General features: G+C 45.9%; 1 protein-coding gene across 1 annotated transcript; it reads left to right on the top strand.

Annotated features, from left to right (window-relative positions):
* Window positions 1-38,196: 38,196 nt before the first annotated feature.
* PSMC3IP (PSMC3 interacting protein) lies at window positions 38,197-76,523 on the top strand. Its single transcript, XM_069237714.1, has 8 exons — window positions 38,197-38,353; window positions 58,800-58,900; window positions 64,569-64,658; window positions 66,008-66,119; window positions 66,814-66,959; window positions 72,072-72,125; window positions 72,322-72,381; window positions 75,758-76,523. Exons 1-8 carry the CDS (start codon window positions 38,329-38,331, stop codon window positions 75,812-75,814), a joined length of 645 nt encoding a protein of 214 aa, XP_069093815.1. The 5' UTR covers window positions 38,197-38,328; the 3' UTR covers window positions 75,815-76,523.
* The last annotated feature ends 67,656 nt before the right edge of the window (window positions 76,524-144,179 follow it).

Raw genomic sequence — 144,179 nt, 5'->3', positions numbered from 1 at the left:
TGGATGGGTTTAGGCTCAGGAACAAGTGGCTACATTTGTAGACATTGCTGCAGGCAGGAGAGGACTAGGATCTGATTATTACATTTGAAAGTCGGCTCTGGTGTAAGGCACTCAGAGTAACATAATCACACTGGAGGAGATTGCTCATGAGTTAGGACGTTATGATTATTAGAGTGCATGGGGCTGAGGAGTGAGATGTTGCGATATTAAAGTAGATAGGACTGCACTTCTGAATCAGGGGTCACAGTTTAAAGCCGGGGGAAGTGGACGACTCAGGGGTACGATGCCACAGTGAAAAAGAGGAGAAGTGGGTTCAAAAGGAACCGATCATCTGCTACAGAGATGGTTCTAACTTGGCCTCCATTACCAATGGAATTTCTGTAGCTTTACCACCAAGAACATGATCCTGACTTGAACGCTAAAGCATATTTATTCCTAGCTGACCCTCCACCATAGAGATGTTCCTAACTGTGCCTCTACTGCAGACATGACGAGAGCTATACACTCTAATATTAACAATATTCATCAGTGAGAGTAGTATTAAGGAATGTCAAGACACTGAGAAACACATCTGTGACCAACAACAAAGTCAATGATCCAACATTCAGACCTCCAAGCACAGGTTGACTGAAGCCCACCATGGAGACATTGATGAAGATAACCGACAACCAGAAGTTAATAGTCAGGTAGACTGTTAACACATGGAGAGCAAGAATGCACTACAACACATGGCAACAAAAACAAGGAAGGTCTGAAATTCGCAACTAATAAGTTGTCCCAGGATTCTAACAATATCACTAAATCAGGGTACAGACACAAATATACAAACTGAGGTCCCAAGACTTATACTCCCACTGAAGAACTTTCTTGCTGCCATGCTATACCACATTCAGGCTTTCAAACATTTAAAAAATATCAAATCGTTGAGCTGTATTAAGTGTACGCAAAGTGCCTTCCTTTTTATCTGGTGCATGACTCACTGTTTTTTTTTCATCTGAACCAACTCCGCCAGACTAGCTTTGCTACTGCCCTATTGTAATGCCCTTTTACTCTTTGTGCCTGTTTGGGATCTACTTGCTGTGTACAACTAGCCTTCCGAAGAAAGCCAATTTTAAATGCCAAAATCATACACTGGGGTAGTTCAGTGAATTAGACATTGTCATATAACTCAGAATTAGGCCAGCACTCAATACAAAACCAGGCACCAGGTAGAAAGTCGCTGAACTGCTGGTTTCCCAAGCATAAATGAAGGGTTCCTCAGGGTAGGATAGCCTGTTCATGACAATGCTAGTCCTTGACCTTGGAGAAAAAAAGAGTTCCAGTCATCAGATTCACAGAATGCTTACTTTCACATTATGTCAATTGATAGTGTAAATTCCTAACTAACCAAATAGGACAGGGAAAAAACTAAGGAAGTAATTGGGTACTCGTCATACATAAATCAAAGCACAAAAACTCTAAAACTGAAAATAGTCACAGTAACCACCAAACCTTCTAGTGGTTTCAGCGGTCTGAGGTACCAAGACAATACATATCAAAACTGTAGGAAGTTGGCTCTGTATGCACTATTTCAAAGTAAGGAATAGTATGCACAGAGTCCAAGGGTTCCCCTTAGAGGTAAGATAGTGGCAAAAAGAGATAATACTGATGCTCTATTTTGTGGTAGTGTGGTCGAGCAGTAGGCTTATCAAAGGAGTAGTGTTAAGCATTTGTTGTACATACACACAGGCAATAAATGAGGAACACACACTCAGAGACAATTCCAGGCCAATAGGTTTTTGTATAGAAAAATATCTTTTCTTAGTTTATTTTAAGAACCACAGGTTCAAATTCTACATGTAATACTTTGCATGAAAGGTATTGCAGGTAAGTACTTTAGGAACTTTGAATAATCACAATAGCATATATACTTTTCAAATAAAACACATATAGCTATTTTAAAACTAGACTGTGCAATTTTCAATAGTTCCTGGGGGAGGTAAGTATTTGTTAGTTTTTGTAGGTAAGTAAACCACCTACGGGGTTCAAGTTTGGGTCCAAGGTAGCCCACCGTTGGGGGTTCAGAGCAACCCCAAAGTTACCACACCAGCAGCTCAGGGCCGGTCAGGTGCAGAGTTCAAAGTGGTGCCCAAAACGCATAGGCTTCAATGGAGAAGGGGGTGCCCCGGTTCCAGTCTGCCTGCAGGTAAGTACCCGCGTCTTCGGAGGGCAGACCAGGGGGGTTTTGTAGGGCACCGGGGGGGACACAAGTTAGCACAGAAGGTACACCCTCAGCAGCACGGGGCGGCCGGGTGCAGTGTGCAAACACACGTCGGGTTTCCAATGGAAATCAATGGGAGACCAAGGGGTCTCTTCAGCGATGCAGGCAGGCAAGGGGGGGGCTCCTCGGGATAGCCACCACCTGGGCAAGGGAGAGGGCCTCCTGGGGGTCACTCCTGCACTGGAGTTCCGAACCTTCAGGTCCTGGGGGCTGCGGGTGCAGGGTCTTTTCCAGGCGTCGGGATCTGGGAGTCAGGCAGGCGCGGTCAGGGGGAGCCTCGGGATTCCCTCTGCAGGCATCGCTGTGGGGGCTCAGGGGGGACAACTTTGGTTACTCACAGTCTCGGAGTCACCGGAGGGTCCTCCCTGAAGTGTTGTTTCTCCACCAGTCGAGTCGGGGTCGCCGGGTGCAGGGTTGCAAGTCTCACGCTTCTGGCGGGAAACGCTTTTTGTCTTTAAGTTGCTCCTTTGGAAACAAAGTTGCAGTCTTGGGTGAACAGGGCCGCTGTTCTCTGGAGTTTCTTGGTCCTTTTAGAGCAGGGCAGTCCTCTGAGGATTCAGAGGTAGCTGGTCCTGGGGAAAGCGTCGCTGGAGCAGTTTTCTTCCGAAGGGGGGAGACAGGCCGGTAGAGCTGGGGCCAAGGCAGTTGGTGTCTCCGTCTTCTTCTGCAGGGTTTTTCAGCTTAGCAGTCCTCTTCTTCTTAGGTTGCAGGAATCTCAGTTCCTAGGTTCAGGGGAGCCCTTAAATACTACATTTAAGGGCGTATTTAGGTCTAGGGGTTAGTAGCCAATGGCTACTAGCCCTGAGGGTGGGTACACCCTCTTTGTGCCTCCTCCCAAGGGGAGGGGGTCACATTCCTATCCCTATTGGGGGAATCCTCCATCTGCAAGATGGAGGATTTCTAAAAGTTAGAGTCACCTCAGCTCAGGACACCTTAGGGGCTGTCCTGACTGGCCAGTGACTCCTCCTTGTTATTCTCATTATTTCCTCCGGCCTTGCCGCCAAAAGTGGGGCCGTGGCCGGAGGGGGCGGGCAACTCCACAATACTGCCCATCCATAACCTGCTAAATCTCACAGCCTTCTCCAATACCATACAAATATGTCTGCCTAATGCTAAACGAACCAAAATTGAGTTTATGCTGATTAACAGTGGACTGCGTTTGCCCGAGGTCCAGACCTGGCTCTCTGACTGTGACTGATTGCTTCTCCTCCACTCTCCTGAAATTCCTAACCTCTTAGCACGAGGCAAGACTTACTGCACAGAATCTCAACGATTTCTAACTTTCACTCTGTTGGATGCCATCAACAGGTTCTGCTTGCCAATCTCCTTGATGCAAATTTAGCAACGCTGAACGGTGCCCTACGTGCACCTGAATGCATGCTCATCATCCACTGGAAATGGGAGCAGGTGCAGATCACTCCTAATGTAAGACCAATTAGTTGCTGTTTCCTACAAACCTACATGCAGTGCAGCCACATTATGAAGTGTTGAACTCTTAAAACTCCAATTGACACACAGCCCCTCCTACCCAAGGCTGGGGATCCAAAAATCTCGAAAGTAGTGGACACAAAGTCTTTTCCATTTGTATATTTGGACTCTGGAACAAACGTTCTTTCTCTTCTCCTCTCCACGGGAAGTACCAAATCATTAAATCTTCCCAAAAGCAATCTCACACCCTCCTCATTTACCTGCTAGCCTCCTTCCAAGCACTCTTGCTCCACCACACATCCCTTTCACCCCCACAAGCGCTGGCTTATGCTATCGCTAACACAAAATCACATTGTGCCTATTTCCCTCATTTCATGTGAAGCCAGGTTCGCCCCAACCCCAAACATAGAGAAGCATCACTGCTTAGTGGATGAGGTAGGAAACTAATGTGCCAAGGCCTGAGATATAAGCACGTTTCCATGTTGAGGTGGTTGTACTTGAGCAAGAAGGCATAATACTGCGCAAAAGAGTGGTGGGCTCTGGAAAGACAGTAGTAGAGTGGATGGGTTTAGGCTCAGGAACAAGTGGCTACATTTGTAGACATTGCTGCAGGCAGGAGAGGACTAGGATCTGATTATTACATTTGAAAGTCGGCTCTGGTGTAAGGCACTCAGAGTAACATAATCACACTGGAGGAGATTGCTCATGAGTTAGGACGTTATGATTATTAGAGTGCATGGGGCTGAGGAGTGAGATGTTGCGATATTAAAGTAGATAGGACTGCACTTCTGAATCAGGGGTCACAGTTTAAAGCCGGGGGAAGTGGACGACTCAGGGGTACGATGCCACAGTGAAAAAGAGGAGAAGTGGGTTCAAAAGGAACCGATCATCTGCTACAGAGATGGTTCTAACTTGGCCTCCATTACCAATGGAATTTCTGTAGCTTTACCACCAAGAACTAAGCATATTTATTCCTAGCTGACCCTCCACCATAGAGATGTTCCTAACTGTGCCTCTACTGCAGACATGACGAGAGCTATATACTCTAATATTAACAATATTCATCAGTGAGAGTAGTATTAAGGAATGTCAAGACACTGAGAAACACATCTGTGACCAACAACAAAGTCAATGATCCAACATTCAGACCTCCAAGCACAGGTTGACTGAAGCCCACCATGGAGACATTGATGAAGATAACCGACAACCAGAAGTTAATAGTCAGGTAGACTGTTAACACATGGAGAGCAAGAATGCACTACAACACATGGCAACAAAAACAAGGAATGTCTGAAATTCGCAACTAATAAGTTGTCCCAGGATTCTAACAATATCACTAAATCAGGGTACAGACACAAATATACAAACTGAGGTCCCAAGACTTATACTCCCACTGAAGAACTTTCTTGCTGCCATGCTATACCACATTCAGGCTTTCAAACACTTAAAAAATATCAAATCGTTGAGCTGTATTAAGTGTACGCAAAGTGCCTTCCTTTTTATCTGGTGCATGACTCACTGTTTTTTTTTCATCTGAACCAACTCCGCCAGACTAGCTTTGCTACTGCCCTATTGTAATGCCCTTTTACTCTTTGTGCCTGTTTGGGATCTACTTGCCGTGTACAACTAGCCTTCCGAAGAAAGCCAATTTTAAATGACAAAATCATACACTGGGGTAGTTCAGTGAATTAGACATTGTTATATAACTCAGAATTAGGCCAGCACTCAATACAAAACCAGGCACCAGGTAGAAAGTCGCTGTACTGCTGGTTTCCCAAGCATAAATGAAGGGTTCCTCAGGGTAGGATAGCCTGTTCATGACAATGCTAGTCCTTGACCTTGGAGAAAAAAAGAGTTCCAGTCATCAGATTCACAGAATGCTTACTTTCACATTATGTCAATTGATAGTGTAAATTCCTAACTAACCAAATAGGACAGGGAAAAAACTAAGGAAGTAATTGGGTACTCGTCATACATAAATCAAAGCACAAAAACTCTAAAACTGAAAATAGTCACAATAACCACCAAACCTTCTAGTGGTTTCAGCGGTCTGAGGTACCAAGACAATACATATCAAAACTGTAGGAAGTTGGCTCTGTATGCACTATTTCAAAGTAAGGAATAGTATGCACAGAGTCCAAGGGTTCCCCTTAGAGGTAAGATAGTGGCAAAAAGAGATAATACTAATGCTCTATTTTGTGGTAGTGTGGTCGAGCAGTAGGCTTATCAAAGGAGTAGTGTTAAGCATTTGTTGTACATACACACAGGCAATAAATGAGGAACACACACTCAGAGACAATTCCAGGCCAATAGGTTTTTGTATAGAAAAATATCTTTTCTTAGTTTATTTTAAGAACCACAGGTTCAAATTCTACATGTAATACTTTGCATGAAAGGTATTGCAGGTAAGTACTTTAGGAACTTTGAATAATCACAATAGCATATATACTTTTCAAATAAAACACATATAGCTATTTTAAAACTAGACTGTGCAATTTTCAATAGTTCCTGGGGGAGGTAAGTATTTGTTAGTTTTTGTAGGTAAGTAAACCACCTACGGGGTTCAAGTTTGGGTCCAAGGTAGCCCACCGTTGGGGGTTCAGAGCAACCCCAAAGTTACCACACCAGCAGCTCAGGGCCGGTCAGGTGCAGAGTTCAAAGTGGTGCCCAAAACGCATAGGCTTCAATGGAGAAGGGGGTGCCCCGGTTCCAGTCTGCCTGCAGGTAAGTACCCGCGTCTTCGGAGGGCAGACCAGGGGGGTTTTGTAGGGCACCGGGGGGGACACAAGTTAGCACAGAAAGTACACCCTCAGCAGCACGGGGCGGCCGGGTGCAGTGTGCAAACACACGTCGGGTTTCCAATGGAAATCAATGGGAGACCAAGGGGTCTCTTCAGCGATGCAGGCAGGCAAGGGGGGGGCTCCTCGGGATAGCCACCACCTGGGCAAGGGAGAGGGCCTCCTGGGGGTCACTCCTGCACTGGAGTTCCGAACCTTCAGGTCCTGGGGGCTGCGGGTGCAGGGTCTTTTCCAGGCGTCGGGATCTGGGAGTCAGGCAGGCGCGGTCAGGGGGAGCCTCGGGATTCCCTCTGCAGGCATCGCTGTGGGGGCTCAGGGGGGACAACTTTGGTTACTCACAGTCTCGGAGTCACCGGAGGGTCCTCCCTGAAGTGTTGTTTCTCCACCAGTCGAGTCGGGGTCGCCAGGTGCAGGGTTGCAAGTCTCACGCTTCTGGCGGGAAACGCTGTTGTCTTTAAGTTGCTCCTTTGGAAACAAAGTTGCAGTCTTGGGTGAACAGGGCCGCTGTTCTCTGGAGTTTCTTGGTCCTTTTAGAGCAGGGCAGTCCTCTGAGGATTCAGAGGTAGCTGGTCCTGGGGAAAGCGTCGCTGGAGCAGTTTTCTTCCGAAGGGGGGAGACAGGCCGGTAGAGCTGGGGCCAAGGCAGTTGGTGTCTCCGTCTTCTTCTGCAGGGTTTTTCAGCTTAGCAGTCCTCTTCTTCTTAGGTTGCAGGAATCTCAGTTCCTAGGTTCAGGGGAGCCCTTAAATACTACATTTAAGGGCGTATTTAGGTCTAGGGGTTAGTAGCCAATGGCTACTAGCCCTGAGGGTGGGTACACCCTCTTTGTGCCTCCTCCCAAGGGGAGGGGGTCACATTCCTATCCCTATTGGGGGAATCCTCCATCTGCAAGATGGAGGATTTCTAAAAGTTAGAGTCACCTCAGCTCAGGACACCTTAGGGGCTGTCCTGACTGGCCAGTGACTCCTCCTTGTTATTCTCATTATTTCCTCCGGCCTTGCCGCCAAAAGTGGGGCCGTGGCCGGAGGGGGCGGGCAACTCCACAATACTGCCCATCCATAACCTGCTAAATCTCACAGCCTTCTCCAATACCATACAAATATGTCTGCCTAATGCTAAACGAACCAAAATTGAGTTTATGCTGATTAACAGTGGACTGCGTTTGCCCGAGGTCCAGACCTGGCTCTCTGACTGTGACTGATTGCTTCTCCTCCACTCTCCTGAAATTCCTAACCTCTTAGCACGAGGCAAGACTTACTGCACAGAATCTCAACGATTTCTAACTTTCACTCTGTTGGATGCCATCAACAGGTTCTGCTTGCCAATCTCCTTGATGCAAATTTAGCAACGCTGAACGGTGCCCTACGTGCACCTGAATGCATGCTCATCATCCACTGGAAATGGGAGCAGGTGCAGATCACTCCTAATGTAAGACCAATTAGTTGCTGTTTCCTACAAACCTACATGCAGTGCAGCCACATTATGAAGTGTTGAACTCTTAAAACTCCAATTGTCACACAGCCCCTCATACCCAAGGCTGGGGATCCAAAAATCTCGAAAGTAGTGGACACAAAGTCTTTTCCATTTGTATATTTGGACTCTGGAACAAACGTTCTTTCTCTTCTCCTCTCCACGGGAAGTACCAAATCATTAAATCTTCCCAAAAGCAATCTCACACCCTCCTCATTTACCTGCTAGCCTCCTTCCAAGCACTCTTGCTCCACCACACATCCCTTTCACCCCCACAAGCGCTGGCTTATGCTATCGCTAACACAAAATCACATTGTGCCTCTTTCCCTCATTTCATGTGAAGCCAGGTTCGCCCCAACCCCAAACATAGAGAAGCATCACTGCTTAGTGGATGAGGTAGGAAACTAGTGTGCCAAGGCCTGAGACATAAGCACGTTTCCATGTTGAGGTGGTTGTACTTGAGCAAGAAGGCATAATACTGCGCAAAAGAGTGGTGGGCTCTGGAAAGACAGTAGTAGAGTGGATGGGTTTAGGCTCAGGAACAAGTGGCTACATTTGTAGACATTGCTGCAGGCAGGAGAGGACTAGGATCTGATTATTACATTTGAAAGTCGGCTCTGGTGTAAGGCACTCAGAGTAACATAATCACACTGGAGGAGATGGCTCATGAGTTAGGAGGTTATGATTATTAGAGTTGCTTGGGGCTGAGGAGTGAGATGTTGCGATATTAAAGTAGATAGGACTGCACTTCTGAATCAGGGGTCACAGTTTAAAGCCGGGGGACGTGGACGACTCAGGGGTACGATGCCACAGTGAAAAAGAGGAGAAGTGGGTTCAAAAGGAACCGATCATCTGCTACAGAGATGGTTCTAACTTGGCCTCCATTACCAATGGAATTTCTGTAGCTTTACCACCAAGAACATGATCCTGACTTGAACGCTAAAGCATATTTATTCCTAGCTGACCCTCCACCATAGAGATGTTCCTAACTGTGCCTCTACTGCAGACATGACGAGAGCTATACACTCTAATATTAACAATATTCATCAGTGAGAGTAGTATTAAGGAATGTCAAGACACTGAGAAACACATTTGTGACCAACAACAAAGTCAATGATCCAACATTCAGACCTCCAAGCACAGGTTGACTGGAGCCCACCATGGAGACATTGATGAAGATAACCGACAACCAGAAGTTAATAGTCAGGTAGACTGTTAACACATGGAGAGCAAGAATGCACGACAACACATGGCAACCAAAACAAGGAAAGTCTGAAATTCGCAACTAATAAGTTGTCTCAGGATTCTAACAATATCACTAAATCAGGGTACAGACACAAATATACAAACTGAGGTCCCAAGACTTATACTCCCACTGAAGAACTTTCTTGCTGCCATGCTATACCACATTCAGGCTTTCAAACACTTAAAAAATATCAAATCGTTGAGCCGTATTAAGTGTACGCAAAGTGCCTTCCTTTTTATCTGGTGCATGACTGACTGTTTTTTTTTCATCTGAACCAACTCCGCCAGACTAGCTTTGCTACTGCCCTATTGTAATGGCCTTTTACTCTTTGTGCCTGTTTGGGATCTACTTGCCGTGTACAACTAGCCTTCCGAAGAAAGCCAATTTTAAATGCCAAAATCATACACTGGGGTAGTTCAGTGAATTAGACATTGCCATATAACTCAGAATTAGGCCAGCACTCAATACAAAACCAGGCACCAGGTAGAAAGTCGCTGTACTGCTGGTTTCCCAAGCATAAATGAAGGGTTCCTCAGCGTAGGATAGCCTGTTCATGACAATGCTAGTCCTTGACCTTGGAGAAAAAAAGAGTTCCAGTCATCAGATTCACAGAATGCTTACTTTCACATTATGTCAATTGATAGTGTAAATTCCTAACTAACCAAATAGGACAGGGAAAAAACTAAGGAAGTAATTGGGTACTCGTCATACATAAATCAAAGCACAAAAACTCTAAAACTGAAAATAGTCACAGTAACCACCAAACCTTCTAGTGGTTTCAGCGGTCTGAGGTACCAAGACAATACATATCAAAACTGTAGGAAGTTGGCTCTGTATGCACTATTTCAAAGTAAGGAATAGTATGCACAGAGTCCAAGGGTTCCCCTTAGAGGTAAGATAGTGGCAAAAAGAGATAATACTAATGCTCTATTTTGTGGTAGTGTGGTCGAGCAGTAGGCATATCAAAGGAGTAGTGTTAAGCATTTGTTGTACATACACACAGGCAATAAATGAGGAACACACACTCAGAGACAATTCCAGGCCAATAGGTTTTTGTATAGAAAAATATCTTTTCTTAGTTTATTTTAAGAACCACAGGTTCAAATTCTACATGTAATACTTGGCATGAAAGGTATTGCAGGTAAGTACTTTAGGAACTTTGAATAATCACAATAGCATATATACTTTTCAAATAAAACACATATAGCTATTTTAAAACTAGACTGTGCAATTTTCAACAGTTCCTGGGGGAGGTAAGTATTTGTTAGTTTTTGTAGGTAAGTAAACCACCTACGGGGTTCAAGTTTGGGTCCAAGGTAGCCCACCGTTGGGGGTTCAGAGCAACCCCAAAGTTACCACACCAGCAGCTCAGGGCCGGTCAGGTGCAGAGTTCAAAGTGGTGCCCAAAACGCATAGGCTTCAATGGAGAAGGGGGTGCCCCGGTTCCAGTCTGCCAGCAGGTAAGTACCCGCGTCTTCGGAGGGCAGACCAGGGGGGTTTTGTAGGGCACCGGGGGGGACACAAGTTAGCACAGAAAGTACACCCTCAGCAGCACGGGGCGGCCGGGTGCACTGTGCAAACACACGTCGGGTTTCCAATGGAAATCAATGGGAGACCAAGGGGTCTCTTCATCGATGCAGGCAGGCAAGGGGGGGGGTCCTCGGGATAGCCACCACCTGGGCAAGGGAGAGGGCCTCCTGGGGGTCACTCCTGCACTGGAGTTCCGATCCTTCAGGTCCTGGGGGCTGCGGGTGCAGGGTCTTTTCCAGGCGTCGGGATCTGGGAGTCAGGCAGGCGCGGTCAGGGGGAGCCTCGGGATTCCCTCTGCAGGCATCGCTGTGGGGGCTCAGGGGGGACAACTTTGGTTACTCACAGTCTCGGAGTCGCCGGAGGGTCCTCCCTGAAGTGTTGTTTCTCCACCAGTCGAGTCGGGGTCGCCGGGTGCAGGGTTGCAAGTCTCACGCTTCTGGCGGGAAACGCTGTTGTCTTTAAGTTGCTCCTTTGGAAACAAAGTTGCAGTCTTGGGTGAACAGGGCCGCTGTTCTCTGGAGTTTCTTGGTCCTTTTAGAGCAGGGCAGTCCTCTGAGGATTCAGAGGTCGCTGGTCCTGGGGAAAGCGTCACTGGAGCAGTTTTCTTCCGAAGGGGGGAGACAGGCCGGTAGAGCTGGGGCCAAGGCAGTTGGTGTCTCCGTCTTCTTCTGCAGGGTTTTTCAGCTTAGCAGTCCTCTTCTTCTTAGGTTGCAGGAATCTCAGTTCCTAGGTTCAGGGGAGCCCTTAAATACTAAATTTAAGGGCGTATTTAGGTCTGGGGGTTAGTAGCCAATGGCTACTAGCCCTGATGGTGGGTACACCCTCTTTGTGCCTCCTCCCAAGGGGAGGGGGTCACATTCCTATCCCTATTGGGGGAATCATCCATCTGCAAGATGGAGGATTTCTAAAAGTTAGAGTCACCTCAGCTCAGGACACCTTAGGGGCTGTCCTGACTGGCCAGTGACTCCTCCTTGTTATTCTCATTATTTCCTCCGGCCTTGCCGCCAAAAGTGGGGCCGTGGCCGGAGGGGGCGGGCAACTCCACTAGCTGGAGTGCCCTGTGGTGCTGGAACAAAGGGGGTGAGCCTTTGAGGCTCACCGCCAGGTGTTACAGCTCCTGCCTGGGGGAGGTGATAGCATCTCCACCCAGTGCAGGCTTTGTTACTAGCCACAGAGTGACAAAGGCACCCTTCCCATGTGGCCAGCAACCTGTCTCGAGTGTGGCAGGCTGCTAAAACCAGTCAGCCTACACGGGTAGTTGGTTAAGGTTTCAGGGGGCACCTCTAAGGTGCCCTCTGGGGTGTATTTTACAATAAAATGTACACTGGCATCAGTGTGCATTTATTGTGCTGAGAAGTTTGATACCAAACTTACCAGTTTTCAGTGTAGCCATTATGGTGCTGTGGAGTTCGTGTTTGACAGACTCCCAGACTATATACTCTTATGGCTACCCTGCACTTACAATGTCTAAGGTTTTGCTTAGACACTGTAGGGGCACAGTGCTCATGCACTGGTGCCCTCACCTATGGTATAGTGCACCCTGCCTTAGGGCTGTAAGGCCTGCTAGAGGGGTGACTTATCTATACTGCATAGGCAGTGTGAGGTTGGCATGGCACCCTGAGGGGAGTGCCATGTCGACTTACTCGTTTTGTCCTCACCAGCACACACAAGCTGGCAAGCAGTGTGTCTGTGCTGAGTGAGGGGTCCCCAGGGTGGCATAAGATATGCGGCAGCCCTTAGAGACCTTCCCTGGCATCAGGGCCCTTGGTACCAGGGGTACCAGTTACAAGGGACTTACCTGGATGCCAGGGTGTGCCAATTGTGTAAACAAAAGTACAGCTTAGGGAAAGAACACTGGTGCTGGGGCCTGGTTAGCAGGCCTCAGCACACTTTCAAATCAAAACATAGCATCAGCAAAGGCAAAAAGTCAGGGGGTAACCATGCCAAGGAGGCATTTCCTTACACAACCCCTCCCCAAATGAAAGAGGATGAGACTAACCTTTCCCAAGAGAGTCTTCATTTTCTAAGTGGAAGAACCTGGAAAGGCCATCTGCATTGGCATGGGCAGTCCCAGGTCTGTGTTCCACTATAAAGTCCATTCCCTGTAGGGAGATGGACCACCTCAACAGTTTTGGATTTTCACCTTTCATTTGCATCAGCCATCTGAGAGGTCTGTGGTCAGTTTGAACTACAAAGTGAGTACCAAAGAGGTATGGTCTCAGCTTCTTCAGGGACCAAACCACAGCAAAGGCCTCCCTCTCAATGGCACTCCAACGCTGCTCCCTGGGGAGTAACCTCCTGCTAATGAAAGCAACAGGCTGGTCAAGGCCATCTTCATTTGTTTGGGACAATACTGACCCTATCCCATGTTCAGAGACATCTGTCTGCACAATGAACTGCTTGGAGTAATCTGGAGCTTTTAGAACTGGTGCTGTGCACATTGCTTGTTTCAGGGTGTCAAAGGCCTGTTGGCATTCTACAGTCCAGTTTACCTTCTTGGGCATTTTCTTGGAGGTGAGTTCTGTGAGGGCTGTCACTATGGATCCATATCCCTTCACAAACCTCCTGTAATACCCAGTCAAGCCAAGGAATGCCCTGACTTGAGTCTGGGTTTTTGGAGCTGCCCAGTCCAGAATAGTCTGGATCTTAGGCTGGAGTGGCTGAACTTGGCCTCCACCTACAAGGTGTCCCAAGTAAACCACAGTTCCCTGCCCTATCTGGCATTTGGATGCCTTGATAGAGAGGCCTGCTGATTGCAGAGCCTTCAAAACCTTCTTCAGGTGGACCAGGTGATCCTGCCAGCTGGAGCTAAAGACAGCAATATCGTCAAGATAAGCTGCACTAAAGGACTCCAAACCAGCAAGGACTTGATTCACCAACCTTTGGAAGGTGGCAGGGGCATTCTTTAAACCAAAGGGCATAACAGTAAACTGATAATGCCCATCAGGCGTGGAGAATGCTGTCTTTTCTTTTGCTCCAGGTGCCATTTTGATTTGCCAGTACCCTGCTGTTAAGTCAAAGGTACTTAAGAATTTGGCAGCACCTAATGTATCAATCGGTTCATCAGCCCTAGGAATGGGATGGGCATCTGTCTTGGTGACAGAATTAAGTCCTCTGTAGTCCACACAAAACCTCATCTCTCTCTTTCCATCTTTGGTGTGAGGTTTGGGGACTAAGACCACTGGGCTAGCCCAGGGGCTGTCAGAGTGCTCAATTACTCCCAATTCCAGCATCTTGTGGACTTCCACCTTGATGCTTTCCTTAACTTGGTCAGACTGTCTGAATATTTTGTTTTTGACAGGCATGCTGTCTCCTGTGTCCACATCATGGGTACACGGGTGTGTCTGACCAGGGGTTAGGGAAAAGAGCTCAGCAAACTGTTGCAGGACCTTCCTGCAGTCAGATTGCTGTTGGCCAGAGAGGGTGTCTGAATAGATCACTCCATCTACTGAACCATCCTTAAGGTTTGATGAGAGGAGATCAGGGAGAGGTTCACTCTCAGCTTCCTGGTCCTCATCTGTCACCATCAACAGATTCACATCAGCCCTATCATGGAAGAGCTTTAGGCGGTTTACATGGATCACCCTCTTGGGGCTCCTGCTAGTGCCTAGGTCCACCAGGTAGGTGACCTGACTCTTCTTCTCTAGCACTGGGTAAGGGCCACTCCATCTGTCCTGAAGTGCCCTGGGAGCCACAGGCTCCAAAACCCAGACTTTCTGCCCTGGTTGAAATTCAACCATTGCAGCCTTTTGGTCATACCAAAACGTCTGGAGCTGTTGGCTGGCCTCAAGGTTTTTACTTGCCTTTTCCATGTACTCTGCCATCCTTGAACGAAGGCCAAGTACATAGTCCACTATGTCTTGTTTAGGCTCATGAAGAGGTCTCTCCCACCCTTCTTTCACAAGAGCTAGTGGTCTCCTTACAGGGTGGCCAAACAGAAGTTCAAAGGGTGAGAACCCTACTCCCTTCTGAGGCACCTCTCGGAAGCGAAAAGCAGACATGGCAAGAGGACATCCCATCTCCTTTTGAGTTTTTCTGGGAGCCCCATGATCATGCCTTTTAATGTCTTGTTGAATCTCTCAACAAGGCCATTAGTTTGTGGATGATAGGGTGTAGTGAATTTATAAGTCACTCCACACTCATTCCACATGTGCTTCAGGTATGCTGACATGAAGTTGGTACCTCTGTCAGACACCACCTCCTTAGGGAAGCCCACTCTGGTAAAGATACCAATGAGGGCCTTGGCTACTGCAGGGGCAGTAGTCGACCTAAGGGGAATAGCTTCAGGGTACCTAGTAGCATGATCCACTACTACTAGTATGTACATATTCCCTGAGGCTGTGGGAGGTTCAAGTGGACCCACTATGTCCACACCCACTCTTTCAAAGGGGACCCCCACCACTGGAAGTGGAATGAGGGGGGCCTTTGGATGTCCACCTGTCTTACCACTGGCTTGACAGGTGGTACAGGAGACATAAAACTCCTTAACCTTCTGGGACATGTTGGGCCAATAGAAGTGGTTGACTAGTCTCTCCCACGTCTTGGTTTGTCCCAAATGCCCAGCAAGGGGAATATCATGGGCTAAGGTCAGTATGAACTCTCTGAACTCCTGAGGCACTACCACTCTCCTAGTGGCACCAGGTTTGGGGTCTCTTGCCTCAGTGTACAGGAGCCCATCTTCCCAATTGACCCTATGTGTTCCAGTTTTCTTGCCATTGGACTCTTCAGCAGCTTGCTGCCTAAGGCCTTCAAGAGAGGGACAGGTTTCTTGCCCCTTACACAACTGCTCCCTTGAGGGTCCCCCTGGGCCTAAGAGCTCAACCTGATAAGGTTCTAACTCCATAGGCTCAGTTCCCTCAGAGGGCAGAACTTCTTTCTGAGAAGAGAGGTTCTCTTTTTGTTGTTGTGTTGCAGCTGGTTTCCCAGTTGTCTTTCCTTTCCTCTTGGTAGGCTGGGCCCTTTTTCCAGACTCCAGCTCTACTTTTTCACCCTGAGCCTTGCACTGTGCCCTTGTCTTGACACACACCAGTTCAGGGATACCCAGCATGGCTGCATGGGTTTTCAGTTCTACCTCAGCCCATGCTGAGGACTCCAGGTCATTTCCAAGCAAACAGTCTACTGGGATATTTGAGGAGACCACCACCTGTTTCAGGCCATTGACCCCTCCCCACTCTAAAGTTACCATAGCCATGGGATGTACTTTAGTTTGATTGTCAGCATTGGTGAATGGATTAGTTTGTCCAGCCAGGTATTGACCAGGGGAAACCAGTTTCTCTGTCACCATGGTGACACTGGCACCTGTATCCCTCAGGCCTTCTACACTTGTCCCATTAATTAAGAGCTGCTGCCTGTATCTTTGCATATTAGGAGGCCAGGCAGCCAGTGTGGCTAAATCCACCCCACCCTCAGAGACTAATGTAGCTTCAGTGTGACACCTGATTTGCTCTGGACACACTGTTGATCTGACTTGGAGACTAGCCATTCCAGTGTTAGCTGGAGTGGAGTTAGAAGTGGTACTTTTCTTGGGACAGGCCTTGTCTCCAGTTTGGTGTCCAGGCTGATTACAGCTACGACACCATGCCTTTTTGGGATCAAGGTTTTTACCCTTGTACTCAAAATTGTTTTGTGAAGAGGCTCTGGGCCCACCCTCCTGTGCAGGTTTTTGGGGGCCTGAAGAAGACTCTTTACTATTTTTGTTTCTGGATGTCTCAACACCTTTCCCCTGGGAGGCTTTGTGACCCCTTTCTTTTGGTCACCCCCTGTGGAAGTCTTGGTCACCCTAGTCTTGACCCAATGGTCCGCCTTCTTTCCCAATTCTTGGGGAGAAATTGGCCCTAGGTCTACCAGATTCTGCTGCAGTTTATCATTTGAACAATTACTCAATAGGTGTTCTTTCACAAATAAATTGTACAGCCCATCATAATCATTAACACCACTGCCTTGAATCCAACCATCAAGTGTTTTCACTGAGTAGTCCACAAAATCAACCCAGGTCTGGCTCGAGGATTTTTGAGCCCCCCTGAATCTAATTCCATACTCCTCAGTGGAGAATCCAAAGCCCTCAATCAGGGTTCCCTTCATGAGGTCATAATATTCTGCATCTTTTCCAGAGAGTGTGAGGAGTCTATCCCTACACTTTCCAGTGAACATTTCCCAAAGGAGAGCACCCCAGTGAGATCTGCTTACTTTTTTCTGGTTACACAAGCCCTCTCAAAAGCTGTGAACCATTTGGTGATGTCATCACCATCTTCATATTTAGTTACAATCCCTTTAGGGATTTTCAACATGTCAGGAGAATCTCTGACCCTATTTATGTTGCTGCCACCATTGATGGGACCTAGGCCCATCTCTTGTCTTTCCCTTTCTATGGCTAGGATCTGTCTTTCCAAAGCCAATCTTTTGGCCATCCTGGCTAGCAGGAGGTCCTCTTCACTGAGGCTATCCTCAGTGATTCCAGAGGTGCTGGTCCCTCCTGTGAGGGAAGCAGCATCTCTGACTATCACAGTTGGAATCAGGGATTGAGGGTCCCTGGGTTCCCTAGTTAGGACTGGAAGGGGGAATTCTCCTCCAAGTCACTAATATCATCCTCTGGCTTGTCATCCTCAGAGGGGTTGGCTTTTTCAAACTGTGCCAAAAGCTCCTGGAGCTGTAGTTTGGAGGGTCTTGAGCCAATTGTGATTTTCTTTAGGTTGCAGAGTGACCTTAGCTCCCTCATCTTAAGATGGAGGTAAGGTGTGAGGTCGAGTTCCTCCACATTCATCTCTAGACATTATGGGGGTCATTCTAACCCCGGCGGGCGGTGGGCGCCGCACGCCTGGCAGGAACCGCCACTTGGCCGCTCCGCGGTCAAAAGACCGCGGAGGCCATTCAGACTTTCCCGCTGGGCCGGCGGGCGCCTGCCAAGGGAGCGCCCGCCGGCCCAGCGGGAAAGGCCCTGCAACATTGAAGCCGGCTCCGAATGGAGCCGGCGGCGTTGCAGGGGTGCGACGGGTGCAGTTGCACCCGTCGCAATTTTCACTGTCTGCTATGCAGACAGTGAAAATCATGCTGGGGCACTGTTAGGGGGCCCCTGCACTGCCCATGCCAGTGGCATGGGCAGTGCAGGGGCCTCCAGGAGCCCCACGACACCCGTTCCCGCCATCCTGTTTCTGGCGGTGAAAACCGCCAGAAACAGGCTGGCGGGAAGGGGGTCGGAATCCCAAGCAGCGCCGCCATGGAGGATTCTCCCAGCCGGGGGTAATCCGGCGGGAAACCGCCGGACCCGGCTGGGCGACCGCGGCTTTACAGCCGCGGTCGGAATGCCAAATGAAGCACCGCCAGCCTGTTGGCGGTGCTTCCGGCGACATCCACACCGCCAGGGTTGGAATGAGGGCCTATGTTTCTAAAAGTTGGAATACTTTTTAAGAATCTAAAACTAGTTCTAGAATCTAATTCAAACTTTCACAAAACTTTTAAACTCTAAAAGAAATGCTAAACAGGGACTAACACAAGGCCCTAGCAGGACTTTTAAGAATTTAGAAAAATAGCTCAAATTGCAAAAATCAATTTCTAATGACAATTTTTGGAATTTGTCGTGTGATCAGGTATTGGCTGAGTAGTCCAGCAAATGCAAAGTCTTGTACCCCACCGCTGATCCACCAATGTAGGAAGTTGGCTCTGTATTCACTATTTCAAAGTAAGGAATAGTATGCACAGAGTCCAAGGGTTCCCCTTAGAGGTAAGATAGTGGCAAAAAGAGATAATACTAATGCTCTATTTTGTGGTAGTGTGGTCGAGCAGTAGGCTTATCAAAGGAGTAGTGTTAAGCATTTGTTGTACATACACACAGGCAATAAATGAGGAACACACACTCAGAGACAATTCCAGGCCAATAGGTTTTTGTATAGAAAAATATCTTTTCTTAGTTTATTTTAAGAACCACAGGTTCAAATTCTACATGTAATACTTTGCATGAAAGGTATTGCAGGTAAGTACATTAGGAACTTTGAATAATCACAATAGCATGTATACTTTTCAAATAAAACACATATAGCTATTTTAAAACTAGACACAGTGCAATTTTCAACAGTTCCTGGGGGAGGTAAGTATTTGTTAGTTTTTGTAGGTAAGTAAACCACCTACGGGGTTCAAGTTTGGGTCCAAGGTAGCCCACCGTTGGGGGTTCAGAGCAACCCCAAAGTTACCACACCAGCAGCTCAGGGCCGGTCAGGTGCAGAGTTCAAAGTGATGCCCAAAACGCATAGGCTTCAATGGAGAAGGGGGTGCCCCGGTTCCAGTCTGCCAGCAGGTAAGTACCCGCGTCTTCGGAGGGCAGACCAGGGGGGTTTTGTAGGGCACCGGGGGGACACAAGTTAGCACAGAAAGTACACCCTCAGCAGCACGGGGGCGGCCGGGTGCAGTGTGCAAACACACGTCGGGTTTCCAATGGAAATCAATGGGAGACCAAGGGGTCACTTCAGCGATGCAGGCAGGCAAGGGGGGGGCTCCTCGGGGTAGCCACCACCTGGGCAAGGGAGAGGGCCTCCTGGGGGTCACTCCTGCACTGGAGTTCTGATCCTTCAGGTCCTGGGGGCTGCGGGTGCAGGGTCTTTTCCAGGCGTTGGGATCTGGGAGTCAGGCAGTCGCGGTCAGGGGGAGCCTCGGGATTCCCTCTGCAGGCGTCGCTGTGGGGGCTCAGGGAGGACAACTTTGGTTACTCACAGTCTCGGAGTCGCCGGAGGGTCCTCCCTGAAGTGTTGTTTCTCCACCAGTCGAGTCGGGGTCGCCGGGTGCAGGGTTGCAAGTCTCACGCTTCTGGCGGGAAACGCTGTTGTCTTTAAGTTGCTCCTTTGGAAACAAAGTTGCAGTCTTGGGTGAACAGGGGCACTGTTCTCTGGAGTTTCTTGGTCCTTTTAGAGCAGGGCAGTCCTCTGAGGATTCAGAGGTCGCTGGTCCTGGGGAAAGCGTCGCTGGAGCAGTTTTCTTCCGAAGGGGGGAGACAGGCCGGTAGAGCTGGGGCCAAGGCAGTTGGTGTCTCCGTCTTCTTCTGCAGGGTTTTTCAGCTTAGCAGTCCTCTTCTTCTTAGGTTGCAGGAATCTCAGTTCCTAGGTTCAGGGGAGCCCTTAAATACTAAATTTAAAGGCGTGTTTAGGTCTGGAGGGTTCGTAGCCAATGGCTACTAGCCCTGAGGGTGGGTACACCCTCTTTGTGCTTCTTCCCAAGGGGAGGGGGTCACATTCCTATCCCTATTGGGGGAATCCTCCATCTGCAAGATGGAGGATTTCTAAAAGTTAGAGTCACCTCAGCTCAGGACACCTTAGGGGCTGTCCTGACTGGCCAGTGACTCCTCCTTGTTATTCTCATTATTTCCTCCGGCCTTGCCGCCAAAAGTGGGGCCCGTGGCCGGAGGGGACGGGCAACTCCACTAGCTGGAGTGCCCTGTGGTGCTGGAACAAAGGGGGTGAGCCTTTGAGGCTCACCGCCAGGTGTTACAGCTCCTGCCTGGGGGAGGTGATAGCATCTCCACCCAGTGCAGGCTTTGTTACTAGCCACAGAGTGACAAAGGCACCCTCCCCATGTGACCAGCAACATGTCTCGAGTGTGGCAGGCTGCTAAAACCAGTCAGCCTACATGGGTAGTTGGTTAAGGTTTCAGGGGGGCACCTCTAAGGTGCCCTCTGGGGTGTATTTTACAATAAAATGTACACTGGCATCAGTGTGCATTTATTGTGCTGAGAAGTTTGATACCAAACTTCCCAGTTTTCAGTGTAGCCATTATGGTGCTGTGGAGTTCGTGTTTGACAGACTCCCAGACCATATACTCTTATGGCTACCCTGCACTTACAATATCTAAGGTTTTGCTTAGACACTGTAGGGGCACAGTGCTCATGCACTGGTGCCCTCACCTATGGTATAGTGCACCCTGCCTTAGGGCTGTAAGGCCTGCTAGAGGGGTGACTTATCTATACTGCATAGGCAGTGTGAGGTTGGCATGGCACTCTGAGGGGAGTGCCATGTCGACTTACTCGTTTTGTCCTCACCAGCACACACAAGCTGGCAAGCAGTGTGTCTGTGCTGAGTGAGGGGTCCCCAGGGTGGCATAAGATATGTGGCAGCCCTTAGAGACCTTCCCTGGCATCAGGGCCCTTGGTACCAGGGGTACCAGTTACAAGGGACTTACCTGGATGCCAGGGTGTGCCAATTGTGTAAACAAAAGTACAGGTTAGGGAAAGAACACTGGTGCTGGGGCCTGGTTAGCAGGCCTCAGCACACTTTCAAATCAAAACTTAGCATCAGCAAAGGCAAAAAGTCAGGGGGTAACCATGCCAAGGAGGCATTTCCTTACAAAAACTCATCAGTACATACATTTAATCTAGTCAACTCAGACGATAGAGGCAAAATGTAATTTAAATTCATGATGACCAGGTGTAGGTGTGAGGCCAGCACATGTGACCCTCGAGGTCCATCACTGATGAAAGCCACTGCACATGAGCAAACCAATGCCCTATAGCCAGCATACCCATCTGGTTATCTTAGAGCAACCACTGAAGATACAGGCCCTCATTTCAACCCTGGCGGTCGGTGACCGCCAGGGGAAATGTGACGGTAGTACTGCCAACAGGCTGGCGGTACTACATTGTGGTCCCGGCGGTCTTAATCCGCCAGGGCAGTGCTGCCAGCAGCACTGCCCTGGGGATTTCAACTCCCCTTACCACCAGCCTTTGCTGGAAAGGCTGGCAGTAAGGGGACTCGGGCATGGCATGGGCAGTCCAGGGGCCCCCAGGCACAGCCCCATCGCGCAATCCACTGCCTGAATTATGGGCAGTGGATTGCGCGATGGGTGCTGTTGCACCCAACACACGGCCACATTGGCGCCGGCTCCATTAGGAGCCGGCGGCAATGTTACGGCACAGCGGGGATGTCCAAATGCGGCCGGCGGGTTTCTGCCAGCATAGGCGGCAAACTGGCGGTCAGATATCGGCGGTCGTAATGAGGCCCACAGTGTCCTCCGGGGCACTGACAAATCTCTCTGGGGCTGTCCCTGTATTGTCAAACTGATTCCTTCAGATGCCTTGCCAGCATCTGTCACTAGCAGCGATGGTGCCAGAGAAAAGCATATATTAACCTCCAGGGAAGCCAAATATGTGAGACCCTCACTTCTGACTCTGCAATACTGTTTGGCAACTACTGCAATTTCTACGCCTGTCCCCATAGAATACTATTGTAAGATACTCCATTGACAGTAAGAAACAGATAACACTGTGCTCATCATATAGGTGCAGCATTGATTGTAAGATTAATCATTAATCTACCTTGTGTCCTTATTTTTTCAGCAAGTAACCCACCTGCTGAGTAACACAGGAGTAAATGAAGTCAAGTAAGTTTATTAAAAACCTTTGCAACAGTGACATAATGAAACTTGAGCGGGCCCCCACATTCTCCATACCCAGTCAGGAGCACTCAGCCAGGGGCCTGTGCACAGTGCCAGAGGGGGGGCCCTGGAACTCAGGGCTTTTGTTACGCCACTGCCCAGGAAGGTTTCACACCTTGAATTGAACAGAAGTCTGTGCAGAGCCTTCGAACAGAAGCTGGAACCTTGCCCTGTGCAAGGGTTTACTGCTCACTTTGGCCCAAATTTAAGAAGGCCTAGCACCACATTAGCGTCATGTTTTTGATGATAATGTGGCGTTAGGCTTGCAAAATCACCACGTCATATCAACAAAGTGGTGCAATGCATGCATTGTGACACTTTGCGACCCTTTGCGCCACATTTTGCCTGCGCCATGCATAATGTATGCAAAGGGGGCGTTCCAGCACAAGGATGCCCGCAAAAATGGCTGAATGAAATCTCCAAGATTTTATTGAGCCATATTTGGTGTCATTTTTAAAGCCTGCTAAAAGCAGCTGTTAAAAGGACGCACCCATTGTAATTCTTGCACTTTGCTCCACTAATGTCAAAAATGTTGACACTAGTGGAACAAAGCGCCACAATAGTGTCAAAAATGTTGAGACTATTGTTCCTATTATCACCATGGTGCACCGTATAATAAATACGATGCACACATGGTTGCGTTGGGGGGGCGCAAGAAAAGTGGTGCTGCTTTGGATGCAGCACCACTTTTCATAAATTCAGCCCTTTGTGTTTCATCCTCTGACATCCGCTATTCACTGAAAATGGTGTGAAGGGAGCCAACACCGTATGACGTGCGGTTGCACCATGTAGACCAGATACTGGCGAGAGAATCCTGATTTTCTAAGCCAAAAATGGCTGTATTTTGGCACCGCCTGCCTGAAATTGCCTCTTCTTCAATAGAGGTCAATGGGAGAAATACTTTCTCCCAATTATTTTTCAACTCTCCCACTTTCCTCTTCTAAAAAGTTGGTATGTATGCCATTCAGATGGGAGACTCATTTTATGGTTTAAATCTCTTTTATTGAATTTATAGTGCAAAACCAGTACAAGACACCCACCTACAACCACAGGCCGTCAGGGAAACAGGTATCATAAGGAGAGAGGGAGTGGGGAGGGAGGAGGGGGGGAGAGGATGGGTGCTAAACCTATATCACTGAAGGAACCCCACTCAGTGTACAGAATCAAATCGTGCAATGTGGGTGGGACGGGCCTAGGTCTCAACACTCAGTCTGATTGCGTGAGCCCTGGGCTTGATCCGTCAGGCGTAAAATGCGCAGGTAGGAAGAGCAGGTTAGTTCACGAAACTCATACTACAGGTACTGTATACATGGTCCCCAAGTTTTGTCGAAGAGGGGCAACGAGACAGTCACTGCAGCTGTCAGCTCTTCCATGCCCATAAGGGCCCACAGCCTGTGTAGCCAGTTGTTATGTGTGGGAATGGTCGCGGTACCCCAGTGGGAAAGCAGTAGCAGTTTAGCAGCTCCCAACGCCAGGGTAATTGCTCTTCCCATAGGTGTGCGGAGTGGGTATGTTTGAGGATTGCGAAGGTCCAGAAATACATAACTTGGAAAGCGTGGGATAGCTGTGTTATACATGTCATCAATTGCGTTGAGGACGGAGTGCCAAAAGGTGGCTATCCCTGGGCAATGCCATAATATGTAAGTGTACCTCTTTGTCCCCACCGGAATCAGCACTCGTTGTCGCCATGTGCCTTCCACTGGGCCACCCGTGCGGGTGTGTAGTACATGTAGTGGGCTATCTTCAGAAACATTTATTTGGTGTTCGTGGCCTGTGCTGTGACCCGTGCTCGGTGAACTACGCCTTGCTGGTGACATGGAGAGTGTGGTTGTTGTAGTCAGGATAGTGTAACTGTCGGACAAGAGCCGTTTATCTGTGTCTTGAGTCAATAGCCATTGCTCAAATCTCGTAAGAGATCGGCCCGCATGTGGACGTAACATGGGCGAGGTCACCCAATGGTGGACGGCCACGTATTGCCAATAGGCAGAGGACGGAAGACCGTACCCCTCTTGGATGGTGGTGAAGTCCATTACGCCATTCTCGTCTAAGAGGTCGCTGATAATTTGCTTCCTGCCAGGACAGAAAGGCGGGCTCGTCAAGTGCAGGGGGAAAATCCAGGTTGCAGATGATCGGCGTTTGTGGGGTCACCGGTGTGGAGAGTCCTTTTGCGACCTGTACCCTGTCCCATGCGCTTAGAGTGGCCCTCAAAATCGGTGAGACGTATACCCCAGGAGGCCTGTATTTCTTCGGCAACCAGGGCACCTTCCAAATATGGACCCCTACCATATACCGCAGTTGTGCAGCTTGGTAATATCTCAATAGATGCAGAACTCCCAGCCCACCTTCAGACTGGGGTAAGTATGGCTCAGGCCTTGGCATTCTGGCCCTCTTTCTGCCCCAGATGAATTCCCAAATGAGTGTTTGCATTTTGTCTAGGAGGGTAGGTGGGGGCTGTAATGGCAGCGTCTGCAAGAGGTAGAGTATCCTAGGCAAGAGTGTCATTTTTACTGCTGCTAGCCATCCCAACCAAGAGAAATCGTGTGACTTCCATTTGATTAAGTCAGAGCGGGTAGTATCAAGTATCTGGTTGTAGTTACTGTCTGTTGTGGTTGCTATTGTAGGGAGGATCCACAGACCCAGGTATGTGATCTCCTGTGTAGCCCATGGAATAGGGAGGGCAGCCTCCAATGTGATCTTCTCAGCCTCCGGAGTGGTGAGATTCAATATGGAAGATTTAGTAAGGTTGATTTTTAACCCTGATACATTGCCGTAAGCGGTCAATTCCGCCATGACACCAGGGAGAGAGACCTGGGGCCGGGTCAAGTGGAGGAGCATATCATCTGCATAAAGGGCCAATTTATGCGTTCTACCACCCATTGGCACTCCAGAAATGTCTGGATGTTGCCATATATGTTCAGCAAAGGGTTCTATGTATAACGCGAATAGTAGTGGCTAGAGAGGGCACCCCGGTCGAGTGCCCCGTTGTATGGGGAACTGCAGATACAGGTCCCAATACACAGCAACCATCACTCTAGGTTTATCATAGGTGCACCTGATCCACCCTCATAATCTGGGGCCCAGCCCAGCCCTCTTTAAAACTGTGTGGAGGTATTGCCAGTACACACGGTCAAATGCCTTCTCTGCATTGATGGAGAGGAGAAGTGCCGGGATTTTAGCTCGATGGACCTTGTCCAGCAGGTGGCATAGTCTCTTAGTGTTGTCGCTACAAGACCGTTCAGCTACGAAGCTGGTCTGATCTGGGTCTATCAGGTGCTGCATGTACGGGTTCAGCCTATGAGCCAGAACGCCCGTGAAGATTTTTGCGTCTACGTTGAGCAAAGTGATGGGGCGGTAGGAAGAGCAGCATCGCAGATCTTTCCCCGGTTTAGGAATGACTGTCACTATGCCCAGTTGCACCGTGGGTGGGAGGGGGAGAGACGGGCCCAGTGCATTATAGAGTCTGGCCAGAATTGGAGTCAACAGGCCCTCATTACAACCCTGGCGGTAAATCCCGCTTTCTGCCGTGCAGAAGACCGCCAACATACCGTTGCAGCAGCGGAATTCCGCTACAGGTATTACGACTCACAGCTCGGAATCCACCACAATACAGACACCCACACAAGTCCACCACACCAAAGGTCAGTGATAAACTGGCGATACCAAAACCTACACCATCACGCCAACAGGAATACGCCCACACTATCACGACCCACGAATAAACACGGGGTCTTTCAACCGCGGTATTCCATTGGCGGTACACACCTCTGCGCTCAAAATACACACACATTTACAAAACACAACCATATTGGACAATTCAAAATACACACACCTGACACACATACACACACCACACCCACACACCCAATCCAACATAAAGCACACACCCACATCACCCACAAACCCTTGCAACCAAAATTTGGAAAGAAGGCCAGAAAGAGAGACTACCTAACACAACACCAGCATCCACAGACACACAACAACATCACTCATACAACATACACGCACCTCAAACAACACACACCAACAAATCCCCTCACACATCACAACAGACACCACCTCACACATCACCCACACCACATCATGGCACCTCAAAGACACCCCAGGTTCTCTGAGGAGGAGCTCAGGGTCATGGTGGAGGAAATCATCCGGGTAGAGCCACAGCTATTCGGGGCACAGGTGCAGCAGACCTCCATTGCAAGGAAGATGGAGCTATGGCGGAGAATTGTCGACAGGTTCAACGCAGTGGGACAGCATCCAAGAACACGGGATGACATCAGAAAGAGATGGAACGACCTACAGGGGAAGGTACGTTCCGTGGTATCCAGACACCAGATTGCTGTACAGAGGACTGGCGGTGGACCCCCACCTCCTCCCCCACAACTAACAACATCGGAGGAGCTAGTCTTGGCGATCCTGCATCCTGAGGGCCTCGCAGGAGTAGCAGGAGGGCTGGACTCTGGTAAGGCAAATCTTTACTACTTCAATCCCCCCCACCCCACCTGCATGCCATCACATACTCCCACCCTCACCCTCACACCCATCACCCCAACAACCCACAGATACCCCACTAACACAACCCACACATCCCAAATTCAAGCCCTGCATGTAACACCAATGGATGGACACCCATCACCAAAGCATGTCCAGTAGAGAGACTCACTTGTGCCCCAAAATCACCAATCACACAAGGGCCATGGCAATAAGGCAAGCACAGTAGTAGAGGGTAACTCACCCATTGCACAAGATGACACACACAGATACAATAACTATGCATTTACACCCCAACAGGACCCATACCCAATGTCCCCGGACAGGAGGTGCCAGACATATCCAGTCCCCCCACAGAAGAGGCCCACAGTGACGACAGCAGCTCTGCACGCCTGGATCAAGATGACCAACCGAGCCCATCAGGGACCTCGGGACAGTTGGTTCCCCTGCCACAGTCACAAACCACCACTGAACCTCCCCCCCCTCAGGAAACACCACCACAGCACCCAACCAGCGGGCCCATCGCTCTGTCCCCAGGACACGTCAATCAGCAGTGTGCCCACCACTACAGGGAACCCAGGCAACCCCACTAACACAGGACGATCAGGGACCTGGGGGCAGTGGCAGTGACAGTGGGCACACGGTTCAGGGGACAGAGGCACAGGATAACAGGGAAGCTGGGAGGACTCCTGTGCGACAGGGGGAGGACAGGCCCAGGGAACCCACTCTCCACAAGGCACTCTCCAACATCATGGGTGCTTCCCACCATTCCCAGGAGACCATGGGCACGGTACTGACCACGTTTCGGGAGACCCAGCGGCTGCAGGAGGAACACTACCTGGGGATCAGGAAGGACTTGAAGTCCATCAACACCACCCTGGTTACGTCTGCTGGGGCAGGTGATGAGATGGAGGCATCCTCCGGTGTACAGACCCCTGGTGGACCTGTCGACAATGGAAGAGAGACACATCATTATCACATGCAGACTTGATCGTGCAACAATCCTGGAACTGTGTGCCTAGTTGGAGCCAGACGTGATTTCAGCTATCAGCCATCCCACAGGAATCCCCTCTCTAGTGCAGGTTCTGTCTGTACTCCATTTCCTGGCCAGTGGTCTTTTCAAACAACAGTGGCCATGGCATCAGGGATGTCCCAGCCAATGTTCTCTAACGTGTTGTCCAGAGTGTTATCTGCCCTGCTGAAACACAAGCGCAGCTACATTGTTTTCCCTCAAGTGGAGGATTTGCCCACAGTGAAAGGTGACTTCTATGCCATGGGACATATCCCCAACATCATTGGTGCCATTGATGGTACACATGTGGCATTTGCCCTACCCCTGCAGGAATGAACAGGAGTTCAGAAACCCAGCACCTCAGCCACCAAATCCCCAGTCACAGTGGTGCCAGCAACCACTGGGTCATCGAGTGCGCCACCCCTCAGGGCTGCCAGTGTGCCACCTTGCGAGGCCAAGGACATTCCGCCACCTGCCAAGGTGAAGAAGGTGCCCACATCCCGGAGGGAGAAGCCGCACCTACCAGCCACCAAGGGCTCTGCCAAAACTAAAGGGGACAGTGGCAAGACACCTGCGGCACCATCAAAGGTGGGGAAAGGACAAAAGCAGAAGAGCAGGTCAGGACAGGGCACGGTGGCACCAACTGAGTGACTAGTGTCACCCCTTCTGTCAACGACTACACAAACCTGTACGGTGGTGAACACCGCAACCTGCCCCGCCACCAGCACGGCTACCTGCACCGCCACCAGCACCGCCACATGCACAGCCACCTGCACCGCCACCTGCACGTCTGCAGCCTCAGCAACAGTCCCCAGCATCTACCCCAGTGGGCAGCCGTCCGAGGCTGCAGGAGACGTCCTGCTGTGTCCCTCAACAGGTGCTGACACATGCAACACCGCCAGCACCGCCGCCACAGACACCACTGACATGGCTACCATCCCCAGTGGTCAGCCGTCCGAGGCTGGAGGAGACTTCCTGGACCCTGCCCAGCTTCCATGAGGCATGACTTTCATCACTGTTTGCACCTGTAGGTGGAAGGCGAAGCCGCAGATGGGTGGGGTATTTCTCTGCCTCCATGGCGTATCATGCTACCTGTTCCTAGGCAATCTCGTGGTACACATACCCATGTGAGGGAATGGGACCGGCCACACTGCATGTGGAGCACTCTGGGCACAATGCCCCCTCCAGAACCAGTGGAGAATCACATCCACTATCTCAGTCCTTGGCAGGATGAAGCACTCTGGGCACAATGGCCCCTCCAGAACCAGTGGAGAATCACATCCACTACCTCAGTCCTTGGCAGGATGAAGCACTCTGGGCACAAGGCCCCCTCCAGAACCAGTGGAGAATCACATCCACTACCTCCGTCCTTGGCAGGATGAAGCACTCTGGGCACAAGGCCCCCCCAGAACCAGTGGAGACTGTTATCCACTTGAGGGACTGTGGCTTTACACTCCCCAGGATAAAGCAGTGGGCAAACCACCCACTGGAAAGACTTGAGAGACTGTGGCTTTGCACTCCCCAGGATAAAGCAGTGGGCAAACCACCCACTGGAAAGACTTGAAAGACTGTGGCTTTGCACTCCCCAGGATACAGCAATGGGCATGGAGCCCCCTCGTGCAGCAGTGGCGTCGTGCGTTCATCCGGCTGAGGTGCCCCCCTCCCCTTCCCCCTGAGGTGCCTGTTTATTATCGATCTGATGCCCCTGCAGTGTTTTCTCAGTTTCGAGTCAGGTATCTTGTGTGGGCTTTGCCCATGCATTTTGGGACCACTGGTCCATGGACAATGATTGGTACACTATCCGGACTTGTGTAGTTGCTGTACATATTTGTATATACTGAATTTTGAACTTTCACGATCAGATTTTTCATGATTACAATAGTTACAATCATTTAATTTTGTTCTTGCGTTCTTCCAGGGGGGGGGTCGGGGTGTATATGTAATGTTGCTGCATGTATTTGTGTGTATGGTGGTGTGGGTGATGTTGGGGGTATTGCGTGTTGTGTGTGTGTCATTCTCTTTTCCCTCCCCCTCCCCTGTGTTGTAGGTGCAGTACTCACCGTGGTCGTCGACAGCGTCTGTCCTGCCCCTGATAGAGCAGGAGGAAGACCAGCATGGGCAGGACCTGTAGTTCGGGCTCCATGGTGTTCTGGTTCATCGTTGGCTATCGAGAGGTGAGTGGTTTCCCTTCTGTGTACTGTTTCTGCCGTGCTTTTGATAGCGTTGGTTCCGCGCCGGAAAAGGTGGCGGATAGGCTTGTTGTTATACAGTGGGCGGTACTTTGTCCTCCGTCTGTCTGTTGGCGGTTACCGCCGCGGTGTTTGTTTCTACCGCCTTGGCTGTCTATGTTGGCGGTTTCCGGCATGGTCATGATTCAATTTTTTTTTCTGCTGGCCTGTTGGCGGTATTACCGCTGCTTTACCACCGTCCGCCAGGGTTGTAATGAGGGCCAACTGTGTGCTTAACAATGTATAGAACTCTGCCCCAAAACCATCCGTTCCCGGAGCTTACCTGGCTTCAGGCGATGTATAGCGGCCAGGACCTCCGTTGGGCGTAATATCGTTCTCTAATGTGCCACTATCCACGGGGAAGAGTCGAACCACTGGTGCGGAGTCTAGATACTCCTCCACTTCCATATGGTCGACCTCCTACGTGGAGTATAAATCTGAGTTCAAATTGTTGGCGGATAAACTCTTCCTGGCAGGTCAGAGTTCCGTTGGGCAGCCTTAGCTCTGCCACTCAGCGTTCCGTGGCCTGTGTACAGAGTCTGTGTGCCAGCAATTGTCCCGCCCTGTTTCCCCCGGTGTAGAATTTTTGCTTGGTGCGGAGTAGGGCATATTCTGCTTTATCCTCATCTAGTGCCCGTAGCTGCTTTCGCTGAATGGTGAGCTGTCTTCTCACGGCCAGGGAGCCAGATTGTCTATGTGTCTCTTCCAATGCCCGTATGTCGCCCTCTAACTGCTGACGCTTATCGTGACGTAGGGCATTCTGTCTTGCAGCTATCGCTATAAACTTACCTCTAACGGCTGCTTTAAGGGTCTCCCAGAGGGTTTCAATATTGGTTTTAGGAGTGTCGTTCACCGGTAGAAAGTGGCTAACCGTGTCTCTAATTTCCATTAGCATGTCCTCATATGTTAAAAGCCTTGTGTTGAGACGCCATTGTCATCTGCTTGGTTTGTAGGCAGGTAGCGTAAGTGAAAGCATGACTGGGGAGTGGTCTGAGATTGAGGCCACCCCGATAGTCGTACTGGTGGATAGGGCAGTGACGCGTGGCGAGGTGAGAAACAGATCTATACAGGTGTAGGTTTGGTGAGCGGCTGAAAAGAAAGAGTACGCTCTGCCTGTTGGGTGGTGTCGGCGCCAGTTGTCCGTCAGTTCCCCCGCCCCCCTTCCCCCGAGCCAGTCCTGGAAGCCCTGCGTGAATGCGCCTGTCTGACCATATCTCTGGGCAAACCTGCCTAAATGTGGATCTGGTTAAAGTCCCCACCCACCACAATATCCTCGTCAGGCGTCTCCAGGACCCTACCCAGTGCATCTCTTAGAAAGCATTCTTGGTGTTCATTTGGTCCGTATATGTTAGTGATCGTCAGGTGGTGCCCTTGTATGTCAATTTGCAGCGAAAGGAGCCGGCCAGGGATCTCAGCCTGCACACGGGAAATCCTCCCTGGGAAGTTCATGGCCAGCAGGATTGCCACTCCCGCCCGTCGGCCAGGACCCGATGAGTGAAACTGTCGGTCAAACCAGCATGACCTCATCTTTTTCCAGACCTGACAAAGTAAGTGTGTTTCTTGCAGTAAGCATATGTGTAGGAGGTTGGCTCCCTATGTACTATTTCAAAGTAAGAAATAGCATGCACAGAGTCCAAGGGTTCCCCTTAGAGGTAAGATAGTGGCAAAAAGAGATAATTCTAATGCTCTATTTTGTGGTAGTGTGGTCGAGCAGTAGGCTTATCAGAGGGTAGTGTTAAGCATTTGTTGTACACACACAGGCAATAAATGGGGAACACACACTCAAAGACAATTCCAGGCCAATAGGTTTGTATATAGAAAAATATATTTTCTTAGTTTATTTTAAGAACCACAGGATCAAGATTTACAAACAATACTTTAAATGAAAGGTATTTCACTTAGGAACTTTAAATTAGCAAAATAGCATATACAGTTTTCACACAAATGGCAATAAGCTATTTTAAAACTGGACACTGCAATTTTCAACAGTTCCTGGGGAGGTAAGTGTTTGTTAGTTTTGCCGGTAAGTAAACCACCTACAGGGTTCAAAGTTGGGTCCAAGGTAGCCCACTGTTGGGGGTTCAGAGCAACCCCAAAGTTACCACACCAGCAGCTCAGGGTTGGTCAGGTGCAGAGGTCAAAGTGGTGCCCAAAACGCATAGGCTTCAATGGAGAAGGGGGTGCCCCGGTTCCAGTCTGCCAGCAGGTAAGTACCCGTGTCTTCGGAGGGCAGACCAGGGGGGTTCTGTAGGGCACCGGGGGGGGGGGGGGAACGACACAAGTCAGCACAAAAATTACACCCTCAGCGGCACGGGGCGGCCGGGTGCAGTGTGCAAACAGGCGTCGGGTTTGCAATGTAGTTCAATGGGAGACCCAGGGGTCTCTTCAGCGAAGCAGGCAGGCAAGGGGGGGGGGGGCTCCTCGGGGAAGCCACCACCTGGGAAAGGGAGAGGGCCACCTGGGGGTCGCTTCTGCACTGGAGGTCGGATCCTTCAGGTCCTGGGGGCTGCGGGTGCAGTGTCTTTACCAGGCGTCGGGTTCTTTGAAGCAGGCAGTCACGGTCAGGGGGAGCCTCTGGATTCCCTCTGCAGGCATCGCTGGGGGGGCTCAGGAGGGTCAACTCTGGCTGCTCACAGGGTCGTAGTCGCCGGGGAGTCCTCTCTGTAGCGTTGTTTCTCCACAAGTCGAGCCGGGGGCGTCGGGTTCAGAGTGCAAAGTCTCACGCTTCCGGCGGGAAACGTGTGTTCTTTAAAAGTTGCTTCTTTGTTGCAAAGATGTTTTTTCTTTGGAGCAGAGCCGCTGTCCTCTGGAGTTCTTGGTCCTTTTAGATGCAGGCTAGTCCTCTGAGGCTTCAGAGGTCGCTGGACCCTGTGGAACCCGTCGCTGTTGCAGTTTTTCTTGAAGTGGGGAGACAGGCCGGTGGAGCTGGGGCCAAAGCAGTTGGTGTCTCCGTCTTCTCTGCAGGGCTTTCAGGTCAGCAGTCCTTCTTCGTCTTAGGTTGCAGGAATCTATCTTGCTAGGTTCTGGTTTAGGTGTGTTTTAGGTCTGGGGGGTTAGTAGCCAATGGCTACTAGCCCTGAGAGTGGCTACACCCTCTTTGTGCCTCCTCCCTGAGGGGAGGGGGGCACATCCCTAATCCTATTGGGGAATCCTCCATCTGCAAGATGGAGGATTTCTAAAAGTCAGAGTCACCTCAGCTCAGGACACCTTAGGGGCTGTCCTGACTGGCCAGTGACTCCTTGTTTTTCTCATTATCTCCTCCGGACTTGCCGCCAAAAGTGGGGCCGTGGCCGGAGGGGGCGGGCAACTCCACTAGCTGGAGTGCCCTGGGGTGCTGTAACAAAGGGGGTGAGCCTTTGAGGCTCACCGCCAGGTGTTACAGTGCCTGCAGGGGGAGGTGAGAAGCACCTCCACCCAGTATAGGCTTTGTTACTAGCCACAGAGTGATAAAGGCACTCTCCCCATGTGGCCAGCAACATGTCTGGTGTGTGGCAGGCTGCTAAAACTAGTTAGCCCACACTGGTAGTCGGGTATGGTTTCAGGGGGCATCTCTAAGATGCCCTCTGGGGTGTATTTCACAATAAAATGTACACTGGCATCAGTGTGCATTTATTGTGCTGAGAAGTTTGATACCAAACTTCCCAGTTTTCAGTGTAGCCATTAAGGTGCTGTGGAGTTCGTGTTTGACAGACTCCCAGACCATATACTCTTATGGCTACCCTGCACTTACAATGTCTAAGGTTTTGCTTAGACACTGTAGAGGCATAGTGCTCATGCACTCATGCCCTCACCTATGGTATAGTGCACCCTGCCTTAGGGCTGTAAGGCCAGCTAGAGGGGTGACTTATGTATGCCATAGGCAGTGTGAGGTTAGCATGGCACTCTGAGGGGAGTGCCATGTCAACTTAGTCATTTTCTCCCCACCAGCACACACAAGCTGGCAAGCAGTGTGTCTGTGCTGAGTGAGGGGTCTCCGGGGTGGCATATGACATGCTGCAGCCCTTAGAGACCTTCCCTGGCATCAGGGCCCTTGGTACCAGGGGTACCAGGGGTACCAGTTACAAGGGAGTTATCTGGATGCCAGGGTGTGCCAATTGTGGAAACAAAGGTACAGGTTAGGGAAAGAACACTGGTGCTGGGGTCTGATTAGCAGGCCTCCGCACACTTTCAAATCATAACTTGGCATCAGCAAAGGCAAAAGGTCAGGGGGTAAACATGCCAAGGAGGCATTTCCTTACAATATGTGACATTGTAAGTCTCTAAGCTGTAACACGAGAGCCTGTCTCTTCACCGGGGAGTTGAGGCCTCTCACGTTAAGGCTAAATATGGTTATCATCTGACAACTGACAGATGTCGCTGTGTTGTGTGTCATCCCAGTGGGTGAGGCGTGTGGTGGTTCCCTCCTGCGTATTCAGTAATGATAGGGTAAGAGGCAAACATTCCCTCAAGGGAAGTGTGGGGAAATTGGGGAAAGTGAACATTTAACTTGGGGTAAACTTGCAACAACGTTCCCCGCCTGGGAAGAGTCTTTAACATCGCCTGGGGTCTGCGCCTACACATCGGTCTGTCGGAAGTTCAACCATCGCTCCGTTAAGGTGGAGCTCCGCCGACCGAATATCTCAGTCTTTTCATAACAATGGCTGTGTCATCGGATGGGTCCTCACTGAGGCCTTTCGGGGGTCCCCATCCCAGGGGAATGCATGGCGTCACGCAGGGGGCATGATTCAGTTCAGTGGTCTGAGTCCATTTCGGACACACTATCCTGGCTGCGGAGACTTCTAATTAGCGCTGCCTTCTCTTTTTGTCTCTCGACTGTTGAGGGTTTGTAGGTTGTGCGTCGACGGCTGGCTGTTTTCAGTTGACCCTTGTGTGAGCCCCGCTGCTGCGCCGGTGGGGCCGTCTTCTGGGCCCGCTCCTCGCGATTCTGTGACATCCCCTCCAGTCTCTGAGCTTCTTCTAGGGTGCGGATACTACAGAGTTCATTGTGCCATGTGAAGAGCAGTCTGAAGGGATGACTCCATTGATACTTGTTGCCTTCCTCCCTGAGGAGGTCCGTCAATGGTCAGAGCAATCAACGGCGCTGTAATGTTATCATAGAGAGATCCTGGTATTGACCGATCCTATGGCCTTCAAACTCAATGGTTGTAGTGTCACGAAATACTAATAACCTCTCTCTGTTTATAATAGTGTAAACAAGTTAGTATGTCTTGAGCCTGTCCTGGTGCTCGAGTGGGCCTGCCAGCCCTTTGTGTTCTATCAAGCACAATATTCTACTCTTTCAGGGCCGGCGCCACATGACGAAAGAGGCGCAAAACAAAGTCTTCCAGGGATCCCGCTATTGCCTGTGCCGGAACCCCTTTTATCCGAATGTTAGAGCGGCGTGATCTGTTCTATAGGTCCTCTAGTTGGTATTGCAATTCTTGATTCTTGTCTTGTAAGGTGAGAAGTTCTCTCCTGTGACAGTCCAATTCATCCTCTCTTGCGTCGTGGGCCTGTTCCACCGTGTCCACGCGCTGGCCCAGGTCAATCATCTCCCTTTTAAGGTCTTTGATGTCAGCTGCTATTTCCCGCTTCAGTGTTGAGAGGTCGTCGTGTAAGGACTCGAAGAGTTGTTCCATGAATGCTCTCATCAGGGGAGCTCCATCACCCTCCGACGACACAGGCCCTGTTGCATCTCCGCACCCCATTTCTAGTGGTCCTGACTGCTCCATTCTTTTGGCAGGGGTTTTAACGAAAAGATCCTTAAGGGAGCCCTCTTTTTTGCTGTGCTTTTAGGATGCCATTCCTAAATGTCCATGCTCTTCGGTTGCCGGTAGCGGGCACGCCTTCTGACCGTTGCCCCCACGGCTGGTACACTCAGCCGGGTCGACAGACTAGTATGAGCGTCTTCTCTCTGGTATATGGCCCAGCACCGTGTGGTTCGGACCAGCTTGTCCCTCGTCCGTCACTTGCAGGGCCCCTCTCCTGAGGGAGCCTCGTCTCCCCATGATGAGCGGGTCTCATGCAGCTCCCCTCCACCCCGCTGCGGCAGCTGGCCCCGTGCCTCTTTTCTGCCCAGCCTCTGGTCAGGGCTCCTCACCTGGGTATGGCTTGCCAGGCGTGCCGCTTCTGTTAGAGTCCACCTTCCGTCAGCCGCACACTGCACTGGCCTCACCGTGTCTGATAAATCAGGCCGGCAAGCGCCTCACTCCTTTGCCCCATGTGGGCCTCTTCAGTAACGTCTCCACGCAAGGTGGCCCGCACAGACCCAGTCCCCCTATGCTGCAGCAGCGCTTCAGCCGGGCCTCCCCCTCGCTCCGCCGCTTCGGCAAGCGGGGGGCATCCAAGTGTGCCCCGGGGAGCTCTTTCAACGGCGTGGAGGCAGAGGAGCGACCCGGTGAGCGCCGTCCCCGCCACTGCCGTATCGCCCGAGATCAACGCTCACCATGTGGCCACCATTTTCCGGCTGCTCCAGCCGCGGCTCGCGTCGGTTCGCGGCCCCGGATTCCGCAAGGCCTGTCGTCCCCTCAGGCGCCACTAGCCGGTCCCTGGGCCATCCAGGGGACCCAGGCTATCCCGCAATGCCCTCCGGCAGCTTGTTCAGGCGCTCAAACCGGACACCGGCGGCAGATCTCCAGCAGGACGCTCCTACTCGGCGGCCATCTTAGCCACGCCCCCGGGAGACTCATTTTAGAGCAAAATGGGTTCATTAAAACTGCCTCACACCTAAAATTGGCTCTGTTTTAATGTTAGTCCATAGGAGAATACATTCCCCTGATTTATTTTTCTCTGTATCCCTCTTTCCTGTTTTGAAATGTTGACATGTATGTGTAGGACCAAGCTTTTGATTGCTCTCTAACAAGAGTTGAACAGTGAGCAAAAAACATAAGGGACTTGAATGAGATCCAGAATAACTGCTGGCTGTGATTAATTTAGACATGCGTCCACTACTGTTTTTCTCTCATCCTCTAAACCCTGTAATCCCCTAAAGATCACCAACTTAAATTAAAGGATTGTGCTAAAAGGATGCAATAAATAGCTACAAAGAAGAAACCGGACGAGTTAGAGAGCAGAAATTTGTACTCTTAAGCAAAATTGGGGCTGAACATTAATATCACAGAAGTGTCACACACATTTTAAATGAGACATGGAATATCTTAAAACACCAGGGCAAAAGTCAGGGCAGACGCGGGTAGACGGTGTCTGCACACTTTTTTCACAGGGGTGACACCATCCATGCTGCCAAGAGGTTGGTCCCTACAAAAATATGCTGATCTTGTACCGTTGTCATTTTCAGACACCAGGGGTCATCAGGCCTCCTTTTGTTGGATTATCCTGGCTAGGAGGTAACAGAAGCCTCATACCTAAATGCAACGGAGGGGAAACAAAAGCGCACTGCTTATCACTTCACAGGTAGTTAAGAGAGGCATGTTTTTGACTTTGTTCGGTCCTTGTATATAAGACATATGCAGGCACTGTAAAAATGTCAGATGTGTTGGTCTGTCCCAGTATTTACACATCTAACACTTTAAATGCCACTACAGCATTTTACAACACAGATGATTTACAAAGGCACGCAAAGATCCCTGCAGCAGGTGTCTTAACTCCATAAGATATTTTAAAATGCAGACTTTGCAACCAGTTAAGCAGAACAAATTTACTACCACGTGTCTCCTTGTTGCGAATTTCTTTGTGGCACGGTTTGAAAAAATAAATGTATAAATTAAGGCCCAGATTTTGCCTCTGGGTTGCGTCACATTTTTGGCACATCCGAGACGCAAAATCTAATTTGTTAAATATTGTAAGGCGCTGAAATGTAGTATTGATAGGCCTACTAAATAGATGGGTGTGATCTTAAAATCTGATGTCACTCCTTGTGATGTCACTTCCTGTTAGGTCATGGGCTGTGATGCCACTTCCTGTGATTCCATGTGCGGTTACACGCCGCGATATCATGTGCTGTGATATCACACTGAAGGATGTCACTTGCATACTGCTTAAACTGGTTAATTCCCCCACAACCTTTTGGGTAGGACTTGAGCACTATAAAATACTTTTGTCATTGCCAAAATGAAAGAAAAGCTTAAAATGTATTTAATTATACTAAAAAATAAAGTGTTCGATTTGGACAAAAAAATATGAGTCCGAACCCTTAAAAAATGAAGAAAAATGACGAACTAGTTGTTACAATAAGGCCATCCATTACCCCTTCCTTTCGACAACCTGTGGGTGGGGAGGACGAGAGGGGTGTTAGCGAGGTGTCGTCACCTCCGGTTAATAACGCTAAACTAGACCATGAACTCTGCCGCGGATTGGCGGCCTGAGAACGTTGCTTCTCGACAGTGGCTCCGTGTGTAATTATTCCCCTCCTAAGATGGCGGCAATAAGCGTCACGTCAAAGGGGTTTGCACGTTGGTCCCAGAATGCTTGTCGCTGGTTGACTAAACGCGGGGTGTTTGAAGGCTGCCCTGAGTGAAATTAAGATGAGCAAATCGAAGGATGCTGCAGGTGAGCAGCTAGCCCTTTCACAAATAGGAGAAAACAGGGGCGAGAGGGAAACACTGGGGCGGAGAAGCATTTAGTGGTTCAAGTTGCCTGCATACAACTTTGCTGTAATGCAGACCAATGCTCTACCACTGATTCACGTTACGTTCTATCCAAGAGGTTTCTGTTGTGCTCGAAACATATTTCTCTCCTACATGTTGGTTGTATTGGTAGGTAGTCATTTCTCACAAGGTTGTTTCTCTGACGCCAGGCAGTTATATATATTGTGGCTCAAACTTTCTCTTTTATCGCCAGATAGTCATTCAATTTACCCCCAGTGAGGTTTTGGGAACGTCAGGTACACATTTTCTCTGGCGGTAAAGTTTCCATGTGATGCCATGTATACATTTCTTCTTCCCATAGATTTCGTCTGTCTGCGGTACTTCATGCAGTTATACCCTGATTCACTGCTGGAAAGGACATTGACAACCGAAACTATTGAAATAATCTATTGCAGCGTATTTACGTTTAAAAGTTTTGAAGTGCATTTGTACTAGTCTTACCTCATAGATGTTCGTGGATGCCCCCGCATAACACGACTACATAAACGAAATCGTTAAGAACGTGTATGCACTATTAGTATTGTTTATTTAATTGATTGCATTATTTCATTGGTCTGAGTTGGTGCTTTTAATTGAAATACCGACTAGGAAGCAGAAAGCTACTACAGAAGACACTGTCTCATAGGAAGGCAAGATACTGCACTGCGTTAACCTCATACATCCCTGCAGGAAGATTGCCTGCAGGCAGTGAGTAAACTCCCAGTGCTGCAGGCCCACTAGTAGCATTTGATTTGCAGGACCTGGCACATTTAGTGCACTTTACTAGGTACTTACTAGCAAATGAAATATGTCAATCATGGATAAACCAATTACATACAATTTTACACAGAGAGCATATGCACTTTAGCACTGGTTAGCAGTGGTAAAGAGTCTATAAGCCAACAGCAACAGGTCAGAAAAAATAGGAGGCAGGAGGCAAAAAGATTGGGGATGACCCTGCATAAGCAAAAAAGTCCAACAAGAAGCATATGTTATTGTATAACTTGATTGAACAGTACTGTTCAGTTATCTGTTGACCATCAATAGAGAGTGGGATGAATACGCTTTGACCTTCATTGACTGCGCCATTGTTTATGCCTGTAAGCCCAGAACTCTGTTTTGCTTGGCCTCTGCTTTCCGTGAAATCAGATGTAGTGGATGAATGATCACTTGACTTGCTTCTACTCAGCTTGGTCACAAGATGCATAAGCTAGCGAGGTATGCCACCTTTCTGTTTACTTAGGTCCCTACTGCTAATTTCGGCCTTTGTTCATCTCTCCATGACCCACTTAATGGTCTAGCTCAGATGTCTTCAACCAGTTGATCGCAAGCTACCAGTAGCTCACAGACACCTTCAGAGTAGCTCACAGCCTTGAGTTCACTTTTAAATAAGCAGAACCACATTCTCCTTTTAAAGTTAAGGGAAGGCTGTGTTTATTTTACATTATCATCAGGCTGTAGATAGCAGTCAATCAATCAGTCATTTGTAGAGAACAGCATATGGGCGCTGGGGTGTGATGTCTCAATCAAAGAGCCAGGTCCTCAGTTTCTTCCTGAAGTACTTTAGGGAGGGTGCTGTGTGGAGGTGGAGGGGCAGGTTGTTCCAGGGCATAGTGGCGATGTAGGAGAATGAGCAGCCACTGCTGCGACTGATTAGGGGTGTATGTGTAAGGACTTGCAAGGAGGAGCGCAGGTGTCTGGCAGGTTGGAGGAAGTTCAATCGGTGGTTGATGAAGGCTGCTCCTTAGTCATGTAAGGCCTTGTAGGTGTGCTTTAGGATCTTAAACTGGCATCTCTTCTGGACTGGAAGCCAGTGGAGGTCTCTGAGGTAGGGGGTGATGTGGGCACGTTGGGGAGTTCTAGGATGAGTTGGGCTGCTGCGTTATGTATGATCTGGAGTCTTTTGAGTTGCTGGGTGGAGATGCCAGAGTAGAGTGCGTTGCAGTAGTCCTAAGGGCCTGGGTAATGTTTCCCTGTTGTTGACTGGGATCCATCTATAGATCCTTTTAGCATGCAGAAGGGTGTGGAAGCAGAAGGAAGCAACTCCGTTGATTTGTCACTTCATGGTCAGTTCACTGTTGAGGATGATGCCTAGGTTGCATGCATGGTTTGTGGCTCTGGCGGTGGGTCTGTGTTTGGATGGCCACCAGCTGTGGTCCCAGATGGATTTGTTTCTACTAAAAGTTAGGACTTCTGTTTTGTTGAATTTGAGTTTGAGGCAGTTTGCTTTCATCCAGTGGCTATGATGATCATGGCGTTGCAGAAGTTAGTCCTGGTTGTGGCCTGGTTTTCGGTGAGCGAGAGGATGAGCTGTGTATTGTCCGCATAGGATATGACAGTGAGGCTTTGGGATCTGTCGATGTCTGCCTGGGGGTGATGTGGATGGGAGTCATGTAGATGTTGAACTGTGTGGGGCTGAGGGATGATCTTTGGCGTACACTGCTTATGTCGTCTTTGGGTTCAGAGATGAAGGGAGACAGCCTGATGTTCTGGGTGTGTCCTGTCAGGAAGGAGATGATCAATTTGAGGGTGTTTGCTTGTTTGCTGATGCTGTGGAGTCTGCTGATGAGGGTGTGGTGGGATACAGTGTTGAATGCTGCTGAGCGGTCAAGGAGGCTCAGGACTGTAGTCTCCCTGTGATCGAGGAGTGTTCTGATGTCATCCGTGGCTGTGACGAGTGTGGCCTCAGTGCTGTGGTTGCATCAGAATCCTGATTGAGAGATGTCAAGCAGATTGTTTTACTCCAAGTACCCGGTGAGCTGTTGATGACCACCTCGGGGAGGGAGCAGTGAGATTGGTGGATAATTTTTGAAGTAGCTGGTGTCGGCAGATGTGTGAGTTTTTGTTTTTGTTTTGTTTTTCTTCAGGAGGGGTCTGATCTCCGCGTAATTCCAATTGTCCAGGAAGATTGCCGTAGTGATGGAGGTGTTAAGAAGGCAGTCAGTTCAGTGGTGATGTGATTTGGTTTAGAGGTTGAAAAAGTGGTGGGGTCGTGGGTCAGAGGGTGCTTTGGGTGGATAGATGACATGATGGCTGAGGTGAGTGGTGTCTAGGTGGTGGATGTTCGGCTGGTGTGCGCTGGTTGGTCGAGGTGGCTGAGGTTGAGGGCTGAAGTTGTATATGGTGGCAATCTTGCTGTGAAAGTAGTCCAAGAGGGTGTCGCAGAGTTTTGTGAAGGGTATATTGTGTTGTCTGTGGCTGTCGGGTTGGAGCGTTCTTTGACTGTTTTTAATGGTTACTTTGTCAGGTCGGCAACGGTATCAATGCGGGCTGTGATGGCTGCTCTCTTGGCCTCCTTGATTTGGCGGTGGTAGTCGCTAAGGGTTGCTTTGTGGGTGGCTCTCTCAGAGGGGTTTCTGGTGAATTGCCATTGTTTCTCGAGTTGGTAGCAGCTGCACTTGGTGGTTCTAGGGTATACAAGCTGGCTTGTCTTGCAGTTTTGTTGTTCCTGGCTGGCTTCCATGGGGTTACTCTGTCTGCACAGTTGGCAATCCAGGTGGAAAGGGTCTGGATGGCCTGTTCTAGGTCTGAAAGGCTTCGGGTTGGGAGGTGCTGAGGGCCTGGGTCCACTGTGTCTCTAGTACCATGCCCCAGCTGCAGTGGGAGGGGTTGTGATGCCTGGTGATGGTGTTGATCAATAGAGATGGTAAAGTGAATGATGGCGTGGTCGGACCAGGTGAGTTCTGTGACGTGGTCGAATTTGACTTTGTTGGTGAAGGTAAAGATGGGGTCAAATGTATGTCCGGCTTTGTGTGTGGGTTTGGTGACCAGTTGGGGGAGGCTGATGTTGCTCATGTTTTCCAGGAGATTGGTGGAATTGGTGTCCTTTAGGCTGTCAACGTGGAAATTGAGGTCACAGAGTAGGATGTCGTTTTTTGGGGTCGATGGCCAGGGAGGTGATGAGGTTGAGGATTGTATCGCAGAAGGGAGGCCACAGTTCAGGAGCAGGGGTGTGGAATTTATTAAAATATCTACTTGTCCAGGGGACAGGTTGATTCTCAAATCTACCTGTCCTGTAAAAAGATCTACTTGTCCCTTTGGTGCCATGTAGTGTGGCGACAAATTATGGCAGCAATTAATAGCCTCTCTGATTATGCCAGGGCTACTACCATAGTAGGGCTTGAATACTTGGAGTTTCAATCCCTACTGTAGCAATTTCCTTATTTTGCCACCTTTCTGCAGATCTGCATACTGGGGCTGGAGGAAGCAGTAAGCAATAGTTCCAGGGCTGGAATGCCTTTGAGTCTGCAAACCTACTAACCTGCATGTTTTAAAGATTTTTACCAGCTTCTCTCTAATATTTTCCCATAATAAGAAAGGTTGGACATTTACTCCTGACAATGGCAGAATTATAACTTCTTCCAGGGTTGGGAAGAAAGTGGCTGGAGGGAAAATGAACTTGCAAATGCTCAATAGATTTTCACATGAGCAAATCTACACATCGTATTTACCCATGCTAAAATACAGTTCACAAATATTTTATAGGGGTACGACATATACCATGGGTGCACTTTTGTGACTTTCTTTAAAAATTTGGGGCCACATGTAGGTAGGTTCAGATTTGTGACCTGCAAATTGCGAGTCGCAAATCGGAATGTAGGATGGTGTCCTTGACACCATCTGTGATTCGCAAGGGCTTCGCAAATGCCCACCTCATGAATAATCATGAGGTGGGTCTCAATTTGCGACCCCCTCGTGAATGGTGGCCTGCTGGAGACAGCAGACCACCATGTCTGTGACTGCTTTTCAATAAAGCAGTTTTTTTTGTAATGCAGCCTGTTTTCCTTAAAGGAAAACGAGATGCATAACAAAAACGAAAAATGAAACATTTTCGTTTCATTTTTTCAGAGCAGGCAGTGGTACGCAGGACCACTGCCTGCTCTGAATTTTTTTTTACAGTGACATTCACAATGGGGAAGGGGTCCCATGGGGATCCCTTCCCTTTTGCGAAAGTGTTAGCACCCATTTGAAATGGGTGCAAACTGCGATTGGTTTGCGCCCGCGTTCGCGGTATCAAAACAATCCTACATTGCACTACGAGTTGCAATTTGGAAGGGAACACCCCTTAATAATTGCGAGTCGCAAACCCGTTTTAGTGATTCGGTAACCAGGTTACTGAATCGCAAAACTGGGTTTGTGCATCGCAATGTGCTTTTTGCACATCGCAAACAGCGAAAGTCGCTATTTGCGACATGCAAAAAGCTACCTACATGTGGGTCTTGGTCCCTAATTAGGTCTGGTGTTAACAAAGACATTTTGTTTTTATTAAACTTCTATTTCTCTCTCTTTCGGCTGGCTTTACTGTGAGTGATCGCATTCTGCTCTTCCACAAGGAGCATATTGCCACACAAAGTAGTTTTGTTCAGTGTCAGGAACTACAGTAGCAATCAGTGACGTAACGAAATTGGAGGGTGCCCCTTTGCAAAGAACATGGAGGAGCCCCCTCTCCAGACTCACTCAGGGCAGGTGCTGTGCTGAAGGGGCTCTCTGGAGGGCGGCTGCGGGGCCTTTGTTATGCCGCTGGTGGCAACGTGTGCTTTAAGAGTTCAAAAACTTTTTTGGGGGGTTTTGCCAATGTTTGTTACAATGTTGAGGGCCTGGTAGCTCCCACAACAATAAAGTGTTACAAAAGCCATGTCAAAACAAGACACGCATTGATGAAACTAAAAGACTTATAAAAATATGTCAGATCAGTTGGCTTTGTCAGTGTTTGTTTATTTTCATGCTTCCCATAATCGTGTTGAAAATGGTTACACTGATTTTCCATTAGAAATATTTTTGGGAAATACTAGCATGCATCAACACATTTTACTAAATGACACTTCATTTGCATATAATCAGAGAGCATTCTGGGAGCATTATACTTAGCCTCTTAGCCTAAACTTTTCAAACATGTGTGTACACGTTTTTTATTTTTTGTACTGGAACCAACGTCAGTAGTGAAGTGTGACCTTAAAACATTTATTTACAGCACTCACCCTAATAATGAAGGCTTTCAAATAATGAACCATAAATACCCGGGCAATAGGAATTCCACATCCCTGAGGAGTCTGCATACAAGGGTACCCCTATAGTTGCCTTGGTGTCAGTTTCTAGCTGGAAGTTGAGGTGTTTCATGAAAAGAGAGGGGTTGTTGTTGGTGGCGCATCAATGCCTCCGCCGTGTCTGTTGGTGCAGTTTGAGTGTATCCTCTTGTAGCCGTTGGATGGGGCGGTGGCTATGCCAGGGTTCGAGGTGGCACTGGAGAGACTGCAGGTGAAGTGTCCTTAGGTAGCTTGGGGGGGGGGGGGCTGGGGGTGAGCTGAGATGCAGCAGTTGCTGTTGCGGCATCTGGAGTCCAATGCCTGGAGCTCTTCAGCGGTGTAACAGTGGGTGGGCTTATGGCCAGACTTCCTGGCACTGGGCACAATCCAACTGTGAATGGGCTTGTGCTGTGGCCTCAGTCCTGGGGGAGGGGGGATGCTGGGTGGCAGGTGGGAGAAAGGGTGGGAAGCGAGGCAGGGAAGGCAGGCTTGAAAAGGGGAAGGAGGGGGCACTGGGTGGCAAAATGAGGGAAAGGGCAGGAAGTGAGGCAGTGTGTGCAGGAGTGGAAAGAGGCACAATAGCAAGAAATGAACAGGAAGATGTGAAAGACGGGCAGCAAAAAGGCAGAAAGATAGAGTGAGCAGAGTGAGTCAAAGCAGGAAATTGGAGTAAACGTGCAGCAGATGCAAAAAGTAGAGAGCAGAGTGAGAAAAAGCAGAGAATGGGCAGTAAAGAGGCAAAAATAGAGCAGAGCAAGGAAAAGCAGAAGCGAGCAGAGAAAGGGTTGAAGCAGAGCAGCAGGAAGGCACGACTGCATGCGGAACTGAACAGGAAACCCGTCATGGGGAAGCTGGCATGGGGTCCTAGCAGGATCTGAAAGAGGGCCTAATAATGAACAGTGCTCAGTCATATTTATGATCCAGGCTGGGGTTGGGGCACAGAGGTGAAGAACTGAAGTATTTAACTCTTAAACGGGTCCTTGTCAACTCAATATTGGAGTGTGTTAGAACAAAATGATGTTTCTCATTGTTTTTAAATGGAAGAAAATTAAGTTACCATAACGATTAAGTTAACTCTTCATTTTTTTTTTTTTTCGCATTTCAAAGTCGGGGCAGCTATTTCATACGGGCGGAGGAGCGTTACCTCCGCCACCCCCCACTCCTATGGTCAGCAGCGGCAGTTGCAAACCATTTCCCCCCAAATTAAATAAATTGTCATTGTTTTTGGGGGAAAGTGGTGGGGCCATGGGGGTGACGAGAAATGAGGGGAGAGTGCTCAGCACTCCCCCCTCATTGCGCATGTATCAAACACACATGCGCAAAAGGGTCTCTCCAGCCCGGCAACAGAGTTACCAGCCTGGGTAGAGCCTACACAGGCTCTCCCCAGCCCGGCAACTGAGTACCTGCTTATTTCTGAGAAGTGCCGGTCCTCTCCAAATAAAAGTATTATGTTTTTCTTGAGAAGTGCAGGTACTCTCCTTCTAAAAATAGAGAAGTGCCAGTACTCTCTGTACCGGACAGTCCTGGCCCATTTAAACCTGTGTGTGTGTGTGTGTGTGTGTGTGTGTGTGTGTGTGTGTGTGTGTGTGTGTGTGTGTGTGTGTGTGTGTGTGTGTGTGTGTGTGTGTGTGTGTGTGTGTGTGTGTGTGTGTGTGTGTGTGTGTGTGTGTGTGTGTGTGTGTGTGTGTGTGTGTGTGTGTGTGTGTGTGTGTGTGTGTGTGTGTGTGTGTGTGTGTGTGTGTGTGTGTGTGTGTGTGTGTGTGTGTGTGTGTGTGTGTGTGTGTGTGTGTGTGTGTGTGTGTGTGAATATATAGTTGATGGAAGCAACATGGAGGGATGCGTGTGTTGTTTACTGTGGGATGCAAGATGGAGGGAAGGGAGGCGGGATGGGACAACAAAGGGCGCAAGATGCAGGGAGCATATTGATGACAAGGGAGGAGGTAAGAACAAGCAGATGGACAAAGGCAGGAATTAGGTGCTGGGTACAATCAAGCAGACAACGGTGTAAGTGACTGGGGGCAAGCACATGGGCAGAGGAGTAGGGGCTGGTGTAATATGGAGGGGAGTACATGAGTGAGTCAGCGTAAAAAGGGGCACTCTAGTAGGAATAAAGTAGCGACTAAAAATGAGCAGAGTAAGGGCACAAGAAGAGAAAGTAAAGCTGGTATTGGCTTACCAAAGAGAAGCAAGTTAAGGAGATTGACGATGAAGCCAACCCATGGTAAGCAGTGGGCAGGCTCCAACCCCCTTGCAAGTAAACAAAATGCCTTGCAAGCGACTGCACATGCGCTGTCTCAGGCAAGGCCTAAAATGAAAAGGAAGTTCCTTAACAAGCAGCCTTTGTGGGTGCAGGCTGGTAACTCACCATTGGAATCCCCTGCAGTGAGGGAGCTTCAGCAAAGGGGAATGTTCAAATGAACCCTTAAGTCTTTTGGACACTAATGATTACCCCAGCCCAGTAGAGAGTGGATCACCTTCTGCAGAGGTTTTTACATGTCAGTGTGTACACAAATTCTGTTAAAATGCCAAAGATGATTTGGAAAGCTCCCAAAAAATCTAATTACGGAAATCTTTCTCTTTTATTACTCCATTGCACACCCCGTGTCTGGCGAGTGTGTATTTATATTGTGCCTGCTTGCCAGGTAAGTTATTCCTTATGACTTGCATATATGCATATGCTTACATCGGAGTATCGTGCTTTTCACAAGGCATGAGATGCAACGCAACCAGTGTAACCCTTATTCAGTGTTTGAACCAATTTAGCAGACACGCTAAAATATACAAGGAAGCTCAGGTTCTTGAATAAAACGTAATAAAGTCCTCGCCACACTTAATAGTTTTCGTAATTCCATGCTCAGTATGTTCAGTATCGGTAACGTTGGCCAGGTGTCCAATCTTTGCTGCATTTCAGAGAATGACACACCGTACTGTGGCTATTTCTGTACTGGGAAGTATTGCATATCACAGTTCGCTGAGTTCTTTATGCATTTTTCTGGGAGTGTTGACCTATGTGAAGCACACTCGTTCTATCCCTCTAAACTAGATTGTAACATCTGTAATTGACCGATTCTGTACATTTCCCTTCTTGTCTTGCCTTCTGCAGATGTATTCTACTCAACCTCTTTCAAAGAACCTGGTTTCTGCTTCCTAGCACACAACAGAATGGATGTTTTCTTTGTGTACTTCGTTTTTTTTGTCATTTGATTTAAAGGCAATGCATTTGTGACGTGTCATAGTGCTATCACATGCTGTGGGGGTACGTGAAGAGTAGATGTTAGCCTTACTTATGTTGGTGTAACGAGCCAGGCTGCAGTCATTCATTTTCTGTGTACATCCCTTTTTAAAAAATATAATTTAATGTCCCTTAAATCCCAATCGCTTGTATTTTGTGAAGTTGACGTCTGAATATGATTTTTATATCGGATTTTAAATTTCCTACCTCTCGGCTTTGTCATGCTATATGTGACACTTACTTACGTGCCTTTCCAGCATTAACACCTAGCGCTTAGAGGTGCACAAGGAGCTGCGCAAACGGAATGAAGTCTATGCTGTCCTTGATGCCTTACCCAAGGGCACCTAGCGTTGGCTTCCAAAGAGCGATCGGAACGCCGACTGTCCGGTAGTTAGTAAATGTATAAACCTGGCAGAGGAAGACGCAGCCTAGTGTATAGGCACTCCTTGTATTATTCGTAGTGCACCTTACCTGCACTTTTAGGCATGGCTGCTATTTCTTCTCTGGCAGTTTCTACACTTCCCAGAAGGCCGTTGTGTTTTTAATAAGGAGGATTTTCACTTTTCTGAATGGCTCTAATATTTTCTCCCTCCATCCCGCTGTTTAACATTTTAATGGCACAGCGCGACGACTGGTGTAGTGGTGTTGGACAGAGCACGCTTGCCCTTTTGATGGGTACTGGCACATCGGTAGCTGAGATGCATTGTATTTGATGGACAGCACCAGGAGGTGTATGATGGCAGTATGTCGACGATGAACAGTTATTCTGTTTGTTCCGCTGGTTTTAAAGCTAGATATCAAGTAGTCTAAAAAAGTTGTTTCATGTGAGTTCGAAGGTTTTTTTTTTTTTTCTGTTTTTTTTTTAACCTTTTTGTGGAACCCATTTTATTCCAACAAATCGAGGCTGTTGAAGGCGGTGTTAATGAGTTAAGCTCTCAAAGCAGTTTTTGTGCCTGTTTTGGGATTACATGATGTTTAGGTGAAAGACAAAGAGTTTTTGCAAAGCAAAGGAAAAGAAGGCAAAGTGTAAAGTATCCACCTTCTCTAGAATGCTGGTGTTTTTGCGGACCTGTGGCAGAAGAATACTGAATTACTAATCTATTAAGGTGATGTGCGTTGCTAAGGTTGTTAGAGAGCAAACATTATTAATAAAATATGAGTAACCAAAACATTACAATTAACGTGTCATAAAAGGCCTAAATAGAGAAACTCTTACTAGAAATTGAAAATGTGCATGTTTAAAATGTAGTCTTGTTCAAAAGAAGCCTAGCTAGTGATGTTTGGGACTTTCATTTAGAAAAAATAAAATGTAGGTGATGTCAGATTCCGTTCAGTTTCAGCTCTTGTCTAGCTTATGGTTTTAACAGTACAAATAGAGTAGGCCCAACATTACTGAACTGTTGCCTTTTCCTGATGCTGACTGCTGAAGGCCTGCTGTTCATGTGCTCAGCTGATAGACACTGCTAGCTGCTGTCTCATTTAGGAGAGGTATAACCAATGTGCATTTGTTTTTTCTTCGCAGGTTTTCCCCTTAAAAATCCAACCACATTTTTGTTAGCACCGTAGCTAGATGTTTTTCCAAATATATTTTTGTCTTATTTTTAATTTTTGCATGTGACAAAGCCCAGCCCCACACATGCTTTTTGAATTAGAATTTGATAGTTAGGATGTCTGGTCCAACAATTCATTTGTGTTTATTAATTGATTATGATTGATTCAATTGCAGAACTAATGAAATCTATTTCTATTTTTCAAATAATACTGTTATTCTGTGTAATTCATTTGGAGCCTTTCATGGTGATTGCACTTAATAGACTAAGATTCTTCAGACACTTTGGACAGCTTGTCTTGTTTCTGTATTGCTATCATTTGGTTTTGCTTATAATTTAGGTAACCTTAGCATTGTTAATATAAGGGCAGTAAATGTTTAAGCTCTTTTAAATTGGTGTGCTGATTCATGACCACATAGGTCATGGTGAATGTAAATTATTGACTCCTTATTGAATATTGTTTTTGTTTATGGCTATTAGTTCTCATTGTTTGATTTGATGATCTTATTACTCCTGCCTGAGCCTAAAGATTTGAGTCGACCTCTGAGGGTAGTAGATGTCACTACCCTATTACGTGTCACCTTGGCCTAATTTAGGAGGTCACACGCCCACAAGTTTGTGCACAGAGGGAAAGACTGTGGTTTTGAATTTCCAAACCATCATCTTTCTATTTCTAGACTGTATCCTGACCTTGAAATTTTGAGGAATGCTGTGGTTTCCATTGGAAAGCACTGGGATGATGAGAGGGGTTTGCCCTATGAGAAGACCCAGGTTCTAGTGTGGTTAGAGGCTTGGATCTTGGTCACAGGGATGCTGTGACTTTCAGATTGTGAGGTTGTAACTGGAGCAGTGAAACGTCAGCGGGAGTGATTTCTGTATTTTGAAAGGTCACATGTGAGATGTTGAGATGTCTTCAAACTCTGCTGTTGCACCGCATGTGTTTTGTAAATCTCACATGGGTAAGTTGTTTCCTTTATTTAGTTGTAGTGTTTGTGTAAGGATGTCGATGGGTGGAGTGGTTCATATTTCTTGTTAAATTCCCCACTTTGTTGCTTGATGGTGGCTTGAGCTGTATTCGAACCCAGCCAGTGAGAGAGCATGCCTGTGATATTCCAGTAAATTATATCTTACATTCTACCCTGCATTCTTATTTGCATTACATTAAAAGTACAACTTTAATAATTTTTGTCTAAGTGTATTTAGCAGTGCATCATTTAGTTTCACTATTTTATTGTACTTGTTGGTACCGATTAGGACTAAACTCTCGTCCCAAAACGCCAATGGAAGGTAAACCATTTCGGTGAATAAATCAAACCTTGCTTAACCTAACTAAGTGAAATAAAAAAGTATTGTACGTGCAATACTAGATTTTTTTAATGTCATCTTTGAGTTACTGACGGAACGCACTTTCAGTAATTTGTGCAGAAATTGTCCTTGCCATAGTTGTCTGAAACCTATTTCAATGTGCTCCTTATTCTGAGGGATACCTGAATTGGTGTCAGTGCGTGAGTTGTCACAACTGTGGTCATTATTGGCTCCCTTCACTTGCTCAACAGATGATATCACATGGCAAAAAGGAGGCGAGCTGGAAACTCTTGGCATAGTCCCTCATTACGAGTAGCCCGGTGTTGGGTGCTATATTTATTGCACCAGAAAAGTAACAATGCTGTTGGGCACGTTATTTATGGTTGTGGGATTACTAGCTTTACCCTAAAATGGGGTAGAACGGGTGGATTTTGATGCTCGCTGCTGTCCCGGTGTTCTTCGGGCCTTTTCTCCCTTTACATTTTTAAATGTAGGTATGTTTAACCTTCTTCAGCTTAACTGGGATGCTTTTTTATGGGTTGATTTTTTTTTTCTGTAATAAACTCAGAATTCCGATATCGGTAATTATTGGCCACTTCGTAATGAGTCGTCTTTGAGTCTGTTTCCTGCTTATTTGGAGACTCCCCGTTCCTTTTTTAAATCTATTATGGGGTTTTCATCCTCCCATCTCACTCCTTTGAAAATTGACACCACCTATTAAAGTGGGTCAAACGCTGTTTTCTTTTGATGGCACTCGGTGGCAGTGTTTCATTGTGTTTGGAATAAAAACCCCTTAAAACAGAGCCGCCTAATCCGTTTCTGACATACTGCAAGTACGCTGAATTTTAACTTTTAACAAGTTTCTTGAATTAATTTTGGTGTGACGTTTCGAAAGTGTAACGCATGTTGTGTGTACAAATGTTTTTGATTGCATGCCAGGGGCTTGCGTACTTTAAAAGGCTAGCATGGTGTGTTGGCCATTAGCCAGTGCAGTAATTCGGTGTGGACCGTGGACTATTATCATATCTGAAACGGAAGGACGCTCGCTCAGGCTGGCGAGGAAAAAAAACAAGCAAGGAAAGTACTGAAAAAAGACAGTAGTCCTGTATAAATCCATTTTTTTTCTAACAAACATATATCGGCAGGGGAAAAAAACTTTTTTTTTTTCTGCTGAAATGCGTACGATGATATGGAAGGGATCAGATGGAGTTTTTTTTTTTCCCCCAAGTATAAAACCAGAAAAAACTGAAGAACAACTTTGGTAAGAGGGGCCAATATTTTTTTATTGATTTGACAGCTAGAGGTGTTAAACACTGCCACCTGGGATGCCGTACATATCAGCAAGATAGCAGTTGTACTGACTGGTGTCAGTTCTGAGTGGATAAACAAACGGCGAATTTAGCAGGTAAAATGGCTGGTAGATCTAAAAAATCAGGGATACATAAACATTATGCAGTTTGTTAAAGGCATTCCGTATTTAAAATGTTAAGTTGGAGGATAAAATGTGAAAGATGTGGAGTCATCTTTTTGTTTTTGAAATATAAAAGTTTGAAAATGTATATATATATTTTTTTTACTTTCTTGGTGGGGTTGGCCTTTAAGCGCAGTCTTGCACTAAAGCGACGAGAACGTCACACGATGGTCAATGACTCGTCCTTTCCTTGCAAGGTAGAGTACTAGTATTATACAAAATCAGGTCTCTTTTGACTATTTTGCTAACTGTGAGAGAACTTTTGACTCTGGTCAGGCCTGATTTTTTTTGCTTTTGGATCACCTGGTTTTTTACCTTTTACTGTGAGGGAGCCTCATAGTTTGGGCCTCACCCACAGTAAACTTATGGTAAAATGGACTGTGCATGTTTACTCCCGTGCCGCCTTGTTAAGCAAAGGCTGCTGTGAGGCAGCAGTGCTAGGAGGCCCAGGGCTGGTTACATGTGATCATGGGTGTGTACCCATGTGAGGGCTGCGGAGGGAGGTTTCCTTATTGTGCACATCCCTAGAACTGTGCTTGGGTAGCCTGGCGCAGAAGGGACCATGCAGAGTGGGTGATGACCTGGAGTAGGTCTTATGAGATAGGTGTGCACATGTGAGGGATAATCAGTGTGCTTTACTGTTTTCACTGTGGTGACACATCATTATAGGCAAATAGGAAAGGCTGCCCTAGGGTCTACACACTCCCGAGTCGCACCAGTGTACACTGCTCCCTGTATGAAAATAATAATGCAATAGGTTACAAAAGCATATTTGTACAGTTTATGGGTCATTTAGGAAAGTCATCTTTCTCTGACTCGGTTCAGGTTTAGGGCTAATTACTGCTCTGTCCAGCTGCCTGAGCTGGGTCTTGGATCAATCAGCCGGCTGTCATTCCAGGCCTGAGAGGCCCTGGATGGAATGACAGGAAAGATGGGCTGAGTCTCTCAGAGTGCATATGGCAACTAACTCCTGGACAACACCATTTTAAGCTATCCCAGAAAACTGTGCAGTAAGGTTGGCACAGGGGCAGCTAAGTGATGTGGCACATCTGGATAGGCCAGAGGTGCAGGCCTGCTGGACACTTCTGCCCCCACTTAAAAGGTCCTGCACAGGAGAAGGCTCATTCTATTGGCTTTGCTTCTCTGGTGGACACTGGGACTTGACAGGCGTCATGGACAACTGGAAGGAAGAACCCCCTGACTGCCCACTTGGGCAGTGACTCTGCCCCTGAATTACTTCAGACCCAGAGAAGTGCATGCCAGGGCCAGGTAAGCTGGCCTCCTTACACCCACTGACGATCAGTTGAGGGAAAGACTGGGATCTGGTGCAAGGAGGGCGCGCTGCCCAGAAGAAAAGAAGGCACCCAAATGAAAGGATGGTACAGGAAGTCAGTGGGACTGGCTCCCTAACCCAGTTGGAGGGTGAGGGGAGGTAGGTCTTTGAGGCCAGGAGGCCTGGAGAAAGTGCTCCTGGTGGCAAAGACTTGCCACTAGGAGCAACGTGACACAAAGAGTGTCCAAAATGGCACACAGAGGCTAGAGTTATGGCTGTCAGAAGGTCTGTGACATTTCTGGAGTGAACAGTGAAGCATGTAGGGCTCCACCGCTGCTCTGTGCTCCAGTGAGGCAGGGCCCAGGGGCTGCCCCCAAGAAAAAGGGGAGTGCCGTTGCATTCCTCCTGTTGCAGAGGGAAATGCCTTGGACCCCATCCCGGGGCCCGATGTGGCTTGGCTGCTGGTCAAAGAGACGGGGGAGGGGTACTGTTGTGCATCCCTTGCCACAATAGTGAAGGGACCCGGGACCTTGTGCGGCCAAAGCAAAGTCAGTGAGTGCTGTTGTGTTCCCTGTGAAGATGAGGGCGAGACTGCAGCTCCTGAAGCAAAGCTGACAGCACTCCCTGTGAAGCTGGAAGAGGGACACTGGGGCCCTGCAAAGAAGATCAGCCAGGGGACACCTTTGCATCCCCTGCAAAGATGGCCCCTGGCTGTGAGCGGGGCCGGCGGCCATTGTAAAGCTGGGGAGTACAGTCTTGCTCCCTGTGAAGGCCCCGGCAAAGGAGGGGGCCCAGGATCCATCCCTGGCCCCACAGAGCAGCAAAACGATGGGTGGGGGGGGCGTGCTGCCGCCCTTCCCGGGTATGTGGCCCCTCCTCCCACCTTCAAGTGCCTGTGTCCAGTGGGAGTGAGGAGGGCAGGGCCACTGCACACGTCTGCCTACAGGAACAGGCAGACCGAACGGAGGCTGCCTGCTCCTGTGGTAGCATCTAAGTGCTGCACGCCTGGGGAGGACAGCCAGGGATGGGCTCCTTGAGCTGCTCTCCAATGTGGCAGCCCTACATGGGGTGTCCAGGTGGAAAATAAAAGCAAAGCGACTCTCCCCGGCTCAGCAGGAGAGCTGCTAATTAAATATGCATGCTCCACAGGGAGCGCCCCATAATGCCTTACGAGGCACAACGTGTTTACCTACAAAAAGTGCTTTTTGTCAGCTTGTGGTGGCCCCAGGAAAATGGGGGTCACCTCCAATGGATAGCAGGAGCTGCAGGAGCAGCGCAGCTTCCCCAACAGAAAGTTTTGTGTCCACACCCTAGGTTAACCCCCACAACAGTTCCAACATGTTTTTAACCAAGTCCCAGCTGGAAAGTTTGTTTAGGGTGGTGGAACTGCGCCCTCTAGGCTGCAGTCCTTGTGGCCTGAATGATGATAGCAACAGGATTGTTATAATGGTGAACACCCTCTGGGGTGGAAGGGTGTAATTACAGGAGTTTTTACAATAATGAAGTCACGTAGGGACTATAGCTAAAATGGTAGCATGTTATGCTAAATGTGTTTTTAAAATGTGAAGACACCCTCTTGGGGTGAAAGATGGTATAACATTTTGATTAACAACCAAGTGATGTCCTTTAGGGATTCTGTCAAATGTGCACCATTTTTATGTTTAGTATTTCAGAGTAGGTTATGATGAACCTTGGCCCACACCCTTTAGGGGTGTGGGTAGCCTGCGTAGATCATGCTGACAGTGATCCTAGCAACACCAACCACTCCAGCCTGCTTAGATATGTTCCTTATTGATGCTTATTTGAGTAATGAGTCTGACAGCCACCAGTGATCAAAGTAGATGTACTTAATTGCCAGTATCAGGTGCTCTCACTCCCAAGTTACAGTCAAATGTTGCATTAGACTACAAGTGACTGTTCTGCCATGTAGGTTGTTTGTTTATATCTCTCTGGGAGAGACCAGAATGATTATGCAATGTCATCCGAAAGTAATTCCATCAACTTGTGTATATTTGTAAATTGTTGCTTTGTATTGGGTGTGTGTGTGTGTGTGTGTGTGAGATAAATGTACTTTTACTTTATCACAAGTAAAAAGCCCAGACGGGGCAATCATTTGAGTGTTATTCTTGTGTACTTGTGAATGGGGATTACTAGCCCACACCACCGCCCCTGAGTAACCTTGGACTGCTCTGCAGCACTATCCTTTGAGAGTCGAGCGCTACAATGGGGTGTTTGGTTCCCAGTGGTAGTTGAGTGTGGACCTATTACTTGTGCAGGCCACACAACTAATGACCCACTCTCCCATATTAATGCATATGAAATAATCAGACTCTTCATCAATTGCCACAGTTATTGTGATTTTTAATTGCGCTGGATAAACTAGAGAAGGTAGACTCTGGCAAATAACCGGAACTCAGACCTGGACTTTGCATAAAATGGCGGCTCATGGAGTTGAACCGAGGAATATGTATAGCGCTCATGCTTGCCTCATCTCAAAAGAGCATCGGCTCTGATTTCCCTACAGAGCTGGATTTATACTCAAGTTTATCTCCCTCATGAATCGGGGCCATTAGAGGAATGCAGTGTTTTAATATCGTAATAGGCAACGATCCCAGAACTCGAACTTCGTAATCAGGGGTGAGATTGTGGATTGTTTATTTGACGTTAACATTTTGGCACAAATCTTAGCTACTCAATTCGGTTATTACATCCCTCATTCACCCTTCTCAAGTAGGTTTTGTTTCAGGACGCTCTTCCTCTGACCACCTTCTTACTGTTTTACATTTACTATGGTAATTACATAATACAGGGGAGAATGTTCTATTATCCTTGGACGCAGAAAAAAAACCTTTGATAGAGTAGAATGGGTATATCTGTTTCGTGCCATGGCATGGAAAGTATGGGTTTTGGAAAAGACTCACTCTGACTAAGGGCATGTACTATTTTCCTACTGCTGCCATTTCATCTAATGGTTTTACCTCTTCATACTTCAATATTTAACGTGGCATACAGGGATGTCTATAATCTCATTATTATTTCTACTTTCTCTCAAACCGTTAGCCATTGCAATAAGACAAAACTAAAACATGAAAGGTATTACTTGTCCTGTCAGTGAAATTCAAGCCTTTTACTATGCAGACAATATTCTTTTAACTATTTCACTCCCAGAATCATCAGCTATGTTTTTAGTTTCTCTTTTAAATAATTTCTCAACATTCTCAGGTTATAAAATGAATTGGTCTAAATGTGAAGCTTTACCAATTAACACTCTACCACAATTGCTTCTATAGGTGCCCTTCCTTTTAAATTAAAAAGCTTTAAACTTACATTTCTTGGGATCCTTCTTAATCCTGCTTTAAAAAACATGATGATGGATAATCTAAATCCTAATATCGATCAAATCAAGAGATTTTCAACATTGGTCTCTTTTGGATCTATTTTTGTGGGGTAGAGTCCAAATCCTAACAAGCATTTGCAATGCAATGGATCTCACATATTTCAAACAAGTTAATTGGCATCTTTTGACAACAGCGCCCACAAGCAAAACCAAAAGAAAACATGAGAAGAAACGGAGAAAATACGCCTTGACAAGATAAAATAAAGTTAGATTTAAAAAATAAAACTTTGCAATTTTGTGCCTGCTGGGAATGTTTTTCCTAGTCACAAGCATTCTGTTTGCGGGGCACTCTAAGTTAAAAACAACAAATAGTACTTCGATCCAGTTGGGAGCAGCATACGGGCACCAATTAAGTTGCTTCAATTAGTGCCTAATCCCAGGTCCACACAGAGAAACAGAAGTGAAGCCAGGCGTGAATTGATGAATTACGAGGCTGTAAAGAAGAGGGCCATGTAAACCAACCAGTGGTGAGCGACAGGCAGGCTCCAAGCCCTGTACTGAACACAGCAGAGTCTTGCAAGCGAGAGGCATGCGCTAGCGCATGCACTCGCAGGTTTGGCCCTAAAAATAAATTCAATTGCTAAATTTAACTATATATTCAGCATGACATCATTAACTGCCGCTGCTAACTTTTTTAAAGACCATGTCCTCCATGATATCTCGTTTTGTTTGGGGCGATAATAGACCTAGTTTAAGTGGCCCCAAGCTACATTCATCCTTATTGTAAGGTGGTTACGCCTTCTCCATCTAGAAAGTTACTGGATAGCTCAACATTTGGCTCATTCTATGTATGTGATTTCTACATATCTGAATATTCCACTTTTATGTTAAAATAGAACGATCATTACTTAAAACCAATACTCCTCTTGCTGTACATTATACTAAAATCCTTGTTTTACCAAATCCTCCAACCCTATCATACAATCATCTCAGTTAGCCTGGCAAAAAGCACATCAAATTAGAAAATCTGATGCACGATTACATTCCCACCCTCCAAAATAATATTGAAATTAAATATTTGGGGAAAGATCTCAACTGACATATATGAAGTACAACAAAATTATCTGAAATATTTTGCATCACTACGAGGAATTTAATCTCTCAGGGTCACAGGTCGATCATTTTACATAATTAATATCCATGCTCAACTCTATTTTGGTCAGATCTTAAGAACTGTTCCTTCATTCACCAATTGCAAAATATATTCATGCCTGGAAAGATTTCAAAGGCACAGTCTCAGGCATTTATTCTATATTAATTGAATATTCCTTTTCTACTGAAACGTCTAATAACAAGAGATCCTGGTGGTCCTCCCAAAATAATAGGACCATTTTAGATAAGGAATGGACCAGGACATTGGAAAACCAAGGTCTTCAAGACTCCCGACTGAAGTTTAACTACTTTCAAATATTACATCGAGGGCACTGGTCTCCTGCTAAACTTCACTCAACCAAACTTACTCCTAATTAGATGTTGGGATCATGGTTATGATATAGTGCATATATTATGGGAGTGTTCCAAAATGTGTTCTTTTTGGTCACAATTTGAAAGCTATTTAGAGAAATATTCACTTGTTAATATTGGTTTTATTTCTCGTTTATCATTATTACGTGACCTATCAGACCGGAAATCTATTTCTACACATACCTTTAAGTGGTTTTTGCTGCTCTAAGTTTGGCTAAAATAAATATACTACGTTTTTGGAAATCCGATACTGGTCCCACCTTTAATTTATAGTTAAGGCATGTTTTTAGTAGTACATTTTCTGAAGATACTACGTAAGCTGAATGATCTACATCATTTTAGTTCTTTTGAACTGGATTTGTAATAATAGTATGTAGAATTTGCCTCTCATTCACTTATTTCTATTTAGTTTCTTTTTATCCGTTTATGATTATTACTATATACTATCTGTACACTTTCGGTTTCTGTAATACATATATACTGTACTAATGCTTATTTTCGCCTTTCTGTGTTACATTTAATAAAGAATTGATATAAAAAAGAAAGTATATTTGTGATGCGCAGATCAGTGTTACACACCTGAAATAAATGATCTCACCAAGATTTAGTAATGATTTGTTTGTATTGGGTTATTTTTATTTTTGTTATATGCAGCTGTTGCCGTTATCCTGAAGTATTTGAATGACCAAAACCGACCTTACAGCACACAAGATGTTTTTGGGAATCTGCAACGCGAACATGGGTTTGGAAAGACTGTAAGACTTCGACTGTTGCTTTCATACGTTGCTCTTGGGTTTTTAATTATGTGAGCCCTTTGGTAAATACGATGGATGGAAATCTTTGCATGACTTTAACCACAGTTACCTTAAGCCAGCATTTAATTTCATTGGTTATTTGCTCAAGGTGTGTTTATAGATGAGGAACAACCATAGGCAAATCACTCTTGGTCCTGATGGAAAAAATGTATCCAACGTTGACTAGTAAAGTATACCGATGAATGAGAACACAAACCATTCTGAATCGTTTCACCCTTTTTTGCCTCAGTAGTGAGATGCAACCTGGGCCTTTAACACAGCTTAATGCTGGAACCATATCAGGGCATATGAGGGCTAGTTGATGAAGAAAAATACATGTTAAATGGAAGTACTTTAAATATTCCTAATTACTGGTAATTATTCATAGCACCATTAAGTACTCCCACCGTGCCATCACTTGCAATAACTGACCATTAACATCATGAACAGATTCAAACACTTTGTTAACTTGCAGGCAATGTTGATTGTGGCAAAGCTGCAGATAAAGCACCAAAAAAAGGCTGGATTCTTGAGTTAAAACAATATGGAAGCTGGGAATGGCTGAATATGTTTGGGCGAGTGAAGCTGTGTTCTTAAACAGTGTAATGAAGAAGTACATATTGTAAGTGCAAAACTTAAGACTGGAACGGCAACATATTGCATAGAAGATCGTTGGACAAATGACCCGAATTTCTGTTACATTTTTAGCAAAGCCTTTAAGAAAGCACATCTTAACATTGTAAAAAAATAGAAGCTGTAAGTCCACAACATGTGATTATAGACATCCAAAGAACGCACGAGGGTGGTCAGTGACGAGCACTGGAGCTGCAACAATGTCTTGTTCGCACAGATTGCATGTATGGAGACATAAGAGATTGGACACTGGCCGCAGGTCTAGTAAGTGTTTGTGGTATGGAGAAAAGTAAATAGTGTATACAGTGGGTTACTCCTGGGTGCTGCCACGGGCGAGGCAGATTGGGTGCTGGAGTCCGTGATACAGGGCATGGATGCCGCCAAAAGCCACTGCAGTAAACATTACTCACAGTAGCTGAAGACCATGCCTAGTGTACACTGAGGCAGGCGCATAGGTGAATTTAGTTTGTAAAGACAGGAAAGGCTGCAGTTCCGCTGAACAAAGGTCCTTATTAACATTTCATGAAACTAAACGCTGCAGTACCATTCAACAACTATTGTCCTCGCTGAAGCATATAGAGCAGAAAGGATGTAATTCATCTTGTTTACTGCATCGAGATTAAAGACAGCAGTACCATGGTCAGCTATAGATCACGCCCCAGATTACATAAAGAGGATTGATTGTTGATTTCTGCACAATAGTGAGATGTACAGACTTTAATCTGATTACCCCTAGGTCCCAGACTGGTCTGGAAAACGTTTACCCGTAGCAGTAGTTATCCAGTGGTGCGAGGTGTTGTTACACAACTGTAATCGCGACTCCAGTGTTGCGACATTGGTCTATTTATACATGGTGATGCTTGTCACACTGGCTGTAGTTATTTTATTTTTTTCTGCACCTTACTGATGTGGGACCTCAGGTGTTCTTTGGTGTGTTCTGAAATTTTCCACGTCTCCAATGGCAGCATATTATTTAAAATATCACCTTCTAAAGTCTTGGAGTTCATACCCTGTTTATGATGATGTCAATGAAAGAAGTTGTTTTTGTCTGATTTTCCCCTGGCATATCTAAATAAATATACACATTCGGGAGTCTGACCACAAGTTTTCACCTTGTAACATCTGTACCTCAATGCACCTAATGGTAACCACGCAGCAGGAAGCCAAACTATCTCTGGCTCGGAAGCGGATGATGGAGGAAGGATGAACTAAAGCAGTTTTGATGTGAGAGAGCCAGCAGAAGATTGTAGAAGAAGGTGGAGAATGGTGCTGCCGCTGCTGTTGTGGCTGTCCTTTAGGTAAATTTCTACAACCAAAGGAGCAGTGCAACTGTTGTGGGTTCTTACGGGGGATGTTAGTCGCAGCACACATTGTTGCTCTCTAAAGCCTCCTACTGATGAAGAGCAGACTTGATTTCCCCAGAAGTATTTTTTTTTCCCGTCATCTTAGAATATGTTGATCATGTTTTATTGGACATTATTATCACCGTCCATTACATCAACATGAAAGGACAGTATAGGTTCCTGGTTGGTAGTTGGCTCTGTAGTGGGGCATTTTCCCACAAACTAACGATCTGGTGGGCACTCTGAATGGGAAGCCAGATGCCTGTTTCTGGAGGATCACGTGAATGGGAGCTCTAGCCTGATGTCAAGGAAAATATCTTGCCTTCACCAACTTTCTTTACTGAAATTACATTTAGAAGTGAGGTTCCTCTGTTTTCATGTTTTTCCATTCACGCTTTTTTGGTGTTGTGCGGCGGGACTTGCAGTTTTGCTTTTTAAAATTTATTATAATTTTTTTTTTTTTTTTAACTTTTCTCATGGTAGCGCCATGGTATTCAAACGGATGCACAGTTCCTACTTGCCTTCTGATGCTCAAAACAGTTTTCATGGTGGCTATTATTTTAGCTGCTAGAGTTTGCGAGTTTCAGGCCTTGCTGGTGCGGTTGCCATTTGCTATCTTTTAGCCACAAAGCTAGTTCTATACACTTGTTCGTCCTTCTTGCCCACAGTCTGCAGTCAAAATGGGTGTCTGCCATCCTTCCGCCTTTCTTTACCCCCAACTCATCCTCTCATGGAAGAGGAAAGGCTATATGGGATGGACTGTGTTTCCTGCTATGCTCATCATACATGATCAGCGCAGTTTGATGATCAGCTCGCCGTTAGGTCCGCTAGCGTCAAGAAAAGCAAAATGGTGACCAAGAGTATTATCATACATTGGGTCACTTTAAGCTCTATTATGTCTTGGCTTAGAGACTCTTCAGTGGGCATCAGTGCTCCCTTTACCAGGGTCATTCTACAAGGCGCGTCCACTGCTCTCACCAGGGGCATTTCAGTGGCTGACATTGGTCGGGTGGCAGCTTTGGTTTATTCTACGTATGCTTGCCCAAATACTGTCTGGCAGTAATGGTACAATTTAAAATGACTTCGAGAGCTGTTTTGTATAATTTACGTGTTTAAACATTAGTACTAGGTGTTGCCACACAATCAATCAATCAATCATTGGATTTATAAAGCGCACAACGTACCCGTGAGGGTTTCAAGGCGCTGGGTGGGTGGGGGAGCTGGTGTTACTGGTCGAAGAGCCAGGTCTTGAGGAGTCTTCTGAAGGTGAGTAGGTCTTGAGTCTGTCGCAGGTTGGTGGGGAGGGTGTTCCAGGTTTTGGCGGCGAGGTATGAGAAGGATCTGCCGCAGGAGGTCTTTCTTCGGATGCGGGGGACGACGGCGAGGGCGAGGTTAGTGGGGTGGAGCTGACGGGTGGGGGTGTAGAAGCTGAGTCTGTTGTTTAGGTAGGCTGGTCCGGTGTCGTGGAGCGCTTTGTGAGTGTGGGTAAGAAGCTTGAAAGTGATCCTTTTGTCCACGGGGAGCCAGTGAAGGTTTCTCAGGTGGTGGGAGATGTGGCTGTGGCGGGGTACGTTGAGGATCAGCCGGGCGGAGGCGTTTTGGATGCGTTGGAGGCGTAGTAGGTCTTTTGCTGGGATGCCTGGTAGGGTGCGTTGCCGTAGTCCAGCCTGCTGCTGACGAGGGCCTGTGTCACTGTTCTTCTTGTTTCTGTCGAGATCCACTTGTAGATTCTGCGGAGCATGCGGAGTGTGTTGTAGCAGGAGGAGGAAACTGCGTTGACCTGTTTAGACAAGGTGAGGGAGGAGTCGTGGATGAAGCCCAGGTTGCGAGTGTGGTCGGACGGTGTCAGTGGGGTTCCTAATGCGGTGGGCCACCAGGAGTCGTCCCAGGCGGATGGGGTGGGTCCGAGGATGAGGACCTCCGTCTTGTCCGAGGTCAGTTTCAGATGGCTGTTTCTCATCCATTCGGCGATTGATTTAATTCCCTCGTGGAGGTTGGTTTTGGCGGTGCGTGGGTCTTTGGTGAGTGAGAGGATGAGCTGGGTGTCGTCGGCGTAGGTGAGAATGTTGAGGTTGTGTTGTCGGGCCACTTGTGCGAGGGGGGCCATGTAGATGTTGAACAGCGTCGGGCTGAGGGATGAGTCTTGGGGGACGCCGCAGATGTCGTCGGTGGCTTTGGAGCGGAAGGGGGGGAGAGGCGGACTCTCTGGGTTCTGCCGGAGAGTAATGAGACGATCCACTCGAGGGCTTTTCCTTGAATTCCGGTTTCGTGGAGGCGTGATTTCAGGGTGCGGTGGCAGACTGTGTTGAAGGCGGCAGATAGGTCTAGGAGGATGAGGGCTGATGTTTCGCCGTTGTCCATTTGGCATCTGATGTCATCTGTGGCGGCGAGAAGGGCGGTTTCGGTGCTGTGGTTTCGTCTGAAGCCGGACTGGGAGGGGTCTAGGATGCCGTTGTCTTCGAGGTGGCTGGTTAGTTGTGTGTTGACGATTTTTTCAATCACCTTTGCTGGGAAAGGGAGCAAGGAGATGGGTCGGAAGTTCTTGAGGTCGTTGGGGTCTGGAACTCCTTGGAACTCATTTATTAGGTGTAAACTCTGTGAGACGCTTTAGTATTCATCAGACCAATTGTTACAGAAGGTAAGTTTGTCTTCTATAGCCAAATTTCCTTGTACTGTATAGAAGGAGGGCTGCTGCAGTTTTACTGGCATTGAGTGGAGGTATTCTGCTCATTACACACACTACAGTTCTACTCGGCAAACGTGTTCTTGCTAAGAATGTACTGCAGTTTCACTCACATACCCTTTTACATGTTCTCTGCAGTAGTGAAGGTTACACTACCACTATCAACATGAATACACCTATGCAGATAGATAAGAGTTCCACTGTCCATAAACTGATGCAAAAACATGAGGTTTTGATGATGGCGTTAGTGATGTCTCCAGTGCAGTCACTGGTAATATTTACGATATCATCTTTGTAGTCATGACCATTTAATTACTTGCATTCATCTCTTTGGAAATTCCCTCGTTAGGATTTGGATTGTAACAGGAAACTTTGTATGAGTTTTTGCTTGTCTGTTTCCAGGTTCTGACAGCTAAAGGCAAGTAATTGAGATGGCTGTACTAGACCATAGTAAACATTGGCCATGTGTTGTTTTGTTATGCTTTTGGTGTCTTGTCGCAAAAAAAACTTTAATTTTCAAGAAGCATTTCTAATTAATAAAAAAAACACTTGGAATAAATAAAGATATGCATGATATTTCTTTTCCAATTACCACACACGCTCACTATAGCTTTCTTTTCTTAGTTTTGTTATATATAAGAACTCAAAATATTATTTGATTCCAAGATGTTCGACACTCTTGACCCCAGTCCTGTTATACATTTAGTTTTTTGAAGGTTTTTAAGTTTATATTGTCGCCAGGAACTCTCATACTAAACAAGCTAAGCGGTTGGATTAAACTTTTCCGTTTTGTATAAAAGAAACTAAAACAAACAAAACGTCTTTATAATGTAATGGGCCATCAAGTTGCATGAATATTCTTCTATTTAAAATATCCATATAGGGCACTAATGCATTTTTTTCTTTTGATGGTATTTATGGGAAGCTCTTTGATGTAACACTAGCTAACCAATGCGCTGTTTTACCCCAGGCAGTGGTAAAAGCAATGGAGCAGTTGGCTCAGCAAGGGAAAATCAAGGAGAAGGTGTACGGCAAGCAAAAAATCTATTTTGCGGATCAGGTTAGTATTTTTCCAGAATTTCATCATCAAACGTTCAGTGTGCACAGGGGAAATTGTAAGGATATATGACTGCCCGGCATAACCTAAATGTTAACTAGCTACATTGCAAATGTGTGTGAACCTGCGCTAGCTGCTTCAGACTTTGAAGCTGTCCCATGTACATGGCAGTAGTCCAGGATCAATTTGCTAGTTTTACCTGTAGTACTGGGTTAGGCTATCACCCCCACAGTGTCTGTTTGGTTTATTGAAAGAGCGTGGGGTGGCAGGTCCCGTTGGCTGAGAGATGGGCATTGGCTGAGTAAATTGTTTTCCAGAGGTGTTTTTAACTCGTTATTTTGGAAAAACAAAAGGTCCACTGAAATAAGTGAATTACAAAATAATGGACCTGATTTTTCTTTCGGAGTTGCCTTAGTTATTTTGTCTTTTCTATGTATTATTAAGTCTACATACATTAACATTTGCTGCTGAAAATTTGAAGGGAAATTGAGTCAACATTCGTCACTTAGCTAGACTGATTCTACAAGGCGCTAGACTCTTGCATCTATTGCACACAATTCCCATGCGTCTCTTTTTTTGGCAGTGTTTTTATTTAGTTTAAAGTTTATTAAAATGTCTATTACAGATCAAACATCATTTAGTAGCATATAAATACATGTTACTTTTTTAACACCACAGTCCAATTAATGAGATGTGTTCTTTCTCACTGAGGAGGGATACATACTGAGGCACTTTAAATGCATATACAACACAATAGTAATCATAACTGACGTAATTTTCAAGTTTGACAAAACACTTATTTGGGATGCAGTGATTAAGTTCTTTCTGGAGGCCGTCTTAAACATATCTTTGCCAATAGAAAAAAATCGATAGAATTTCCTTTCATCGGAGCCTATCAAACCATTCTCTGATTTGTAGATGCGCATATGGCTTTGTCATGATACTGTCTTCCTGACTCACATGCAAGAGATTACTTTCTTCCAGGTGATAAAGGCTATAAACCCACATTAGCTGGACAGTCAAGCTGTCAAACCTGTCGAAGGCTAATCCACTCTGCAGGATCCCAAAGTGCCTCGCCGTATGGCATCTGTGTTAGCCTTGGTGCCCGAACCATACTTTCTTCATTAATCTTTGTTATTGACTGTACAGGAGTCCCTTTGTCACATGCTTCCTCTCCAGTGTTCGACAGCAGTCAGTTTGCTGTGAAGTACGTTGCAGTGTTGAGAGCCATGATTCTGGGCGTGTTTCCTTTAGAAATTAGGATTTACCACATTTTAGAGAATATGCTGTTGGGCTGGTAAAGATTGTATTTCATTCCATGTGTTTTTTTTTTCCCTCCTTTTTCTTTTCAGGCTCAGTTTCCCTGTGTAAGTGACTCCGAAATCAAGAGCCTTGACAGTCAGATTGCAGAGCTGTCCTCAAAGGTGCAGACAGCACAGCAGAGTTGCAAACAAATGGAAATAGGTATGGAATGTGGCCTTCGCTCCTCAATTCTCTGTTTACCCGGAGGAGCACACTGGCAAGTTATTTGGGTAAAAAATATCAATAATACTCTTGACTAAGAGAACATCTCCTTTGCCCTGCGTGTAGCTGTCTTCCACCCCACTTTTGCACCCAGCTCTGAGCACTTGGACGCATGCAGGGACAGACCTGCAGACACACCTTCTCAGTCATATGTACACCGTCCCCACAATCCTTGATTCAGGGCCATTTTTGTCTTCACATTCCAAGTTGCATCGCCCTGTTTGTTTAACTCGGTTAGGTTGAGCCATCTTCTTATTCTTGCCTGAATGATGACCATCTTCCAGAAGAGTGGTGTCCACATTGAGTAATAACTTGAATGGCTGCAATTTTTCATTTAACATTGAAAACACACACTAAAACACGTTTCTAACTTAATTTCTGTGGCTTTTGGGAGCCACTCCCTTTAAGCCATCTACATGTGTTAAGAGAGATCCTTACGTCGTGCTACTCCCAGCAGACCCTGCATTATTTGTTCTTATTGCACGAGGCCCAGAGATTTCATTGTAGCCGGGTGCTCCATCTGATGCGACTGTACAGTTATCCACATTATTTACCTCACAGAAGTGGCTGCTTTTATTCTTATAATACTCATTAAGTTATACATTGGTCTGTCTTTTCCAATGGTTTCTCCTAGAACTAAAAGATCTGAACAGCTCGATGACCACAGAAGCCATGGTTAAGGAAATTGAAGACTTGAAAAAGGAGTGTGCCATTCACACTGAGAAACTGAAAAAGATTAAGTCTGCCACAAATCACGTGACTCCTGCAGAGAAAGAAAAGGTATTAAAGCATAAACGTATAGGCAGGGCAGTCTTTGCATCTGCTCTAGTGACTTATAGCAAAGATTTGTTGAGTTTGCGTGCATGAGTGCGCATGCGTACACATCACGTATGTGTCAAATGGGAGGCGCATGATAGGCTGAATAAAGTATAGTTTCCAATAAATACTGTAAATGAGTTTGAAGTGGCTTTCGGCTTTTCACACTTTTCACGGTTTATAGTTAAGTGACTCAAACTGAATCAAATGAACAAGTTGCAACAATAAATACCCCGTAAAGCAAAAGACTGAATCATATGTATACACAGTTTCTAGAGATTGGAGGTTGCTTGTGCAGCTGGTTCCTTAGTTTCATAGCTCTGAGTGGAGAGGTGACTTTCACTTCTGCAGGGTGGTTCTGGAAGTTAATAGTCTACACACTACACACAAACCCAGTTCTAATTGTGGCTTCCCTGAGTGATGTGGATTAGATGTGGGGTATCCTACTAGAGAAGCTGGCATTAAATCCTATGGTCTCCCTGTTCCAAACCAAACTCACTCAACCCGACGTTCCAATCCCGTGCACACAGGAGTGAGCTTCCTCTCCCTTCAGGTCCCTTGTATTGCCAGTCTTGCAATCCCTCCCCAAATCAGAAGCCCTACAAAAAGTGTTAAAATGCATTCCCATTTTGTTTTGTCTTTAACTCCTCGCACACTAATCTTGTGGTCCAGCTGGGGAGCAGTATTCTGTTAGATTACCCTGTATATCCAATCTGTTAGATGCAACTTGGTGGCTATCATTTCAGTTTGAACCTATTGAAGTTAACCAGTGTGACCTTGAAAGTTCTTGCCTAGGGCTTTCAGACCGGCACCAGTTGATGGCACCTCTGCATTAGACCTGCCAAGAAACTTTGTGTCCGTGCACCGTACAAAAGCAGATCATATTGGTTTGGATAGCTGTATGGTGAGCGTTCTCTTAGGGAGTTGGGTCGGCAAATGTGTTGAACGATGAATCAAGGTAACGTGGATATGAATTGTTTTTCACGCAGAAATATTAGAATCTCACTTTGTCTTTATTTCTGCAGTATAAAGATAACATTTTCTGCAATGTAACATGACAGCGTGCAGAGAGGGTAAGGGTATAGTGAGTAATCATTACTTGTGATCTTCACCCACTCTACTCCTTATTTTTTTTTTAACAGATTCTATAGGGGGGTTTACAGCACACACCAAGCGCACATTGGTAATCCATCTAGAGAAGTCATACAGTTACATCAGTTCAACAAATGTCCCCTGTAGAATAAACCCAATGAATGCAACTGAACATCAACTAAAACATTGCCCGCCTCCCCAACGCCTCATGAGTCATTTGCAAGTAGCTCAAATGGTATATTAGTATCAGTTAATACCCAACATGTCCCCAATGGAATAGGTACTGTTCAAGTAGCTAGAGCGGTCTCCATCAATGCATGAATCCCAAGCAGGGAGGGAGCACCTGTATTAATATTGCTAAAGTGTAGAATTCTTCTACGTGGCTGACCCACGTGATCTCACAGATGAGCACACTGTGGAGGGTTGGGGGGGGGGAGAGGGGTGCCGCCCCATCTATAGTGCCCATCGCTCTTCTCACCTGATGGAGCTGCACTCTTCCTTCATATTCCGCCCTTTTTGCCAGTTCCCTTCACCAGGCAGGTATGTGAGGCCCCTAAGGTGAATTCCAGTTCTTGGTAAGTTCCTGCTTTGTCAGAATAAACGCTACGTTTTGGATTTTTCTTGCAATGTGTTTTTATTTTTATTTTATTTTCCTTTTTCTTTAGTGTGTGGCAACCAGCTTAGTACCCAATGACCGGTGGAGCAAGGAATTTCCTTCTCGATTATAACCGCAGTCGTTCTTGTAACCTCCTCCCAGAAAGCCTATAGAACCAGAGCATGTGTAATAGTTTAGCTCCCACTTCTCCACACCTCAGGCACGTGAAAGTAATCTACCAGTACCCTCCAGGGTGAGGTATGCTCTTTGGAGGACCTAATTCTTTATTAGTTTAAATCAAGCGTTTATGGATATCTTAGGGATTCTACCTAGGATAGTATCCCAGATGGTTTCTGATATGGGGATACCTAGATCCTCTTCCCAACATACCCACAGCCTCTCTAGTGGACGATGCAAGTCCTCCCATCTCACTCTATATAGATCTGTGACTGCCTTAAAGGTGCCCACCGAGAAGCTATATACTGGCAGCTCTCAAGCTTCGGCAGCTCAGAGGCGCCGGATTTCCTGTGCCTGCCAAACGCAGTTGTGATTGCTCAATGTAATAAGAATTGGCCCTGTGGGAGGGCAAATTCTGATCGGAATTTTTCAAATGGAAGCAATTCTGTCATTCTAAAGAGGTCTCCCGTCGATGCTGCAGCCCACTCATCAAGTAGCCCCCTCCCCCCTTGCCTCCGCGCGACCACCAGAGGGTGCTTCTTGTAGCAGTTGCCCTAACATGGTGATGGGTAAATCAGGGGAGTAAGGAATTTTCGTGCGCAGTTTTTGCAAGCATCTAGCATCTGCTCCAACACTTAGAGATCACCCGAAACTTATGCGTGTCCTCAGCAGAAGAGCCTCCCACCCTCAGCAGTACTCTGATTAGATCAGAGAGCCCCGCTACAAAGGGTTCCAAGGCGCTGTCCCGGGTCTGCCTACCCACCAGCCATTGCATAAACCACTGGAGTTGTGTTGCGGTATAGTATGTCTAGCCCCCTCAGCCGTGATAAATCGTAAAGCAGAAAGCACCACTCTTCTGCGATCCGTCCCCCTCAGCCACTGTACTCCATCACAGTGCCAGAGCTGCAATTTGTTTTAACTAGTGTGGTTTTGTACTGTTGTCTGGATTTGAAAACCCTTTTCCAAAAGGTTTTGTCATTTCAACTTTTTACAAAGGACCTCGTCCCATTCCCTTGCTTGTGCTTTTCTTTGTCCTTCTGTTGGCAGGATGCAGAGGTGAACTAAAGCCCCACTCTTCTTGGGTATTTGCTCTGGCTTGCTCTACCCCTCACCAATCCCCTTTTTTTTTTTGCGACCCATGTTCAATTTTGGAGTGACTTAAAAAATTGAACGTCTCTTTCCCACATACAATTGACGTTTTCATTCAAGCAGTACTTATGATTTCTTCTTATTTTTACAACATGATCAACGGTTCCCTCAGAAGAAGCACTTTGCATCCTGGGCAAAAACACATATGCAAGCATCAAACATTGAAAACAACTGTTATTTAATACCTATTGACTGTTAATCAGTGTAACAATATAGCAAGTAAGTTATGAAGGAGAACGGTGCAGTGATGGTGGTTAGTGTCAAAGGTGAAGTGGAACAGCACAAGTCTACAGAAACGCAGATAAAGTTGACCTGATGTCCTCTTAGTTAAAGAAGCCACAACTCAAAGTTAGAGTACAAGTTCAACGAACTAGAGTTCATATCAGTTAAAGTCAACATTGGAATGTGTTGATGTTTCAACCCCTATACAAATAATCTCCCACTGGGTCATTGTCAGGATCATTCAGGTATCAACCTCTCACCATGGGCCATCTCTTGACGTGTGCTTCATGGAGCAGGGTAAAAAGCTTTAAAAATCCACTTGTTGTGATCAGAAATGTTCGAGCTGCTTTACTAAGCGCTGGAACAACCAGGCGCTGTCCCCCTCGAAGCGTTTCACGTTGATGCATAAAATATAGAAGACCAAGGATGAAGCCAATGAAGGACCAGCTTTGACACAGCACCACTGGAGTTTTCTTGTCATCGATATTGGAAGTTGAATTTCACAGTACTTTTCAGTTCTATCGAAGGAGGGATTTTCTTCTCTGTATTTATTCTTCAGAAGGTTCCTTTCAGTCTTCTTTCTTTCTTTATATTGAATGAGTTGGGTTCTACAGCATACTCCTCAGTTGTCCGATTCGTGGATCAGTATTTGAGGATAGTATACAAGTTGCTAGGCCAAGAGGATTCTTTCTTAATAATCACTTAGTGGATGAACCCTGTCACGTGGCACTGCTATGTATTCGTTCATTCGTCCAGAGAGCGGGGCTAAAAAAAAATGACATTTGGGGAAATGAGATCAGCTGACCAAGATGTGCCTAAAGACCAGTTTTGGAATTAGGAGGCCTTTGTACTTAAGTGGTAGGAAATAAAATCTGTAATTTTATGTTCATGTGCAAGATAAATTGGACAACCCCCAGCCTGTTTTAATCTTTATTTACCTCTGGTGACTTTCAGTCAGCTAGAGCGATTATCCCACTATCCGCTGATACTGGAATTACTGTGACACAGGAAATAACAGATTGTGTTATTAACATCCACTTCTTTACTTTTTCCTGGATGTTTTAAGAGTTGTGACGACACAACCTGATGCTAGTCTTGTTAGACACCACCTACCATCCTTACCTCACAACAAGCAAAGTGTAAAACTCTTCATTTAAGGAAATACTCCATTCATTTAAGGAGATACTCCATCCTAAAAATGCTGTGGTGAAATGAACGCTGTTATTGTAGAATACACAATACAATGAGCTGGCTGTGCCTGAGGGGCTGCAAAGGGAAGGTGAAATGTCCTTTAAATACAAGACCAACACCCACATTAATACAAACTGAGCCAAATCCTCTCCGTGCTTCGCAAGTTAATATATACCTCACTATACAGCATGACGTTTTTGACCCTTCCCCGAAATAAAAATGGTAATTAATAGGTCTGACCTCTTACCAGAAGAGCTCCAGATTGGGAGTCATCTGTATAAAAGATCTCTGGGACACCAGCCGTACGATCGAGGGGCTTCTCGAAATTCCTGTTTTTTTTTAGAGGTAGTTTTGTCTTTAGCTGTGTCGCATATGGGTGGCTTTATATGCCAAGTCAACTGATTGTAAATGGAGGCATCTCCTCCCGTCGAACGAATAAGGACGATTTCACTGCTGAGACCTGCAGTATCACTTAAGGGGACCCACCGATGACTTGGGCTTCCACTAGAACTCAAATGTTACTTTCCCATTCCTCATGTAGCATACAGCTGTTGACATTCCAAACAAAGTAGTTTTGCAAAGTCCACTGGTATTTTAGTCAATTAAAAACTAAAATGATATTGAGAATGTGATGTTTCTATTCCTTCTAGGTGTACAGTGAGAGAAAGCAATATTGCAAGGAATGGAGGAAAAGAAAAAGGATGGTAATTATTTCATTTAACCCGGTTATAGACATTTGTTATGGAGGCTCCTCTCATGTCCATAAATGGTGATTTGGGTGATCTAAAGTCTGGGTTATTTTGTCTTGTACATACTTTCAGATCATATGTTGCCAGTCTAGGTTAATTCTTCACTATTCAATTGAGAGATATTTAACTGTAGCTATTAACTTTATTTTAGGCCGCTGATTTATTTGATGCAATACTTGAAGGATATCCCAAAAGCAAGAAGCAGTTTTTTGTGAGTAACTATCTTAAACTTTATAATTTTCTTGTTCGTTTTATCTTAAGCTTTGAACAGACTAGTGTGCATTGACCAAACGAAAAGTTACCAGACCACAGTCATTTCAGCCAATAGGAAATCTGCTAAAAGCATTGAGGCTGTAAAGAAGTAATGTCTTACATGTCCTTAAACCTGAAAAACCAGCAGAAGGTCTGAGTGTTAATATTTTCACTGAAAAAAGTCAACTTTTTGCTACAGTGCTTTCAGCTGGCGAATGGATCACAGAATCTTGGTAACAGAAAAAAATACTGAGGGTTCCCAAAGTGTCATGTGACCGTGGAGCGAGACACTGCAGTCATTCCATGTGCCAAATGTGTCTGAAATGAATCACCCAGACATTTACTTTACATGGTTTCAGATTTGTGCCAGTGTGGAAGCGCGTGAAACTAGGAAATGTCATCAAATGTCGTGCTGTACAGCACATTGCGAGGATAAAATGTGTTTGTTGCTGTAATAGTTTGGTGTTTGCACTGTGTGAGAAAAGGGATGCATTTTCCTCTGTGCCTAGTTTTCAAACACCTAGATTAACGTTTTGGGCGGTAAGAGTGTCACCTACGCCTGGATTCTGATTCCTAAGTATTACTATTGTAGTGTATATTCCTGACACCCAACATCTACTAGGTTAATTTTACAATGCCATGGGTCCGTTTTCTGTTTGAGGCATCACCTATTTTATACTAAATATGAAAGTTTTATAGCTCTGTACCCAGTAGTGTCTTGAACACAGCATTGCTACTTTCCTTGTGTGGCCTTTCGTACAAAATATTACGGGTGGAAACCTCATTGTCAATATCTTCGTTCCAATTTTATAATCCTCATTATTCAAAATCACTGATAAATGAGTTCCCCCAAAGACAATCTAGTAAATTACACATTGCTGAACTCAGATTGTCTAGTTTCTGTTGCTCTGTAGTTTCACCACAGGCTTTACGCTTCATTTATCCCCGCCGACAGCGAGTGTGTAGAGGCAACAAAAACTTTAGAAAGGATAACAGAAGAAAATGGCCCTCAGCCTGTTCAGAAAGACAAGAGGAAGGCGAATTTAGCACAACAAACCTTTCGTCAATACCGCGATTTAGAAAAACAGACTTCTTTTGCACAACACCTTTTCCATTTTTAGAGCAAACCCCAAATGCTTTGCTGTATTTGTGAACTAATCGACTTGTCTGAGAAATAAGCCAAACTGGGGGTATTGTTGCAGTCCGACATTTAGGGAAGGAAAGCACTGAATTGTTGCCGAACTACTGTTTGAGTAAAACAGTTATGAATGTCAAAAAAAGATGACTTGCCATTCTAAAGGGGAGCAGTTAAGTAAATCTAGCTCGGTTTGAAGATTAAATTAAAAACGCTGCCTACTTGAGAATTCTTTTTCTGGTTGTTATGGAGTGGGAATCACAAAAGGAAGCTCTACTAATCCTGGAATTAACCCATGAATTATCTAAAGTCAGCCTTCCTTTTTTATAAGCTGCTTTTAATGTTAATAACCTTGAGGTAAGAATGCCTCCAATTTAGTCTGAGAGGTTCTTATAACATTTAAATTATCTTTTTAAAATTCCCGCAGACATGTCAATCTTAATTTGCCTGTGGAATATGATTAATCGGGCCTCCAAGAAAGTTTGCTAATTGTTTTTTGTATACGGGGTATAGTACACTGGACTGTATATATCCATATTTTGCAGTTCCTCAAAGACTTCCATAATCATGTAGGCGTAGGGGACACAAGGCAGAGTTCTCTTAGTAGATTACTTAACTCGGAGGTGGTTCACAGTATCCTTCTAACCTGTGGCAGAATGTATTTTATTCCTCACAATACATAACGTTCTGCTTCCCGAAAGAGCTTAAATTCTGTCTCCTGGTATTCATATGAAAGTGTTAGCAGATGTGTGGACTAAATACAGAAACTATATTTTGAAATTAAGCACTAGAGACCAAGAACACATTAAGAGTTATTTAAGTCCTGTTAAAAACGGCTGTGGTTTATAATGTATTGTAAATTGTGGAGAGGTTCCTGCTTTCGTGTAATGCCATGCAAAAACTTAAGTGCTGTCATTTTGCTCAAATGTGTGTGAAAGATGACAGTTGTCAAAATATTGACAAGGCAAAAGTAGAAGTGCAATATTTACAGGTGAGTGGGTGCTTTGGGTGTTTGCTGAGGTAGTGAAGGAGATGCGAGGAAGGGCATTCAGGAGTGTGTGGAATTGTGCTGAATAGGATACAGGTGAGGTGTAAGATATGCAGATGGCCGAGATGTGGAGAGAAAAAGGCGTTAATGTTTGACACGAAGTGCATATAATGGGACTGATTGAGACCCTCTAAAGACCACTACCCCTTCCACAGGCGCAATTAATGTTTAATTCAGTCTCACCATTTCAGAGTTGTAACATTTTCAATATTATTTAAAACACAATCTTAGCTGTTTAAAACAAATAAGTTACAACTAACAGCTATTGACAAATCCAAATCTCCATGGTGGTTTTAGGTGCATGTCAAGTTGATGTGTTAAATTCTTAATAGAAAGCTCAGTTGCAACCAAAATACCAGTCTGGTTGCCCAGTACGGGAATTGGAGAAGTTTAGTTTGTGTTTAGTCCACACCCTTAACTACGTAGGGCACTCCTGTCTTACAGCCCCCCACTTTTTCATCCCACTTGGCACTAGCAAAATGCTGCTTTTCCTCTGGGTCTCGCATCATTCCAAACTCTTGGTCGGTTTAATTGAATTAATGCCTTGGCAGCTGCACCTGGGATGCCTGTAGTGAGAGCTGGTGCAAGACGTCTAGGCATGGGTAAATGTCGGAGTGGGTATGTAAATGATAATGTACAAGGTTTCTTTCCCTCTAATGCTGTAATTGCTTGTGTTATAAACGGTGAACTGGTATACTATGACCCCGTTATGTAATATGACTGGCATGTGGGAGTGAAAATAAATCTATTTTAGCTTGGGGTTTGTAGAATACGTTTTATTAAATATGTTGATTTCTGGGGTGGATAAGGGAACTTAGCCCCACTATGCCTACAACAACAAGAAAGGCAGTTCTATCGAGGGCACAATGTGCCGCTTCTTACCACGGAGAGGAACACTGCACCCGAAGAAGTCCCTAGAAAAATGTGGTTTACATATATTTAAATTAAGAGGTGAATAAACTGTACCTCCTATGCCCCTTGACCACAACTTAAACTCTCATCCTAACCCTTCCACCCTTCTTATTACCCCAAACATTCTCTAACCTTAATCCCGCCGATAACCCTACTCTCTGGACAAAGCCCAGAACGCAAACAAGCGTACCTGGTGGATGCAAGTGTGTCTCCCCTAACCACTACGTTGCTCTTTTGCAGGAGGAAGTTGGGATAGAAACGGATGAGGACTGCAAGATCACCATCCCAGATGTGTGAGGATGGAACAAAAAGAAAACCCTGAACACCTGGATTGGAAAATAGAATTGGAATTGATGTATTGGGCCTTTGTGACGGTGCCTTGTTTCCTAAATTGCTTTTTGAACACTTATTCTGTGCCTCTACAGAGACAATCAAATTGTTGCTTTTTTCCAACATCCTTGAAGTTTTGTTGCTTGGTTGAGCTGGGAAGCTTTTGTCCAGCTGTAATTGGGATATGTTTGTCAGGCCTTCCCTAATGTTTGCATAGCTGATTGGGTAAGTAAACCCTGCTAATAAGGTATCACCTCTGACTGAGGTGAGCAGGGAAACAGTGCAGCAAGCTAAAGATGTAAACCATGGAAACATCTTTTTAGTTTGGTATGCTGAATGTTTACTGGAATCTTCGCACTGTACCCTGGTAACCTTTTATGAGATGGAGACCGTGAAATTGAGATACTTGCTTGGTGTTTACTAACTTGGGATGAGTAGAAATATGCAGCCTTCAGCCCAGTTCTTGTGTGGTGTTTGGCTCACCTTTACTCTACCAACCAACAGGTGTACTTTGGCACATTCTTCGACAGCCACACTGAGGGAGTAAATCATCTAGGAATTGGCAGAGTTAATTATTCAATTCAGTATGTAAGCTTATGTGGTGCTGGTTATGTATATAGCTTATCTGACTTTAACACTAGATGTATTGTAAATAAAGTTTTATTTATTCATGGAAGGGTCTACTTGTGTTTTCTGAAACCATTTTAAAATGTCCTTCACCCCTACATTGACTGTTTTAGAGACAGTTACGTGAATCCTTTGGGAGAGGGGAGCCTGCTGCTTGTCTGCACCATTCCAATGCTTTTTGATAGCTACAGTGTTAAATCGTGTTCATACTCGCAGTGAAGCGTTTCCATGCTTGTGTTGTCACAGATAAGTGCTGGATTTCCTTGAACATGTTTTATGATAATTGGCACCTGGAAAGGAGCAATCAATTAGCTAGGTGCTTGGCAAGCTGCTTCCAGTATATTGGGTTCTGTATCACTTCAATCACACAGGTGCTTCCCCAGGTCTGGTCAACTCAACATCCTTTAGGAAGGGTAAACAATGGGGGCGCACACTGCCTGCACCAATACTCCTACTGCATGCTGGTAGGTGCAGTCCTCAATAGTATTTAAACTTAAAATAGTTTGTGCTTGCCACCCAGTTTTGGCACAGCTAGTGCTGGATATCCTTAGACCCATATTTGGTACTAATTTTCACTTAACAGCAAGTTTTTTGAAGGTGCTTAGCAAGCCGCATTCAGTCAGTCGCAATCACTGTGCAAGTTATGGAGTTGCTGAAAAATGTTCTTGCTGCTTAGCTAGAAAACTTGCTCATCAATGACTCTGCTCTTTAGTTTTCTCAAAGCAGACTCCTGCCAGGAAACAAAATAAAAATGTCCACTAGCAAGGCCTACACATGGACCAGCTCCCTGGAGAATCTGCGTGGTGCATTACAATGGATTGAATGACAAATATCCCTGACACTGAACTGGCCGGGAGAGGGAAGAATCAAGAACAGTAGCATTGGTGTTGTGGAATCGCAGTGTCTCTTATTTTTGATAATCTGATGAGGCTGCACAATTCATTGATAAACTCTTTGCTCCCTGCTATCTTTGACTCCATAGACAAATATGTAATGATTATCATGTGCAAATTGATACTTGTATCACTCTTTTCACAGTCCCAGAAAAAACTGGTTTTCTAACTGGACCTTTTTGCAGGGCTATCCCCAAACTTTTTGCCGCATTCCTCCTATTTTTTTCACATCTGTTTTGCTGGTTTATTTTGTCTGTGCACTTTACCACTGCCGATCTGTGCTAAAGTGCAAGTGCTCCCTGTGTAAATTGTGTTGGTGATTGCTTTATCCATGATTGGCATATTTGATTTACTAGTTAGTTCTTAGTAAAGTGCACTATCTGTGCCCAGGGCCTGTAAATCAAATGTTACTAGTGGGCCTGCAGCACTGCTTGTGCCACCCTCATGAGTAGACCGGTAAACCTGTCTCAGACCTGCCACTGTAGTGTGTAGGTGTAAGGGTGTGCGTGTGTGTGTGTGTGTGTCTATGTGTAGAATTGCAGTGCCAGTTTGACCTGGCAAGTGTTCCCACTTGTGAGGCCCAAACCTTCCTTTTTACTACATGTAAGTCACCCACCCCTAAGGTAGGCCCTAGGAAGCCCCATGGCAGGGTGCAATGTATATTAAAGGTAGGACATGTACGCTTGTGTTTTACATGTCCTGATAGTGAAATACTGCCTAATTTGTTTTTCACTACGCAAGGCCTATCTCTCCTACATGGTAACATGGGAACTGCCTTTAAATATCTTTTAAGTGCAGTTTCCCATTGGGAGCAGATAGAGATCTGGAGTTTGGGGTCTCTGAACTCACAATTTAAAAATACATCTTTTGGTAGAGTTGGTTTTTAGATTGTCGGTTTGAAAATGCCACTTTTAGAAAGTGGGCATTTTCTTGCTTAACCATTCTGTTCCTCTGCCTGTCCGTGGAATCCACGTTTTGCTCAGACTGACAGTTGAGCTGTGTTAGATCTGCCAGCCTTAGGGTGGTCACCTTCCAACTTTTTGCCTGCCTCCCTCCATTTTTCTGACCCTGTTTTTGTTGGTTTTAGGATTCTGCACACTCTGCCACTGTTGTCCAGTGCTAAAGTGCATATACGCTCCCCTAAACATGGCACCATTGGTTCCTAATATTTAATTTACCTGTAAGTCCCTAGTAAAGTGCCCAGGGCCTGTGAATTAAATGCTACTAGTGGGCCTGCAACTGATTGTGCCACCCACATAATTAGTCCTTTAACTATGTGAGAGGCCTGCTATTGCAAGGCCTGTGTGCGCGGCTTCACTGCCACTTCGACTTGGCATTTAACAGTACTTGCCAAGCCTTAAAACCCCTTTTTTCTACATTGAAGTCACCCCTAAGGTAGGCGCTTGGCAACCCAGGGGCAGGGTGCTATGCAAGTAAAAGGCAGGACATGTACCTATGTGTTTTACATATCTTGGTAGTGAAAAATTGTCCTCGTATACTTTTAAGAGGTAGATTCTGATCTACCGGTCATGTTTGACATTGCCAGAATGGTAATAGAAAATCCTACTTGCTGGTAAAGGTGGATTTAATATTAATATTTTAAAAATGCCACTTTTAGAATGTGGGCATTTCTCTGTGCATACTGCCTTCTGTGCCTTATAGCCCTTTCGCCAATCCACGTCTGGTCTGTGCTGGTTGACAGTTCCCCTTGTGCATTCCACCCAGACACCATAAACACAGGACACTCTATCACATCTGCATACTGAATGGATCTCCGTGGGCAGGAAGGGTGAAGGGGCCCTGTCTTACACTTCAAAGGCCAGTGGCCTGCCCTCACACAAAGGACTGATGACCCTCCAAGGGGATCATTGCAGACAGGACTGGGCTAAAAGGGGAACTTGTGCACTTCAAAAACCACTCTTTGAAGATTCCCCCACTTCATATGCAGTTTTGGGTATATAAACTGGGTCTCTGACCCCACCAAATCAGGCACTTCTGGACCTACACCTGGACTCTGTCCGAGAGACTGCTTGGCTGTCCAAAGAACTCATCTGGACTGCTTTGCTGAAGGACTGCCTTCCTGCTTGTTGCCCTGCTGCCTGATACTCCTCCTGACTCTGCAGGAAGGACTTTGCCTACCTCCTAAAGTGCTCTCCAAGGGCTTGGATTGAGGTTGTCTCCTGTTTCTGAAGTATCGGGCCAATACAGACTTCTCTTCTTCAAGAAATCCTCGTGCATTGGAAATTTGATGCAACGCCTGCAGAAATCGACCCAACGACTGCATCGTAGGTCGAAAATTGCTGCACCTCTGACCGGTATTGTTGCAGCACTGATGTCCCAACTGGAAATTCCATGCAGTGCCTGCCTTGCTGCAGAAAATTTGCCGCATCGCCTACTGGATCGATGAAGCGCCTGCTCCTTCTACCAGTGCGTCAAGGATTTTTCAACGCATCGTCCCTGGGTTTCAAAATATCCCCGCATCGCAGTGAGGACTGCACTCCTGAAAAATTATGCATCACCTTGCAGCGTGGAAAGAAACGATGCATCATCTGTGCCGGGCTGGAAATTTTGATGCAACACCATATGTTTCCATGCATCTCCTACTCTGTGGTCCCCGTGCATCGTTATTTTTGATGCATCCCAGGTACTGCGTGTTACAAAGAAACAACAACTGATTTGCAAGGATTGAGACTCTTTTAAACCTTTTAAAAGTAACATTTCAACTTGTGCTTATTGGATTATTGTTTTGACCTTTTTTTATTCAGATGAATATCTATTTTTCTAAACCTGTGTGGTGTATTTTTGTGGTGTTTTCACCTTGTTACTGTACGAGTTATTGCACAAATACTTTACACATTGCTTTCTAAGTTAAGCCTGCCCTGTGCCATGCTACCAGAGGGTGAGCACAGGATAATTTAGGTTGTGTTGTGACTTACTCTGACTAGGATTGTGGTCCCTTCTTGGTCAAGGGTGTATACCTGGGCTAACTAGAGACCCCATTTCTAACAGGCTGTTTGTGAATTCCTTCTAGATGGTGACACAAAGGGAGCTGAGGTGTGTCCTGCGTATCTGGATGAGTCTTTCTGGGCTAGAGTGGGGAGGGAGGAGCTGACACCTGCACCTTGTAAGGGCTGTGCCTGTCCTCACACAATGCAGTCTCCGACACTCTGGAGTGCGTCTGGAGCCAGGCCTGGGCAAGGCAGTATCTTGTGAACAACAGAGACTTTCCTTTTGAAGTTTGCCTACTTCAAAGGCAGAAGAGAGTATAAGTAGTGGACCCAAATCTCCAGACTTTTAGGACACTTCTGGATCAAGAGGAACCTCTGCCAAAGAAAAGAGCAGGAGGAGGAGTACTGCCCCTTTGCAGGGTTTGCCTGCGGTTGCCTCTTCTGCCATAAAGATGATGAAGACTGGGCTTTGCTGTGTATTCTGCTCGTGAAGTTTCTCCAAGGGTTTGAAGTAGAGCTTGCCTCCTGTTGGAAGTTTCAGGGATATCAAAGACTTCAAGTTCATCTGCCTACAGCACTGGGAACTGTGTGTTTTCTGCTTCAACAGAAGAAAACCGACCACGGCGCCGTCAACTATGCCGCTGCCTGCACGTGACTGTACGCCACCGCATGGAGCCGGGCCCCGCTTCGCACCTCAAAGGTGGTCTCGCTGACATCGCCACATGATGCTGTCACCGAACCGCTGCTTGCACCGTGACCTGTGGGCTCCGCACTCCGCATCGCCTTGCTCACACCGCAGCCTTGGTATCCCTGACAATGACGCTGTACGCTGACACAGATGCCGCTGCCTGCACTTTCCCTGGGGACACCACTCGTGAGGTACATGAAGCCCCGTCCCGCATTGCAGCTCCGGTCCACCGACGCCAGCGCCATTGTCTCCATCATCGTGACTCTCCTGTCTGCACTGCAACTCATGGGGCCCGCCCGCTTCATACCGCCACCTTGGGCCTACCGATGACAGCACTTCAGCAACAACTACTGCGCTGCGTGCACTGCGACCTGGAGACCCTGCAAAGCGCACCACCTGGCTTCACACCGCAGCAATGGTCTCACTGACACTGCAGGACGCTGTCACCGAGCCGCTGCCTGCACCATGACCTGTGAGCACCGCACGTCGCATCGTCCCGCTTTGCACCAGTGCTCTGATGTCATCAACGCCAGAGCTCCTGACTTCTTCATCAGCCCGGAGTTCGATCTGCAACGCTTGTGTTCAGGGGCCCGACGACCCCTGCACTGACCTCTGAAACCGATGCCAGTGACTCCAGATCACATTGCCAGGATCACGACGCCCTACATTTCCAAGGTACTGTTTACAGATCTTCCCGGCACCATAGCTGGCCCGCGACCACGTAGTCTGCTTTAACCGTTGGATTTTTCTTGTTTTGGTCTTGTTTTACACAGATAAATATTGGCTATTTTTCTAAAACGGGTGTAGTGTCCTTCTGTAGTGTTTTCACTGTATTACTGTGTCGTGTGCAAATGCTTTACTCTGTGCTTCTGAGATATGCCTAACAAGGGGGTGAGCAGGGGTTATCTGAGCTGGATACCTCCCTTGCCCTGACTAGAGTGAGGATCGCTACTTGGACAAGGTGTAAACTGACTGCCAGCTAGAGACCCCATTTCTAACAGGTAGCACCTGTTTCCCCCTCTCCCACTACCCCATTCAATAAAACCATGGCACGTGGGTCCAGTTAGGTTTGCTGGAGTAGGTCGTCCTGATTCAGGAATTTGAATTGGAACGATCTGTTTAGCCCAGTGGATACAAGAGATGTTAATTTTTAACATCATGGATGAGAGCCTAGCCCAAAGTCCGTAATTTGTTGATGATTAGGGAAACTAATTGCCACAGTAGTTGTCCACCATCTTAAGAGTTCCCTGTCACTGCAAAAGGTTGACTGCAACACATAGCTTCTAAGATACAGACTCCCGGGGGTAGGGGAGAGGGGTGTTTGCCTCTTACTATAGCTATCCAGTTGAGCAAGCTAGAATACTGTTGGATCCTTAACTGGTTCCTGGACTTTTTAATATGTTTTTGAATGTTTTTTTTTTTTTTTTTCAAATTCACTTGTACAGACTAATCTAAAGGTCCCTGAACGCATTTGACTTAGCTTGCATTCTAATCACACATCAGTGTCAGGGTACTGGTCACTTATGCCTAGATGTAAGTGTTCTATTTACCTAGCTGTCAGTTTTTTTTTCTTTTACGTTAGAGCTCTGTTTTGACAATGAAGGTATAGAATATAATTTACTGTCCTACTGTGTCTAGGTTTCTACATTCTACCACATCCTCGAGTAAGTGTTGACTGCTTGCTCTTGTAACCTAGAGAGACGTGCCAAAAGAGGGCAACCTGGCTATTCAATTGGAACGCCACAGTATTGTGATCTTGGTACATTAATAATCTAGAGTAGCTACAGAGGATACTACTATGAAAATATTGATTGCCAGAGGATCCCAATAAAAAGTCACTCTCACTTAAGTTAGGATTTGTGAATGCAGGATGTGTGGGACAAGGATAGAATGGGATGAAGTGGTGGGGGTGCTCCCCTTCTGAATCTGGCAGTTAATCGGAGACCTGAGCCTGTGGGAAAATGATACTGCTGCTCCCTATCCTTCTTGCAGAGGCCCTTCCTCAAACACCTCCATCTCGTGTTAAGTAGTACCATTTTAGCCTCAAAGAGGCTCAAACTCCCAATGTACTTTGTTACCTTCACACCATCATCTTACAATCAGAGGCCTTGTATGTCTCTCTGGATTACGCAGGTGGTCCTTCAAAATCATATGGCATTTATACTCAGAACTTTGGTATGTACTCAGACACTCTAAGTAGACCGTCACAGATTCATCAGTCATGCCCTAGAGACCCTTTGACTTTATTCAGGAGTAGCCAACTCTTCAAACACTTCTGATCCTCCCTCAGACCCACTCTCAAAACACTCTGGACCAACATTTAGAGGTTTTCCAGTATGTCCTTAGGGACCTTAAGACTGGATAGCACCCTCAGACATTCTGAATGAATAGTTAGAAATCCTCAGTATGTACTCAGAACTTGCATTTCAGCTGGCGAAGAAACACCTGTATTTGATCATTCAGCCGTAAATCCACCTTCCTTTTCCCCCGGCCGATGTTGGACACCAGAAGATGTCCATCAGAATCTCTCAGAACACCTTTAGATACTGCCAGCAGGTTCTCCAAGACCCTCAGTCAGTGTCCCAGCTACCCACTTGATCAAGACATATCCCAGGTTGGGCTTTCTGCCAGCCAGTCTACTTCCAAACATCTATAGCTAGTCATTAGACACCATCCGATGTTCTTCAGAAACTCTTGATACACTGCTAATAGGCCCTTAGAGCCTTTAGATGTTGTTGTTATTGAAATCCAGTCAACCAATGCCCACTTTCAACTAACCACAAGATTTTCTTTAGACAGTGCAAGAAATCTCTGTCCAGGTACTCCACAACAGGCACTTACATACCACTCTGATACTGTTGGGCAGCCTTAAGAAACCACCAGCAAACTTGTGGAGAACCGGGCCTGTCATTGTAGACTCCGTTGCCTGCACCTAGTTACTTCCAGCTTGTCCTTAAACACCCCCCCAGTGATCTCAGAGTGAACCTACTTAAATCATCAGACACCACAAGGTTTCTCTGTTACCTAGATCTGTTACTTAAACACTCCTGACCTGACTCTAAGCTTTCTGTTTGCTCCTAGAAGCCTCAAGCAGGTCTTCAGAAAACACTACAATGCACTTAGAGATCCCCAGCCTGCCATCAGGCATCCCACTGATCCTTGAACTCTCCTAGCCAGCCCGTCGAGATCCTCTGCTGGCCTGGAGACACTTCTAGTAGGTCCTCAAAGACCCCCAGAGACTGTCAGCTGACCTCCACACACTTCCTGCCAACTATCTGCAAACCTCAACGTCCCTTCAAAAACAAGTAAATGGCTAGGGATGGTCCATGCACACCTTCAGTCAGTACTGAAAGAAGCTCACAGAACCCAAAAAATTACTGAAACAGACTTCAGTAATCCTCAGCATACCCTTAGTTGTAAGGCTCGGAGACTGGTTTATTCAATCAATGGCTACCTCAGCTAGCTTTTGCCCACCTGCAGACACCTCAAGTTGGTGATAAGATGCCATCTGATGCCTCTCGGGCTCTGCCCTTCTTCAGACATTCCAAGCATTAAAGACTCCCATTCTACCTCATGACACCCCTAGACCACTCCTGGAAACCCCTAAGTGGTCCCTAGCACCCTCAGCATGCCCATTTGACTCCACCATTTGAACCTTAGACACACCCAACTGTGCCTCAGCATGCCTTCAGATGCCACCAAGTTAGTCTCAGATCTTTGGTGCACAGAATGTGCGTTACCTTCAACTGTTCCTTAAACAATCCCAATCTGCTCTTTCAGACCTTCGGTGTACCATTAGATACCTGCAGCATACTCTCAAAAGACCCTGATCTTGCTTTCAGTCAACCCAGCTGGTCCTAACACCACTGAATTACGTACTTAATCATAACCTTAACTCTGATTGCATTTCTGTAGTGCAGTGATTCTTATCCTGTGGTCCAGGGACCCTGGAGGTTCACGATGCCTACTCAGCTGGTGACTGCTTGGAAAATGTAGTAGGTTAATAAGGTGTAAATAAAGAAGCAAAGTGCAAAAAAATGAAAGCTTTAAAATGTTTTGTAAATGTGGCATAAATTGAAATTGGAGGCTATCTTTAGATTGGGGCACTTGCACTGCTCCCACGAATTAAACAAATTATAGTGTGGATGGTGAGTGACCGAAATCGAATTTAGAAAAACTCCAACCTTCCTAATCAATTTGTTATTTTTTATATTTGTTTGTGAATTAAATAAAATGTCATTGTTTGTGTATTTGTTTGAATGCTTGTTTCCGTATTTTTATGCACTGTTTTGATGTTCAGATCATGGATTATTATAATGTTTCAGTAGGGGGGTCCCCTGATTCCAGGAATGATTTAGTGGGGGGTCCACAGAAGTTAAAATTGAGAACCACTGCTGTAAGTGCACACCACACGTGCCTATTGTAGATGATCTTATAAACACTTTCTATCCATACTCGAGATATTACAGTAAATTGCTTTAGCATTTTGTGCTCTTTCAAGTCTTGAAAGCTAGATGTTCAGAAGGCAGATATAAAGGGTGCTGAGTAACCTAGAGGAGAATTTATGGCTGCCCCCACTTCAATGGCACAGTGACTTGGGCTAGAGGAGTTCAGCTGGAAATAGTCGTAAAAGCAATAACACTATGCACATGGAGCTGATCTGGGATGAGAGAGTGGTGTGTGCATCCCGAATTACGCAAAGACTTTGACTTCATGTCTTTGGTACGGTCTTCCCACTTGTAGATCTACAGTAGAATATGATGTAGAAAGGCAGCCTTTTGCCCCAAACCAAATGACGTGTTTTGGAACGGTTTCGTTCTAGGTTATTTGTAGCCACCCAGAATTGAACAATGCAGCACAAATTCTAAATTTTTTAGTAAGTTAGCATTGGCAGATATCTTTGAATATAAGTGGGTGTTATCATCGTATGAATGAGCAGCCAATAGTAAGCTGCCAAAAATACTGAATAATGGATGCAGCTAAATATTTAATAGACCTATCAAGACTCACCTTTTGAGGGTCGAGTGCAAAGCGCTCCCTCCTGCTGTAATCTCTCTTTGGGCTTCTAACCACCCCCATGTTACCTCAGCCTCTTTCATTGCTTTGTGGGCTCGCCTTTTAAAATCTGCTTGCTTTCATTAGTGAAAGGCATGCATACGTCATGCCTTTTTTGGTGTTTAGCCCTCCTCTAGCGCACCGACCAACCACTGAGAACATACGAGGCTCTGTGTCTTCGGTATGGTTTCTGGACTACTTTCTCTTTATTTCGCAGTGCGAGCGCACTGTTTTTTTTTCCAATTAATGTGGCAAGAAAAGTCCCATTAGGAGTTTACAACGCTAACAGCTCTAACTCGACGAAAAAGACCTGAGACCCGTAGCATTGTAAATGCTTGTTGTAATACGTGTCCAATTTGACGTGCACGGTGTGGTTCATAGGAGATAATTTAAAACACTGACATTATTTCAGTGTCATAAATTCATACAGTATTACTCCGTCGAGTAGCTATGGATCAGCTGCTCTTTCCACTAAAAGATTGTTTTTTTTTTTTTTTTATTTGTCATAACTTTTGACCCCCCACGAACAGATCTGCATCAAGATTGGTACTTGCTTAGCATATGCAGCTGAGATCCGTTATGGCATTTTTTGTGCATTTCCACAGGATTAAAAAGTTAATGGTGAGTGGTCAAAAAAGATGTTTTCAAATGTAAGCTCCCACAGCAAATCTTTGTCGTAGCTACGGTAAAAATCTTTGAATTAATTTTTGCTAAACTGCATGAAAGTAGAACTTCACTCAAAGCACACGTTTTGTCATAAATTCGGTCAGTGGTTTTTGAGAGGAGTGAGTGAGAACGGTGCTTGGGGCTTGAGAAACAGAACACCTGTAAACCTTTTCATTTGAAATGCCCTTTGCTCATTTGATTGGACCTTTGCACCATTTGACAAACATGCTTGAAAATTAGGAGACACTTAGTATGTTGAGATCAATATTGATACTTTCAGATTTGTGGAGCTCAATGAACGGTGAGTGATAGTTTAAACAAGCATTTGCAATGCAATAGGTCTTGCATTTGCTAGAGTTAGAGCCATTAGCGCTGTAAACTCCGAACCGGTCTTTCGTTGCCACATAAATTGAAAATGAAACGTAATACAGTTTCACATAAGCGAGCAGATTCAAAGCGCCACGCCAAGAGCGTGAAGGAGACACAGGAAAGAAGTTCATTCAGTCAAACGTATCAGCAAAAGTGCAATTAGCTATGTAACTGCGTCGATGTCCAAGGCATAACCAAACTGCCCGAAGGAGGGACAAACATTAAGCATTTACCATTAATGATAAAGGATTTTTTGAAGGGCAAGCCCATGAATGAGCGATATTGATGGGCATGAGGTGGATGTGGTGAGAAGACCAATTAGATAACTATACCTCACAAAAGCAGCATTAGCGTGCTGCTATGCTCAACTTAAAAAATGGGACCGGGTTCAAAAAAGTGTTTTTCATATTTGCTAATAAGTTCGCCAGTGTGACAAATCTGCACAAAATATGGCAGAAGCTTATAAGCATTGGTTTTTATATTAGTATGCCAAATTTTGTGCCCATCCATTAGGATTGTAACTGTTAAAGGGGGAGCAATAAAAGTGTCATTACATTTTAACTTCGGTGCTGTTTGATGTATTGGCATCAGATGTGACAAGTAGCTAGCAAGGTACATCTAGTGCAGGTATTTAATGTTTTATGCTGATCCAGTAGTAAGCGAAGGCGGAGCTGAAACAATTTTTGGTTTACTAATAACTATGGCACTTTGAGGAAAAAAACAGGAGTAGGCTAAACAAATTCCATGCTGAACCATCAACTTCATGTAGGTTCATGAATAGGGGACCAGGTTAAAAAAAAAAAAAAAAAAAAGCAGCGTGGTGTTCCTTTGCTAATAAGATGGGCACTGTGTGAAGAAGCTGCAAACAAATTGTTAGAAGCGTGGAAGACTGAGCTGAAAAAGCCTGTTTCTTACTAGCTTTTCAGCCATTTTCCCTACGCCACGTTCAAGGAAGCTAAGGAATGAAGGGTGCATCCTCTTGTCCTGATGAATACACTGTACCTAAGTCTTTAATGTGGTCCAAAGATAGACAATATTTAGGTTTTGTTCTGGACTTGGTATTTTATGTATGAAGGGCACTATGATTAATCAGAAACTTGCCTTTTATAACATTTTCTAAACCAGCCAAAACTACATTTCATGAGCTGTTGTATTGGTTTATGTTTTCTATTCTCTCGCAACTTGCATGCATTATGCCAGTTTGTTTCACATGGAACAATTTGGAGCTAGTGCGTCATGCATTTCCATTAAAAAAAAAAAAAAAATATATATATATATATATATATATATATATATATATATATATATATATAGAACAGTGCTTTAATTGTTGATATTCATTGACTAAGTTAATTCTGTTAATGCCTTTGTGTTAATGTGTTTTTTTTCCTTTTCCAAATACATTAAAGTATATCTTAAAATGTTTGTATTTAAATGCATGTTCGCTATCTAAACACTGTCTCGAGATTTGAGGCATTATTACAGATTCTACTCCTGATGTGATATTCATTTCTGAAACATGACTCACTGACCACTCTCTTCCGGATATTGCCATCTCACTGCCCTTAGGTTACAAGATAGTAAAGTATGATGGAACAGGGCGACAGGGAGGTGGCTAAGCAACTATCTTTAAAGGTCTGTACACAGGTTCTATCAAACCCAGTACACTGCCATTTGACAGTGAATTACTGGCATTCCAATTATGGCTTAATGAGCGAGAGGTACAGTTTTGTTTACAGACTTCCAGCCTACAATCAGTGGGTTGCCGGATTACTTGCATGGCTTTCACCACTTGTTTTAAAGTAGAAACACTACGTAATATTAGGAGATTTAAATGTTCATTTAGGGAAACCCATCTGTAAACAGCTTCAATAGGAGGTGCGAGTTCTTCACCTTAACCAAAGAACTTCTGGTCCCGCACACGCAGCTGGTCATGCATTGGATCTGCTATTCTCAAATGTTGACGTCATCGACAATATTGACATTGCCCCACTAACTTGGTCAGACCATTGGAACATTTGTTTTTCCTTCTGATTCCTTTCTAAGCACAAACCGTGCTTAAAACGCCTCTGGCACCAAAAAGAGCCTGGCGTAATATCAGTGCTCATTCTTTGTGTCATAGTTCGGGGGACTGAAATGTTCTTCAGACATTTCGCTCAATAGATATATGGAGACGCTTAATACAGCTATTGCTGAAGCTTTAGACATCCAGGCCCCCTGGAAGACTAAAACATCCCGATGACGAAATCCATTTCAAAACTGGTATTCTCCTGAGTTACATCTTGAGGGAAAAAAGGAAATGCAAAATGGTAGAGATAAGGTGGAGATCCTCTAAAAACCCTTCAGATCATCAAGCTTGAAAGCAGCAATTAATGACTGTTGGACCTGGCTTTTTGACAGGGACATCCCCAAACTTTTTGCCTCCTTCCTCCTATTTTTTCTGACCTGTTGTTGTTGGCTTTTGACCTCTGAGCACTTTACCACTGCCAACCAGTGCTAAAGTGCATATGCTCTCTGTGTAAATTGTACTATTGATTGGTTTATCCATGATTGACTATTTAATTTACTTATAAGTCCCTAGTAGAGTGCACTACATGTGCCTAGGGCATGTAGATTAAATGCTACTAGTGGGCCTGCAGCACTGGTTGTGCCACCCACCTCAGTAGCCCCTTAACCTTGTCTCAGGCCTGCCATTGCAAGGCCTGTGTGTGCAGTTTCACTGCCACTTCGACTTGGCATTTAAAAGTACTTGCCAAGCCTAGAACTCCCCTTTTTCTACATATAAGTCATCCCTAATGTGTGCCCTAGGTAACCCCTAGAGCACGGTGCTATGTAGGTAAAAGGCAGGACATGTACCTGTGTAGTTATATGTCCTGGTAGTGTAAAACTCCTAAATTCGTTTTCACACTACTGTGAGGCCTGCTCCCTTCATAGGCTAACATTGGGGCTGCCCTCATACACTGTTGAAGTGGCAGCTGCTGATCTGAAAGGAGCAGGAAGGTCATATTTAGTATGGCCAGAATGGTAATATAAAACCCTGCTGACTGGTGAAGTCGGATTTAATATTACTATTCTAGAAATGCCACTTTTAGAAAGTGAGCATTTCTTTGCACTAAAATCTTGTTGTGCCCTTCAATCCACGTCTGGCTAGGTTTAGTTGACAGCTCCTTGTGCATTCACTCAGACACACCCCAAACACAGGGTACTCAGCCTCACTTGCATACATCTGCATTTTGAATGGGTCTTCCTGGGCTGGGAGGGTGGAGGGCCTGCCCTCACACAAAGGACTGCCACACCCCCTACTGGGACTCTGGCAGACAGGATTGAACTGAAAGAGGGCTTGGTGCATTTCTTAGACACTCTTTGAAGTCACCCCCACTTCAAAGGCACAACTTAGTATAAAACAGGGCCTCTGCCCTACCTCATCAGACACTTGCTGGAGAAGAAACCTGAACCAGAAACTACATCCTGCCAAGAAGAACTGCCTGGCTGCTCAAAGGACTCACCTGTCTGCTTTCTACAAAGGACTGCTGCCTTGCTGTTGCCCTGCTGCCTTGCTGAACTCTTGTCTGGCTGTGAAAGTGCTCTCCAAGGGCTTGGATAGAGCTTGCCTCCTGTTCCTTGAAGTCTCAGGACCAAAAAGACTTCTTCCTTTCACTTGGACGCTCTGTGCGCCGAAAATTTCGACGCACAGCTTGTTTCGTGGCGAGAAAAACGCCGCACACCGACGTTGATCAACGCAACGCCCTCGGGACGATCGAGACTTCGACGCACAACCTCGCAAGGACAACGCCACCGACTTTCCAGGAGAAATCGACGCAACGCCTACCGTGAGCGCGAAACTTTGACGCACGGCCTCGCAAGGACAACGCCGCCCGACTTCCGAGGAGAAATCGACGCGACGCCTGCCGTGAGACCAAAATTTCGACGCACGGCCTCGCAAGGACAACGCCGCCCGACTTCCAAGGAGAAATCGACGCGACGCCTACCGTGAGATCGAAACTTCGACGCGCAGCCCCGCAGAACGACGCGCAGCCGGAAAACAAGTAGGAGAATCCACGCACAGACCCGGGACATCTGGTAATCCCCGCGATCCACGAAAAGACTGTCTGCGCGCCGGAAAACGACGCCCGACTTCCCCGCGTGGAAAAGAACGACGCAAGTCTTTGTGTGCTGAGGAGAAATCGACGCACACACCCTTTTTCCACGCATCTCTTCTCCTGTGGCCCTCTGAGGAGATTTCCCACCAGAAACCAGGTACTTTGTGCTTGAAAGACACTTTATTGCTTTTTAAAGACTTAAGACACTTAATATCACTTTTCAGTGATATCCTTACAAATTCTTATTGCAACTTTGATCGTTTTGACCTGCAATTACCCAGATAAAGATTCTATATTTTTCTAAACACTGTGTGGTGTATTTTTGTGGTGTTATACTATGGTGTTGTATGATTTATTGCACAAATGCTTTACACATTGCCTTCTAAGTTAAGCCTGACTGCTCGTGCCAAGCTACCGGAGGGTGAGCACAGGCTGATTTTGGATTGTGTGTGACTTACCCTGACTAGAGTGAGGGTTCTTGCTTGGACAGAGGGCAACCTGACTGCCAACCAAAAACCCCCTTTCTAACAATGACTATCATAGACTGCTTAAAAGAGCTCACAAGAATACTTTTATTAAGAGACTGGAAGATGTCAGTGGCTTCTCCAAAGAGCTTTTATTTTTTATTTTTTATTTATTGTGAAAGAACTCTCCCAGCCTTTCTCAAGCTATCACCCTCTCTGCCCCTATTGTGAGGCGATAAGGAATTACTTTACAGGAAAAAATGTTTATCTATTCCACTCGCAACCATTTAGTGAGCTACCTTGGGACCAACTAGGACTGCACCCAAATGCTAAAGTGCATCTGGGATATTTTGCTAATGTGTCGAATTCACCTAACCCGGTGCTTAGGTGAAGAAGCTAATGCTGGAAGTCAAATCAGGTTCCCCTCTGGACCCCTGCCCCTAATTTTTCTCGCTTATCTCCTATTTTAAGACATTATTTAAATGAAAATTTTAATGACTCCCTGTCAAACGCAGAATACCCAGACAGCTGGAAGCAAGCTCTAATCCTCCGCCTTGCAAAAAAAAGCTGGATTAGATGCTTTGGTTTTAACAATTGATGGCCAACTTCGCTGCTTGCCTTCATGTCCAGGGTCTTGGAAAGACTTGCCAACAGTCAAGTTGACAGCCTTCCTAGAAAAACATATTTTAGACCCTTCTCGGACAGAATTCAGAGTCTCGAATAGTATTGAATCCACGATGCTGGCCATTTTTGGACAATATAACACTAGAAGTAGATTTGGGCAAAGCGGTTGCTCTGACTATATCTTTTCACAGCATTTGACACTGTCTCGCATTTCCAATTGATAAACTTCACGAGGCAGGGCTTCATTCCTCTGCTGCTGGTTTGGGTCATTCTTGAATGACTGTACCCAGGCTGTCCAGTTAAACGCAGATCTCCCCACAGCTCTAAATGCAGGGTACTGCAAGGCTCTTCTTTAAGCCCTACCCTATTTAACATGTATGTTGCACCCCATGCAAAGCTGGTTTGCAAGTGGGGATTCCCGATATGCTCTAATGATGATGACATACAGGTAGTCATCTCTGTGGGGGAGAAATGATGACACAACAGAATCTTTCTAGATGCCTTGCTGATGTCACCAGCTGGATGACAGCACACTGTTTAAAATTAAATGCAGAAAAATCTGAAATTTCGTTATTTGGAGGTGCCCATCAGATTTCGGACTCATAGTGGCTGCTATCTTTGGGACCCGTCCCTAAACCAAGAAAAGTTGCTAACAGTTTGTATGTTTTTAATCAATGAATCTGACCATGCAATAGCAAGAAATTGCAACACGTGGCAAATGTCAGGCCGCCTGCTCAAACTTAAGAAAAAGAAACACTTTCTACTGGATCCCAGTAAGTTGGCGCAGGACCATAGTCCAAGCCCTTGTAATCAGCAGATAGAGCTATAGTAGCGCCCTTTACATGGGGATGGCTGACTACCTTTTCACCTGCCTACAGGTGATTCAAAATAAAGCGGAAAATCTCATATGTAATAAAGACAGATACAGTTCCCACTTGGCCTGCCTAAAAACTCTTCAGTGACTTTCCATCCATAAAAGAGCAAAATTTAAACGTCTGTGCCATGCGCACAGGGCTTTATGTAACTCTGGCCCTATGATTCCTCAAGCCCAAGTGGATTTTTTTTTTTTTTTTACCCCCTCCAGAAATCTGGGATCCTCTAATTTAGTCTTCGCCAACTGTACAGTTCAAAACAAGTTCGACCTGGATGCTGTTCTTTCATCCATCCTGTGGCAGCCTACTGAAATCTGCTCCCCCTCAGCTTCAGAAAGAAGCTTAAAACATGGATTTTCCCCCAAACAATTGCTTTGCCCCTTGGTCTTTCCTCCAGTGAAGTAGTAATACAATATGTGGCATTCTATAGCACTGTGATATCCCCTTGGTGATGACTGTTTGCGCTTCATAAATACTGCTAAATAAAATAAATACATTCATGAATCCCCTATGAGTTGTTAAATTGCTTTGTATATGTCTTCAAAGGAACCATTATTATTGTATCAGTGCCAAGAGGCATTCGTCTGTTGGTTTGAGTTCCGGTGGGGGATGGATGTTTTTAAGATCGGGTAAGCAGCCAATTTAGCAGTATTTGAGCTGCCTGGAGGCGGCAGAGACAAGGTAGTGTCTGAAGATTCATGTCATCCTCTCACTGTTAGACATGGAATAGCCTTGGTCAAATGAGAGACCTTGATATTTCTCCCAAACCTGCATACCCTGTGGGCAGCTTGCTTGTTCTGTAATCTCCTCAAATGTTGTGATACCAGGTACAGAGCAGTAGTCTGACAGTAGAAGGTGCACTGTCTGACAGTAGAAGGTGCACTGTGGTGAGGATGTCTGATAGAAAGCTGAAAGTCCAGGGTTACTTATGGTAGATACAATATGGGCCTCACCTGAAAGGTGCAAGCTCATTTATCTTGATAGCTCCAATGCCTACTTAACTAGAGAACATACTGAATGCCTTAATGCTCAACAAAAGTGCACCTTCATTTTTTAGGTCTCAGCTAGACAGTGCATGCAATGTCTTGAAGATATTCAATATGCGAACTTCTGCCCACCCATAGGCTTCCCATTTGCTGGCTACATCGTCTCACACTCATTCTTTCTACCCATTTGTCCATGGCATGGATGTGCTATTCCTCTTCAGGTGTTTAGCCCTCCCAGAGAGCATGGACCAATTACTACTATCCAGGCACTGCTCCCATTTTAGGAACTACTTTTTTCTTTGTCTAAGAGCACTTCACCTGGGCACTCATGTTTTCACTTGCTCTGAGCATTCTGTAAACAGGCAGGTAAATCTTGTTCTTATCTTGTCACATTTGTTGTGTATTCAAAAATCGAGGTAAAATGTCAGAGGCGGTTTTCTGAGGATGCCTCTTACTTTTCTTTCGCTGACTTCAAAGTGAGAGGATTTTTTTATTTTTTTATGTCCCGGTGTTTCTTCGGTTTTATTTTGATTGCTTTTTCAAAAAAGTAATTAAAATCTGGCCGTCTATGCACTTTATTTTTTATAGCGTTTACTTTTTTCCCTTCTTATTCAAGTAGTGTGGGATTTTTCACTTGCTGCTCTGTCTCCATCGTGTGGCCAGATGTAGAACAACTTTGCATTATTCAGCAACTTGATTCAATGACGCAAAGCTGGATATAATTTTTAGAAATAGCAAAACAGAGAATTTGTTAATGGGTGATTCAGAATAAACTGTTATTTTTAACCCAAGTACACACAGCTTCTATCTAAAATCTTAAGTTCTATATCGTTCAAATATCATTAACAGACGCCAAGTATTTTGGAATTGTATGGTTGTGTTGCTCTGCCATATTGTTAAACTTGCAGATAAAGTGGAACAAAGTTTGTGTGTTAAATGTATGTTTATTTGGCACAGCGTCCAGAATTTCTTCGGGATGTTATCTGTTTAGTTGTTCGTCACTATAAGAAATTCCTTTGGTGTTTTTCCTGTTAGGTAAGTGAAGCTTTGCGGATGAACGGCGTTACGTCAGCAGTGAAAGGCGAGCTTTGCGTTCTATTGTTGTGATGTATTTGCAGCGAATAACCAGATTTCGAGAAGCCCGTTCAGGGCAGAGTGTGCTATAGGACCGATGTACATTGTAATACAGCACTGCCGAATGCATTCCCACTGTCATGCGGTGTCACTTGATAAAGTACAGTGTCTCGCCCAGTGCAACAAATAGTGCAATCACATACGTTGTATGTGCGCTAATGCGAAAGAACGGGAGCTCTAAGTGACCTGTAGCCAAAAGCCGTAGCGAGAAACGAGCAATGGCGGCAGCTCACAGCGGTTTGGGGAAGAAGGAAAACAAAGTTCAGATAAAACTAGTGCTTGAAATGGAAAAATGAAAGTGCAGGTACTCTGTGCCAGAGTACCTGCTTGCTTCTGAGAAGTGTCGGTACTCTCCCTCTCAAAATAAAAAAGTGCCGGTACTCCGTACAGTACCGGCCCGTTTAAAGCACTGGATAGGACGTACACTTCAAAGTTTGGGATTGTGGGACTCTTGTTTCTATTTGCTCAGCGCGGTCCCTCGGACAAATCTTTGAAGAAGTCATTTAAGATCATTGGACAGAGATGTCCTGAAGGATGACGTACGTGAGTAGTATCCTACATTAAGGGCTTACGAGTGGCCGCTACGTTCAGTAAGAGCTGTGCGCACTTTTGTCAGCTGCCTGCCACATCGAAGCTTGCCCCACAAACCCTACAGGCAGCTACAGCAAACGATCTAAATGACATTCACATTAACAACTCTGATAGCTCGGGCGTTGCCGAGACCTATTGGCTTTGCCAATGCTTGTTTTGTCAGTCTCTGCCAATGGACTCGCCTCAACGTTTTGAACCCCTGACTGTAATGTGTCCCCATTTCAGTTGAATATGTTGTCCCAGGTCTTGGATGATGTACATAGTTATAATTTCCAGCTCCTCCTGGCCTGTGAACTTTTTTAAAGCATGTCCTGGCTTGAACCCCTATCACTTTCTAAGGCCTTCGCCATCAGGTGCAAGAGCCTTCTGAGACTGATACCTGCATTAATCCCTGGGGACAAAAGACAGACTCCTCGAAATCCAACAGATCACTACTCATTCCTTTACTCAAGTAGCTGTTACTGGGAGCTACCACCTGCTAGTTAACGAGGGATAGAGATCCGTAACATGCACTGGTTTGCATCCTTATCTGCTTTAAAAAGCACTTCCACGTGTGGCTGCGTGAGTGTGAAGGGGCAACTCCTGCACAGAGTGGTTGTTTTATCTTTGAAGCTGTGCTGCCTGATATTACTTGTAAATGGCCATGAGCCTCAGAAGCAGGTGAGCCACGCTTCCTTGCAGTTTACCTTGCAAGATTTCAAGGGCTTCTTGTCTCCTCTAGGCTCCAAGTCAGATAGGTTTACTTCCTCTACAGCACCTAATGTGTCTTCATTTTTAGAACAGACATTAGGTGCCTTCAGTTTCCTCCTATCATTCGCTATACGAACTAGTATACCAACTCCCTTGGCTAATTCGGTAATATTGCCTTTCCCTTTCCTATTGCAAAGCACATCAGTACCTGTGTCCGTGCTGTCTGGCTGTATATTATTGGTAGTCAATTTTCTGGATGTCTCCAAGGCACCTGCACACACTATTATTCCTCCAATAAGCCCTTGCTGTCTGATGTGTACCCCAACATGAAAGAGAGAGAATGTATGTATATATCTATCTATCTATCTATCTATCTATCTATCTATCTATCTATCTATCTATCTATCTATCTATCTATCTATACATGTGTGTGTATATATATATATATATATACATACATACATACATACACACACACATTTTTACTGCTTCACCTGTCCCAACATTTCCCACAAACTCTTGGTTCTGCCTGGACTAGTTCTGAATGAGGTTCTTCAAGCATTTATTTCCAAGAAAACTGGTATGCTTGTGACCGCACCTGCTCAAGTGGTTAAAGTGATGTAACCAGATGTATGTCAGATGAACAGAGGAACACTTTACAATACGTTTAGCTGTATGTTGTGTCATTTAGTAGTAGTGTGACCACATTAAAATAGAACATTAAGTTCAGGGTCACTAAATTAACATAAATAAACTAAATCACCCTAATGGATGTTCCAACCCCTATTGTACTAAATATGCAGGGGCCTTACTGGGAGAAATGTGACCTATCGCTCAGGTAAGCTTTTGTGTTTTACAAAGCTGGCCCCAAGGTTGATTTAAACGCTGCGGAAAATAAGTGCAAATATGCCATGTGCTCTTCCCCATCATCCCCATTAGCCTCACCCACCCCAGCATGTGCCAAGACAGTGGTGCTGCTGGTGCAAGTTCCAACCAAGAGAACTGGTGTTGCTGGAAAGATTGCTTCTCTATGTCACATGCGGAAAAGTCTTCATGTTTGTCACGCAGACACCTGGTTCCAACCGTGGGGACAACACTGGAGCTGATGCTAGGCCCCTACTCACAAATCTAGAAGTCGGGGGTTCAGTGGTAGTACTCCTAGTAACCAACAACGTCTAGAAGGGTGGGCAAGGACAAAATAACCTGTGGTACAGTCCCTGCTCTGCAATGGCACTACTCTGCTAAACAGGGTCGTCACTTCTTGAGCTGGTTAATTGTACATGAATAAATGCAAGTCAGTGCTTCTGGTTATCATGAAAATGCAATGCACTGAAAACAACAAGAAAAGGCAATTAACAACAGTGCATAGATTCACTACACAGTTTACAATACAACATTTTTGATATTTCACACCTACAGGTTTCTTTAATAATCATACACATGGGAGCAGATGACTCCAATTACATTCAAAACTACATAAACTTGAAACCAGATTTGATGGACACAAAGTTGGGATACCAGCTTTCCTAAGGTAGTGCTTAACAAATAGGTTAGAACTCTGCAATGTACATTCACATGAAACAGAATTGTTCTTGATAGAAGGTTGGAGTTATTGGCACTCCAAAGATTTAAAACTGCACATTGACTGACACTTGAAAATATGACAATGTAAGACACAGGGTTGTATTGGGACAAAGGTTAGAATTGCTGAAATTTCTAACGGGGTACTAGGAACATGGTTTTGAGTAAGAGGCACTCTTAAAAAAATAAAAAATAAAAATATCTAGATACACGGTTACTAGAGAAGCACAGATTGGAGTTGTGGGCACACCCAAGATATACTAGAAAGCACTATAACTCTCTTCAAAGTTGGAGGTACAGGCTGATTCAGGACAGTCTCTAGCCCATGGACAACAGTTTGGAAAACCAAGCTTTAGAGAGAGGCTCCAATGGCAGAAGCAAGGAGATGAGAGACAGGCCTGCAATGACTACTAAAGATTAGTTTGCACTAACCTGAGAATAGGTTCTTAACCTGGAAAGTACTTTACAGAAGTTCACAGTTGTCCGGAGGGTCATTGCTAGAAGTTAAGAAGAGGCAGAATTGTAGCCCATGGAGGAGAGACTCTGAGGGGGTCTCAAGAGCCAGGATCTCTAAGTCATCATAAAGGACCTGGAAGACTGAAATGTCAGGTGGTTCCCAGAAGACTTGGCAGATTGTGTAGAAACGAAGTCGGGAAGGTTTGGGTGACTCAGGCGATGAGTGCAGGGCTGAAGCTTGCGCTGAACAGGAGCATGGGAGATTCAGGCGACTCGGGAAGTGAGTGCAGGAAAGCTGCTTGCGCACGACTTGGTGGAGGTTTGTGCGGGTCTGGATACAGGTACGAGGCCAAACCCAATGCAAGTTCAGAGGGGCTATTTAAACCAGAAGTCAAGAGTGTTCAAGAAGAGCATGTGTCTCACAAGAAGGCTTCCAAAGGAACCTGGGAAGAATCACGTGTTACAGACAAACGGGTATGACTTAACAGGCAGCAGGTGTGAATGGTAATGGCCAGTGACAAGAACCACGGAACTCAAGTGCATGATGGTACAGCCTAATGGTTTACAGTGGAAACATGCCTATACTAACAGGGCACGTAATATCTGCAGGTGCAAACTAGATGAAACTTTCATAGCAACATATTCAGGAGGGTCAATGGTTCAGGCCTAACGGGAGGAGGGAGGTAGTTGTGGAGTTTGGGAGATGTAAAGGCGCAACAGTGGAAGGAATGACATGGGGGGGATGAGTAATTCCCACTGTGCACAGGGTACAAGAATGAGTTGTGACAATCATGACTTAAACAATGGCTACTAGAAGAGGAAGTAAAGAAGCATGTTTTCAACAAATGATGCCTGGTGCGGTGTGCTCTTCCCTTACAGACGTGCCACGCCCAAGTATAAGGTCATCTGAGGCCAGCTGTTCTGAGCTGTCCAACCTTGGAGGTTGCAAGGCAGCAACTAAATCCACCAAACATCCGTCCTTGAAGAAAAGCTGCATGCCTGAGCAACGCCAATCACAATTTACCATAGTCCGAGTCCCACTGTTGTCTTAGTGGTAGATATTTTGGACTTGTGTTCACAATGTCAACATTTACTTCCACGATCTTAAGAAAATCAAACTTCATCTCTCCTGTGACCAGCTAAGATTAGCAGCCGATGCTTCATTCATCACATCGATTGATTCATGCAACGCCATGCTAGCAGGAATTCTCACATCTTTGAATCCACTCAAAACTATCTTCCAATTCCGTGCCACACATTTTGGAGAAGAAAAGATGCAGAGATTAGAGGAGCCACATAGGTATCCATTTGGGTGCACACCTTTGATGAAACCATAACTACAGTGTCTGCCACCTCTAATACCCTATGGGGCCCATAAAACAATGGAATGACTACACAACTGAGGAATGCTGTCAGTACGGGTTATATGCATGGCATGATGCAGAGTGTGGCTTAAATGAGTGAGTTGCACGTAGCCTAATGTCGGCACGAATTGTACATTCATCCTAGATATGCTAACCAAAATTTGGGTCAGGTTAGGAGCCCAAGGTTTAGTCATGAAGTAATCTGACCATTGAGGCAAAATTATATACGTGGGGAAATGTTATAGCTTGTAATCAATGAACCTCATCGAAGGGGGAGACTCAATGCTACGGATCGATCATTTGGTATCTTCAGTGATCCTGGTGTGGTGATCTCACTAGATATGTTGTACCAGTTTTGGTATAACAAAAGCTTTTTTTTTTTTTAAACACTATCTGCTCACAGCAGAAACTCAATTAAGGGGTTCTTGCATTTCATTGACCTGGGCAATAGTGCTCAGACCCTCGGATTCAGCAATAGCAGACATACTTGTAACAGCAACTGCTTGATACCTCTATATCCTCGGGCTCCAGAGGGCAGGCCGGATGGAAAGCAGCCCTTGCTTTCAGATCAGGATCTTCAGAAAGCCTGTGGTGCTTTCCTTGGGCCGCCTTCTGTCAGTGTGCCCACTCTCACATGTGATTGCTTGTGCATCTGTGCATCAGACTTTTAATGCGAGGACCCCCTGATTCATTACAAAGACCACGCCATATATATGGACTGCACATGCTTTGGTGCTTTGACAGTGTGCTGCTTACTTGGCTGAGGTCGAACAATTTTGTTTCCATCCCTAATGTGGCAGGTCTACTACAACGGTATCCATGTTTTTTTTTTAAAACATGTTTTTATTAGTTTTTCAAAACAAAAAGCCATACATTTCCTTGCAAATAAAGTCATTGTTACAGTTCAACATCAATTTGCGGTGTGTCATCCGGCTTTCCCCTATTAGTATCTATCTATAAACTAAACTACTAAGAACTTGTGTGCACTTCCCGGCCCGCTAAACCTGCCCGACACTGTCAATCCAACGCCACGTAAGGCGAGGCGTACAGGTGCAGCGTGGATCTATCGCCCCCGGTGATCAGAGCCCCCGACACCCCCCACACGGGAGCAGGGGGGGGGGGGCGAAGGAGCCCAGTGTAGGAGGGAAGGGGGAGGGGGGGGGAAGAGGACAAGGCGGGAGGATCCCATGATGCAGAGCTCTGCGCTAACGTCCGTTGGTCAAGTGTGCAGAACTATTGGTGCCTTGGCATGCTTGTGTTGGGGGGGGGGGGGGGCGAGCCGTCAGGTCATCAGTGTTGGTGAGGTATTAATGCAAGATGTGTGTGTGCCTCCAAGTGTATTGTTATCTTTCTGCAGAGGGCTAGGCCCTCAGCCCGCTAAGTGGGCACAGCTGACTATAATTCAGGGGGGTCTTTCGTCATTTTTAGCTTCCAACCTGGAGACTAATACACCCCAGGCCTCCTCTCCCATCCGACCCAGACCCCTACGGGCTAAGTTTATTAGCAACTGATGCTCAGCGCGAGCCCAGCGTAGTGTGAGGGCAAGCCAGACTTTTAAGTCAGGCATGTTACGAGCCTTCCAGCTCATAGCTATCAGTCTTTTGTAGATTACATACGCTAAGTCTACAAACCTGTGTGAGTGTTTATTTCTTTTCGTTCTTGGCCTCAGTCCAAGTAAGCAGGACCTGGGATCCATGTTCAAGTTGAGCCCCGTGATCTCCGCTAAGGTTTTAACCACCCTCTCCCAGCCCCCTCCCAGCCTCGGGCACTCCCAGACCATGTGATAGAACTGTGCTGCTGGTTTTTTGCATCTGGGGCAGGCTGGATCCGACCCGGGGAACATACGTTTGATCCTGGCCGGTGCCAGGTATGTCTGATGTAAGTAATTAAACTGTGTATATCTGAATCTAGGGTTTCTTGATACCTCTCGTGTGTGGCTCAAAGCTTTTGACCATTCTGACTCAGAGACCGGGTTGGGCAATACACTGTCCCACTTCTCCCTGACTTTCTGCAGGTTGTCACCCGGGGGTTTGTTCAGAAGCTTGTAAAGGTTTAATACTGCTTTTACTTGGGAGTCACAGCTCAGCATGTGATGCAGGGTATCTGTGATATCAGGCTCTGAGTCGACTGATGCCCATGTTTTCCTGATTGCATGACATATTGCGTGATATGCCAGGAACTGCCCACGATTAATCCCTGTGAGGGCCTGTATAGCTTCGAAGGTCATCAATTTCCCTTCCTCGAAGCAATCTCCCACTTCATTTATACCCGCCTCTAGCCAAGTTATGGGTGAAAATGAACCCGCGTCTGTCCAACCGGGGAGCCACTCCAGTGGGAGGAGTGGAGAGTAAGGAAATGCTTTACTCCCCCCTTGGACATACTTCTTCCAGTATGAATGTGCCGTTAACATCAATGGATTGGTGCATGTGCTTTTATTCTGCTTATCCAGCAGCCAGGTCAGTATTGGAGAGTCTTGAAGACGGGACTTCAGCCATATAGTTTCTGCTGAACTAGGCCTATGTAGCCAATATAAAATCCACTGCAGCTGTGCTGCCGCGGAATAGAGCTCGAAGTTTGGAGCGCCCAGTCCACCCATTGCTACCGGATGGTGCAGCGTGGTCAGTGCAACCCGCCTTCTGCCCTCACCCCACACCAGCTGTAGTAGAATAGAGTTCAGACCGATAAAAAAACTTTTGGGGATAGTGATTGGTAGGGCCGCAAAATAATACAACAGTCTAGGTAATATCAACATATTTGCTATAGCTACCTTACCCAGTGGTGAGAGTGGTAATTTATTCCAGAAGCATAACGAGCTCTTTACAGAAGACACTGCTCTCCCCAGATTTCCATCCCTTAGATCTTCAGGCTTATGGTAGACATTGATCCCTAGATATTTAAATGTGTGAAAACACCATTTTAGGTGACCCGTTGGAACATTTTCTTGCCTCACAGGGGGCCAGCTGACTAGTGGGAATATACAGGATTTCCCCCAGTTAACCATTAAACCAGATAACCTTCCGAACTCAGACAGTAGCGACATCACTGGGGCCAATGCATCCTCTGCCCTGCGTATGTATATCAGGGCATCATCTGCGTATAATGATATGGAGTGGAGAGTACCATTCCTTGACACCCCCCATTCTTCTTTTTTGGCCCGGACGCGTGCAGCTAGCGGTTCCATTGCCAAGGCAAATAGGAGGGGGGAGAGCGGACAACCCTGTCTTGTTCCTCTGCAAATCGAGAAAGCATCTGATACCACTCCTCCCGTCTTTACCCTAGCCTGCGGGGCAGTATATAAAATGCGTACCCAGTGTATGAATTTTGGGCCAAGGCCCAATAACTGCATGGTGGCGAACAGGAAGTCCCATTCTAATGTATCAAACGCTTTTTCTATATCAAGCGATATCACCACTTCCTCGAGTGCAGTCGGGAGGGAGTCACCCATCACGCTGAGCAGCCTCCGAATGTTTAGGAAGGTGCTACGTTTCGGGATGAATCCATTCTGGTCCTCGTGTACCAGGATATGCATGTAGGGAGCTAACCTATTAGCCAGAATTTTGCCCAATATCTTACAGTCCAGGTTCAACAGTGAGAGGGGCCTGTAGGATCTGACATCAGTGGGGTCACGCCCAGGCTTTGGGAGGACCACTATCATTGCCTCTCTCATCGAGGGGGGCAGGTTTCCATTGACCTCTGCTTCCTCGAATATTTTCAGGAGATATGTGTTAAGGTGTGTCGCAAACGTGGAGTAATATTCTGACGGCAGTCCGTCCGTCCCTGGGACTTTATTCCTAGGTAATTGTTCGAGGGCCTTGTTGAGTTCCCCCAACGTGATGGGGGCTTCTAAAGACTCCCTGTCAGTGTTTGTTAGTTGGGGCAGGGGAGAGTCTGCTAGGAAGGACTCAAGCTGTTGGATGGTACATGATGTACTTTTGGTGTATAATTGTGTATAGTATTCCCTGAACGCATCATTTATATTTACCTGTGTGGTGGCTATTGCGCCTACGCCTGTAATTATCGACCCTATTGGAGGGCACCGACGGTCCTCCCGCAACAGCCACGCGAGCAGCCTACCAGATCTATCGCCTTCCGCCTGTAGTCTAGCCATGTGATGTTTGTGATCGTGTAGGCGTAATGTAGCATCAGCCTTTGCATGTTCCGCGCGCGTTTCCCTTAGAGCCGAGTATGGCGTTACATTGCAAGCAACTGCGTTTTCTAATGCCCTTAGCTTTTCCTCCAGTTTGCTAACCTCTGCATGAAGTGTACGCCTAACCCCCCATGTAGTGGAGATACAATGCCCACGGATTACCACTTTGTGTGCATCCCATTCTGTTGCCCTTAAATTTGTGGTGCCGGTGTTAGATTCCCAATACTGTTTTAGCGCTGTCCTCAGTGCATCTATGAATGCAGGGTCGTGTAATGCTTCCACTTGTAGCCTCCACGTTGGGATAGCATGGCGCCTCCTGCCCCAATCCAAAGTGATACTGAGCGGTGAGTGATCTGATAATGTCTTGGCTAGGTAGTCTGTACCGCTGACCCCCGTGCAGATCTCCTGAGTGCCCCAGAACAAATCAATCCTTGTGTGTACCTTATGAGGAGCTGAGTAAAAAGAATACTCCCTAATTTGTGGATGTTTCATACGCCATATGTCGTGAAGGCCCATATTACTGGCCCATGACAATAGTGGACGGCCGAGGAGTCTGATTGCTGTTGAATGTGTGGGGGGATTTGACCTGTCTAATGCTGGGTCTGGCGTGCAGTTAAAGTCTCCTCCCCATATAGCAGGTGATTCGGGATGCGTTAATAGCGCTGGGGTAAGTGAACTCAGGAACTCAGATAGTGCGCTGTTAGGAGCGTATACCCCTATGATTGACAGTTGTTTGCCGTCTAGCTTGCCCTCCACCACCACATACCTGCCCTCTTTATCTATCTTGCATGAAGTTTGAGTAAAGGGGACATTCCCTGCTATCCATATGAGAACCCCCCTCGCAAATGATGAATAGGATGTACCCACTATCTGACCTCCCCATTTAGCGCGTAAATCCTGTAAGTCTGGGTCACGCAGATGAGTCTCTTGTAAGATTGCAATATGCGTGCAATGGCGTTTAAGTCTTGTGTGCACCCTTGACCTCTTACTCGGGGTCCCCAATCCCCTGACATTCCAGGTGATTATGACATATTTGTACGCTCTATGAGCAGTGGGTTGGGCCATCATTCACTTGAGGGTAAACGAATGTCCTGCCCCCCTACCCCCGGGAGGCCCCCCCCAGCCCCCAGCCCCCGGCCCCCCACCACACCCCCCGCCCGGGTCCCACACCACAGGGCGAATAGCTAATATTATGGTCAGGCCGGTAGTGCACAAACTAACGATTACCCACTTCCCCACTCCAACTGGATCCCAACCCCAACTGTGAATTTGCAACAAACAACACACCCATAGTGGGTGTGGGTAAAGATATATCCGCATGGATATCTGCGGGGGGGCAATAATACTATCCGGATGCGGCTCATTTTAGGGGCTCGCATCCTTTTGCGGACGCAGTCCGCAGTTGTCTTAGGGCACTCCAAGGGCACGGCTCCGCAGGCCTCCCCCGCACCAAGCCACCACTCGCGCCTAGTACGGATAGAGGCGTTATCACCAGGAACAAACAAGCAAGGATACATAAGTTCAGGTGATGTTACCACCTATTTCAGGAGAAAGTCGCAATTTTAGATTCTGTGCTCCAGACTTGGAGGTTGGTCCCCAGTCGGGGGGATAGTTCGGTGGTGAACATTTAAAGTATGTCTGCGGATCTGGGGGTGATCTCCGGGCCCCTCTCACCCTCCGTTAGTGTAGAGTCCGAGCTGAACGAGTCCGAATCCGACCCCTCCACCGGGTGGGTCCTGAGCAACTCGAAAGAATTCTGAGTTAACAGGGGGGTTTCTTTGAGGGCTCTTGCTCTCTCTTCCGCCGCCTGCTCCTCCGTGGGCTGGCCCCTGGTGTGTTTCTTGGAACGTTTCCTTTGTTTCGTCGTTGTCCAGTTTGCATCCCCCCCAGCCTCCCCGCGTGGCTGGGCTACACCTTTAGCATGCATCCACGTCCAGGCATCTTCTGGTGAGGTGAACAGGTGAGTGCGTTCCTCTAAAATTACACGTAATTTGGCGGGGAACATTAGTGCATATTTTATGTCATACTCCCGGAGGCGTTGTTTGACTTGGTTAAAGGAGTTACGTTGCCTTTGTACTTCCTGGGTGAAGTCTGGATAAGCATGCACTCTCGAGTCCTCATAGCTGTATGGGCCTTTGCTGCGGAACCGTTGGAGTATGGTATCCCGATCCCTGAAATTCAGAAATCTGGCTATCAGTGGTCTCGGAGGTTGGCCCGGTGCCGGAGGGCGTCCTGGTATTCTATATGCTCTCTCCACCGAGAAAAATTTGGATGGAGAACCATTCAAAACCTCCCTGATTAACCATTGTTCCAGCAGAAGCTCCGAGCTTTGATCCAGCGTCTTTTCAGGAAAGCCAAGAAACCGAACATTGTTGCGGCGGGATCTGCCCTCCGCCTCCTCTGTTCTTCTCTGCAGTGACTTAACTTCTGCATTCAGGCGGAGAATTTGTTTTTGATTATCCTCGACCTTTGGGGTCAGCGCACTTATTGCCTCATCCGTTGACTTCACTTTATCAGATAGTTTGCCGTGATCTACCCTGAGGATGTTTAAGTCTTGCGATACCGTATCTATCCTGGTTTCCAACGATGTTTTGGTGTCCATGATTGCTTGTAACACTTTCTCAAATTGTGAGGAGTGAGTCATGAGTGTGGACTCCAGCGACTGCAAGGAGGGCGTATGCTGCTGGTCTCCAGGTGCCTGACCCTGCGCGTTCCGATCCTGATTCTTTGCTAATTTAGACCTCCCGGCCATTTTGACTTGTCTATCGCGACCTGGTGCCTCCTGAACTCTGGCAATCGCTTTCGTACTCTAGGCCGCGATAGCGAATAAGGCGCGCTCTTCTCTTCAGGGCCCCGCCGGTACAGGCTGCAATTTTTGCGGTCTCAGGCCTACTGGTGGATTTTTAAGTGAGTTCACGGGCAATCAGGCCAGCCAGCACCACACGAGGTCAGCAATCAGTACCCAGCTCCAGTCCCTCTTCGGCATGCAGGAGAGGAGTGGGGCCCACAGTTTTGATGACTCACGGGCTCGCTCAGTACTTTCATCGCCTCATATAACATCCGGAGTATTCAGGGGCCATTTCCCAGCCCGCACTTGTAGTAGGTTACCCCCAAGCCTGCTGTTGCTTTCCTGCAGGGCCCCCTGCAGGGGGAGGCACGACACCACGCTCCTTCACTCCTCCACATCAGTCCGGGGCCCCCGTGCGCCAGCCCCCCCCGCTGCTGTCCCACGAGGCCCCCCTCACCCGGTATAGGGGGGGGAGGGGAGGAAGCCTCCGGCGAACGAATATTTAGCGGGGGCACCCAGCGCGGGACTCATCCAATGTTGGGCTACACGCCCTCACGAGGTGGGCCGCATCAGCTCCGCGCACCCACCTCTCTGCCCGGCTCCAGGGCCTCGTCCAGCCCGGCGCAGGCAGCAAAATGGCGGCCGCGGCACTCCGGCGCGATTCACTTGCCGGCGAGTCCTCCGCGCGGCCGCCCAACGATCACGGAGCCGGCATTGGGGCGAGAACGACCCACAGGACAGGTCCCGCCACAAGAGGTGCGGGAGCGGCGCCCCCGGAGCGCCCCGCAAGTTCTTCTTGGGCGAACCCGAGAGGAGCGCCGATTCAAGCGTCTCTCCCGGTCGCCATCTTGGCTCCGCCCCGACCAACGGTATCCATGTTAAGGTATCTTCTATATTTCATTGTCTGTAGCTTGCTCTTCAGTCCTACAGACTACAGATTTCGCATCTGATTTACGAGCATTGAATTGTCAGTATGCCTGAATGTACTGCTTCACTGGTGCAGATTGCATACCGTGGCATAGGGGTGGTGTACTCTTATGATATTGGGTACATCAGAGCTCCTACCTGTGCCTTTGTTAGTACTTCAACTAGCTCTGCGTTCTACTTCACCTATGAATGTGTACAGTACAACAGTACGTTGTTCCCCACCCGAGAGTCACCATTATTGTGAATTGAGCCCCAATTATTATAGGTTAGTAGAAAATGGTCTGAGATAATGCACCTGGCCGCAAAGCCAAAAGTCACCTTTCTACGGTGTTACCCAAACTTTCGGCTTTGCCAATGCTTTCTGCAGCTTGAGTAATGTAAAAGTGCTCATGTGTCCTTGCGCATCCGTGCAGATGCGTCAAGACTCGGTAGACAGTATTTTCTTTTTGTTTTTTTTCTAACTTTAATTTAATTTGTTTTTCCAAGACGGAGGATGCCAATCTAGGATCAGTAAATTAAAATGTGTTTAAGCGCAAAAGGTCAGCCCATTTGTTAATTGCAGCTGCCGACCCATCTAAGAAAAATCTAATATTTGTTTTTTAAAGGATAGAATTGAGTGGGGTGGGATAGAACATAGGCACAGGTGGATCGCAGGGGGCGGGGAGAAGGTTGCAGAAGTCCATGCTCAGAGAAAGGGATAATCTGGTTGGGGGAGAGGGACATATGGAGGGTTTTGGGGGTGGGGGTGATTTGAGAAAGGGAGGAGCATATGGGGAAGAGAACAAGAAAACACACGCACTCCTATGCCGTGCTAAATACAAACAACAAGACTTCCCTGAGTATGATCAGTGGAGGGATATGATTCAACTAATCAAACGAATGGTAAAGAAGCTGTGCTCCAGGGGAGGAACAAACGCAAGAAGACCAAGGAAAGTCATTGAAGAAGACTCAAGCAACAGAGTGACAAGAAAGCCAACCAGTGTTAGCAACAGTTTGACCCTAAGCTACTGGATGTATTGGTGTTGTCCACAATGGACCTTCGAAAGTAGCCATCTAAAAGATTATATGTGGCTTCTGTCTGCTAACCAGGCTCTAAACTCATCTGCTGAGATTTAAAGACAAAGCATTATTTTTTTATGTAAAACAGGAGAAATAAAGACAAACCTCTATAGTGACTGAATTGCACAATGTGAAACTAGAAAACCTGGGATGAATCCAGGCTTCCTCGTTTGACCAAACTGTGTGACCGTAGGCAAATAATCAACTTGTTGATTTAAAGAAGTATGTTGCTTCTTTTTTAATTAATGAATCTAGCCTGCATATAGGTTGCACATAACAGCAGATGTGACTCTTACACAATGTATGCCCAGACAATTACATTAATGAACTAGGTTCACGTTTAAAAAAGATCACTTATAATAAGTTCCCCTGAAAACAGTAATATAAATTGATCTACTAATGTGAAACACTTCTGCATGTTCAAGAAATACATAAAAAAATAATTTAGGTGAAACTTTATTATATCATGCCTTTTGGCTAGCATAGTGCTATAGAAATATGATATAAATAAATACATATTCTTACATAATGCTTGTTACACAAATTCATGCCAAACATTTTCATGGCTCCGTTCGTCCAATAGACCTAACTACTAACCCAAATCTTGGTCTGGCCTGGCACGGGTCTCGATGTAGATATGTTGGCTCTTTCACCACTACTGGCATTTGAGGCTTAGCGGTCCTGATAACCTTACGCTTTGGGACCATGAGTCCATTCAGTTTGTAGTGTAGTTAAGACAGAGGTGGAAAATTCCACTCAAAGAACTGTAAGCTTACTGACCAAATAACAAAACACCATGCAGTAACAGGACCTCATCAGCAAATAAGTTAAGTTTACAAACCTACAGCCCCCATCTTCATACCTCCGACTAGATCATGAGTACTCACATTTTCCCAGGGGCCAAAATGTTCGGTCTGTGATGTGACAGAGAGCAGAGTTAATGCCAGTGGTTGTGCAGGGATTGGGGGGGGGGATAATGCAGTGTTGGACACCAAGGTGGATGTAGGGGAAAGTACAGGATAGTGGCTGAACTACACAATGATAAACTATAATACCTACAATTAATCCCGGCTTCCCCTCGGTACAAAATTGTGTGATCCTAGGCAATAGCTTTATTTCACTTTCCCTAATTTTTCTTCATATAAAAGAGGACCTCGAAATACATGATTTCAGGATGTGTGCTGTACAAAACCTTTTCGTCTGTTTGATTAATATTTTATAATGTTCATGTAAAATACCTCGCTGCCAAGTCCTGCAATGACCTCCCCCCACCACCTTCGAACTGCATCCTCCCTGCAAGAAAGCATCCACCATGCAGGATTTCTGAAAAGGACTTCAGAAATGGCTTTTGAACTGAGCCCAGCAAGATCTTTGTGCTTGGATACCTTCTTGGGTGATTAGCCGTTCTCTATAAATCAAAGTTGATTGACCAATTGGTAATATGATCCAGGCCACCCCAAAGAGTGCACATAACAACTGACTCGCCTCTTATTTCACTATTGTTATTGCTGTCAGTTTGGGGGAAAAATTAATGTTTCTAAGTGCATGTTTGAAAACTCATTTTCAGGAAAAAAATACTTGTAAATGCACTGATAAATCTGTTGTACTAAGATGAAACACTTCTGCATGTTAATTAAATATACTGTTTGAATTTTGAAGAGTCTTAATCATATTTTTACACTTTTTCTGCAAGATGTCTTTAAAAATGAAGGTGTTCCTAAAGTTAGGCGGTGCAGGACTTCCTAGTTACTTCCTTTAACATCAATTAACCTTTACATTAGTTATTACCTGCTTATTTAACACCTTTTTAATGTTTAGTGCTGAGTCGAGTAAACAGCAGCCCAGTGCTGCTTTTGACCGGGGGTCGCATGTAAAGGCTGGGAGGCCGTACTCTGAGTATCAATGGACTAGATGTTAAGGTGCTTTTTGGATGAGTTGTGCAATATTGTGTTCAGTGTGGTTGCTTGGAAGGGTGTTGACTCATACAGTGGACTGTTTTGCTATGTGAATGATAAGAGCGGTGGGCCAGGAATGCTTTTATGCTAATATTTAGAAACTATGGGCCTGATTCTAACTTTGGAGGACGGTGTTAAACCGTCCCAAAAGTGGCGGATATACCACCTACCGTATTACGAGTCCATTATATCCTATGGAAGTCGTAATACGGTAGGTGGTATATCCGCCACTTTTGGGACGGTTTAACACCGTCCTCCAAAGTTAGAATCAGGCCCTATATTTGTTAATAAATACTTATTAATGCAGTGATATATTGTGAAGTACTAAAACTAACCTGTATGTTAAAAAATACACTTTTTTAAATAAATTTTGAAGCAACTTCAGTAATTTTAACATGATGTTGTTGCAGGAGTTACTTGCCAAATATTTTCAGGGCTTGGTTTGTGCACCCGACCTTAGACCCAAGGCAGACCCTCAGCTCAGCTCTGGCTCAGATCTCCCTGTTAATTTGTTGGCTCACCCACCTCTATTACATCATGGGATTCTGTAGTTTTCCCAAAGTTCTGTGACCTATCAAAAGGCTACCCCCAACAATAAGAAGATACATTTCAGTCTGGCAGTGAAACTCGCTTGTAAAGGATTGTCATAAAGTGAATAATTGACAGCCCTGTCAAGCCAATAGACTCCGTTCTACCTCTCCCGTATCCTCACCTGAAAGTGTGACTTGCTCAACGTGTTGCTCTTCCCGGCAGTAACTTTCTGAGTAAACAAAGCTCCTGTACAAAGTCAGAAAACACAAGTCGTGGACAGCTTGTGCTGCCAGCAAATGTGCAAGATGTGTTTGGGTACACTTTAGGGTCATGTGCAATTTGTAAACACCTACCACTAAGACGGTTGCATAAACATACTCTTCCCTAAGGCATTGCTTAAAACAGCAGTTCCAATTAGCACATATATTTAAAACAAACTCCCTGATGTCTTTTCTTTGCAAAATGTATGTAATCCTAATTGGTAGTAAAGCCAATCACTGTTTTCCTTAGTACCGTTTACAGTCTAGGTCTGGCTTTTGACAGTGTAGCTTTCAAATAGACCTGTTGCTACACTTACAACAGGGGTGGATGGAAAATTTAATTCTGCCCACAGAATTTAGCAACTCTGTATTACTCTGGTAATGTGAACTTCTGCCCAAATTTCGTCAATCGGCCCAGAGCGGATTTTTTTTCCTGCAAGGCTCCAGAAATGCGAGCGACATTTGGCTTACCCTAGTGCCATTTTCAAACACAGACAGAGGCAGTCAGTGGGCTGGCACTTGAGTTGATTTGCTGCTGCTCAAATAGATTTTCTACTTGAATGGCAGCAAAATCAACCCAAGTGGCTAAGCATTCTGGCACACCGCATGGTGCTATTTGTGCTGATTTTTCAGTGCTGCATGCGGTACTTGCGCTAAATGGCAGCTCAACATGCCTTAGTTCCACCCAAGTATTTATGCAATACACAAACAATAACACAATGAAAACACAACACAATAAAAATCCCAAACCATTTGAGAAAAATAGAGACAATTTTAATAAATTATGTGACATCAAAACCATGAAAATCCAATCAGTAGAAGCAGAGTTCTAAAATTTTAAAGTGTAAGGTTCCAAATAGCAAGTCCTCAGTTTTTGAAAATTGCCACCTGGGCACCTTTAGCATCACAGCTAAGGGTCCAGGAGTGGAGGGATACTTCTTCGGGGGTGCAAGAGTCACTCAGGCTAGGTCCAGGTTCAGGTTTAAGATGGCGGGAGCCTGTTATGCCCCTGTGGCTCAAAACAGGAGGCCCGCTGAACTAGCCCCTGGAGTCACTTCAGGAGTCGTGGATGTAGGTGGTGAAGCAGGGCTGGTCTCTGAGACTCCTTCTACAGGTCACGTAGTGAACAGAGAAGCAGGTCTGAAAGCACTCTTTTTATACCCTGGTGCCCCACTCCTAGAAGTTGGGAGAACCTTTCTGGAAACGACTTCCAAGTTCCAGGAATTTCCTGCCTCCCCTGCCCTGGTTTCTAGCTGGCTGCATTTACAATACAGGGTTGTTAAGCCTGTTGTGTGGTGGCAGAGCCCAGCCTATTCAGTTGCTGTGCTTAGCTCGGCCCCCCACCAAGTCAGTTAATGGCCCATTCAGGCTCTGCTAATCCCCCTACTGTGTGACTGTCTGGGGTGAATTCACAAAGTCCCAACCAGTCATGTGACCTAAGGCAGGTTACAGGTACAGAGGGACTTCGGGCAGGAAAAAGTGCCATTTTCAAACTTGTGATGATAAATCTGACTTTCCCATTAAAGAGGGTTTATCATTATGAGTTCATAGGTACCAAACATGACATATCTACCACCTCTTGTTTACGAATTACAATGTATTAATATTAATAAAGAATCCCCAATGTTACCCTATGGGAAGGATAGGCCTCTCAGTAATGAAAAAAATTATTTAGGAGTTTTTCGCTACTAGTACATGTAAAACTAAAAATTACATGTCTTATCTTTTAATTACAGAGCACCCTGCCCTATGAGCTACTTAGGGCCTACCTTAGTGGTGACTTACATGTAATAAAAGGGGAGTGTAAGGCTTGGCAAGGGGTTTTAAATGCCAAGTTGACATTTCAGTGGAACACTGCCTTCAGGCTGCAATGGCAGGCCTGGGACAAGTTTTAAAGTGCCACTTAAGTGGGTGGCACAATAAGGGCTGCAGGCCCACTAGTAACATTTAGTTTACATGTCCTGGTATATGGTATACCACTCTACAAGGGACAAATATGCCAATCAGGTATATGCCAATCAAATCTTGTTTAGGGAAGTGAGCACATGCACTTTAGCACTGGGTAGCAGTGGTAAGGTGCACAGAGTCCTAAGGCCAACAGAGCAAAAATCCAGACAAAATGGAGGCAAGCAGTCAAAAGGTTCGGGGGAAGACCACCCTAAGGCTGACAGGACTAACTCCTGCCCCCTCCCCTCCTGCTGAAAGTGGAGAGAACTACCCAATCTTTTGGGAGTTCTCATCACTAAGGTGGAAAAACCTGTCTAGACCATCAGCATTGACATGGTCTGACCCAGGTCTATGATCCACCGTGAAGTACATTCCCTGTAGAGGGATGGACCACCTCAACATTTATGGATTCTCACCACTTATTTGCATTAGTCACCTGAGGGGCCTGTGGTCAGTCTGAACCTTAAAGTGAGTCCCAAACAGGAGTGGTCTCAGCTTCTTCAGTGCCCAGACCACAGCAAAATCTTCTCTCTCAATAGCACGCCCCCTCTGTTCCCTGGACATTAGCTTCCTAAAGATGAAGGCTACAGGTTGGTCTAGGTCACGGGTACTCACAAACATTTTCCCAGGGGCCAAAAAGTTTGGTCTGTGATGTGCCCGAGGGCCGCATCACTGCCAGCGGAATGGTGGTCCGGCGAGAGGGTTGGGAGGAGTGGCGGTTAAGTATTGGTAGGCGAAGCAAATGAAATACATCTAGTGGCTGAATTGAGCAATATCGAACTAGAAAACTTGGGATTAATCTTGGCTGCCCCACTTTTGCAAATTGTGTGATCCCAGGCAATTGGTTAATATTAGGTTCAGGATCGCGCATCGTAAAAATCTGCTCCTGTGTTTGATTTAATAAACTATAATGCTGCCATCTATAATAGTAACCCAAATCACTCAAAAAGTGCACATAACACCTCACTTGCTTGTTTAATTCACTATTGGCATATTTGTCAGGGTAGAGGTGAAAATTTGTTTCTAAATTCTTGTTTGAAAACTATCACATTAAATGAATACTTCTCATTGTACTGATAAAATAAATTATACTTAGGTGAAATGGATTGAATGTTAAATTAATACACTTTTTGAATTTTGAAGTGACTGTTATATTTTTACACTCTTGCTGCAAGATGTCTTTAAAAATGAACTTGCTTCTAAAGTGAAGCTCAGCACTTCCTGGTTATTTTCTTTCCTTAACACCAGTTAACCTTGAAATAAACAATTGTCTCTCTATTTACGATTGTGTGAACAGCAACCCTGTAGTCCTGTTGCCAAGGGGGCCGCATGTTGGCCCCCGGGCCATACTTTGAGTATCCATGGTCTAGGCCCTCATCATTAAGCTGTGAAAGTACTGCCCCTATACCATGCTCTGAAGCATCTGTCTGGACTATAAATTATTTAAAAAAGGCAGGAGCCTTGAGCACAGGGGCTGTGCACATGGCCTGCTTTAGGAGGTCCCTGTTCAGATCACGTTTCTAGGCTGCTTCTCTGAAGTCAGCTCAGCCAAGGGGCAACAATGGTGCCATACCCCTTGACAAACCTCCCAGGCCAGAATGGTCTCTATTATGGCATGGAGGGGATACACCTTACCCCTTCCCACCAAGTTCCCTATATACACCACTTAACTCTGCCCTATCGAGCACTTACTGGCCTTGATAGTCAGGCCTACATCCTGCAGGTTTTAAAGCACTTCCTGGCGGTGGAAGCAGTGGTCCTTCCAGCTGCTACTAAAAACAGCTATACCATCTAAGTAGGCAGCACTGAAGGCCTCCATACCAGGCAGTACTTGGTTTGCCAGCTTCTGGAAGATGGCAGGGGCATTCTTTAATCTAAAGGGCGTCACTTTAAATTGATAGTGGCCCTCTGGAGGGGATAAGGCTGATCTCTCACTAGCCCTCTCATTTAGGGCAATCTGCCAGTAGACTGAGGTGAAATCAAAAGTGCTCAGGAGCTTGGCAGCTCCTAACCTATCAATGAGCCCATCAACTCTAGTTATGGGTTGAGCATCAGTCTTGGTTACTGAGTTGAACTCCCTGTAATCCTCGCAGAACCTGAGTTCTGGGGTGGAACCTGGTGGGGCAGCTTTTGGTACCAGCACCACAGGGCTGGACCAGGGCTACTGGAGGGCTCAATCACCCCCAACTCCAACATCTTGAAGACTTCCTCTTTGATGCTGGCCCTCACTTTGTCAGACAGCCTGTACATTCTGTTTTTCACAGGGTGGCTGTCTCCTGTATTGGTATCACGGCTACACAGGTGTCTAAGCCCAGGAGTGAGGGAAAACAGAGAGCGACAGCCCCTCTGTTGCTCTTGGGTCAGGGTAGGATAAAGTTTCACACCTTCCACTGACCCATCTTGCTCTTTTGATGACAGGAGTTCAGGGAGAGGCTCCCTCTCCTCCTCCTCCTCCTCATCTGTCACCAACAACATGGTGACCTCAGACCTCTCATAGTGGGATTTGAGACTGTTGATGAGAAGGACCCTTAAGGGGTCCCTGGGGGGGGGTCTTGAGGTCCACCAAGTAGATGGCATCCCCTTTTCTCTCAACTGCCTCCTTAGGCCCAGTCCAACAGTCTTGGAGGGCCCTGGGCTCCACTGGCTCCATCACCCACACTTTCTATCCAGGTTGAAATTCCACAGAGATATCCTTCTGGTCGCACCACTGCTTCACCACCTCCTGGCTTGCCTCCAGGTTCTCAGAAGCCTTGTTCCAGAATTTGGCCTCCTGGTTCCTGAGAGTTAGCATGTAGCTAACCACACACTGGGAGGTTTATTGGGTGCTTGCTCCCATCCCTCCCTAGCCAGACTGAGAGGTCCCCTTACAGGGTAACCATACAGAAGCTCAAAGGGTGCTGAATCCAACCCCCTTCTGTGGTAACCCCCGTAAGCAAACAGCAGGCAGGGCAAGTGGACATCCCACTTCCATCTCAGGGGGTCAGGCAGGCTCCCAATCATGCTCTTCAGGGTCTTGTTGAACCTCTCAACAAGCCCATTGGTTTGTGGTTGATAGGGTGTGGAGAACATATGGGTAACTCCACACTCCTTCCACATAGATTGGATATAAACGGACATAAAGTTGGTGCCCCTGTCAGACACCACTTCTTTGGGGGAAACCCCCTCTGGTAAAAATCCCCATTAGGGCGCTAGCTACTGCAAGTGCAGTTCCAGTCCTCAGAGGTATGGCCTCTGGGTATCTTGCAGCATGGTCCTCCAAGACGAGGATACACCTGTTGCCAGAGGCAGTCTAGGTGGTCCAGGGGCCCAATTATGTCAATGCCCACCCTTTCAAAGGGGGTGCAAATGACAGGTAAGAGCTGCAGGGGAGCTTTGAGCTTCTTCCCCGACTTCTCACTAGCCTGGCAGGTCACACAAGTCCTGCAGAATTCATCAGAGGAAACCTTCATCCTGGGCCAGTAACAGTGGGGTACAAGCCTGGCAAATGTCTTATCCTGCCCAAGATATCCTGCCATAGAATCTCATAGGCTAACTTTAGTAGAATAGCCCAGTATCATTGGGAATCAAGTAGGGCTCTTGTTGCCCCCTGTAGAGGTGCCTTGGGTTCACTAAACAGGAGGTAATTTTCCCAATAAATGTGGTGGTCCCCAGAGGTTTCACCAGCTGCCTGGGCTTCAGGTTGCCACCTCATGCCCTCCAGGATTGGGCACTCTTTCTGTGCTTGACAGAACTCCTCCCTTGTGGGCCCCCCTTCTGCTTCTATCCAGCAAGCTCAGGCAGGTCACGAAGGGAGGCAATGTCCTCCTCAGTGTGTTTTGGGATGGCCTTCTCTGGCACCCCATCCACCTCCTCTGGGAGACAAACAAGGGCTTGTTTCCCACTCCCCTGTCCTTCCCTCTTCTGGCAGTTGTCTGGGCCATTTTTCCAGGCTCCAGACCCCTTTAACTCCTTTTCTGGGCAGCCATGATCCTGGTGGTCAAACAGACTCACTCATGGAACCCCAGAATTTCCAGGCGGAACCTGAGCTCCACTTCCTTCCAGGCAGTGTGCTCCAGGTAATTTCCTAGTAGACAGTCTACAGGCATGGCAGGGCTCGCAGCAACTTTCAGAAGACCTGAGACGACCCCCCCCCCCCCCACTCAAAGGGAACTAAAGCCACGGGGTAGGGTCTCTCCCAGTTGTCTGCTACTACAACCTGGTGGAATGTATTGGGAATGACTTGATCTGAGGACACACGATGATACCTTACTGTAGTCATGCTGACTCCTGTGTCCTTCAGAGCCTCCATCCTCTGCCCATTGATGGTGACCCACTGCCTATAACTTGCAGTATTTTAAAAGTGGATTTTCAAACTTGTTATGATAAATCAGACTTTACCATTAAAGATGGTTTATCATAACAAGTTCATAGGTACCAAACATGACATATCTAGCACCTCTGTTTTAGGAATTACAGCGTATTAATTTTAATAAGGGATGCCGAATGTTACCCTATGGGAGGTGTAGGCCTCTCAGTAATGAGAACGCGAATTTCTGATTTTTTCACTACTAAGACATGTAAAACTAAAATGTACATGTCCTGCATTTTAATTACACAGCACCCTGCCATATGGGCTACTTAGAACTACCTTAGTGGTGACGTGTATGTAATAAAAGGTGAGTTTAAGGCATGGCAAGGGGTTTTAAATGCCAGGTCGACATGACAATGGGACACTGCCTTCAGGCTGCAGTGGCAGGCCTGGGACACGTTTTAAGGTGCCATTTAAGTGGGTAGCACAAGTGCTGTTGGCCCACTGATAGCATTTAATTTACAGCCCCTGGGTATATAATATACCACTCTACAAGGGACTTACATGTAAACTAAATATGCCAATCAGAAATATGCCAATCAAACCATGTTTAGAGGAGTGAGCACATGCACTTTAGCAATGGTTAGCAGTGGTAAAGTGCACAGAGTCCTATGGCCAACAGAGCAAAAATCCAGACAAAATGGGGGCATGCAGGCAAAAAGTATTGGGGAAGACCCCCTAAGGCTGACAGGTCTAATATGGAGCTATTACGTTTTTCATGGTGGGATATTACACTGTGAGGGGATTCAAGGTGGAGGGAAGATAAAGTGAGCTAATGTGATTCACAGGGAAAGAGCTCATGATGCTTGTGGTTGGCTTTTGAAGCGGGGGAGGGCATGAGGGGTTGTGAGATAAAACAAAATGGCAAAAAGTTTAGTCCAACTTAATTGAAGAGATTTGGAGCACGCAAGAGAGGGAGTGTGGAAAATATGAGATGGAGATTGTTGCTGCAAATGTCAGCAGGGGATGTGATTTGTGAGATGAAGCTGAGCGAAGACATCAGCATTAGGAAGGAAGCTGTTTTGACTGTTTATGAGTGCAATAGAGCAATGTGTAGATGGGATGATGGAAGAAGATGTAATGAATCATCACAGGTAGATTTAGGCTGGATTGTTTCCATTGGATCAGGGTCAAAACTGATTTGCATAAAGCTGGATTCAAATAAGGTGTCATGGTGGACAAAGAAATGATGGGTTGGTTGCTACCCTAAGTGATTGCCACTGGTTAAACTCATTGTAAGCATTCCTTGTATCACCTTTTGTGTATTTGATATAATGCCCAGATGTCAGTCCTGTGCTCACTTTGCTACTAGGGCCCAGCTACACGTGACTGAAGAGTGCCAAGCAGAGCAAAACCAGTCTTGGATTCCTTGTGTTCCAGTTTGAGAAAGACATGGCCTGACTGTTTGGACTGGACTGTTCCTATTGGAGCAGGGTCAAGACTGATTCGTATATGGCTGGGTCCAAACTGAGGGGGCACGGAAATGCTATCCCGAGAGACTGTCAGTGATTAGACTTATTCCAAACATCTTCCTATCACCTTTTATGTGTTTGAAGATGTCTTCCAACTCCATGATAACTTCTTCGTGGACTTTCACACCATCAACCAGAAAGAGACATTTGTAACATATGTGTGCAATGCATGTTGGGTTACTAGAATTTACCCAACTTTCTCAGTGTTGCCATTCTAGTAGCTATTGATTTTTTTATAGAATGCATTACCAAAATGCACTGAACTGATGTTACTGCCTTCTGGATTCAGCACCTAATTTACAGGTAGCATGCAACTCGTGCTGAAGTGATTAGGCAATGTACATGTCACTCAGCTCTCATGAGCTGCATTATGGTAATTGTGGCCAACATAGTTCCAGGGGATCAAGGGCTACCATATTTTCATGACAACTGTGAAATGTGTGTCTCCTGTACTTTCACTGTATGCTGCTATATTCTTTGTGGAGATCCTGAAATCATGGCATGATCCGGTTCTCCTGGACCCATGTTGGTCAACCCTGCTGCAGGCTGCGTGCTATGAATGGGAGGAGGAATTTCGAGTGGCGAGCTGCCAGATTTGGAGACCCTGGCTCAAAGTCCATCTCTGATACTTTACTGAATATCAGTTGATTCAGGGATGACATAATCACCCTGGCTTAAAATCATAAATTTCTGTGAAATGTGACCTCAGTGTGCAATTCAAATGTGTAAATTTACCTGTTGAACACAAAAAATTGCATATTGTCTCCCAACTGTCCCCATGAATATGTGATGTTGTGGGCTAACGCACTGCTTTTCAAGTACCCAGGTCTCCATATATCATGGAATTAAAAGCACACTCACCTCTTACATCAGCGTAGCAGTTAACCCAAGAGGTTTGGATAACATAGCACCAGGGCCTCTCCAGGTACTAGGGTAACTTACTGTGAGGGACCTCTGCCTGTTTTTGTGGCCGCAAACACTTTAGTGGCACCTCTGCCTTGAATCGCTATTTAAATAGTGGAAGATGCTCTGCACATTATAGGCAATGGTAACTCCTGCCTTCTTTCTCGGTCATCTGGACCCATCAGCAGTGCCTCCCTTCTGATAATCCTGGAGGACTGTATGGGGATCAGTTCTACTGTCCTTACTTGTCAAATTGCTCCAAATAAATAAAACTGCTGAACATTCTATTTAGCCCACATGCGTTCATCAACACTTTTTAGTATATTTATGTGGACTTTTTGCTCACCCCTGAGGGAGTCCAAATCTTGTTTTGTCTCTACACTGTTTATGCATCTTCAGAAGACACCGAAGTCCTAGCAGACCCCAAGTGGATACAGTACTGGATGTCACCACAACATCTCCAACTGAGCCCACTGAAAACTGACTTCCTTCTGATCCCCTCCTCACTGCTCCCCTCCAATGCAATCCTGGTCAGTCACTAACGTGATCGACTGCAAAGATCACATTCTGGAGAGCAATTAACCATTGTTTATCATTCTTGATGAAAACCTAAATTTGCACTTCCACTTTAAAAGTCTAACGCAATATCAAATCAAGCTCCATGGAGGAATGAAACCCCACGTTCCAGCAGATGACTTAAAGAATTCTTTCTTCTCTAGAGTATGGAAACTTCCTTGTATCTTTCAGCCCCATAATATACCTTGCTCCCTTAAAAGCAGCCTTCATCCTCTGGCCCTATTAGTTCCGGATCCTGTTAGATCGTTCTAAAAACGCTTCCCATAAAAGGCAACATCTTTTTCAAGCTGGCATCCATGGTTCACAAGGCTGTGCATGAAGGGTCTGAAATTTATGTAGCACGCAGGCTGATTTATAGACGATCCACCTCACTCTAAAGCGCTTAAACGCTCACACTCAAAATACCACCGTTCAAAAGAGCAAGAATCTTAAAACTGCAGTTTTCAGTTCTCAGAATCTAGAATTTCACCCTCACCATGAACACTAATTCTTCATATGTTACTTTTGAGCTATAACTAGAAGTTCTTCTTTTTCAAAGTCACTTCGAGCTGAAAATGGCCACAGATTTGTATCTTCTTTCCACTAAACTTGGTCTTGATGACTATGTTCCTCTGTAATGAAACCTTGCTGCTGTTAAGGAGTTAATAGAGTAACACTATTGTAACTTGGACATCTTCGGGATTCACTTCTGAGTAACTCCTTCATCCCACCCATTTATGTCGATGCCCCTTTATTCTCCTTTATATTTTGTGCTGCTTACCTCTGAATGCCCTCCGCGTCCGGACTTCTACGAGCTACGTTTCTGTGCGCTTTTGACGTTTTCCCTCTTAGCTGCTGATTTCATATCATTCTTATTTACCCATCTCCTGTGTAAAGTGATCAGCTGCCCTGGTAGGTCTGTTTTGCACTATGTAAAACTGGGAGAAAAGACAGAGTTTGAAGTTATGTTTCTGGGGATCGGTTACCTCATAGCACCCAACCCTCCATGCACCCACTTGTGTTCTGATCCTGGCCCATATGAGTTTATCTTTCTAGGTCTTCAGGCGCAGGTATACCAGACCATTTATCATTTACTCTAACCACATTTCAGCAGGATTGTTTTGCACTGCGTGATGCTTTTTAGTGCTTCTCTGTGTTTGTCTGTGAGGGCTCCTGATTGATTGGAGATCATCAACACCTTGAGTGAAAGTTTCACTGTTTTGCCATGACTTATAGTGCGCTAATACACGAACTGCCCAGTGCAAATTCCTGGGTTTTGCCCGAATTGCTAAATTTGTACAATGCATTTGGTGACTGGGAAACTTCACAGTAGTTTTTGCAAAATGCTAAAACTCACTAAATTCGCTCAGATGCAACTCATTGGTTTGCGTCAAGCATGTATCTATTGTTATTGGGTATGTCAATGTAATTTACCATGCTAGAGTAGGTCAATACATTATTCGTTAAACACACGTACTAAGTATAAACATGAGGCGTCTTCGATCAGTAGAATTCTAGCGGAATGTTGGTAATAGAAAGTTGATGCACAACATAAAAGCATACAGTTGTGTCAAATCTAGCAGATCCAGACTCACTTTATACTGCATGGTGTTTAAAAGAGCTGTTGCAGATCCAATTGTACACTCACTCTGTTCTTGCTACATTAAAAACAATTCCAACTCAGACACGCTGCAATAATGAATCATCCTAGAAACACATAAAAGTGTGTTCCTGATGAATTTAAATTCTGTATGTTATACTGTAGGCATTTATATAGGACACAAATATCCATCAGCTTGGTCTCTCTGTTCTGCCAGTTTTCTTGGGGGGACACTTGTGGGACTCGATCCCTCGGTTTCTGAGGGATGCCTGGGGAAGGGTTGTGCGACATGATCCCTAGGTTTCCATGGCACACAAAGTCTAAGGGCCTGATTTAGAGTTCGTGGACGGATTACTCCCTCACAAACGAGGCAAGTACTGTGTTCACCTTATTACAAGTGCATTATATTATTTGGCATTTATCAATATGTTTACAGAATATCTGCCACACGTGACAGAGTAACCTGTCCACCAAAATGTGTCCGATATTGCGTTCGCCTTGTTACAGGTTGATTATAATCTATGGTACTTGTCAATATGCGGATGGAATACTTTCCACGTTTGTGACAGAGTAACCTGTCCACCAGACTCCAAATCCAACTCTAATTCTTTATACTCATGACTCAGATATAAACTTTACCGGACTATAGATTTATATTAAAAAAAGAGACTAATGCCCTACGAAATGTGACACCAAATACAAATAGTAATAACTCATGTCCTTCCTATGTACAGCTTAGCAAGCCTTACACTTTAAAGTGACTGAGCTTTCCAACACAATGTCAAACCTTGGTTGCACAACAACTTATGAAAAGTCAAAATTTATGCTCTACAGCTCGTTTGTGTGAAATGATACCCCAGCCCTTTGCGTGGTACTGCGTGTACTAACACAGACAAACCCATATGTGTTATGTAATGTGTAGACTCTTCTTCATGTACTTTTCAAAATCTATAGGGCCCCATTCTGAAAGGGTGTCCAGAAATGTCTGATAGTCATACCTAGTGTTTCCAACACAACTTTCATGTGTTGTAGACCGACCAAAGCGACAGGTCAATGCTCAGGAACACTTACCGGGTGAGGTGTGCTATATTGAGTTAGTAGATCTCTGTGGTCAATGGAATATCATCTCTGCTAAAGCATGATTACAGAGGAAACCAGTCAGATAAGAATACCATCCTTGATGTATTATAAAATGACCATCAAATTATAGTATCTGATTGATGGTTTTTAAAACATGCCTTTCTCATTAAGTGGTCCACTTACAATATGAAGGTATGAAATAACATCACCAAGCCTGATTTCAGATGAAGAAGGAAAAGTCTGGCTGTCGCTAGACCATGAGCAATTACAGGCAATTTATAAAGGGATAATTTGCAATACCACATCTGAGCACTCCTATGGTTTAAATATATCAAATATCTTTCAGCTTAGAGAGTCTGGTCATGTGACTGGTTGCATTGGCACATCCCTTCACTACACAAGCAGAGAATGTATTGAAGATGAATAAATGCATCACCTGCTGCTTCTCCTTTATATCTGACCTTAAAGGGAGAAGACTATAAATACATATTAGTTGTTCCAAAGAAAGCAAACTTTTAGTTGACAAATGTCATCAACAGCTATCTAGTGAAACTATTTCAAGGATCGGCAAGGCAGTAAATGTTCCTCCACGAGTGCTTCTTTTTCATTTCTCATTGTCAATCTGTGCTCACCATTCCTTTTTTCACATTTAGCGAGTTGTGCAGCCATTGTGCCACCAATTGCAGGGCAAAGAGTTAATAAACAATGTGTGAATTTACGATGTGGGTGAACCTTTAGAATGTAGGTTGAGTTCCTTTGCTCAAAAACTTAGTCTCAATTGTGAATGAATGTGATATATTTCTCTCTCACAACCAGCATCAGTATAAAGTCAGCATTTCCCCTGCTGATTTCCGGATTAGCTGTGAGTGTGTCCACTTATGCCTCATCTAGGTGCTTGGCTTGATCCCACTTTGCCAATTTATGTTGTAGGCTTCAGCTTGTCTTCAGCAAGGACCTGAAGCCAGGTGTGGCAATACTGATCTATAACCAGACAGATTCTCGAAGTTGAGAGAGATTGTTTATTTTATTAGTTAATTAAAACCATAAAAGTAATCCTTCAACATAAAAGTTTAACAGAACCGTGCTCATACACTAAAACATATACATTACATAAAATCCCTTTTTTTTTTTTTTAAACTGAGAGAAAATATATTTCACAAAGAAAAAAAGAATCCCTACTGGACTCCGGGTTCTAATACAGTACTTCATAGCGGTCTGGCTGTGTGGCGAATATACCAAAATACCTTTCTTTCTTTGACGTTTTTACTCAGTGTAGGTGGAATATGGCTCTATTTGCGGCCCCTTATTACAGGCTTCTTTCAGCAGACGTTATTTTACCAGAGTAAATTTCCAAAAATTTAACCAATCTAATATTCAATATGGTGTTTTGTGGGTTGAATGCTTCGATTAGTGCTTGTCTGCAGGATCTAATCCCTAGGCAGTTTAGTTATTTTTCAATAGACATTTTCTGTCTCCAGCCAGTGCCGGGCACATGCAGACCACATGCATCAGGTTTTCTACCGCCAGATGACAAAGGCGGCATTCCTGTGCGCCCACTTGTGGCCCTTTCTTCCAATTTGGGAGGAGGTCTGGCGTTGGGACATCACCCAGCCTAAGCCTTAAAAAGCATTGCTTGATTTTCTTTGAGTAGGGGGCAGCCAAGAGTGTGGATTCTTTTAGAGTTTTATACAAATTAAGGGTCAGCCAGCCATGCGACCTTTTGGTCAGAGCCTCTTTGTCTTTTAACCAACTAAGTATTTTACATGACTTATTGACTGCTTTGTTAAAGGCCGTCGTGTTAAGCGACTGATCCCATACCCCACCTAGATTCAAGAGGCTTATACTCCTTTCCAGATACCTTTTGTAGTTTCCGTTGCTTCTTTCCAGGGTGATTTCCTGCCAGACTAGGTTGGCTAGAGACCTTCTTGGGCGCAGCTCAGTTTGTAACAACATTTGATGAAAGCTGTTAGGCGAGCCAGCGACTGTTTAACCAACATGAATTCTAGTCTGACCTTGGCAGCAGAAGCATGCCTTGGTAACCGGAAGACACGCTTGTACATCTTTATCAAAAGCTTCTCCAAAAGAGTTTCCTCCATACCCATCATTATTTCTGCCCCATACGAGAGAGTTGGCAATAGTTTAGCTCTCATTATGGCTGTTAAGGAATTCAAAGCATGACCACAGATTGATTTAGTGAGTTTGCAGAATGCATACCCAAGAGTCTGCGCCCTGTTTTTTATTACTTCTTTTTGAGCCGCAAAATTGCACCTGATGTCAACCACGACTCCTAGATATCTGTAGGAGTTTACTTCCTCCGGGGTCTTTTTGTTTTGGAGCTATTTACGCTGGCCGGTGGGCCTGCGATTGATGATAATAATTTTGGATTTTTTGTGGTTGATTTCTAACTCATTTATCCTTGCAAACTCTTCTAATTTATTTAGCAGTTTCTGCATGCCTATTCTGGTGTTGCTAATTAGTAGTAGGTCGTCTGCATATAACATATTAGATAAATGCTGGCTGCCCAGTGAGGGGGAGTGGGATGGATCCACGTTTAGCTTTGCAGACAGATCCGCTATATACAGGTTAAAGAGTGTTGGGGCCAATACGCAGCCTTGCTTAACACCAGCTGTTGTTTTAACTGCCCTAGATAAATGTGAGCAGCCCCCTAATTTTACCTTCACCCATGTGTCAGAATAAATCAATTCAATGGCTTTTAAAATAGTAGCTGGAAGTCCCCAAAGCTGTAATTTAACCCACAGTTTACCACGGGGAACACAATCAAAGGCAGCTTTAAAGTCAACAAAACACAGGTAGGTGGGGGTCCTGGTTGCTTTTGCTCTATTTATAATGAGTCCCGGTGCCATCAAGTTCGTAAGTGTTCCTTGATGTTTGGTAAAACCACTTTGATTGAATGGCAAAATGTTATTGTCTGTAACCCAAGACTGTAGATGTTTTAACACACAAGATGAAAAATACTTAAGGTCGACATCTAGGAGAGCTATGAGTCTGTAGTTGCTTGGAGAAGCTGTGTTCCCTCCTTTGTAGATGGGGTGAATTATTGAGCCTCTCCAGGTTGCCGGGACAATTCCCGTTATGAGCACACAGTTGAACATCTAAGCCAGGAATTTGGCCCATCTTTCTGTTTCCTGTTTAAACTGTGCCTGTGGTAAACCATTAGGCCCTGGGGCGTAATCAGTTCGCGACTTCCCAATGATATTTATTCATTCCGATGCTGAGATCTTTAGGCTTCTTGCAACCTCGGGTTCTTGGCTCTCCAAGAACCCCTGAGTTTGCGGAACGATTTCAGTGTCCAATTCCTTTAGATGCGACTTTAGATGGTGTACCCATGCTTCCTCTGAGATATTTGCGTTATTAGCTGCCACTGGTCCCTTGTCCATTGTGTTGATGATTTTCCAGAATCTTTTAGGGTCAGATGATTTAGATGCATAGTGTAGTTTGGCCCAGAGCGTCTCGTGATGCACTTTTTAAAAGACCATAATTTGCTTTTTAAAAGTTTCCTCTGCTCTCGCAGAGCAGCCCGTAGAGGTCCGTTGTCCGGGAGTTTTCGCATTTGCCTTAGAATTTTGGCTACAATTGCTTTCCTTCTCCGTATAGGTTGTGGAAGATATAAACGCTTTTGATGGCGCAGTTGCGCTCCCTTTCTTGTGTTTCCTACGTCGACTGCGTTAATAAGGTTGGTGGCGAAGTTCTCCCAGACCGTCGTCAAATTCGCTCTACCTGTGGCCATTGATTCTAGCCTTAGTAGAGCCTCTTCTGCTTGGGTTAACAATGGTATCGGATGACCATTTAAGTCGTTTTAGGTTTTCGGTGCCAAAAGCCCCTTACAGGGCTACCGCATTTTCCGGTTTGAGTGGTGATGAGTGGATCCCTATCACCTGGGGCTTGTGATCACTTTCGACTCGGTCCACAATGCTGAAGTTACTCACTAATGTGTACAGGGCGGGGGTTACCAGTATATAGTCTAGGTGGTAGACTGATTTCCCAGAGGATCTTGTCCATGCTGGAGGGATGTCAGGCAGCTTTCGAGCATTTAGAACGAAGAGGCCTATACCTTCACAGGTGCATATGAAACTCTCACCTGGTTAGTCTTTCCTGATTTTAGATGGGAGAGATTGAGCGGGCACTGTTGCCACTGTTTGTATATGATTTTTGCCAGGCGTGTGGAATAGATTGAGGTTAAAATCGCCCGATATTAGCCAATATGCTGATTGTACCATGCTTTTTTATCCTTATCAGTTCTGGTAACAACTTATTTGCTTCAATTATTTTAGTTTTTGGATTGATGTATATATTGACTAGGATCATTGGATGCTGTATATTCTTTCCCCAGCCGTCAAGCCTGATGAGTTGGAAGGGTAGGTCTTCCTCCTTGTGCTCTGTGATCTTTGCTCGGATGCTCGTGCTAATGTATGTCACTAGGCCTCCCCTAGGCCGGCCGGGCCTGTTCATTTTTATGGCTGGACTAAGATGTTCAATGAATCCTACCAACGGTATTGATTCCAACGCCCAGGATTCCTGTAGAAGTATAATATCAAAGGAGCTAAAAAACTTTGTTACCTCTGGGTCCTGTATTTTTGCCTACAGGCCACCTGTATTCCACGAGCAGATGTTCAATACTCTTTTTGGGGATGATTCCCCAACTGTTCAGCTGTTACCCGTTGCTCCCAGGAGAAGAGCCGATGGTACCCATTCCCTTCTACGGCACGGTCTCTGAACTTGGACCAGTCTTTTCCTGCCTTCTTGATTCCAAAATTGGACTTGCAACAGGGATTTGGGGAGCCCTTTCTCGATAATGGTTTCTGCAGGGCCTCTGCTGACTTGGGTGGCTGCACGTGCACTATGAAAGACAGACCGCATGCCTTTTGGCGTTTCCAGATGATGAGAAGCTAATGGTGGGGGTGGGTATCGATTACCTTTGTAGATGATTACCTCAAAACCCCAGGCTTTCAGTAGGTCCTTTCTTTCCATGATCTGCATGGGTAGGGCCGGGTCCACAAAAATACTGAGCGTGGGGTCCGTGTGTTGGCAGCCTCTGCCATGGATGAATTTAATTGCAGCAATGTTGTCTGAGGCCACGTGCTGTAGATCCGGGAGAGCTTTTATCAGTCTTAGAATGGTGGAGCGATTGAGAATATCATTGGTAGATCTTGGGATGAACTCAGGAACCCATAGCAACTGAAGGGATGGCTCATCGTTTTGCGTGCCTTCGTACAGGGGTTGGGGTTGCTCTACGTGCTCGGTATGTTCCATGTAGGCCGCTTCCCCCGGCCTTGTGCCATTGACATATCTCTTGCCAGTCGAATTTGCCTGCGATGTCTGTCCGTGTTGACCGGACTTAGTGGTTTTTAGTTTTATGCTCTGGTGGTCCTCTTGGGGACTATTACGATTGACCGAAGGTTTGCTAAGCTCAGCTTGAGGCCCCAACAGGGGTTTTGTTAGCTGGACAGCCCCTATTGTGTCGGAGGGGGTCTTGGCTCCTGCATTTGGGTTGATGCTAGTGCTTGCTGGAACATATATAGCATAATTCTGCCTACCACTTGGAGCCAGATGCTCCTGACTTTGTTCATGTGAGATAATTTCGGTGGTCTTTGAGATGGATTGTTGAAGTGCTCGCGCAGATCGTCTTCCTTTTCTTGCCTGTTTGCGTTCTCTTTTTGATAGAACCCGTGAAGGGGGTTCTCACAGTTCCCGGTTTTGGCGGTATCTTGCGATGGGAAATAATTTTCCATATCTGCCATTCTAGGGCTTACTGAAGCAGTACTTTCTGCCTGCAAACTTTTCTCTCTTATGCTCGATGGTGAGACTGTTTGAGGGGAGCGAGGATTATTCTCTTGATTTTGTGCAAACGGGTCAGCTGTTATCAGGGTAGCAAGGGGAGTTATATGAATGTGTTCATCCTTCCGGCCGGAGGCGATTTCTTTAAGTATACCTTCTAGGATTTGCAGCAGTTAGGAAAGTTTATCTACCACCTCCTTGCAGGAGCAGATGGTAAAGTCGTTGACTTGATTAGCTTGTGCCCTTGTGATTAAGGCATTTAACTCTTCCAGCTTGCTGTCGATACCAGAGACAAATACCGCCATTGTATTTAACAAGCCTACCTGAATATCCATTTTATCTGAGTGGAACTGCAGGGCCATAACTGTAGCTTGCATTGAGTTTAGGATTTCAGCCCACATATCATCTGCCCTTACCAGTTCCGGGGGTCGTGGTTGTAAGTGAGGTTGTAGGTTGAATTTGTAATCCCTGCTAGAGGTACTTCCAGTATTGGTTACTTTAGTTGTTTTGCTGGCATGGATCTGAGCGACTATCTCAGTTTCTTTCTCGGGAGGCCTAGATAGACAACCCTGTTCCATATTCCAGAGTTTTAATTCCTCATTTTTACATCCGAGTGCTGGGAAGAACTGAAGTTTGGCATTTTGGCACAGTGGGTTGTCTTGCCAGGGATCGTGTTCTAGGATTTCCGCAGTTGCTACCATCTCTGAGTCCAGAATTGATTGTTTTTCTGGACTGACTGTTTGATGGGGCTTTTTGCGATCTATACTGGCATTCCTTATGGATCTCAGTAGCCCCGGAGTGGACGGCGCTCCTGGTGGCGGAGTGCGGGGATCCCGTGCTGTATCCGTGTCGGCTGGTTTCAGAGGCTGCTTCCTCACGATTACTATTACTGGAGAAAGTGGGACGGGGATAGGAGCAGGTGAGTTCACTCTGGGACTCTCTCCGGGGATTCCTGATATTTGCAGGTCAGAGGTGGGTGATAGGTCATGCCCTAAGGGTTGGTAGCTTGGAACCGGTGGTCTGGACCTTTTTCTGGCAGCTAAAGTTGTAACAGCAGCGAAGTAGTCGGTTATCGTGCGGAGATTGAACGGTGGATTCCCCTCTTCCATAGCGTCTGGATCCCCCCAGTTTGTTTCTTCCATGCGGGCGAAATGTTCAGCCTGCACCCAGCCAGGACCATGGCCTGGCGAGTGTCTTCTGCATGAGATGAGGTGGTCCGGGTCCTGGTCGCTGCCTGCTCTCCTTTTTACTGCTGTTCCGTCTGTGGTCGGTTCTCTTTTCCTTTTTCTCTTCGTTTGGTTTGTGGGTTGACTTCGTGCCTTGTCTGATCTCATGCTCCTACCCCAGATGGATCCCTAATTGATCAATCTGTTGCTGGTTTGCTGGCGGAGGTCTACTCAGGTCTTTGGGAGTTTCCAGTTGAGAGTGGGCGTGAGAAATTGTTGAGAGGCAGTTTTGGGGGTATTTGGTTGCAATTTTCCTCGCTGACTGCTCGACCTCTTATTGGTTTGGACTTATAGGTGGTGTGCCACTTTGCTTGCCTCCTCTTTCTCGTTGCATCGTCAAGGTGTGGGCGTCGGTGGGCTCTGCTGCTCACTGCCTGCTGCCTGCTGCTTGCTGTCATCTCTCTGTCCGCTACTGCCGGACACTGGACACTGGACACCGGACACTTTAGCACACGCTTCCACACTTCCACACTCCGCTCCGCTCTATGGGTGTGCTGCTGGTCCCGTCCTAGGCTTCAGCACCGCCTAGCAGGTGTGGTCCGTTCCGAGGTCTGACCCAGTGGGGCTGTGCAATTTTAGAGCTGAGGCAGTCGCTGTGGCAGTCGCTGTGGCAGCGGCTGAGGGGCTGCAGAAGTCCGCCTGCCAAAGACGACGGTGATCCTGGGATTCTGGGGCCCCCTCCACCCCCCTGCCCACTTCCAATGATCCTTGCCACACTCGGACAGGCAGGCAGGGCAGGGGTGAGGTGGGGTAGATCAGAGCTTAGAGTTCGAATTAAATGGCAAAACCCTTGGTCTCCTCAGCCCTTGCACTCCTCGCCCCCCCGCAAGCCGCACCCACGTTCGGGTCGCTTCCCCAGGGGTCCGTGGGGAGGTCGCACGGGGCCGCTTGCCTAAGGGTGTTTTGGTTGTTCGTTTTTGGGCTCCCGCCACTGGTGGGTCTGGTGCGTCGAGTCCGGACGGGGCGGCGGGTCCGGCGCGCCACCTGGTTTCCCGCTGCCTGATGCCTGGTGCCAGCACTCCGGAGATTTTTCCCCTGCCTGACTGAGCTTTGGGGCTTCTGGGCCCTGGGGCCTTTTCTCCCACTGGTCCAGGCAATCCGAGGCGGGCTGGTGGGCTGGCGGGCTAGAAGTCCGAAGCTGCTCGAAGCCTCCGGTGGCCAACAACCCCCTCAGCGTGATGGAGTCGGTGGGGTGAGCCACTCGGGCCGTACTCACGGCAACGTCAGCGCTAGATTCAGCGAAATTAGCATTCAGAAGTAAGCTTGTTTCCCATAAGGAGATTCTCGAAGTTGTGTGTCTTTGCATCTGGAAACTCTTTGAGCAGTACTTCTGTGCACTCGTAGCTGGCTCTGTATGGCTCCTCTCTCACACGCTGATCTAAGTTTTTCTCTTTCTGCACCACCATAAATGGATCTGGTGCTACCTTTTGTCTCTTTGAGACCTCACTGCAACAAAATTATAGTGTGTAAGGGAAATACCACCCCTCAAGATGGCAGGTTTTAAATCCTGTCAGGATTGTTGCAAGCAAATATCTGTGACAGACCTCTGGTTTACCTGTAATGCCTGGAGTCGAGTCAAGACTTTAAGGTTTGCAGTTGATGCACATAGGTGCCCCACAATGCCAAACAGTACCGCAGGGCAAAACTCGACATCACCATGCCAGGAAGAAAACTTCAGGTGGCGATTGGTCCAAGTCCAAAGGTCACTCTTTGTCCCATTGCCAGTATAGAAGCCACAGGAGTCAATCCCAAGATAGTTTGTCATTGTGCCGTAAGTCTTCAGGTAAGTCAAAAAAAAAACACAAAAAATCCAAGTGGGACTTCCCCACCACTTTCTTACTTCTGAGAAGGCCATGCACTTTTGTATTGGCACCCTGCTCATGAGAGCTTATTGGTACAGGTATCTAGTCGAGCAAACCCAAATACTTTTATGACTACTTGCCCGATAGGTAGTCCAAAAGAGGGGAGACCCTTGGGAAGAGGGTATCTCCTTCCACAAGCTTGGCCCTGAGCTCCATTAATACCAGTTGCCTTCTGGCAGTTATTCCCATGCTCTTTGGCATTTGGTGGCCCAGGTGCTCCCTGGTGTCCCAGAAGACATTTTGATCTGTTCTGACCCAAGCTGTAGGTGACAGTAATGATTGAGCCAAAATTCACAATTTGTATTGCTTATGCACCACCAATTCTATTGAGCGAGCCCTTGCTCTCAATGTTGCCATTCATCACCTTATGTAGAAGCGGTCAACAGGCTTTTCAGGTGATGACCAGTCATCCCTTAGAGACAAGCCCATCGATGAAGCACAGCAGATTCTGCTGGAGCTGCTCAAAGACAGCAGTCCCACAGCATGATGCCTGAGTTTATCTGCCCCAGCTTGATAGCTGCATCAGCCCATACAGTTTCTTTCACCGTTTCGAAAGCCACCCCATCCTGGCAGCCACTTCAGCCTCAGCAAGGTGCTCAGCAATTTCATAGATGAGACTATGGCACCGACCAACTCTGTGCTCAGGGTTAACGAGCCAGTCAGCCTACTACCTCATGTGGCCCCATCTGTCAAACCCATTTAGCTTGCTCTTAGTGGAGCACAGCCACCTGGTTGGAAGCAGCCTCTAATGATTCTTGCAGGTTTGGTGGGTCATACAATTGGACAGGTGTGTCCTTCAGATTTTTGAGAATGGATACACCCTGTTTTTCATAGCCACTCTGCCACTCCTTCCACTGACCTCAGACCGACTGATGGAGGACCATCTCTCCCTTTTACATCAGGAAGTGCAAACCCTTTTGGGCAAAGGGACTATTGAGAGGGTGCCTACACCAGAAGTAGGTCGTGGTTATTAACCCCAATACTTTCAGGTGCCAAAGAAGGATAGAGGTCTTTGCCCTATTTTAAATTTGCTCCCTTTCAACGCCATACTCTGAAAGAACAAATTCAAAATGCTCACCCTGGCCCAGATCTTGTCTGCCCTTGACCCTGGAGACTGGATGGTGTCTTTAAACTCGAAGGATGCCTATTTCCATATACCCCTCCTGCAGGCCCATCGGCGCTACCATGGTGAGACAGGAGCATTTTCAGTTCACAGTGCTCCCCTTTAGTCTCAGGTGTTCACAGAAGAGATGGCAGCAGGTAGCAAGTGATCAGTGTTCCAGTCATCCCCTGTCTCGACTACTGGCTGTTAAAAGTGGGCTCACCCCAGGCAGCAGTCAACCACCTCCAGACTGCAGCAAACTTCCCATAAATTTGGGGTTTTACTATCAGCATAACAAAGTTACACCTAACTCCTTCTCAGATGCTGTCTTCATCAAAGACATTCTATACATAGTTTGGTTTTATACCTTTCCCCTGGAATGGAGAGTTCAAGATTTACAAGCTATGATCTTGATCTTTCAGCCTCTGTCCTGAATTTCAGTGAGGCCCCCTCTTAGGCTGCTGGGATTGATGGCCTTCTGCATTCTAATGGTTAAGCATGCCAAGTGGCATATGCAAACTCTGTAGTGGGAAATGAAGTCTTGATGGGCCCAACATGAAGGGGACCTCTCTGACCAGGTCCAGGTTTTGGAGGAGACCACAGAAGATCTTCAGTAGTAGCTACTAGATTGCAATTACGTCAGCCGCACACCCCTCTCCGTACCAGAGCTGATAGTGGTAACTGATGAGTCACTTCTAGGTTGAGGCGGCCATCTAAGAGCGGTGGAGATCAAAGGCCTCTGGCATAGTCTCGGCTTCAGATCAATCTTCTGGAGCTATGGGCTACCTGCTTGACGTTAAATCCCTTCCTTCCATCCATCAAGGAGAGGCTGGTACAAGTGCCTATGAAAAACACCACAGCCATTTGGTATTGCAAAAAACAGGGTGGGTTGGGAGTCATGAACCCTGTTTGCCTTCCCAACTATACCTCTTTTGCTGTGAATGCTGCAGATACACACTACCCATGTAAAGTAATCTGGTGTAATGGTGTTTGTTTTGCTCCTTTACTCTGGACACAGTTTAAAGGTATCTTTCTGCCTTTTTTTTGCGGGTGCTGGACTAGCCCTCATTATTTGAATCTCCAGTTGTGGTGTGTTTTTTGAAAGGCTTCCAACACCTATTTCCTCTCTCTCCCTTTGTCATGCCACAGTGGGACCTTAACTTGGTCCTCACTTACTTTCTTTGAGCCGCTTCACAGCTGTACCATGTGGCTTCTCACTCTCAAGACGATGTTCCTCTTCATCTTATGAAGTGTGTGAGTGAGTTTCAAGCTGTCTGTGTCAACCTGCTGTACAATACCTTCTATACACTACCTTCTAGTTCTGCAGACCTGAGCATCGCTCTGAACAAAAGTTGTGATGCCATTCTACGTTTGTCCAACCATCACCATGCCAGCATTCTAGACTCTTCCCACCACCCCTAAAGAGGACGAGAGGCTCCATCGCTTAGACTCCAAATGAGCATTGAGGATTTACATTGGTTGTACCAGAGAACCCAGGGTGGATGATCAGCTCTTTGTGGGGTTCATTAAGCGAAAAAAGCTAAGGCTGTGCAGAAGTGGACCCTCTTCTACTGGATCTTGCTCTGTATTAAGATCTGCTATTCATTGGTGAAGAAGCAGCCTCTGAAGGACTGCAAGCTCTTTCCACCAGGGCCCAAGCTGCTGCCACTGCATTGGCGGGTGAAGTTACTGTCTTGGATATCTGCCAGGCAGTTATGAGGGTGTCACTTCATACATTCATGAAACAATACTGTCTGGATAGTCAGGTTTGCTGAGAGGGATATATTGACCACCCAGTCCTACAGGAATTTCTGGTTTGAGTCCATTAACAGACCCTTCTCCTAATAGGTACTGCTTTGCTATCTATTGAAAAGGTGAGGAATCTGCCGTGAGAAATCTCTATCAGAAGAACAAGTTACTTTACCTTTGGAAACGCTCCTTCTGGTAGATGCAATTGAGCTACAGTTTTCTCACCAACCCTTCCCTTCTCCCCTCTTTGTGAATTGAACTCTCTCCATTAATAAGATTCCAAGAGTAGAAATCCACACAGTGGTCACAACCAATTTACTTTGGGGATCCGGGGGCGCAGACCACTTCGAAAGCAACTGACATCAGCGCACAAGAATGCTACCTGTATAGGCTCTGCATGTGATTTCCGGAGTGGTATCTGTGCGGGCTGCACAGTGTCGCCTCATGCTCTGCAGGGGTACTGCTGGGGAAAAATTGCTGATCAAGTCTGACATCTGAGGAATATTCAAAATGTGAGGAATCTGCGGTTAGATAGAGTCCAAGAGTTTCTACCAGAAACAGCATTACTTTAGGTAACTTATTGATTTGTGCTATATTTATATATGAAGATGAAATCATTCTTCTAGTGTCGATTATTCCGTTTCTGCCCTATGTATTGCCATGCTGCAGCATCACACAGCTGATATGCATAGTTAATGTATTACAGTGGCTAGAGTTCAAGGACCAGTGCCCATTTATTACCTCCATGGATGCATACACAATTCCCCTCTATGAGCACCTCTGCATCAGGAAAAATAGGTTTCTAATTACAACATCAACACTGCGTGTTTCTTTTCCTTCAGTGTTCACAAAATGTGCATCAGCTGATTGTGGCCACACCAATTTGTCCTGTCGCCGGTTTGACACATCTGTGTACAGGCCTGTCTTTGAAGATGCCTGTGACACAAACTGGCAGAAACATTTCCAAGGGCTTTTAACCATCAGTGCAGTAGCACTTTCTTGCTTACATTATGGAGAAAGAGGGTATAGGCAGTCTCCATTATATGTAGGGTTGTTATCATGTTCGTGCAGGCACATGGACCACCTAGCAGTGTCCAGGTTGAAGGTGCATGTGTTCCTCTTTAGTTAGGACACTGAACCTTCTCCCTGCAATGGAAAGGTGATTCCAAGCCTTCTTGACTCCCTTGGTCTCTTTGTTGACCAGTTAAGAGCTAGTTTAATAGAGGCGGTGTGATGGTGGAAACATAGAACAGCACGGGTATCACAGCGGTAATAAAGCTGTGAATTTCCAGCCAGAGATGTTATTTTATGAAAAAAACATTTTAGTAATGTTTCAAAATGTTCACTATATGTACAGTAATCAATTAATGAAATGCACAGAAACCAAATGGTTAACAAACAATACACAAGGAAGTGCAATTTCATCAGTGGGCAGCTAAGTAAATGCACAATATATATGTTTCAAAACTGCTAACCAATAGCAAACGCTGTGCCATTAATAACCCAACTACAGCAAGTAGGATAGCAAACGTCCTGCAAAAAAACTGAGTAACGCGATCAGTGCTGTTGGTGGCTCACGATAACAATTATGAAAACCTACTGAAAACTGAAGCCGCCTGCAGTAGAGAAAATCAAGGTTTGAAAACAGTAGAATCAATAATCTTTGTGTTCATAACCAAGCTTATAGAAGTGGGACTTGCTTCCAGGGCTCTCTACCGATCATTAGGCATCAATTCAGTGGAAAGGTGGCCTATGGATTCTCTTTATGTAGCTGCTACATCATCATCGTGGAATGGTATAGAACAATGTTTCCCAAACTGTGGGTCGCGAGATGGGTTTTGGTGGGTCATGAAAGTCGTACAAATAAATAAAGATGCCTTTAAATTCTGTATTTACCTTGTCATATTTGCTGCGCCTCAGAGACAAAGGTCAAATGTCAGACTGTCTTCTGACAAATTGCTGATTATTTTTTTAATATGGGAATTGCTGTTTACAAACGCCTCTTAATTTGCAGTCAGAGAAAAAAAAAAAGTGCATTTTGTACCAATCATGTTGGAGTACAGAGAGTGTAAAAGGAAAGACTGTAGGATGTAATTTTTTTTTTTTAGTTCTGAAGTGTGATGGAAAAATGTTTTTTGGGGGGGATCAAAACAAATCAAAACACTTTGGGGCAGATTTAAGAGCCTGTAGAGCCCCTGAAGCGTCAATTTTTGTGACGCTCCAGTGATGCTAACCCCTGCTCCATATTTACAAGGAGGTGTAACACTACTCTTTATGGTGTTACACCTCCTTGTAAATATGGGCCCCTCCGATGCTGTTTTCTGTGTCAGAGAGGGCATGCAATGGGTGTTGCCGTGAGCGTTCCACCGCAACACCCATTGCTTTTGACGCTGCCCCAGATTTACGAGAAATTGTAAGTCTGTTGCAGAACAAAAAACTAACGCCACCCATAGCATGGCAAAACGAGGAGTAATGCTTTTATTCCTCTTCTTTTTTGCTTTTTCTGCAGCACACATAGAAGAAGCAAAATGCCATGGATGATTGTTTATGTGCAGGTAGGGACACCTTCCTGCACATAAGCAATCTATCCCCTCAATGCAGACACCCTTGCACTCTTGAGCTAGGATGCCTGCGTTGCAGCAGGCAGCTTAATTCAGCACCGACGCAGAGGGAAACAGAGGGGTGCGCTGTATTCCTGTAAATATGGCACATCCCTGCATTTCAAAAGTAGTGCAGTGTGGTGCTGCTATTTTTGGCGCAGCACCAAGCTGCGCCACTTTGGCATAAATCAGGGCCTATATTTGGTGATGCACAAGTTATAATTATTTACTGAAACCTGATTTCTGCACTCTGTTGCGTGCACTATTGTTTTATCTGTCAAATTGTATGCCTGTGTAAATGTAGTGACGATTTCAATGGAAAATGTGATGACAGTGCACTACCACATGATGCCTTAGATACATTTAAAAAATCACCCGCCTCAAGTCCAATAAAGTTAAGTGGGTCGCTAACGTTTGTCATTCTAATAATTGGATTATGGTTGTAAAAAGTTTGGGAAGTACTGGTATGGAACCCTTCCTCAAACACATGATTTAAATCAGAGTATAGTGCGGTCCTCTTTCCTCTAAGGATTTAGACTTATGAAAATAGAGGTGATGCTCCAAGTGACGCAGTGGATGGCTAGCGCTGTGGCTCTGGTAGGTGACCAGCTCCCTCCTTGCATTTCTGTAGTCCATGTGTTTGGCGGTTCTAAACCCAGCACAGGACAGAACTGCAGCTCTTGATTTTGGTATAAAGCTCCAGAATATGGTGACATTCCTATGCCTGAAACAGGTCCTGTGTTCACATCTATGCAGGCAGTAGATCAGCAAAACCAGCTCTGGGACTGGCATATGATTTTTTTTTTCTGTGTGCGACCATTTCACAAATTCTCTTTCTGTGAAAATTCCCTGCTCAGCTTAGAAAAGGTCTTCTTTCAATGATTGTTACTCTACTCTGGTGCCTGGGCATTGAGCAACAAGAATTAAAAAAACAGGAATTAGCCAGAGTATGGAAGCAACCAAGCAATCAGATTCATTGCAGAAGATTTAATGACTGCTGATTCTGTTAAGATGTGGGTGAGAAGGATCCCAATCCATAGACGAGAGAAATGAAAAGGCTCTGTAGTCTACATGTGCCCGCTTTAAAAATCCGCTGAAGCGGAACGCAGGGTTCTGAAGAAAACAAGGTTTGATCCAATGTTGAAGATGGAGAAGGATCTGACTTGTGATGGGCATGATGGATGATATAACATACATTTAAAAATGTATTGTTTTCCCCAAGAAGCCACTGAAGAGTCATCGGGAGAAGCTGGATGCTCGTACAGTAAGATATAAAAGCCATCAGGCAGCAGCATTATGAATAATTTGGAGACGGTGGATGAGAAAAACTGAAAAGTACGTGGAATTGGGGTAGTCCAGGCTGGATAGTGTCATCGCAAGGATTACTGTCTTGTGGCAGCTTATAGGCAAGAAAGGGACTACTTTGTGAAGCATTCAAAGGCAGTAGAAGCAGGAGGAAGCTAGGGCTGTGTGTACTTTTTATTATGTAAGTTTAAACTCATGAAGAACTACTTGCTGGATTTACCTGTAGTTCACAGAATTATTCCTTTAATGGTGTTTATGAGGTTGCGATTTTGTGCAATTTGTGTTTGCCCAGTTAATTCTAGTATGTATTTGATGCAGAGCAGAGTTGTAATATTTGCATTACACTTGTAACATTTTTTCTGCCCCATTTTGAATTTTCGTGATCAGTCACGTCCTTTTTTGTCACAAACAGGTGGTCAAAAACCAAACTTTGGGATTAAACACTGACCTACTAATGTTTGCATAAGGAGAATGTTTACATGAAATACTCATAATACTTGTAGTTCTTGTGCGATCTGTGTCTACTCCATATACATCAAACAAATGACGCAACTTTGCAAAGCACTTGCTTTGTCTGCCATGTCTTGAGAAGGCGAGATTCTGGTCAGAAATGGATTGAAGTTTCTTTTATATTTTGTAGGTTCGACATGAGCTTCATTCTGGTAGGCCAGAATGAAATTATTTGCAATGATGATGGTGTTTTCCATGACCCATTGGTTCAGGAGAAGTTCTTCTCTCTGATGCGGCTTATCATTTGGTATGACATGTTATCAGCTGTTCACTGATCCGCATGGTGAGCATCATTTGCTGTCTCACTTGAACATTCATAGGCCTGATAGATTAGCCTTTGGGGAAAAGTTCTCTCTTCATGGTCTTTTTGGGTGTTGTTCAGGCACCACCACTTGTGGAAGCTGGCTGATTTTTCATTCCTGCTACTTTAGATTGTGTTGCAACAGCTACTGGTTGATTGTTCTGGTTCTTGGGTTATTTGCTATCTTTTTGCAATACCAACCTATTGCAGTTATGGTTTCTTGATCCAGAAAAATGGGTTTCTGGTGACAGCCTGTGGGCATTGATACAATGGGTCTTCAAAGAGCTGCTTACCTTGTGGAGTAATGTGTTGGGATCAGTAGGTCAAAGAATGGTGTGTGACTGCCAAGGGATGTCGTCTGTAGACTTGCCAATGTTTGGCATATCCTCTCACGGAAAAGAATGTGACACGGAAGAGCAGCAAAGTGATAATACTGCTCTTCCTAGCTACTGTCTTGGATTCCCGGGTTCCCATCCTTTGTACATCGAAAGCCAAAGAGAGGCCGATGAAATCAAGTACCTGATGACTTTTTATTCAAAATGAATAATATCGCAATGAAACTCCGTACTGAGCGTACTGAGCTGCTTAAGGCAACTTTTTCAAGGTACATTTGCGGGTGTGCACAAACTTTCCTGACTTTCCGACCCTGGAAAACTCCTCCCCACTTCTGAGAGTAGATTTACTTACATAAAAAAAACGTTTGAGTAAATCACCGAAAAAAGGGTAAAACCAACTTTTGTGGATGTAAAAAGTAGTTTTACACTTGTATAAAAGTGTACATAAGTTAACCAAACTAACTTGTGAAAATAGCATTGTGTTATTTGGCTGTATGTATGCAGCCTCATTAGACAGTCTGTGGTTGTGACCGAGCTAAGAGGCCTTTTTATTACTTCCTTGCGCCGCTATTGTGTCACTTTTTGTAATGCAGTGGTGGCACATTTCTTGCAACCATATCTGTGAGGCCACGCAAAGCCTCTTTGTGTGGCTATGAATGGCCTCATAGATATGCCCTTCCTGCACAATAAACAATCCTGCATGCAATGCAGACATTGTTGTACCATGGTGCAATAGTGCCTGCTTTGGCGCTAGGCAGCCCATTGTGTGCCAACACAGGGGGAAAGGACAGGAATGCGCCATATTCCTTAAATACGGCCCATTCCTGCCGTTTGCAAGTGACGCAATGCAGCACATCTTGTCCCAAGTATCATCATAGTAATTCTGTAACATCCACTGTCGGGAATGAGCGAGATTGTAAATTGAGAAAGGAAAATTACATGTTTTATGAGGCGGGAATTTTTAAGGAACCAAAAAGGGTCAGCCAGGCTTAATGCTCAAAATGTACGTTTTGAATTCATGTTTTTGATTCAAATAGTTAATGCTGGTTTAGGTGTGCGGCTGATGTTATTCCTCCAAACTGCCACTAGAGGTCTCTGCGTGCGTAGCATTGTGTTCAGGTACATTTCATTAGCTCTGACACTCGAGCAGCAGATTTGAGCAGTGTCAGTGAGAATGAATCCGTCAGTCCTAAAACTGAAGTTTGGACACCCGTTTTTCTTCCTTTAATAATGATGTGTATTGCCTTTTTTTTTTTTAAAGGCTCTGTTATTTCCTGTCTGTCAGGCGTTGTTCTCTTTCCTTCCTTACACTGTGATCTCTCAGTAAGATCCTACATGCTCCGTGGGGTAATGGAAGACAACCAGTCTGTGATAACTGGTAGATTGCAAGTTGATGCATACATACATGTTAATTATGTAGCGGGATTCAAAACATGCACTGTGCATGAGAAAGGGTTCACCAAGATGATTGGGCAGAACAGGAGGAGTATAGAAATGCATATGGCTGTCTCATCTGTGTGTGTAGTTCATCCATTATTGCTTCTTTTCTTTCTGCCCTTCTACATCTTTTGCCAGAAGGTGCCACCAGGGTTCCGCTCACTTTTTGTTCACAGCAAGATGTTTTGATCACCTCTGGCATGTGTTGGGGGAAATATCCGGAACGACGCTTGCCTGAACAACGCACATGCGTGGTTAAGGCAGAGAAAAATGAAGATTCATCGGGAGAGGACGCGGTCAGGTAAGAGGGGCTGGGGAAGAGTTGGGGTAGTTTTTAGGGGTATGCAGGGGGTGAAGGGGTTAGGGTGGTTAGGTTATTTTATATTTTTTAAGGGGTGGGGGGGTCGATACTATGGTTTTTGGGGCGGGGTGGGGGGCTGGGTTATTTAGTTTTTGGGGGGTGGTGGATCAGGGTAATTTTGTAGGGAGTGGGGGGTTGGATTTTTAGGGGCAGGGTGGGAGGTCAGGGTAATTTTGTATTTGGATGGCTGGGGTAATTATGTTTTTAGGGCTGGTGGGTGTGGGTTTTTAGGGGTGGGGGTTGGGGTAATTTTGTATTTAGGGTGGGTGGGTCTGGTTATAAGGGGTGGGGGTCGGGGTAATTTTGTATTTAGGGCAGAGTGGGTTTTTGGGGGTGGGGGTTAGGGTAATTTTCTATTCAGGGCAGGTGGGGGTCGTGTCTTTAGGGGCGGGGTGGGGGTTGGGGTAGTTTTCTATTTAGGGCGGTGGGTTATTAGGAAGTGGGGGCGGGGTAATTTTGTATTTAGGGGTGGGTTTTTAGGGGTGGGGGTCAGGGTAATTTTGTATTTAGAGCAGGTGGGGGGTCGTGTTTTTATGGTCAGGTTGGGGTAATTTTGTATTAAGGGCAGGTGGGGGTCGGGTTTTTAGGGGCAGAGGTGGGGGTTCGGGGTAATTTTGTTTTTAGGGGTTGGGTTGTTTTATTTTTTGGGGTAGGGGTTGGTTTTAAGGCTCAGGGTGGATGTGGGGTATCGGGGTAGTTTTTAAGGGTGGGGGGATCAGGGTACTTCTGTTTTTAGGGTGGAGGTGGCATGTGGCAACCACGCATGCCATTCCTACACATGCCTTTACTAGGCATTCCTTTACAGCAAAAAATCGTTATAAAGGCATGCGTGGTATAGGCATGCGTGGAAACAGCGCGGTCATGGCTCTGACCAAGTTGTTCAGGAATGCGTGGTTGCTGCATGCGTGGTTTCATCATACAACCGTGTGTTTGAACTGCAGGTCAGGACTTCGGGTCACAGCAAGGCCAGCTCAGCCTTTAATCCTTCCAAGGTCAATAATTGCATTGGATATTACTTACTCCTGTATTACAGTGCTTAGGATCAGAAAAACTGCTATATTCACTGCTATATTTCTGCTCTTGTAAATCGTAAAACTTGTAAATCATATGATTAATCCATTATGATTCAATCATAAAATGACTGAGTCATAATTAATTCGTTAACAGTTGGTAGCATATTTATGAGAGCTTTGCGTCATGCTTGCACCACGCAATGTGGTACATGCGTGACGCAAACCCCTAAGTCCGATTTTTGAAGGCACGCAAAGCCATTATGCATGGCTGTGAATGGCTTAAAAAATCTGGAGTAATGCAGCACAAATTGTTGTGTTGTATTACTCTGTGCAAGGGAGGCATTCCATGGGCGTTGGATGTGTGTTCCCTCGCAACTCCCATGGATTTGACATACCTGGGAAACCTGAGAATGCACCAAAAAGATACACCTCCCCAAGAGAGGCGTAACGAGGAGCAATATCTTTATTTCTCCTCATTACTTCATCTTTCAATGTGTGCTGTAATAGAGGAATATGCCTCTAAGGATTGTTTTTGTGCAGGTATGTGCCCATTCCTGCATGCCACGCAGGCACCCTTGCACCATGGTGTGTGTGTGCCTATGTTGGCGCTAGGCAGACCATTGTGCACCAATGCAGGGGGGGGAAGGACAGGAATAAGCTGTATGCCTTAAATACGGCGCACTCCTGCCCTTTTCCGGTGACGCTGTGCAGCGCAGCAAGATGACTTGCAGCATTGCACCACTTTGCCATAAATATGGCCCTAGATGTTGACTAATCATTTGTTTGGGCGGCTCTAAAAACGTTAATGACAAGAACGGTTGCTGCCCTTGTAACTTTGGAAGCAAACTTGACTTAAAGCAGCTCATCTGATGCCTTCCGGAATGCCTTGGATCTGTGCAATGGCTTTCCTGGCAGCCGAGGGATGAACAGCTCTGCCTTCGGACAAACCATAGCTGTTCGTCCTCTAATTGAGGTGGAGAACTGAGAAAAGGACAGACTTACATCCCCCAAATTTTGGCTGATGCTCTGTTTTCACCCTCCCTAAACAAGAAGAT

Source organism: Pleurodeles waltl, chromosome 6 (genome assembly GCF_031143425.1).
Source record: "Pleurodeles waltl isolate 20211129_DDA chromosome 6, aPleWal1.hap1.20221129, whole genome shotgun sequence".
In the NCBI taxonomy this organism is placed as follows: Eukaryota; Metazoa; Chordata; class Amphibia; order Caudata; family Salamandridae; genus Pleurodeles; species Pleurodeles waltl.
Note: the sequence above shows the minus strand (reverse complement) of the source record. Positions and strands in the feature narration are given on the sequence as shown.

Bases quoted from the DNA above. Each gene is read 5' to 3' on its own strand.
- PSMC3IP (XM_069237714.1), top strand. From the start codon at position 38,329: ATGAGCAAATCGAAGGATGCTGCAG. The intron at 38,354-58,799 runs GTGAGCAGCTAG...TGTTATATGCAG, and splicing joins CAAATCGAAGGATGCTGCAG to CTGTTGCCGTTATCCTGAAG. The intron at 72,126-72,321 runs GTAATTATTTCA...ACTTTATTTTAG, and splicing joins GGAGGAAAAGAAAAAGGATG to GCCGCTGATTTATTTGATGC.